The sequence below is a fragment of the Thermobia domestica genome, chromosome 4 (genome assembly GCF_964235325.1).
Source record: "Thermobia domestica chromosome 4, izTheDome1.hap1.1, whole genome shotgun sequence".
NCBI classification, from domain to species: domain Eukaryota; kingdom Metazoa; phylum Arthropoda; class Insecta; order Zygentoma; family Lepismatidae; genus Thermobia; species Thermobia domestica.
In genome coordinates, this window is record NC_137457.1 from 216,198,177 (window position 1) to 216,342,355 (window position 144,179).

The following is a 144,179-nucleotide window of genomic DNA, read 5'->3' on the forward strand; positions in this document are numbered from 1 at the left end:
AAGCAGATGTCGCCTTTCTCTAGTTGCTTCGCGCGAAGTTTCGTTTCTCTGTCTCTTTTAGTTTCTCCGTTATCACGGTTTGAAATTCTAAATTATATTACAAGGTGGAAACGTAATTTCATAATTTTTGTCGTTAAGTCGGCATGGGTTAACGTTCTCATAGAGAGCTGCTACTTCTATGGTCGCATAGAATACATTTGGGGTACGTGCGTATCGCAACACGAAATTACCCAAAATAAGAGACACCCTTATATATATATATATATATATATATATATATATATATATAAAATTTTCGAGTCTTCATTTAGAGACACAAATTGCACTATGTGGTAACATCGCAAATAAAGAACCATAGATTAGATCTACCAATCTATCAAATAGTTAGATCGATTCTTTCCAAATGGCAGCTAAAATCGATATTGATTGACACTAGCATCACTTATTAGTGTAGCAATCGACTCAACTACTTGTATTTGTTCAGTAATGCTAATGGCTCCAAGTTAATCTGCGACGTTGATATATTATGAAAGTTTGATTCCCATAGCGGCTGAAGGAGACCCCGAGTTCATACCATCATATAATATTTTCGCTTTATTTTTGCCTGTAGAATAGTGAAAAACTTACACCCACTTTACCAGGAATATACACAGGGGGTGGGTCCTGGGAGTCCGGACACCCCCCGGAAATTTCGACTTTTGTGTAAATTTAGCCTAATTTTAGGGGCAATTTTAGGAATTTTAATATAAAATACCCTCAGATTGAGTTTGAACCCTTCCCGAAATAAATTCCTGCGTACGCTACTGCACTTTACCGTTTGAAGTTGGAAGGTTAGAATTGTTCTCGGTTAGAGGGCAAGACGTATAGTAGCCTATCAGAAAGCAAAGCAGAATTCTGGAGATTTCACATGCTATTTAGGCTGTATATTTGCGGAACTCATTGACGCTTGGTTTAATTCAAATAAGTAAAAGGAGAAACACACATATAAAAACTGCTTCCAACTAATAGTGCTTGATTTATTCACAGCACAGAGGACGCTGCATTTTTAAACAGTAATTTTAGGAATGATATAAAAAATGGATCAAAAGCTTGAGATCTTGGCCAAGAATTTTAGGAATGATCAAAAAATGCATCAAAGGATAGCGATCTTGCCCAAGAATTTGTTTTTTAAATCAGAGCCCACAAAATTTTTGAACGACCTCTAAATCGAATTTTCGTATTTTCTACGGAATAAGCACATCATAGTAAGTTAAGTGATAGTTTGGGTTTGGCTACACTATATGTAGTTCTCCAGATATAAGGCATACAAGAATTTTTTTTTATTGAAACATATTGGGTCTTTTGATGCTATAAGTTGCCAAATGATCATTTAAAAATCACCGAAAAAGGTCACTAGTCAGAAATATTATTTTTTGTTGCTATGCTTGAAGTCGAATCCCTTAGTTTTAGCGACTTTTCCCCCAATTGGCAACACTGTTCAGTTAATTTCAGATGAGGGCTGTGTCCAGAAAAGAAAACAAAAGAAAAATGCGAATCAACCCAAACAATGCCTCAAACTCTCCGATCTCTTCAGCTATCAGTTGTCCTACTTAAATGTTCATTCGTATTCTTCCAAGTCCCTTTTCTTATTCTCTTTTGGGTATTTTCTTTGACAAGAGTGGAAAGTGAAATAAACATTATCGAATGTTTACTCACACAAAACAAAAGGCAATTTCCTTAATTTGTTATGGATATTGTTGTATGTTTGCTGTTAAAAGAAGTACTTTACAAACGAAGCACAAACATCAGTATAAACATGCGGCATGAATGAAGAAGGGACGATTATGGCGTGGAGGGAAGAATTTTGTTCATGTTTAATGTTCTGTTACTAGAAGAAGGTAGTACTGTCCGATAATTTGATATACGGTATCCGTCATTATTTCCTTTACGTGAAAGAGCTTTACATGAAGGTATATTTTCCTTAATCTCTTAAAACTTGCGTGCAAAACGCCGACAATAGCATGGCTTATCATTTTACAAACTGTGAAACCCCTAACAAGGAATCCGTCTTCTTAGCAATACACATAAACTTCACAGTACAGGTCTCACGTAATAAAAATGTCCATTCTGCATTGAAACAAGTGTTATGAAATTACATTTATTTCCCATGCCGTAAACGTCGCCAACACTTAGTGTCCCACTTGCTGGTAAATGTCGATCGTCGATATAGCGATGCGTCGAAGGATTGTCACTAGTGCGCCATTGGCAGCAGGGTTTCGAGTGGGGGTGTTGAAGTTACCACAGCGTAGCATCGAGGATTTCATTTTGGTCCGTGCTCCTTCGATTCGTCCCGGAGAAGCGCGAAGGAACCAACACGAACTATTGTCAGCATGTGGATGCAGTTATTATATATATATATATATATCTTTACTTCCTGACGAATTTTCCTAAAATTAGCTTCGGGGGTCAAGAGTAACCTCTGCCTCTACATCATGAAGTGAAAAATCTTGAGACGAGTTGTATAATTGAATGAATTTAGATGACGACTGTTGTCAATCATTAGAAAGTGAATATGGAAGAACTATGAAATAAAGTAAACAGACGCGCGTCATTTTGTTATAAAATTACATGGCGGACGCATTTTATCTGATCCCAAACGGTTATCCTCGAAAATATACGATTAAAAGAGCACTCTGATTGACCAAATTGAAAAGATCTCAACGATTTACACCTCTACAAGCAAGGTTTTCTTCATTTCCTCCGTGCAGAAGTGGGGAGAACACATGCATAGAATCATAAGATTGGTGGTTCGCGGCGCCCACCTTGGAGTACTTTATTTAGTGTTTTTTTATTTTTTTAAAGATCAAACATATATGCGATTTAGCATATTTTGAGGAAGTAATTTTGTGGTTCACTGGTATTTCGACGCGTCTCTGCTGCTGGTGGTATAATTTTCAAAACGGAAGTGGGGCTACCGCGGATTCTCGCTGCGGGGAGCCCAATTTTTGGTGAGATGTCGCTAGTTGTTCATTGGTGGTCCACCGACGCTTACGGCATGGGGTTAATACCAGAAAAGGGGAAAGTTTAATTGTTGTTAAAACCAGCAAGGTATCTTAACCTAGGTCCAAAATCCTATTGTGTATGCCATATAGTAAAACGCCAGTGTGAAAAAAATTCCTTTTAATATGAACATTAAATTTAGAAAAAAGGAAAGATAAAACCGTTCAGTATACAGTTCTTTTAGATAAAGTAAAACGTGCTTCGTTCTTGTTCATTCAACACGGACGAATTTATTCCACAACAAACTATGGTAGACAGTGAAAAGAATCTCGCGCTAGAAGTTTCAAGTTCATCCCGGTAGATGTCAGCCACTGAAGGATGCTTCCTGCCATCTAACGACGCGAGATGTAACTTCTACCACATTTATTTCAACAGCAGAAAATGGAATATGGATATCTACCGTTAAAGTCACAATTACCCGTCAAGATATTAACGGATTAACTCCATTAAACTCGGTTGATATAATATCCTTAGCTAGGCGTATCTATTGAAAGAAATCAAATATTCGATTTCGTTCGAGAGTTATCGTGTCTAGTAATAACGTACGTACTTACGAATACGTGCTAGCATTACAATCCTAATGAGGCTCACTCGCATGATCTTAATAATTATTGTTATACTTTACTAGAAAAAAAAGCTTCTGTTCAATGTTCAGATGGATGCATGTACTTAAATCTTAAAATGTTTTCCAGTTCTAAGTAATTCAGAAGATATACAGGGTGGCCCAAAAGTATACACCCCTACATTGACCAAGTATAACATTCTATCTTATGGGTTTATTTGCTTCAGCTGTTCCGAGCTTAAAGTATAAGTAAAAATGCTTTAAGAACAAATAATAAGGGAACTGATGAAATTCGATAAGAAATGATATGAAATACAGTGAGCTGATCAGTACGGGACTGTACACTTACTTTTAGGCCACCCTGTATATAACAATTATTTCTAACTATATGCTCTCTGACGTCACTGGTGCTCTCATTCTTAATGAACCACACAAACATAGCAATAAGCAGACAGTTAACCTATAGCGTTGATAGAGGACAGGCCAACAAGGCATAATCAATAGTTGTTAATTTGTAGATATATATGCGGTTTTATAAAACAAAATATGTCAGATATGCAGCGTAGACGAGATATTTACCCATATAATTTCAAATCTGCTAAACAAGGTGATATACAAAAGCATTGTATAGCAGACCATCAAAGATAGCCATACAATACAAGGTAAAAAATTCACAAACAGGTTACCAATACACATGCAAAATCTACCTATTACTCAATTTAAAAATAAAGTGCATGATTGGTTAATTGCTACTCTCTTATACTGTTAAGGAGTTCGAGGAAGATAAAGGTACAGAGGTTGTTCAGTCTACATTTGGTCACTTTCGACTTACCTAAAAATTTAGAAGAATTCATGGCGCCAGGTCCGTAAGTGCACGATGTATTTTCCTTGGTTCCTAACAATAGCCCGACAGCGTAATTTCTATTGTAATAGGCTTCTCTGAAGAAAAGGGAGGGAAATCTTGTCCCATTCCCTTTCCACAGCGTTCCAAAGTCCTTCCACAGTTGCCACACGCCCTTTTCCCAAAGCCCGCTTCAGCAATCCAAATCTACAATAGTCCATAGGACTTGCATCTGGAGGTTTAACAGGTACCTCATTGAAAGGTGTCACCTGCATACCACTTGCCTCCTCCATCTCGCTGTAGAATGCGAGAGACGATCGTGAGGTATGTGATGAGGCCTTGTCCATGTGAATGCGCACCAGATTGGCGTCATTTCCGTACATTGTAGGAATCTCATGCTCGTAGATCGTCCGCATGATCTACTCCTGAAAATACTGCGAATTTATTTTGCAGTTCTTCGCCACACGACGAATCTTCAGTTTACCTCGGTAACAGTAACCAGTAACGATATTGAACTCTTTTGGGAAGGATTCTTTACAGACACGGACTCACCTTCTGAAGTTCTTGGCGCCTTTCTCTCGGTACATAATGGCTCTCGCAGTCGGAAAGGTAAATCCATGCTTCATCGAGCGTTACGACGTACATCCACCTTTGTTTTGCCAGATGCCGTTCGTACAGCTTCCGGGCGTTACACTTTCGTTCCTTTTGGTGGGCATCCGTGAGAAGATGGCCGCGAGCTTTCATGACTTTTTCCAGCTTGAGTTGATGGTGTAACATCCATCTCACAGTCTCCAAAGACACATCAAGACAATTAGCCATACACCTTTGTGTTGGTGGATTTTATTGCATTGCCATTTTGAGAAGTTTCCTCTGCATGGTGGAGGTGGCCTTAGTGCATTCCCGCTTCCTAGGCAACTTCGTTGGTGATCCAAACGGTGGAGCTTCGTTGCCCTTGTACTTTTTAATAACATTTTTTATTCTACTTAAACTGATGTTGCAACCATTCTACTTGCACTGTTTTCTAATGACAGAAACACTAAATGGGCTTCATAAAGAGCCGCAACATAGCCTTCCCAAAACTGGCTTAGTTTGGGCGGCATTTTGGTCACAGAGCGGAAACCCACACACTTGGAAACAAATTTAATACAACACTCACAACAATGGTCCTGTTTTGTGCGTTATTGTCGTCCGCGCGGAAAAACAACTCTGTTTCCAGGAAGCCACTGCACAACACGGCAGGATGTCACGAGCCAGGTCGGGTGAGTCCATTCTGCTTAGGAGGGGGAAGGAACGAAATCACCAAACGTAGGCTGAACAACCTCTGTATATTGCCAGTCGCGTATTTAGGATCTTGTTTCGGGGGCGGGGAGCTTGAGAACCAGGAAGAAGCATTTGTGTTGTATGTATAATGCGAAAAAATAATAAGAAAATTATTTCGGAGGGCTTGAGCCCGATAGCCACCCCCCTAAATACGCCACTGTATATTGGTATAGGTAAAAAAGGAATTTGTATATTTTCATTGACGTTGTCTATTATCTATATACAGACTTAATGACAATAAAAATATTCTATTCTGTTCTATTAATACACTACTTGCGAATTAATGAATAATCGAGAGTCCGCAATGGTTCAGTGGTACAGCTCTCACTAGGTCCCTGGTGCAACCTCACACCGGAAGGTCCCGCAAGATGTCGCTCAAATCTGATTGCCACATCTCTGACGTCTGATAGAGCATCATGAGAAATAAAAATGAGCAAAATTAAACGTGCTATGGACAGAACAATAGGAGCTACGGGGCTTCAAATTTTTAATATCCAAAAAATTATACCTTTGTATCATGGAATTATGTACGTTTAAAGTAAATATCTTAAAAACCGTTAAAGCACTCAAAACAAAAATTGCATAATATAATGAGAACAAAATGCCCTATCGAAAACTACAGTGTTGCCATAGTTGAAGCAGTGTTGCCAACTCAGCATAAAATATTTTTGTTTGAAGTAGCACCATGTACAAGTGTGCATAGATTTTAAATCCGTTATTATCACTAAACATAACAGTGAAGTGTAGTGGTATAGTGTTGCACACTGTTGTAGCTACGTGTGCTGAAAATGTACACTACAATGGAGAAATCTGATATGTGGCAACAGATTGTAATAAAGGAATCTAGCTCTCAGATTATGAATTTGGTTCAAATGCAGAACACAGATAGTATAACATAACAAAATGTTAGCAGTCTCACAAAATATTGAGGCATTTCAAAAACGAAATTGAATGATGCCATTTTTACGTCCTGTGTCAGCTCGGGAGCTATGTAGGGCGGGCCCTACGGTGTAAAGTGGGATCCGAACCACTATGAAAGAGAAAGATAGCAATGAAATGTAAGATGAAAAGTACAACAAAGACATGTCCGAGACGGGATTGGAACCCTCGATCCCCAACATGTCGGTTGTCTAATCTTCTAGACCACACGGCTATCCGGGCCGGCTAAAAACGAAATGAGGTAGTAATAAAATAATTATATTTTCAATGTGAATATTGTAATACTAGCAGCGTTCACCCCGCTTCGCTGCGGTCACCCCGGAACGCAATAAACTTTGTTACTTAGATAATTTTTACTTTTTCGCTTTCAAGTGATATGATAAAAACCATAGAAGATTGCAGTAAATGTTAACATTATATCGCCTGTCATTTATGTTAACCCGCCCCGCTTCGCTGCGGTCACCCCGGAACGCAATAAACTTTGTTACTTAGATAATTTTTACTTTTTCGCTTTCAAATTGCAGTAAATGTTAACATTATAGCGCCTGTCATTTATGTTAACCCGCCGAGTGACACGATCATGCGGGTTGCATATAAATACGTTTATTTTTATACCTATGATGAACTAACAAAGGATTTGTACGTTATGGACACTTGAATGGTCAATTATCTCAAGACACTGGTAATTAAAAATTAAAGTGATATGATAAAAACCATCTAGGGTCCAAATCCTAATAACCCCCCAAAAATAAAAGAAATTGGTTCAGCCGTATTAGCGTGATGAGGGAACAAAGGATTTGTACGTTCTCTTTTATAATATAGATTACAGTGTACAAACATAATCATATGGCATGTAGGAGAGGAAGTAAAAGAATATGTCACTTAACACGAAAGACATGAACCAAGAAAGTACTCTTCCAAATATTGATAAGAAAATCTGGCAACCAGTTTACAGAAATGGAAAACACGTGTTTCTTTCCTCGCGTGTATCATTTTGTTTTCGTGAATTGTCTGCTTATTCACCAGGGCTCAGAAGTATAATGCAAAACCTTCATTTTTTATAATTCATTTCTTTATTACCGTCTGTCGTCACATATCAGACTTCTCCATTGAACATTTTCAGCATACGTAGCTCCAACAGTGTGCAACACTGTGTCACTACACTTCACTGTTATGTTAATGATAATAGTGCAATTTAAATCTGTGCACACTTGTATATGGTGTTATTTCAACGAAAATATTTTATGCTGAGTTGACAACACTACTTCACCTATGGCAACACTGTAGTTTTCGATAGGGTATTTTGTTCTCATTATATTGTGGAACTTTTGTTTTGATTGCTTTAACGGTTTTCAAAATATTACTTTAAACGTACATAATTCCATGATATAATTTTCTGGATATTCAAATTTTTAAGCCCGAAAGCTCCTACCCTTCTGATCCATAGCACGTTAAATTTTGCTAATTTTCATTTCTCATAATGCTCTATCAGATGTGCTATGTGGTAATCAGATTTGAGCGACAACTTGGGGGACCTCCCGTACAGTGCTCACCAAGTGCTTTCTTGTGGACAAACACCATGTGCGGGGACAGTATCGGGATTCTCCCGTTTCCTTCCATTTTTATCATTCCACTGATATCATCCATCTCATCATCACCGTCTTCCTTGGCTTCGGTATATGTAGGTAATGCAGGACGTTAAACTAAAAGAAATGGAAAAATTGTAGGTACACTGGAAAAACTTGCTTTATCCCATTCCTCTACTTTGTTCTCTCCCTTTCTTTATTCAATCCAGTTTTTTCCTGTCACTAATCGCATGCGAGTACTCCTATGTCACAACTGACAGTTGGAAATAGATAACAGTGGCGTACGCGGAATTTCGTCAAGCAGGATCAAGATTTTAAGTTCATATCGTTTCAAGATATATACGAGGGCTGTCCAGAAAATAAGAGACGTTTTGAAATAAAAAATGAACTAACTAAATTGTATTATATACGTTTGAAAGGTACACTCTTAAGCTATAGTTCCACATAATCGCAATGCAAATTCAGGCATTTACAATGCCAAGGCACAAGTTTTTTAATATCACTGCGGCAGAAATCTACCGTCTATGATTTCAAACACTGGCTTACACCAGAATGCAGTTCGGCATCAGTATCAAAACATTGTGTAGCGATCCGTGTCTTCATCTCTAGGAAGAGGTGGTAATCACTCGGCGCCAAATCCAGGCTGTATGGTGAATGATCGAAGACATCCCATCCATAACCATCCAAGAGCTTTCGGGTACACTTGGCTGTGTGTGGACGTGCATTGTCGTGAAAAACACTCATTATTTCATATCCGTACACTTTACATAGGTGGCAATTAATTTCAATTACCTTGTAGTTTTTTGCAAAAAAAAAAACTCATCTCAGAACGCACCTCACAAGAGCCGGGATTTTCTATTGTAGCGCACATTCTAACACGACACAGAAAGCACAGCGAGAGCGTCACAGTCCTCATGCTACCACACCTGGATGCGTACTGAGTGTGGCAACATTCTGACACCAAGATGGCCACTCTAGCCTCACCCACTGCCGCTATAGGCCAAAACGTCTGGTACTTTCTGGACAGCTTCGTATATATATTTTTATGATATCTTATTCAAAGGAAGCGAATAAAATCCGGAATCTCCTCTTGCGTACGCCACTGATGATTCATACGTTGCTAGTCAAAAACTTTAAATTTCTGGGACTTCTGACGTATTCCTGAAATGCTGTTTTTCTTCAGGAAAAAGAATATGGTGCGGAGTTGTTCATTTTATGAACTGATATTGCCTAGTGCCTTGTGCGTCCGTAAATGACAACGGATTTAAATCAGCATGGTTCGTTGACAAAAAGCAGGTTGATGTTGTGTAAGAACGTAAATTCAAAATCTTTCAACAAATTTTTCAATAGACTCAGAAATAAATATATGTTTCATGTACTCTATTATAATGTAATTAAATAACTAACTTATTTTCCTTTATTTTCAGATAGTATCTTCGAATGGTTCTTTGAGGATTTCGATTGCTTCCAAATTACTGGAATTCGCACCAAGAGATTCCGAGAGATCTTAGAGCAGTTGAAAATACCTGATGGCTTTCATGGTATTCAATGGACCCGAGTGCCAGACATGCTGCAAAGTAACATATGTACTCTTTGTTATGTCTTCGTACAGACAGCGCTTGATATGGTCACCGAGGGGAGGCCCAAAGAGGAAATAGCAGAGTGTATGATTTACATGTGTACCTTGTTCAACATTGCAAATGAAAGGGTTTGCCGTGGAACTATCGAACTTAACACGGTAAGAAAGAAATCAAGTATTGTTCTATTATCACAATTATCTCTCTTTCTCGTGACTGAATTATTAGCGTTATTATCTTTGGTAAGGCAATATCCAATCCAATGAGGGGTCGTTTACATACCACGAAACACGGCAAGGCGGGAGGAGTTTGCCCTTGCGTTACGAAATGTGACATAGGAGGAATGGCTTTACGCCTTCGTTACGTAACGCATATTTTTTGCTGTAGTTTTTATTTTTATTCTCTGGTTTATATGCAATCTTTTAAACAAATAGATTTATTCAGTTGTTTTCTTTTTTATATAAATAAATAAATATCTCTATTGTTTAGGAAAATTGCTAACATAGCTTATATAAAATGAGTCATACAGAAGGGATTCGAAGCGGCTACTAGACACTAGCATGAGTGGATATGCCCTGCGTGAATTACAATGCAATAAAATTCAATTTTGTGGCTATCGCAGCATTGCATTTGCGGCACACGAAGCTTTTCTCGAGTTAGTTGTTAGTGATCGCAACTACCGCTTAAAAACGCCCTCGCGTTCCTACTCGTATTGCTATTTCTAAGAATATGATTCAAAATTTTTTATTTGGATCATTACCCAGTCTATTCTTCTAAGAAGTTTCACATATGAAATAGAAGCTCTTTTTTCGTGAAATGATACTATTTTCAGGGACGGAATGATCCACGATTTGCAGAGCAAAATAAGACGCTAAAAGCTAAATTCGTCGGATATTTATCTCATACTGTTTTCTCTCTCTCTTTTTGGATTTGAATTTTTCTGAAGAAATCGAGTTTATTCGCATTCTGACACACATTTAGGACAAAAGTAATTTGAAAAGGGGTGAACTGAAACCCAAAGTCAAAGAAAGATGCTTGAAAGCTTGTTTAGAAACGAGATATCCCTGCTCGTCGACGCGTGTACCTACATCGAATCTGTGGTCGACGAGGAAGAGAACTTCTTTGTACCATCGACACCGGCAAACTTCAAATACAAGAAGCATCCTGGATCTCGAAAAAAAAAAAGTAAATGTCAATTCTTTAACTCTGTTTCACCTTCATCTTCCGGCAGTACTTCTTTCTTGCCATTCATCGGTGACCTAAAAGAATGGGTGCGATCTCCTTGGGAAAACGACAATATGTAATATCTAAGAATTAATGCTGATTAATTAAACAACGTTATGGGGTTAAAATATTACTACGGTATTACCATTTCCTAATACTTTAATTTGTTGGCGAAAAACACTGCAAATTTATTCAGAATATAAATATTTAGCATTTGTAATAAATAAGGCCCGGATTTTTATGTTTTTACATATTTTTTCCTTTGTATGTACGCTGGTGAAAATATGAAATGTTCGCAGATTACCAAGTAAAGAGCCATATAAACCAAAATCACGTTACATATTTTTACATATTTTGAAGTCTGTTACATATTTTCCGTCTACTATACATATTTAATAAATAAATTCAGTTTTCTGGTTCCTTTTCGCTAATTTTCTTTAAATAATACGCAAATAAAAATAGGCGTCGTCAGTTATCGCTTCCAATCCTGAAAAAAATCTGTTTTCTTATATATAAATAAAGAAAACAATATAAGGATTTTTGTGCTTATCGCCTTTGCAAGCAGACGCCACTCGGATGTGTGCCGACAAAACAAACTAAAACGCATACAGTTGACTGGCTTTCTCACCTTTTTTCGTATGTGCAACCTCTACGGAAACACAAGAAACTCAACATTGTGCAGGGAGAAACAGGTGCGAAAATTGCCCGAAAGTTCCAGTCAGTTTTGAAGAGGAATCCAGGATACCTAACATTGAGGACTGCATGCAGGATATTGGATATAGAAGAAACGGAGGCCCCTGAGGAAATCAGTCCTGGAAAATGTCATTTGCTGAAGTTCGCGCCTGTTACTTCCTGCAACGTGGAGAGGTCTTTCTCAGCCTATAAAAGGATCCTGACTGACCAACGACTCTCTTTAGCTCCTGAACAATTGGAAAAGTATGTAGTGGTTCATTGAGCATCAGCAAAGTAAGCGCTTTTTTTCTAAGATTTCTTTCATCATATACAATAATGTGTTTTTCATTTTTTCTGAGACAATTTCATTTGTTACTAGTAAAAGCTTGAAGTATCTGTGGCAAGTTAGAGAATTTTTCGAATACCACCATATAAAATAGTGGTTCATGGTACGCTCCGAAAGTAAGCGCTCGTTATTTAAAATATTTTTTCTCTTTTGATATTCAATAATGTGATTTTCATTTCTCCACGAGACAATTTTATTTGCTCTTAGTGAAAATTTGAACGTATCAGTGACAAGTTAGTGACAAAGTTTATCCATTGCGTAAAATTATTTAGTGGTTCATTGTTCGTCCCAAAAGTAAGTGCCTTTTGTTTAAATAAATATTTTTTTTTGTGTGTTCATATGTTCAATAATGTGATTTTTAATTTCTTTATAGATATTTTCATTTGTTTCTTCTGAAAATTTGTACGTATCTGTAGGAAGTTATTTACACTTGTTAAGCTTTTACTACATAAATATGTTACAGTATATTAATTAGCTAAGAAAATAGCACAGACACAAAATAAACACGAAAAAATATTTTTTACATATTTTCATATTTTTAACATATTTCTTACATATTTCATTGATTTTTGCTACATATTTATGTACATATTTCGGTACTTTGGACTACATAAAAATCCGGGCCTTAGTAATAAATAGTTCTGCTATTAAAATTAGTTTTTTTTTATTGTATTAACCCCCAAAATAAGCAAAATTGGTGGAAAAAACATATATCAAAATGCGTTATGCTGTGGCTCAGTGGTAGGGCGTTCAGCTCTGGTGCGTGGAGTCCCCGGTTCGATCCCAGCCCCCGCCAAGTAACTTTGTGGTGGATAAACACCGTGTGCGTAGGTTTTCTCGGAAGTTTCCTGTTTCCTCCCACTTTCTTCATGACCCCATTTCATTCATTTCTCATCATCAACCGGCATAAACGTGGGACGTAAGACTGAAAGATTTCATTTCACTTTCATTTCAAAAAGCGTTATGTGCCAAAGGGGGAAAAAGATTTCGGCAAAATGGGGAGGGGATAAAAATTGGTCAAAAATTACTTTACGTAGTATGTAAACGGCTCCTGAGGAAAAAATGCTCCGTCCGTTTTGACCTATTGTTTTCTTGATATGTTAAGAGTAAAATATAGCTCCAATTGAAGCACCTCCCAAATAATGGTGTATGGCACATTTTGGCCGTTTCTAGGTTATTAGTAAAATCATGCTGTACAGAGCATCACTAATATACTGAAAGACTCTATTCTACATTGCCCAAGATATAGCACTAGTAAGCTCGCAAACTACGAACGGAGCATTGCTGTTTATTCGTAGGAATTCGTCAATTATCTGATTCGGCGCAAGAGACTCAAGTTTTAATTCCCAGTCAGTGGGAAGTCCATGTCTCATATAGCCTCGCTACTGAAAGGGACGCTGAACTCAAATCAAACAAAAAATACAATTATCCGAACTCCAGTCATCCGAATCGCCAAATATCAGGATGTACACCAGTAAATATAAAGAAAGTACATTAACAGAAACTAATTGAAATATGAGCTGTATGCGTATTTGTTTGTAAAATTTTATCATTTCCTTCAAATTAATATTTAAGCTGACGTTAAAATTTTCTATTCAATTGGAATTATCGAAGTCTTCAGCTGGATAATTCTGACCAGTGTTTCTTCCAGATATGTTTTTTGAGGGGCACTGCCCCCCGGAAGAGACCAAATTAACACGTTTATAATTCAAAAATAAATAGAATAGTACCAGAAGTGTCCCCCCCGGAATACTAAGTGTATCCCCCCGGAACTTTTTTTCTGAAAGAACGACTGATTCTGACTGTTACAATTTCATAAATTTCAGACATACTGTATTTATCTATTCTCATATTCTAAAAAATTTCTTTTATATAAATATGATTATTCCAATTATCCGGATAAGCATTGTATCTAGAACCATTAGTTCGAATAATTCAAGTGTCACTGTATACCGCTAGGCGAAGACAAATAACAATAGATATAATCTAATACTTAACAGTGTATTATTTTACATACGAAAATAAATGGAACAATCTGTTCTAGCAAAATAGAAACAATCAATTAATTATTATTAAAAACGATTGTTATATATTAGGGGCTTAAAATCTTCATTTTTTCTCAAAAACTACGCATGAGAATTCATTCTTAAATATTTTGTTCAGTTTGATGTGTCTTATTTTTCATCAATAATATATGATGTCAAAAAAAGGTTATTTAAAAAGAAAAGAAAATGACATGAGAAGAAATTTATTATAATTGACATATATGTATATATCTTGGCTATTTTTCGACGTCTAGATATTTCTGCTAGTGTGGTACAAGCTTCTATATACAGGGTAGCCCAAAAGTAGGCATACAGACCCGTACTGATACCCGTGCCGTCATTGCTTTTTTTATCATTTCTTATTGTTATTGTTCAGGTAGACTTAGTTTCTATATCATTTGTTCCTAATGTGTTTTTACTTATATCTTAAGCTCGGAACAACCGAAGCAAATCAATCTATAAGCTAGAATGTTATACTTGATCAATGCAGGGGCAGGCCCGTGCTGGGATACTAGCGAGGGCGGTGGACAAGTCTACCAAAAGGGTGCCTATAGAAAAGTGAATATATATATCAGCGGCGGCTGGTGCTATATGTTGCATAGTTGTGCAACTGGATATTTTTTTAAATATATTTTTAAGTATTAAAGTAGTATATCAGTAAAAAATAAACCTTTGCTCTTGAGCGGAAAACAGTACTAATGCATTTCTAAAAAATTCAATTTAAAAAACTGAAAGAAAAAGAGAGATTTACATTTCCAGTTGCAGCGACCGTTGCCACTGGAAGTAGTAACATTGAACATACGGCTGTGAGCTCCTATTTCTTAACATGGGGAAGTGGATTTATTCTTGCCTCGCTGCTATCTTCCCGCATAGCTCTCTTCCAGTTGCGCCACACTCTGCAACTGGTATATAGTCAGCTTCTGTAATACTTACGAATTCCTCCGCTTGGCAGCGCTTGACTCAATTGATAGGTTGAGTGAGATATAGACGCTTAGAAGAAAGAAGTTAGTCACCAAACAGAAACTCGCAAAGAGCAAATACGCGTCTAGTGGTACCAAGGGCGGATCCAGGCTGAAGGTTGGGGGGGGCGGTCATTCGAAGTCAATAGGTTTTATTTCACATTTATAATACAAAGGTAAAAATTCTTGGGATAGGTTTTATTTTTAAAATAAAAAGTATCTTATTCTGGGGGGGGGAGGCGATGGAGTCACGAAGAAAATGTCTCATCACCGCTCTAATTCCTAGCTCTGTATCTTTCGTGCACATGATCCCGTGTTCGATTTTCGGCGGAGAGGATAAAAAGTTAATCTCAAATCATTCACTTTCAATATTCTTCTGTCTTCTTTAGTCTAAATTGCTGGAATGTTAAATTATTATTATTATTATTATTATTATTATTATTATTATTATTATTATTATTATTATTATTATTATTATTATTATTATTAATGATAATAATAATAATAATAATTTTCGGAGGAAGAAAATCTTAGATTTCATGTTTCTTTATACTAGAACAGCAGACAAAAATAAGTGGTTGCTGAAAATGGACTTTTTGTTCCTTATATTCATACAAAGAAATGCTAACAAAACGCATATTGTCGGAGGAGAGAGGTCTGTACCCTAAAGAAAACAAAGCGGAAAATATTGGCAGTAAGGATGCTTTTTATTCAGAAAAACTTGGCAAGCAGCATTTCAGATTTCACTGAAGCCAGAAAAATTTGAAGCTCGAAAAAAACGGAGAAAGACCTAACATTTTAAAATAATGCATAGTTTACTTAATTAAATAATCTTGTTTAACTGCGTGCATGAATATATGCAATTTTCTTGCTTTTTTTCTTCTTTTTGGGTTAACGATATCATTCATGGCTTAGATCTACAGCACATGCTATATATTCGATTTATCTCTTGTTCAATAACATGAGTGTAGAAGTTTTGTATATAAGTAGTGTATACACGTACAGTGGGAGACACTTCTGGATGGTACAGCCATATGGAGATTTACGGCAAGAGTGCTCCACCAGTTGAGTCCAAAGTATTTGCTGGAAGTATTGCAACCGAATTAACTTTAAAAGAAGGCGGGTGGCATAATCGCCAGGCAATGAAAATTCCCGTACACTCGCGTGAAATTCCCACTACCGTCTACAGCATCATTTCTCCAAAATAAAATGAATCTTATATGTGTGTTATGCCAAATATACTATTTGATATTCGTCCTATTCGCGAAGATAAAGTGCAACAACAAATAAAAGCCCAATCCTGTTGCTGTTGGAATGAACTCACTTTAAGTCGTTTGATCTGAAATGACTTTACAGAACCTAAATAAATATTCTGTCACTTCAGGGGGGAGGTAGGAAGAGCAAAATCTCCCCTTCTACTGTATGAAAACATATACTTTCAATCAAATGCTTAGCGGGAGTGAACCCATTGGTATAGCGCTTTTACGATTTGAAATCTTGCTCCCAAGCCATCTTTTGTCATAACTGACAACATAGGAGAACGGAAGATGCAAATATGATGAAGGGGAAATACACTCACATGTGCAAATTCAGAATTGGAGACAAAATGATCGGATAGCATCCATATTTTGTCGAAAATTTTGATTTTGTAAGTAGACATGTAAAAGCTCACCCGAACTTGAGAGCATCCCATTACCAATTGTTGAATTAAAGTGGAGAACTCAGTTGAGAGCATCAGATGATTACGGAGGGAGAGAAACATCTTAAGATATGGGGAACGAACAATGGAAAAAATACCAACTTGCCTCGACCGGACTCGAACCCTAAACCCCATAATTACGAAGCCACGCCTTTGCTCACTCATCCACGGAGCCACACAGAGTCGTGCGGTCATACGTCAGGAAAAGCGTTCGTTACGACCAGTGATTTATTTGTAGGGGGAAGCTAGGAAAATTCCCCGTCTCTAGTTTTTCTTTCCTTAGCACTAACTTAATTACTGTTGTCCCAGCCTGAGAAGAATATTTTCCACCACTCTAGAAAATTTCCTAACAATTTGCATACATTTTAAGCAACACAAAACATTTATTCATCGCTGTTCTGCATAATTATACTTACACAAAGGAATTATTTTCAATTCTATGAATTCCCGTACCAAGTAAACAGAAGTACTGAGTATGAAATTCTATATCTCGCGAATAGTTTTGCAGAAAATACCTAAGCTAAATTTTCTATTGGGAACAGGGAGAAGCACACACGCGGAGCTTAGGAAGCAGATTGCGCCCATAAGATTTGTTTTGGTCAGTAAGGGGCATAAATTTACATTCAAATGGCAAAATCACACGTTTAATTATGCTATAATTTTACTTTTAAGAACTCCAAATGCGTAGAACGAAGGCATTCTTTTTTGCTTGGAGGAATAAAATTATGGCTGAAGGTACTACACATTCCTTGCTACCGTATCGCGATTTAATTAAATGTTTTAAAAGTTTTTAAAGCTCAGTCCCTAACCAAATTGATAACTGCATGATCTATCTCTTTGCAGTTCACTTAAAACACTATAGAAATATCGTAAAACTTAATAAAAGGAAAAAAGTTCTTTCACAGCGTGAAGCTTACGATTATTACCATATACTTATAGCGTAGATGGTTTGTGTATCTTCTTTCGTAGCTCATTGGATCCGTATAGAATTCCCATTCCCGTGTTCGAATCTTCGCGTCGCTGTTTTTTATTTTTATTTTATTATTGATCAGGTAGGACTCCAGTAGAAAGAAACATATGGTTACAGTTCAAGGTGTGATTCGATATTCTGCAAGTATTTATTTATTTTTTTCTTGTCAAGCGAAAAATTGAAGTAGAATTTTACATGCGTAAAACTTCTAAATTTGACTGTTAATAAGATCTATGAATAAGATTACAGCTCAAAATAAATTGAATTATCTTCAATTGTAGTCCATAATTAGCTATGGTCAAGGAAATGGATTTAAGCTGTTTTGTGTGTGATCAGCACATTGACTTCGATCATCCGTATTTCTGGAAATAAATATCACTAATTTTGTTTTTTTCGTTTATATATAAAATTCTCATCCTTTAGTCCTTAACAAAACAGAGATTATTGTTCAAACTGTCACTATGGGATTACATTTCATTATATAAAAAAAATTAAACTAACTATATATATATATATACTTAAAAATATCGAAAATAATATGACAAATATTATGAACAATTTTATAATAGAACTAAGCAATGTTTTATAATACACTAAACTGAATGAAATACAGGATATTTGAAGTTAGCGATAATATTGTCAGTAGATTCTGAAATACAAGTTTCTTGAACAGATAGGGACACTTCACCTTGAAATATACACCTTGAATTTGATTCTCGATAGAATCTGAAATATGTTAAGAACTTTAAACCTTGAATAACGCAACACAAGTTTGAATCCCATGGTTGTAATTGTGTCGTTACAAACTCACTCTTTTTATATAAATCAACCAATCTAAAGCCGGATCTTTATTCAAAAAGTATTTTCTCCTTTACGTATATTTCAGGGAGAACATTTAAGGTCAACATTTTATTAGCAAATGTAGCAACTGATCAAATTGAATAATGCTAAAAATAGCCTACTTCGCTTGCTAGAACTTATCTTTGGTAGAAGTTCATACATCAAATCTTTTTTTTGTGTTTCTTGTTTTTTGTTTGTTTGTTTGTTTCTTAGGTTTCTGAATACTTCGGAAGATTTTAACAGAATCCTTGTAATTATACATTTATGTTTGCTCTGTTTGATATGAATAAAATATTTCTCATGAAGAAAATGGTCTGCAAAGCTTTTTGTAGAATGTCTGTTATTAGTTGTAGTAGTTAGTTTTACTTTAGCGTCCCATTCAGCAGCGAGGCTATATGAGACATGGACTTACAGCTTAACGTGGGATCCGAAACCATAAGCTTCTACTGAGAATCGAGCTCCGTTTTTAGGGAAAAAAATCTAACCACAGTCAGTACCTTCCCGTTGGGGTTAGAACATACCCTATTATTATACTGGTATTTGGAAGCAGTGATAATTGGTTACGGATTTCTTGACCTGGAAGCAATCACACTCGTGTCCCGGCAAGACAGGAACAGACCTGGAGACGACGACACGTCGTGATACGCACGATGAAATTGTATGATACTGTTAAATATTAAAGTTAATGCATCATTTTTATATCAATAGATAACTTAAATAAAAAAGACAGTAACAATACTATTAACGTATATCTACATAGTATATAAATTAAAAATACGTTGTCTATTATAGCGAAAAATGGATGAACCGTTTGAAATGAATTTTATTGACATAGTTAACCTCTAGCTTGGACTAGGTTATTGAGATCTTGCTCGGGAGAGTACTCCCAGTAGTAGTAACTAAATACACGATTCTGATTGGTTGGCGTTATCCATATCTTGCTACGTAGCCTATACCTCTGTATATAACAAAAATCATACGCTTGTTGCTATCGGTCCTCGTGGTCGTGTGCGCTAGCGTTGTAAGCTGGGAACAAGAATTGCTTTTGGCGTGAGTTCAAACCCGGCCGAAGGAAATTTATCTATTTTTTTAAATTGTTCATAACACTTTTTTCAATAAAATATTATGAAAAAGTACTCAAAAAGGAGATTTGCTTATTTTGGGGGAGATAAGTAGTAGTGGTAGTAGTAGTACAGCAGAAGCGGATATATATATATATATATATATATATATATATATATATATATATAACTTTCCATGAAATCATGAAAATAAAAAAATGACTTCCAACTCTATTCAGAAAGTAGGTATATTGGCACGTGTCGAACCGAGTTGTTTGCTACGCGACGTTATGCCTTCAGGCAAACTTCTGGCTATCGACTAGGTAAGTCTTATGGGCCACTATGAAGAAAGAAAGAAAGAAAGAAAGAAAAAAGTATGCTTGTTTCATGGGGAGAACAAAATATAATAGTCTATCTGCTCCTTGACATTAAGTGTTTGAAACCAATGCTGTTATGAATATCCATTTTTCTAATTTCCTTAGGAGACTAAAGAGAAACGTTAATTCTCCTATATATGAAAGAAAAATATATATCCCATATATCACACATATAACAAAATAAAATAGCATATTTATCTACGCCTTGGCGTTAAGTGCTTTAAAATTGTTCAGAATATTTTCTTTATTCCCATAATAAAAAGAAAAAATGAGAATTGTTAATTCCCATAGAAGAAGAAAGAAAAATTAAATTATATTTATTAAACAAAAAGAATAAAATAAAATATATTTAAAATATATTAAAATAAAATATGACTAAACTAAGTAAAACATTTACTCCGAATAGTCTCTGCAAGTAATTTGTAGAAAATTGTCAGAAATAATGAGCATAAACTATCAGGTCTAGTTCTAAAAGTGTAGCAAGTGATAGTTCTAAACTCAAGTAGAATATTCACTCTGCTTCATTTAAATAATAGACATTTTACAAAAATAATGATCTTTTGGCTGTATCGTAAATATTTTAGTAAATAAATAAAATACATAGGTATAATTTAATCATCGCAACTGGATAGCTGATTCTGAGGGTGAAGATAATGAATATTACTACAAACTGGTACAAAGGTGGGTGCCGCAGTGGCCCAGTGGAAGCCGGTGGGTGTAGCTAAGCAGCCTGTAGTGTTGTCAACGGCTCGGCTCACGACTCAGTCACCTCAACATACCGAGCCGGTTCGAGATCCATAAAAGTGATTAGATGCTAATACAATACGAAGTATATGTTCTATAAGCCTTTCCCACAATTCTACTGCTTGGGGCTGAAATCAGTCATTACTGAGGAAGTTAATTATTCGTCCCTGATTGAAAACTGTTCCGCGAAGACATCTTTAAACAAATCCCATTTTTATGGAACATAGTGAAATTGATCAAAGACAAGCGCTACAATTCGAGTCAACTGACATTTGTGTATGTGCGGCCGTTTGCCTGTTTCACAACTATCTTTTATTGTTTTGGTTTCATTTTAATGAAAATTGGCTTATGGTTTCAACTAATAATCCTATTGTTTGGGATTTAACTCTATCAAGAATAAGGGGTGAAAGCTAAAACACACCCTTTGCACATACACATATATAACAATTTTGTGTTATAGGCAAAACAACTGAAGATCATTTGATTAGACAAAACATAGGCTATTTTTACTTTAGGCCATCCGCATCATTCGAATTTGTTGCGGGTGAAATTGGCAATGGATAAGCGCGTAAAAGGGACCAAGTTCCTCTGAACTTCGAAACTTGGTTATTTAAATGTTATAATAAAATATGTTTAAAAATAACTTCCACCATATTGAGTCAATTTGATTCAATATGGCGTATATTTTCTTTGGGGCTTCTCGATCATCCCTATTAAACGAAGTCAATTGGGGTCAAGAGAAAAACGAAATTAACTTTTTCAGTTTTACGTCCAAAGATTATGCCCTGTAGACTAAGGGGGACGATGATTGAGGGATGTAAATTATGATGGTAGACTTGATGGAATGATAATGTGGGAGGAAACGGAAGTACGCCGGCTATCAAGAATTAGAGGTTGAATTACTTTACCCTGCCGTTTAAAAAAGATCCAGTATAACTTCTGTAAAAAATGTTTAATTTTTAAAGAATATGGTGCGAGTGTAATTTGGAGTTTATGAACAAGCCACACTTTTAGGGGTAAAATCAGTCAAGAATGACCAATCGCCCCCTCCCAATCATGTTCCCTTACAAAATTCCAAATATTGTTTTGTAGGTTCCCAATTAACTCCGCTGTTTGGAATTATGATTGGCCAATAATAAAGGAGTAAATTTCATTCCTGTTGTCATGTAACACGAAATATTTCGTGTAAATTAGTTTTGTGAAACATAATGTGTTTTGTTTGAAATTAGAGGCATAAAGTTATTGTTTTGAGTTGAAGTTGGAGGGGAAAAAAGGTGAATTAATTTCATTTCGTGAAACTGTTAACAACATTTTTTCTCCAAAGTTCCAATTTTTCATGAAATAGTAGGTATGTTTTCTTTCAGGCTGTAGTTAGGTCTATTGTTTATGCTGTTATGCATGAGAGTTGGGGAAATTAAGCCAATTTCAAGATTACATTTTACGAAAACTTCTGTGCTTTTGTTAAACCTGATTTCATGAAGCAACTTTTATTTTTATTTATTTATTTTTTTTGAAAGTGTAAGAACTACTATTGTTGGTAGGGACTGAAACTGATGAAGAGAAAGATAATGCAAATGTAAAAGTTGAAACGAAATCCGCTCGCTTCTTTAACACACAGCACAAGTAGTGGTGAAAAAAACGTTATTTTGTAAAGAAGAAATAAAATATATAATTCTAGCCCCAAATGTCTTTTGGGCATTAATTAGGTAAAAAATAAAATTAAAACTAATTTTTCTAAAAACGAAATAAAATATTTAACTTTAGCTCCAAAGGTCTCTTGAACATTAATTGGGATGAAAATAAAATCAAAGTTGAATTTGATGAAGAAAACCTAAGACATTTAATCCAGCTTCAAATGTCTTTTAGGTTAATTGAGAACAAAAATGAAATATATAAGTTCTTTACCATTGAACAAAAGAAGAAAAGATAAATAAAACGCAAATATTTGGAAATTAAAGAATTCTAGTATTTAGTCTAGTCACCTTCTGCTTCTACAACGTCACCCAAACGATTAGGTATACTAGCTACAAGATTCGAGAATATAGTTGGATGTTGTTGGAAATTATTCCAGAATTCTATTACATGTGCCTCAAGAATTCCTTTGTTACGGTCTTGTCGACGTTCTTTCCATTCTGGAACCATTAACGCCCAAAGATGTTCTATGGGGTTAAGGTCTGGCGATCGAGGAAGCCATTCTATACATATTAGCTCTGGATGATCTTCCAACCATGCTTGAGTTTGCGTCGAGATATGAACACCGCTGTTGTCTTTCATAAACACGAATTCCTCTTGTTCTGGAAATTTTTCGTGTAGAGACGGAAGCAGTGTATCCTCCAGTACTTGGATATAAGTCGCACTAGTCATTCGTCCAGGAACAGGAATAATATCGCGCGGACCTTCAGCTGTCATAGAGCCCCAAAAATGAGCTGAAACTCGTCTTGAATGTTCGGTGCGAATGACATGTTGTGGAAGTGTCGTGTCCCGCGTGGCCTGTATAATATCATTCTCGGTTGCAGATCAGACAGGAACACCTTCTCATCAGACCAGATGACGAGATCCCAATAGGCTTGTGGAAGACTCACGTTCTTCTTAGCCCATTCTGAACGCCTTTCCTTGTGGTAATCTGTCAAAATAGTTCTCATAGCTGGTTGTGCGTGATGGAGTCCAGCCGCAGTAAACCGTTGCCTTACTGTCTTATGTGAACATCCTAGTTCAACAGCTTTGTCTCTCAACACAGACACTACTTTAGTTCTAGGCACTTTTGCTGACACTAGAATCACAAACGAAATACTCCACAGGATGTTTGAATGTGAAGGCGTGTAATAAGGATCAGAGTAATATTATGGGTTGATTTATTTATTGATGCATGTTCATTGTGGGTATTATTAATTTTATTTTTGTAAAGAAGTAAGTTACTACCCGCAAATATAAATATAACTCTAACTAAACTCTTTTTCTATTTTTGAGAAAATAATATGACGAGTGTGGATCTTTTTATTTGTTTTTGGGTGTGAGACTGTTGACCAGGGTAAAAGAAATCATGATTTTTTTAAAAAAATATATCATTTTTGTTGATTTTTTTAAAATTTTAATCGATTTTTTTATTTATATCAAAACTTTCTCCTCGTATAATACAAGTCGCGAACTGCAGAAAAGACATTAGAAATTAGTATTAAATGTTAATTATGTCATTTAGGTGGAAGTATTGGGATTTAATTTTGAATTAATCCCCAATCGTTTACCTATTTGAATCCCAAACAATGTGTCTCAAGCATTAAGGAAAAAAACTTACAGCAACGTTTATCAATATGACACTTTTCTTTTCGCGAAAGTTACTGATGTTTGGCAGGGCCATATTTAAAAAAAAAAATCAAAACTAGCTAGCCGCACGAAATAATATAAAGTCCATAAATTTCGCCTAAAATTAACTAACTCTATGGCGTATGGAATCCATAGGATCAATTCCACGTTCACAAAAGCTTTCCCTGACTTCTATCCTTAGCCAACTGGATCCATTTTCTACTTTGTATTCCTATATCTGCGAAATCCATCTAAAAGTTGTCCTCCCATCTGCGCCTAGGTCTTCTTAATGGTCGTTTTCCGATTGGTCTTCCAGTTAAGACTTTGAAAGCGTTCCTACTTTTTTCCATCCTGGCTACATGACCTGCCCACCTGAGTCTCCTAGACTTGATGACCCTAACAATGTTTGGTAAACCGTACAAATTATGTAGTTCCTCGTTATGAAGTTTCCACCATTCCCCATTCCCGTTCCTTTTAGGTCCGAATATTCGTCTGAGGATCTTGTTCTCCAATACTTTCAGTCTCTGCTCTTCCCTCATAGCAAGCGACCATGTTTCGCAACCATACAGAGCAACAGGCATGATTATCGTTTTATATATTTTAAGCTTCAAATTTCTCGACAGAATTTGCGACGACAAGAGATTTTGAACTAAATAATAACACGAATTCCCTGCTTTTAGTCGACATTTAATTTCTTCGTGAATATCGTTTTCGTCTGTTAATATTGATCTTAGATATTTGAAAGTATTCACTTTATCAAAAGAATTAGTATTTTTTTAACGCATCCAAAATTTGCCGTATTACGATCCCGAATAACATCTATGTATTTAGTACATAAATTTCGCCTGAAGTTTTAAACTCTATTATTTTTTATTTTTTTTTTCGCAGAGGGGATCGAGCTTTCCTAAATACGACCCTATTACCTGAAACAAACAAATAGGCGTGGGCACAAAAGAACTTTCGTCTTAAATTTTCATGATGATTTCTCCGTTGGAATAGTTTTAACGATTTAAAAACCCTATGTTACAAAGAGAAGAAAGCAGGATTTACCCGTTACCCGTTCAAAACGGGATTTTCTCTAATCATCCTCTGCATGATACTCGTTTTCATATTGTGCTTACATAATTTGAGTCTCATTGTATTTTCTTATCATCTTCCATAATCGAAATAACAGAACAGAAACGGGATTTTACTTATTTTCACTCTAATTTATTTCGGATTTTGATTTAAACCAACGACTTTTATTTAAAAAATCAAGTGATTTAAATCTTGATTAAATTCGTGATTTAAATCAGACTGATTTAAATCAATCCACCCTGCTGTTCACCCATTGAAATTTCCTTCAGTAGTAAGCAACTACTTATTAAATGAATCATCACTAAACGCTAGAGGCAAAGAAAGGCAAAGCAATATCGCCTGAAGGTCGTTTGAAATGCGTGTCTTGTTTTTGGTTTACGTGTGAAGTGAAGCATTTTGCTTCTTCTACTAAGTTCTGACACACTATGTCAATGAAATATTGGTCTGTTTGTGAAAACAAAGAGAGGAAAGAAAAAAATATGAGCTATCCGCGTCAGTCTATTAGATCTTTAAGCATGTTGGAAAAATAAACCATGTCCTGTATTTAACCAAAATATGGTTAATAAACTAGCGTTATTATCATTAAAGGCCGTATGCGTCCTGGAACCTTGTATTATACCTGGAAAAGTTCGTGTCAGATCCAGAGGAAATGTAACATTTTATAATTATGCAACGATAAATGAAAAAATGGAAGTACGCTCTGTCTTAGTGTTCGGTGCGGAAGACCTGGGTTCGATTTCCAGTGTGAGTTTATCTGGTTTGGGACAACACGTTAGGCTGTAGGCCCATGTCTCATATAGTCTCGGTGCTGCAAATTAAGTTAAAATTCTAACCATTCAACCCATCAGTCTTAGAGCTCATAGTATTATGAGAAAGTGATTGGTGTGATCCGAGATGCGTTGCAATTAAAAAAGCCACAATGAGAATCACAATGCTGGATATAAAAGTTGATTTCTCGCTGAAGCATCGTGACTTATAATTAAATTTCAGATTTTTAGCTTCTAAAAATTGGGCCTATGGGTCCCTAATATAAGCTTGGCTAAGTAGTTAATAGGGATGCGCACGAGTCGAGTCGAGACAGAATTTTCCTGAGAAAATTAGAGTCGAGACACAGCTCTTCCAATAGAAAAATATACGTTTTTCGAGTCGAGATATCACTTTTACAGCACATTTTCGAGACGAGACAGCTTCAAATCTTGTCTCGTGCGCATCTCTAATAGTTAAATATATTCTAAAACTCATGAAATAGAATCAACAATTAATTTAAAATTATTGACTGAGTATAAATGTAAACCCAGAATTTAAAAATAAATAAGTAAAAATGATTAGACACATAGTTGCATTCGTCTGGATATTCAAAGCACGTTTTCACTGTTCACATCAGTTTAAAAATTATCAACCAACTAATTACAATTTCCATTCTCCACACGAGAAGAATAAGTGTACGAAAATGTTATTTGGGAAATATTTAAACCCCTTTCATCTCCCAGAAAAACAGCGAATGATAAAAGCTATCCCAGTCAATCCACGTGTTAACTACGTATGTTCAAAATTCATTGTAAACAGTTAAATTACTTCCTTGCTTTGATCATTTAATTAGGATCGTGTAGCAATAACCCCCGTTCCCCACTCCGTACATTCCACAAGACAAATTTTACTGGCTCGCTTGATTGAATTTTGACAATCCCTTAAAATCAAATAACTTATCTTTTCTGTTACTCTCAAGCGCTTATACTCTTACAGACCTTGCAGTTATCTTTCAGTGCAATGTTTTGACACACACAGACGCACTCATCAAACAAGAAAGGCAAATATAAATTTAGTAAGAAGAGAAAGCAGAATCGTGTTGTTATAATTTCATTTAAAACTTAAATGAACATTAATGAAAAATTAGTTTCACGTTCCACGATAAAGTCCTTTAGGCTAAAGGAGACGGATCATCAACGAAACTAATGTTTCTTGAAGTAAAGTTTTAATGATCTCCTAACGAAAATCGAATCCCAGACTACACGAACCACAGGCGCACACGCTACCCACTAGATCAACAGGAACGGTTAGGGCTTCTTTAACTGTGTCGTAGACACTTTCATTTCCATCGTCTCCAGGTTTGTTAGGTCATACCGGATCCAGGTAATGAAATTCTTATCTAGTTTCATTACTGTTTCCCAATAACAAATTAATTTCATTTTTCTCTTGACCCCAATTGACTTCGTTTAATAGGGATGATCGAGAAGCCCCAAAGAAAATATACGCCATATTGAATCAAATTGACTCAATATGGTGGAAGTTATTTTTAAACATATTTTATTATAATATTTAAATAACCAAGTTTCGAAGTTCAGAGGAACTTGGTCCCTTTTAAGCATACCTTTTTCTTTCTTTCTTTCTTTCTTTCTTCATAGTGGCCCTTAAGACTTACCTAGTCGATAGCCAGAAGTTTGCCTGAAGGCATAACGTCGCGTAGCAAACAACTCGGTTCGACACGTGCCAATATACCTACTTTCTGAATAGAGTTGGAAGTCATTTTTTTTTTTATTTTCATGATTTCATGGAAAGTTATATATATATATATATATCCGCTTCTGCTGTACTACTACTACCACTACTACTTATCTCCCCAAAAGTAAGCAAATCTTCTTTTTGGGTACTTTTTCATCATATTTTATTGAAAAAAGTGTTATGAACGATTTTAAAAAATAGATAAATTTCTTTCGACCGGGTTTGAACTCACGCCAAAAGCCATTCTTGTTACCAGCCTACAACGCTAGCGCACACGACCACGAGGACCTATAGCAACAAGCGTATGATTTTTGTTATATACATAGGTATAGGCTACGTAGCAAGATATGGATAACGCCAACCAATCAGAATCGTGTATTTAGTTACTACTACCGGGAGTACTCTCCCGAGCAAGATCTCAATAACCTAGTCCAAGCTAGAGGTTAACTATGTCAATAAAATTCATTTCAAACGGTTCATCCATTTTTCGCTATAATAGACAACATATTTTTAATTTATATACTATGTAGATATACGTTAATAGCATTGTTACTGTCTTTTTTATGTAAGTTATCTATTGATATAAAAATGATGCATTAACTTTAATATTTAACAGTATCATACAATTTCATCGTGCGTATCACGACGTGTCGTCGTCTCCAGGTCTGTTCCTGTCTTGCCGGGACACGAGTGTGATTCCTTCCAGGTCAAAAAATACGTAACCAATTATCACTGCTTCCAAATACCAGTATAATAATAGGGTATGTTCTAACCCCAACGGGTAGGAACTGACTGTGGATAGATTTTTTTCCCTAAAAATGAAGCTCGATTCTCAGTAGAAGCCTATGGTTTCGGATCCCACGTTAAGCTGTAAGTCCATGTCTCATATAGCCTCGCTGCTGAATGGGACGCTAAAGTAAAACCAACTACTACAACTAATAACAGACATTCTACAAAGAGCTCTGCAGACCATTTTCTTCATGAGAAATATTTTATTCATATCAAACAGAGCAAACATAAATGTATAATTACAAGGATTCTGTTAAAATCTTCCGAAGTATTCAGAAACCTAAGAAACAAACAAACAAACAAAAAACAAGAAACACAAAAAAAAGATTTGATGTATGAACTTCTACCAAAGATAAGTTCTAGCAAGCGAAGTAGGCTATTTTTAGCATTATTCAATTTGATCAGTTGCTACATTTGCTAATAAAAAGTTGACGTTAAATGTTCTCCCTGAAATATACGTAAAGGAGAAAATACTTTTTGAATAAAGATCCGGCTTTAGATTGGTTGATTTATATAAAAAGAGTGAGTTTGTAAAGACACAATTACAGCCATGGGATTCAAACTTGTGTTGCGTTATTCAAGGTTTAAAGTTCTTAACATATTTCAGATTCTATCGAGAATCAAATTCAAGGTGTATATTTCAAGGTGAAGTGTCCCTATCTGTTCAAGAAACTTGTATTTCAGAATCTACTGGCAATATTATCGCTAACTTCAAATATCCTGTATTTCATTCAGTTTAGTGTATTATAAAACATTGCTTAGTTCTATTATAAAATTGTTCATAATATTTGTCATATTATTTTCGATATTTTTAAGTATATATATATATATATATATATATATATATATATATATATATATATATATATATATATATATATATAGTTAGTTTCTTTTTTTTATATAATGAAATGTAATCCCATAGTGACAGTTTGAACAATAATCTCTGTTTTGTTAAGGACTAAAGGATGAGAATTTTATATATAAACGAAAAAAACAAAATTAGTGATATTTATTTCCAGAAATACGGATGATCGAAGTCAATGTGCTGATCACACACAAAACAGCTTAAATCCATTTCCTTGACCATAGCTAATTATGGACTACAATTGAAGATAATTCAATTTATTTTGAGCTGTAATCTTATTCATAGATCTTATTAACAGTCAAATTTAGAAGTTTTACGCATGTAAAATTCTACTTCAATTTTTCGCTTGACAAGAAAAAAATAAATAAATACTTGCAGAATATCGAATCACACCTTGAACTGTAACCATATGTTTCTTTCTACTGGAGTCCTACCTGATCAATAATAAAATAAAAATAAAAAACAGCGACGCGAAGATTCGAACACGGGAATGGGAATTCTATACGAATCCAATGAGCTACGAAAGAAGATACACAAACCACCTACGCTATAAGTATATGGTAATAAACGTAAGCTTCACGCTGTGAAAGAACTTTTTTCCTTTTATTAAGTTTTACGATATTTCTATAGTGTTTTAAGTGAACTGCAAAGAGATAGATCATGCAGTTATCAATTTGGTTAGGGATTGAGCTTTAAAAACTTTTAAAACATTTAATTAAATCGCGATACGGTAGCAAGGAATGTGTAGTACCTTCAGCCATAATTTTATTCCTCCAAGCAAAAAAGAATGCCTTCGTTCTACGCATTTGGAGTTCTTAAAAGTAAAATTATAGCATAATTAAACGTGAGATTTTGCCATTTGAATGTAAATTTATGTCCCTTACTGACCAAAACAAATCTTATGGGCGCAATCTGCTTCCTAAGCTCCGCGTGTATGCTTCTCCCTGTTCCCAATAGAAAATTTAGCTTAGGTATTTTCTGCAAAACTATTCGCGAGATATAGAATTTCATTCTCAGTACTTCTGTTTACTTGGTACAGGAATTCATTGAATTGAAAATAATTCCTTTGTGTAAGTATAATTATGCAGAACAGCGATGAATAAATATTTTGTGTTGCTTAAAATGTATGCAAATTGTTAGGAAATTTTCTAGAGTGGTGGAAAATATTCTTCTCAGGCTGGGACAACAGTAATTAAGTTAGTGCTAAGGAAAGAAAAACTAGACACGGGGAATTTTCCTAGCTTCCCCCTACAAATAAATCACTGGTCGTAACGGCGCTTTTCCTGACGTATGACCGCACGACTCTGTGTGGCTCTGCGGATGAGTGAGCAAAGGCGTGGCTTCGTAATCATGGGGTTTAGGGTTCGAGTCCGGTCGAGGCAAGTTGGTATTTTTTTCCATTGTTCGTTCCCCATATCTTAAGATGTTTCTCTCCCTCCGTAATCATCTGATGCTCTCAACTTCTCCACTTTAATTCAACAATTGGTAATGGGATGCTCTCAAGTTCGGGTGAGCTTTTACATGTCTACTTACAAAATCAAAATTTTCGACAAAATATGGATGCTATCCGATCATTTTGTCTCCAATTCTGAATTTGCACATGTGAGTGTATTTCTCCTTCATCATATTTGCATCTCCCGTTCTCCTATGTTGTCAGTTATGACAAAAGATGGCTTGGGAGCAAGATTTCAAATCATAAAAGCGCTATACCAATGGGTTCACTCCCGCTAAGCATTTGATTGAAAGTATATGTTTTCATACAGTAGAAGGGGAGATTTTGCTCTTCCTACCTCCCCCCTGAAGTGACAGAATATTTATTTAGGTTCTGTAAAGTCATTTCAGATCAAACGACTTAAAGAGAGTTCATTCCAACAGCAACAGGATTGGGCTTTTATTTGTTGTTGCACTTTATCTTCGCGAATAGGACGAATATCAAATAGTATATTTGGCATAACACACATATAAGATTCATTTTATTTTGGAGAAATGATGCTGTAGACGGTAGTGGGAATTTCACGCGAGTGTACGGGAATTTTCATTGCCTGGCGATTATGTCACCCGCCTTCATTTAAGTTAATTCGGTTGCAATACTTCCCGGCAAATACTGGTGGAGCACTCTTGCCGTAAATCTCCATATGGCTGTACCATCCAGAAGTGTCTCTTACTGTACATTGGTAGTAGTTGCTTGAAAAAAAAGGAAATAGCTTACATATTAAATCAATATTAGAGAATACATTTTAATCAATAAATATACAAATAAAGCTTAAAAGGACCTTCTTCTTCATATTTCCTTAATACTTTTGGGCGGATAAAACTCAAGAACGCTGGCGGAGAAGAACATACCTACATACTACCTTTGATATTGCACATTGCAACCGGTGATTCTAGAGACCACGAATCGCTACTGATATATATATTATTATTATTCGATTATTCGAACGTCGGTCAACCGAACGACCGCTTAACCGAACTGTGTACTCGCTCGCACCTGTTACTCTCCCACCCTACCGTCCATCATCCCCCTCACCCCCAAACCAACAGTATATCCGTATATATATATATATATACAGTAGAGCGTCGATTATCCGAAGTAATTGGGGGACATGGGTGTTCGGTAAAACTGGTTTGTTCGGATAATCGAACTGTACATGTTTATTTGCCATGCGCGGAGCGGCACGCCTCAACTCTAAGCTGGCGCAGCTGTTGCTGTGAACAGCTTTGATACTGCCGCTACTTCTACAGCCAGTGCCAAACCGACAGAAGTGTGCTGAATGTTGAAACATAGCGACTGGCGGCTTGGCCGGTCAGCAGCGCCTTATGAAGGCCCCATTAGAAGCAATGTTCCGCCAGTGGTGGCTCAGTGCGGCGACTACTGTGGAAAACTTGGTTTGGGAGTGAGGGGGTGATGGACGGGAAGGGTGGGAGAGTAACAGGTGCGAGCGAGTACACAGTTCGGTTAAGTGGTCGTTTGACCGGTTGACCGACGTTCGGATAATCGACGCTCTACTATATATATATATATATATATACGAAACGTCGGGAGGTGATTCCTGGTACCGAGATAAAACAAAAAGTATAGACCAACCTGGGTGTAGACCAACCAATGCCTCTGAGCTATGACCACCCGAAAATTTTCAAAAAAATGCAATGGCAGCCATACTCGAGAACAAATTGTCGGATCGAAATCGGGTAAAAGGGAATGTCCATTATTTTTAGTCGTAGATTTCATCAGTGTACAATCAGATGCAGTGCAATGGCGGTGCAAGGGTGACTCCCAAAGAAACCGGAGTATTCCTTCGAGTATTTTATCAAACGTTGAATGAGGAAAACGAACAACAATCAAATACACGATTTCAACAATCAAAAGTAATAGCCATCTTTCAAGTTAGAAGAACACTTCAAATTCCAAGAAGAGATACACATGTGTGATCGATTTTGGCTCAGCACAGAATAAACTCTCGGGAGAAGAATTTAAATGAAATCTTTAACGTATCACAGATGTATCTGCTAAGCTAATGGTAATGGATGTCAAATGAACGCCTTTCTGTTCAAATTACGGGTGTGTGAAAATGGAAAAAATAACTTTGAACCAGAGTAGGTTAATAACGACAGTTGGCGGCAAAGATCATGTAGGATGAACGAGAGTACAAGTGATTCTTGACATGATAACAGTGATTTCCACAAATTATGTGAATACTATTTGGGTAAAAGTAAGCTGCGTTAAAAGGTTTCCTCCTCGTAATACGTAATTCCGTTGAATACGTAATTCCGTTGAATATTATAATTTCGAGCACAGAAACAATGAAACTGAGACGAAACGCAAGTTGTTGCGCGTGTTGCACAATGATACAAAGAAACGCAGAACTATCTATTTATTCTGTTTCGTACAAAGTAAGGTAACTGTGAAAAGCTCAGAAGTGTCTTGTACAGTGTTTGTACAATGCAGTATGTGTACACGAGGCAGCTGTGAAGAATAACAGTTCACTGCCTGCTATTGTTAATCGTTGACCGAATTGCAATGATGACATCGGCGAAGCAAATTTTTCCGTGTGCGATCAAACACACCTGAAATTTCTGAGATGATTAACTGGCAATGTTTCGATGAGGTTGTGGTGAACCTTGCTCCTACTATATTTTGTGTATTTCATGGGTATTTTTCCAACATGTAAACTAACTACGAGCTCCAGGAACGCAGTAAGTACTGATATGCATTTCTGTAATTAAATACGAACCCAAATATTTTACGAACGTAAAATAAGAAGTGTGTTTTGTATCGCATTACTGCGCGGCTCAGCAAACAAAACAAACAAAAGGAAAACGAAAATACTCAGGGTTGGAAACTTCTTTACACGGAGCATATTGAGGTTACATTTCGATTCGATCTATCAAAACCAGCATGAGTGCTTGTAGTGAATGTCATAAGAACGTATCAAGACAGGATGTAAGCTCTAAAGTCGAGTGTGTAGACTGTAATAACCTGTATCATATCAAGTGTGCGCAACTTAAGAAAGTAGATGTACAATTAATGAAAGACGAAAACAGAGAATAGCGGTGCAAAGTGTGTTTAAAAGAAAAGCGGAAAAGCATGCAGAGTGGGGATGATTTAAATCGCGAAACTCCTAGTTTAGCAGACATGTATAAAATGTTGCAGGATTTGAAGGCTGACATTTCTGAGTTAAAGAAAGATAACGTTAGAATTGAAAATGAGTTGGGCAAGTCCTTAAACCTTACACATGAAAAACTTGATGAGAATGTTGATTTGGTAAAAGAACAATCCGTGAAAATAGGGGAGTGTTTAGAGAAGATAGAACAATTAACGTCTGAAAATGCACAATTGAAGAAACAAGTAAGGGAACTGCAAGCTCAGTTAGATGAACAGGAACAATATGGGAGAAGAAATGCTGTGGGAATTCATGGTGTGCCCGAACAAGTGAACGAAGATACTTATGAGGTGGTTAAAAATATAGGAAAGGCGTTAGATGTGGTAATCAGGGAAGAAAACATAGAAGCATGTCATAGGTTGAAGAAACGACCTCATGAGAAAACTGCAGGCATAATTGTAAAATTTGTTCATCGTAAAACTAAGGATAAATTAATGGAGGAATGAAAAGTCAAAAGAGATTTCAATGCATGTCAAGTTGGTTATGCGAATAATGAGGTTATATATATCAATCACTCTCTTACGTCATTTCGCAAACGTCTGTTTGGTCAGGCAAGAAAATTGCAGAGAGAAAAACAATATGCATTCTTATGGGTTAACCATTCAGGTGTAATTAAATTGAGGAAAACTAGGGATGATAGGAATGTGTTTGTAATTAAATCAGAGGAAGACATTTCGTCACTGATGTAAAGAATGTCTGAAGGTAGTTCGATTTCTATTTACTACAGAATGTTAGAGGACTGAATACTAAGTGTGATGAATTTAAGGGTCTTTTGGCAACTAGTGATGAATATAATATAATCATTCTGACGGAAACTTGGTTAAAGAAAGGCATATATGATGCAGAATTATTTAATAATCAGTACAAGGTATACCGAAAAGATAGGATTGGAAAGGGAGGGGGAGGCGTATTGTTTGCTATAAGGCGAGAGATAATATCCAGCGAAGTGAAAATAGCAAATAATTTGGAGCTTTTAATCATAAAATTTGTATTTAAAGGAAAAATTTGTTTTCTTGTAACGATATACTTCGTGCCTGATTCTAGATTAGATGATTATTATGATTTCTATAGAATATTTGAGGAATATAAAATTATGAAAAGTTTAGCAAATGATAATATTTTTATAGTAGGAGATTTTAATTTACCGAAAATTAGGGGTCCAGATACGAACTTACTGGAGAAAGGTTCGTTATATAAAGCGTTGGCTGACTTTTTAAATCTCTACGATTTAAAGCTAATAAATAATGTTAAAAATAGTGAGGGAAAGACCCTTGATTTAATTTTAACAAATATAAAACTTCCTATTGAAGTAAATAAAGAGGAAGCTCTTGTAAAACCTGACATTTATCATCCGGCTTTACTTGTAGATATAAAACTTAAATCAAAAGTAAGTGGTAGCCTTAGTGAACCAATAATTGCATACAACTTTCGAAAAGCAAATTTTTATGAAATGTATAATAGAATCCAAACAGAAGATTGGAGTAACTTAGAGAAAATAGATGATATAGAGGAGGCAGTTGATTATTTTAACAATAGAATACGGTCAATATTTGATACAACAGTCCCTAAGAACTCTTTAAATAAGGAAAAGAAATATCCACGTTGGTTCTCGAAAGAAATTATTGAATTAGTAAAATTGAAAGAATATTATAGGAAGCATAAGAAAAACTCAGTATATAACACAATGATGTATAAAAATGTAATATCAGGACTGAAACAAATGATCAAAGGAGCGTATAAAAAATATGTCAGAATTAAATATTAGAAATGATATAAGTACATTCTGGTCATTTATAAAAGACAGGAAAGTGACGAAAGTAGCACCCAATGTTATGACTCTAGATAACAGGGAATATTGTACTAATAAAGATATTGTTAATGGTTTTGCAACTCATTTTAAAGCTGTATATCTGAGGGTTTATCAACTTATAGAGTGAATGACAGAAACAATTATTCTCAATTATATAGTACACTAAATTTAGATCCTGTAAATGTGGCAGAATATCAAAACGCTATCCGTAATTTAAAACCTAAGAGAACATGCGGAATAGATGGAATACCACCTTATATTATTAAGGGTTGCTCGGAGGTTTTTATGCGTCCTTTATGTTATATATATAATTTGGTGATTAAAAAACAGATGTTTCCAAATACCTGGAAGGTATCTCGTATTAGTCCAATCTGGAGTGGAGAAAAAATAAAATTGAAAATTACCGACCGATATCAATAATTTGTGCTCCAGCCAAGGTATTAGAATATATACTCTATATACGTATTTTTAATCACGTTAAGTCTTTTATTTATCAGAACCAACATGGATTTTTTACAGGTAGATCAACTGTTACAAATCTGATTAATTTTGTTGAAGATGTACAGGATGCATTGCATAAACAAAATAGAGTGGATACTATATACTTTGACTTCTCAAAGGCATTTGACAAAATTAATCATGATATTTTATTGAATAAATTGTCAAATTTTGGTTTGAGTTTGTTGTTTTTAAAATTAGTGGCATCGTATCTTGAATATAGAAAACAATATGTTTCATACAACGGTCATCAGTCTTCTTTTTATCAAATGAGTTCTGGCATACCGCAAGGCTCTAACTTAAGACCTTTATTTTTCTAATATATGTAAATGATTTACCGTCTAAAATTAAACATTCGAACTGTATAATGTACGCGGATGATTTAAAATTGTATAAAGAAAAAAATTAGAATGATGAATATATGTTACAATCCGATATTGCGGAAACTACAATTGGAGTGTTGAAAATATGTTGTATCTTAATTTACAAAAATGTCATTTTATGATAATAACTAAAAAGCGGAGCTATATTGATTGTAAATATTACTTAAATGGTGTTGAATTGGAAAGGAAATATGAGGTTAAAGACTTAGGTGTATATTTTAATAATAGCTTGTCATTTAAAACTCATATTGATAATATAACGAATGATGCTTATCGAATGTTAGGTTTTATCATAAGAAGTACAAAAAATATCCATGATTTATCAGTTATTGAAATATTATATAATTCAATAGTTCGAAGCAAATTAGAGTATGCATCAATAGTATGGTCACCAAGTTGTAAGTCACAAAAAAATGAAATTGAAGCAATACAAAAGAAATTTTTAAGATACTTATATTTCAAAAAATATTCTGTTTCATCATATCAGAGAAAAATTCGTATATGTGGTTATTAAAGGAATTTCACTATCTCAAATTAACAAACAGAAGCTCAGCAAATGTTCCTATATAAAATTATCAATGGATTAATTGATGATAGTACGTTTTTGGAAAGAATATGCTTTAACACTACCCCATGTAAATTAAGAAATAGGAATATTTTGGTAAATAAAATACCCAAAACAGTGGGATATAAAAATTCACCATTATTTGCAATGTGTGAGCATAAAACAAATTAGTAAAAATATGTAATTTGGATTTTAGTTGTAAAGTTAAAAATTATTGTAATTTGGTGGAAATTTATGTAAATTTGGAGTATATGTAAACCCCTGTCTCTAAATTGCAGCACATAATAGTAGGAGGTAATGGTAATAGGTCTCGAAACATGAATAGTTATGTATGTTGGCATTCTTGTGCGTGTTTGTATTTTTTATTTTTGTTTCTTTCTATTTTTTGTATTTTTTGATTCTATTGTTTGTTTTAAATTGATAATGATAACATAGATGTAATATTTTATGTAAGACTCCTGTAATTGGGATTCTCCTGTTGGAGTCAGCGGATTTAAATAAATAAAATAAATAAAAAAAATAAAAAATAAATAAACTCGAGCAATAAGTTCGGCTGTCATGGCTGGTGTTGCATACAAAGGGCGTTTCATAACCCCCCAAATAAGAAATCAAAGACGTGAGGTTGAATGAAAGGGACTCTCATAACACAGGTCAATCTCTCAAAATCCAACTATCTGGGAATGTTTCATGTAGCTATGTCTGCATATTCCTGTCAAAATGTGCAGGTGCACTGTCATGCTGGGATCAGATCTGTTGTCTTAAGTTCAAGGGCATATGTTCTAACCATTTTGGAAGAACATTACTTAAAAATAAAAGATACGTACTCCTATACAGGCAGGCCGGTAATAAATTAGGCCCTGCCACAAAATTATCCACTATACCGCACCGCGCGATCACACTAAATCTCTCTGCTGATCGTTCACAAGAGTTGCATGTGGATTTTTACGCCCTACACATGGCTACTGCTAGTTTCAGAACGGTCTCTGATAGTTCCCAGTACGCCTTTTCAAATTCAACTATCCACATAGTGCGATTCCCTCAGATTTCAAGTAGGAGAAATTAAAGAGACCCTATCTCTTGAAGGCGAATATGGAGAAGTGGAAAAAATAGAAGGACAGTTACTCTCTTTTGAGGGCGACGGTCACGATATAAACGCCTCGCCTCTGGGCTATTTCCCCTTGCATCTCCATAAATGAGGTGTATACCATTGCGCAGGCACGTACAGATTAATATAATCAATTTTACTTAAACACCAACGCCTACAGTTTTACACGGCCGTGAATACCTGGACACAACACTCTACCGTTGTAAGCAACACTTTCTATCGTGTTATACAGCAATTCCACGCGTAATACCAAAGTATCGGACTCTGTATATCACTCACAAGTTGCGTCAGATGCCCACTAGAAAACAGCCACGCTAATTTATGCCTTCTACATCAAAACTGCTGTACAGCCTTCTGCGAGCCACTCGCAAGTGGCACACAAGGAACGATAATTCCGTAAGTGCTGCTATCAATACGTCTAAGCAAAAGTGCAACATTTTCTTTCCTCCGTGTAAACATTTCATCCAGCTCCAAAGTACATAGACATCTTCGAAAAAGATTTTACACCATTTGTTGCATGTGTTTTTTTCTAGAAATTTTTTCCAGCAGTGAAAAAATCAAATTATAAGTGAGCTACGACACTATTTTGGTATATTCACAATAGGAGTGTAGTTTTTCGTAGCTCAGGATTAAAGGGCGGTTTGCCAACTCCAAGAGAAGGGAAAAGCCACTCGAAAGTATTCCTGGAAGAAGATTTACCTAACAGATAAATTAAGTATACTGTTCCAGCGCATTTCTTTGTATCGTTATGCAACATACACATCATCTCGTATTTCGTAAATTTTTGTAGCTTCTGTGCACAGAAGTATCAAATTCCACGAAATAGCATATTAGGAGGAGGAAACATTTTAATGCAGCTTACTTTTGCTCAATATGTATTCACGCAATATATGGGAATCCCTGTGTCATATGGAGAATCTCTTCTACACTCGTTCACCATATATGATTTTTGCATTTTTTTGAATACTACATGTTGTTTCTTTACATGCCACCTGACTGTCCAATACACAGTCGTTTTATACCTATTTTGGGTTAAAGTTATTTTTTCTGTTTTCACACACTCGTAACTTGGACACAAAGCCGTTCATTTGGCATCCGTTACCATTAGCTTAGAAGATACACCTGTGATACGTTAAAGACTTCATTTAAATTCTTCTCCCGAGAGTTTATTCTGTCCTGAGACAAAATAGATCAATCACACATGTATATCCCTCTGTCTTTCGAATTCGAAGTGTTCTTCTAACTTGAAAGATGTACTATTATTTTTGATTGTTGAAATATTTTACTTGATTGTTGTTCGTTTTCCTCATTCAACGTTTGATAAAATACGCGAAGAAATACTCCAGTTTCTTTGGGAGTCACCATTGCGTTGCCACTGCACTATATCCGATTGTACACTAATGGGATCTACGACTAAAAATAATTGGCATTCTCTTTTACCCGAGTTCGATCCGATGTTCTGTTTTTGAGTTATGGCTGTTTTTACTTTCTTTCCGACAAATTTTCGTGTGATCAATGCACCGAAAGGAGGCATTTTTTCACTCAGGTTGGTGTATACTTTTCGTTTTATATCCGTATCAGGAGTCACCTTCTGGAGTTTGATATGTTAATTAAGTTACACCCTGTATATATACGGGCGCCATTTTGTGTATTAAAACCCGAGGTTTGATTAAGAACGTCAATAGCTAAACTGTGAAAATTTCTTTGTCAGAGAAACAATTTTAGTTCTTGTAAGATTTTTTTTCGTCAAACAAATTGAAGCTAAATATATACTAATAAATCAATATAGCTATATTTTAGAAACACAATAGGCACTGGTTATTCCAATACTGCTCTAAAACACACATGAAAAATCACAGGACAAGGGCGCCTTGCGTAAAGGGTTCTTTACCAACAGTAACAGTATGTATTCATTGTAAAGCACTGTACCATAAAGAAGAATAAAACCGTTTATCTTTGATGTGGTTTCGCAAAGGCGCCTTATGCAAAGGGCGCACTGTACCCTTCACGGGTACTTTACCAACAGTAACATTATGTATTCATTGTACAGAACTGTGCCATACAGACGAATACATAAAACTATTTATCTTTGTGTGTTTTCGCAAGTGCGTCTTGTGTAAAGATAACACTAATTATCATTGGTTGTTTATCAGTAACAACTGTAAGAATTTATTATATAAAAATGTACCTTTATATATAATGTGATGTTTCGGAAGGCGCACCGGGACATGTCCCGGTATCCCGGTGGGCCAGCACGGGCCTGTGCAGGGGTATGTACCTACTTATGGGTCACCTTATATACTCTGTGTAAAATGTGCCGCCTGAGAATGCAGCCAGTCCAGAAAACTAACGTCTTGAGCATTTCACTGTCATTCAAGGCTTCAATGCAAGCTACTTCTTCACATGAATGAAAAGAAAGAAATAGCTAATGGCAAGGTCGGGGCTGTAAGGGGAATGACTGAAGTTCATAATCGAAATCTTTGAATTGTTTCAACAGTACAAGTAGCTGTGTGGACGGTCGTCGTGATGAACCAGAATAATTCCAGAATGTAACATTTCTCTCCGCCAATTTTGAATGACACGTCGCAGATTATTCGGTGTTTAGCAATACACGTCTGCTTAATTGTTCGTTTTGGTTCCAAGAATTCCATAGGAATCACGCCCTTTTGGTCCCAAAATACTGTTGCCATGATTTTGTAAACTGATGGAGTTTATTTGAATTTCTTAACTTTAGGAGAACCAGAATGCCGCCCCTAGTAGCATAAGCAACTTGCAAACCAGTTGTTGCAAGCTTGAATTGTGAGTCGGTCAAGCTTGCGTCTAGCTTGATTGTAAATGTGCAAGCATGCTGCAAGCTGGATTCCAGTAACGAAGTTACATGGGAGCAACCTTGCATTCAGTGTTCCATTCAACCTTGAGGCATGCGTTTTGCAAGTCAATAGCTAATGAACGGCCAGTGATGCTATGACGCTCTGCGGAGGGTCTAAAGCATCGTTTGCAAGTAGTGCTGCCACGAGACGAGACATTTCTCGTGTCTCGTCTCGTCTCGTCTCGTAAACGAGACGAGACAGAACCCTTTTAGACGAGACGAGACAAACTACTTGTCTCGTCTCGAAAATCAAAACGCTGGCGAGAATGGCCAAGGTTGAAATTGCCAGTGGTCATATAGATTGCAAAAGGAAAATCCCCTTTGTGAGAAAACATGTTGAAAAGCCTTCATAGAAAAGTGTCCTCTGTCTATTGAATGAAACAATCGTGATACGTGAGCTTCCAGGAATATCATCCTTAATGTCTTGTCCCCAATTCCCCTTGCTGTAAACTGAGGAATTCTCATTTTTTTCATTTCTGGCTGGAATGATGACAAACAAAATCAAAGACAGGGAAGATTTTTACAAGGTCAAGAAACCGCACTACCACCACCATCTATTAAATTTGAAAACTGGGTAAGGTCTACACTCATTACAGGCTGTAGTTGAAAGTTCTGGCTGAGATGGCGGAAGAGAACGGAACAGACAGATACACTTGTCTTTATTCTCTGGTGGCGGTATTCTTTTTGCTATACGAACCGAAAACGGCAATTGAAGTATGTCATCTTGCAACTAAAATTTTGTCTTCTCTCTCTCTCTCTCACACACACACATATATATACACATAAAAACACACTTTTACCATTTTACCAATCGCTCGCTTATTATACAGCAGTCATGTAAAATTCACCTCTTCCTTTGGAAGGCGGGCGAAGGACAAAGAAAGCAAAGATATTATCGACGAACCCTTCAAATTGTTTGCTTTCAGCAAATTTATGATACTAATAATAAATCTTTAGGTAAAGAGGTTTTACAGGGGGACCTTCGTTTTGTTACGCGGAAATGTTTGATCTGACCAGAGTGCGAAATTGCCCTCTGCTTCCATATTGAGAGGAGGGTAATACTTCCCTCTCCTAGTGAATAATATTCATTAGAACCTGAATTATCTTCAGAAATGGTTTCTTGCAGAGTGTAAAGAACATTTGGTATAATATTCATGGAACTCCGTTGAAAGCAGAAACTATCATGAGAATGATCAAAATTCGAACATTGAAGAACATAATTAACAGAAAAGAAATAGGATACCCAAACCATATTTTTAAACCTGCTATAAAATGTATATCCTATATTTTTACTAATTCCTTACTCCCATGAAAGTATCCTGGGGAGGATATTCTCTCCAATTTTTTCAGACTGAAATCCTTTTCTCCCGTACTATTCTCCCCCCTGACACAATACGAAAAAACAAATGCTGTTAAAATCCATACATATGACCCTTCCGGGACTCAACCCGGGGCTTTCAAGCCGATGGTCTATCACCGCAGGCCTCTCGGCTTGGTATGAAGATGTACGTTGTATGATTGCGAATAGATCACGACAATATAAGAAACTTTAATCCAAAATGGCCACCCAAAAATCAACTTTTTTTTTAGAGCACTAGCTAATCTGGGTGTACTGTCATGAGTTTGTTACACAAACGGGGCAACCACCACATAGTAGCACACACCCCGCGGTTATGGGGACAGATTTGAAGCATGGAGGTGAAGATTGGCCCCAAGCATTCTTTCGTTCGATGTGTCGTTCAGCTCCCATTACTATGGCCAGAGGCGGCCTTTGGGGGTGGCGACTGGGGCACTCGCCCCAGGCCCCGCGATAGAATATTCTCTTGTCACAGTCAGCTCAAATATGCGGGGCCTCTGCAACATTCTAATGTACCGTAGCTTAGAGTTAAAGTGAATACTTTGGCTAATAATACGGTGTGGTGGATTTCTTCGGAAACCAGTTTTCATAAACCAGAACTTCTTACTCAATATTTTACTTTTAGAAGCCTTAAATTCCCAAAATCTACACCATTTCTATGAAAGCGTTTAGCATGAAATTTTTAGTTTTAAAGTACCGTAATTATTACGCCCTTGAGTTTCGGATTAACAATGGGTCAGCAAACAAGGCGACGCTAATACCATGCACGTGGCTCTAAATGGCATTATCTCAACTTTTCTTTGTTGTCGAAATAGAGTGAGAAGTCATGTTGTTTGTTGCTTTTGGGTCAGAAGAGTGGTCCTGTTGCAACGGACACCTCTGAGTCATCGCTTCCAAGAAATAGCTCCTATTGCACGCCTTGTGTAGCACCTCAAATTGGCTTCGGAATTCGGACCGCGCAGTCGTAGTGAGATGTGGATACGTAATATTATGATTAGTGCGTGAGTGTCTTCCGATTATTCGTTTATTGGGCAAAGAATAAGCGACCATCATGAGTGGTAGAGACAGAGACAAATTCCGTAAATACGAAAGTAGGTCTGCGAAAGCCAAGAAACGGAAATATAAAGATTTCATTCAGAAGCAAAAGGGATCTTTGGACAAGTTTGTTGTAGCGGTAAAATCAGCGGATCAATACCAAAAACTTGAGAACACGGATGATGATTTGTCTGTGACTGTGAGCGACCGGTATGATGCGACAGACCAGGTTGTGATGCCAAGTTTTGCGTCCGACGAAGAAAACAAACTAGCCGGCAACAAAACTGTTTCTACGCCCTGTTGTCCCATAAGCAACAATGAAAACCTGGTGCAATTCTCTGGGGACAACGTTGTTGCAACAGACCCAGAAAGTGACCTCTTCTGTGAAAGTGTGACCATTCCTCTGCATACTTCTGACACTCTTCAAACGACGAGCACACTGTTCGAGGACATATACGATCCAGGTAATTAGAAACATATTAACAGTGAAGTGCATGACATGTTAGTGGAGAAGGGTCCAATCAGGCTGTTACTGTGAATATCCAAAGGACGAAGGTAACAGACATTTTTCGAACAATTTCTTTACACGGAGGATGCCGAACTCAGAAACAGTGGATAGGCAATGGCTAAGTTATTCGAAGATCAGAGACAGAGTATTTTGCTTTCCTTGTAAGTTGTTTGGCACGACAGCTACTAGAGGCCAGTTAGCAAACGAAGGCTGCTGCGACTGGAAGCATCTTGGCGATAAACTTCAGCACCACGAAGTTTCTGTAAATCACGTTAAGTGCATGACAGCGTGGTTGGAATTAGCTCGTAGAATGTCCAATGGTAGCGCAATAGATAACATGATGCTAGAACGAATTAGAAAAGAAAAGAATTGGCGCGCAGTGTTAACAAGAATTCTAGCGATTGTACAGTACCTTGCCGAAAACAACAGCGCATTTCGTGGGAGAACGGAGAAACTTTATGCGCCGATCAATGGTCAGTTTTTAGGCTTAGGTGAGATGCTGGCCAAATTCGATCCAACCATGCAAGAACATCTCCGCCGAATTAAGAACGACGAGGCTCACGACCATTACCTCGGGCATAGGATCCAAAACGAGCTTATCGATCTGATGGCGTCAGAAGTAAAGGGGAAAATTATTGATAAAGTGAAACTTGCTAAATATTTTGCCGTCATCCTTGACTGCACGCCTGATGTTGGCCACAAAGAGCAGATGTCCATAATATTGCGTTTTGTGGACGTATCAGATCCGGAAAGGTGGTGGAGCACTTCATCGAATTTCTGGATGTGGACAACGCAACAGGAAAGGGGTTGTCTGAAGCTCTTCTTGCCGCACTGCCGAACCTCGGTCTGGACATCGCCGATTGCCGTGGCCAGGGGTGCGAACATGAAGGGAAAACACCAAGGAGTTCAAGCGCACATTCTTCGCATGAACAGTCGAGCATTTTACACTCCGTGTGGCTGCCATAATTTGAACCTTGTTTTAGGAGACATGGCTAATTGCAACTCCCAAGCAGTGACGTTTTTTGGTGTCATACAGAGAATATATAAATGCTTTGCTGCCTCGGCTGAAAGGTGGACAATTTTGGAAGAAACCGTGCCTTTCATGACTACAAAATCACTTTCAGAAACGCGGTGGGAGTGCCGCCTGGAAAGTGTGAAAGCGCTGCGTTATCAGACGAAAGAAGTCAGGGAGGCACTGTCGACTGTCGCAGATACCGCCAATGATCCGCTAGTAAAAAGTGAAGCCGAATGTCTTGCAAATTATGAGCTCGAAAGCTTCGAGTTTATTCTGAGCTTAATCATATGGTATGACATTTTATTTGCTGTGATTGCTGTCAGCAAAACTTTGCAATCAGCTGACATCCAGCTCGATGTGGCAATACAGCAAATCAAAGGCCTGGTTACTTTCTTGAAAAAGTACCGGCAAACCGGATTCTCCGATGCTATGATCGCAGCAAAGGAAATTGCGTCCGAAATGAATGTAGCTCAGAAATACAAGGAACGAAGAGTCAGATGCAAGAAAAAACAATTCGATTATGAGGGTAACGACGAAGAAACATCTTAGTCGGAGGAGTCCTTCAGAACAGGATATTTCTTATGGATAGTGGATCAACCACTTACCTCAATGGAAAAAAGATTCGAACAACTGGAAGAGTATGCTTCAATCTTTGGATTTCTATATAACTTGAAGGGTTTGCGGTCATTGAACGACGATTATTTGTTAAAGTGTTGCATGGATTTGGACAACATGTTACGCCCAGAAGATTCACGCGATTTGGATGGAATTGACTTGTGCGCAGAATTGAAGATTTTTCGAGAAATGCTTCCTGATAACATCAATGCCGCCCAAAAGTGTCTTCAGTACGTTTGGCTCATTCGAGATTCATTTCCCAACATCGTTACTGCATACAGAATTATGTTGACAATTCCTGTTACAGTTTCCAGCGCGGAAAGAAGCTTTTCGAAGTTGAAACTTATCAAAAACTATCTACGATCAACAATGTCGCAAAGCAGATTGTGCGGTTTAGCTATTTTGTCCATCGAAAAGGAAGTTGCCTCAACAATGGACTACGAGGACCTTATCAACGATTTTGCACAGCGAAAAGCCAGAAAAGTGGACTTCCGTCTGTGACCGTCAAAGCAGCTGCTTCGTGAGTCAGTGATAGTTTTATTGTGTGTTCTAGTTTGTTGATCTTGCATGCATGTAAAATGTTTCCGAATCATTAATGTGGTAAGTTATATCGACCCTCATGCCATAAGAACACCTTACCCCCTCAAAAATTTCACCTATGTTTCCTGGCTTCGGGGGGGGGCTTCGCCTAACCCCCCCCCGCCCGGGGCCCCGCATACTACTAAGGCCGCCTCTACTATGGCACTTTAAGTAGAGCTTACTGTGCAGTAACATATAAAATTTCAAATACTTTCCATTACTCAATAAAATTATTTGGTTCCGAGCTTTTTTTTAAAAAAAAAAAAAAAAATAATTGTAACAAATCTAAACATGCTAAAATGGAAAGTAGTTTTTGGATTGGTATGGGTTAACACTGTGAAACCTAAAGGCTGGAATATATGAAATCAAAGTGTACAGACATATCTATCTCTCAATTTATCTATATATCTTTCCATCTCTCTCTCTCTCTGTATATAATTTTGCTTGTTGTGTAAACATTATTTGACATTAGTGTCTTCATCTTCGACGTACCTATGAGCAATGTACTGTATATTCGTGTATTGAAACTGGTGAAACAAATTTCAGTTTCAGAATGTAAAATATATATATATATATATATATATATATATATATATATATATATATATATATAAGCCAGGGTCGAGAAGCCTCAGACAACTAACAGCAGAGATATATTATCTTGTAAATTTTTGTCCTTGCCTTGTGAGCTTATTTTAGTTTATTTTTAAGACCTTTAGGCAATTTTGGCCGAATGGGTGATGATGGGAAAATTAGTGGAATGAAGAAAGTGGTAGGATACTAGACAACTTCGAGAAAACACACACATTCGAAAAATGAAATGAAATGAAATGAAATCTTTGAGTTTTACGTCCCACGATTATGCCAGTTAGGCTAAAGGAGACAGTGATGATGAGTAATGAATGAAATGGTGGAATGAAGAAAGTGGGAGGAAACGGAAGAACCCCGAGAAAACCCACACACATGGTGTTTGTCCACCACAAAGTTCACTTGGTGGGGGCTGGGATCGAACCCGAGACCGCAAGCAGCAGAGGTGAACGCTCTACCATTGAGCCACCGCGGTCCTTACACACATTCAATGTTTGTCCACCACAATGCTCACATGGCACTAACCGAGATCGAACCGATTGATTGATTGATTGATTGATTGATTGAGTTTAACGTCCCGTTCAGCAGCGAGGCTATATGAGACGTGGACCTACTGATTAACGTGGAATCCGAACCACATGAGCTCCCGCCGGGAATCGAACCCGGGACTCCCACGCCAAAGGCGCGTACGCTAACCGCTTAGCCACGAAGGAGCTCCGAGATCGAACCGAGTATCACATATACCATAGGTGAAGGCTTCACGGTGAAGCTACCGTGACATTTCTTGTCTTGTGTGTTCTGTGTAATACTTGTAACTTAGTTGTATCTTGATTAGGATGGTGCAGCCTGCTATATTTTACTTTCGTTCCAATGGTATGCTGCTATATTTTTACGATACAAACGAGACGAGACGGGACAGAACCTCTCGAGACGAGACACGAGACGGGACGAGCACATTTTTTCGAGACGAGACACGAGACAAGACATACTATGCACGAGACGAGACGAGACAGCCTGAACTCTCGTCTCGTGGCAACACTATTTGCAAGTACAACAAAAGACGGATTGCATGAAAGCATGTGTTTCAAATGCAAGTGTAGAAAAGCCAAGGACACGCCAACTGGCCGAAAGCTTTCTTGCTACCACGGGCCACTTCACTGATTTCTGTTTAGAATACCCAGTGGCGTACGATGTCCAGGTTTCATCCTCCGTCACTATATGAGAAAAAAAAGGTCATCCACACTCCCAACAGCGAGCCAAAAAATCACTTGCAGTTATCATTCTTTGCTCTTTGTGAAAGTCTGTCAGCATTCCGAGCACCCAACTTGCACATTGTTTGTGATAACCCAAAGTGTCAGTCACGATTCGATAGATTGTCTTCGCAGACACTTCTGGAAACTCTTTGGTAAGTTCAATTATTGCTAACCGGCGTTTGGATCGGACTTTCTCGTTAACGCGTTCCACCAGATTGTCGGACTGAACGCTAGGTCTTCCGCTACGTCCATCGTCATGAAGATTTGAACGCTCTTCCCGCAGCCCTCTGCACTATTGCCTGGCCTTACCTTCGCTCATTACTGTCGGTCCGTAAATGGCCCACAATTCCCTATGGATGTCAGCTGCATTCTGTCCTTTGGCGTTCAGAAATCGTATGACAGATTTCACTTCGCATTTGGGAATTTTGTATTACGGCAGTCATTTCACCTTAATACTACTCGCATGTATGCAACTCTACTCGGACGATTAGCCTATCTCTGTTACAAGCACAGAGTGTAGGGGATGCTTCTGGGAATTATCAACTTCATCAGTGTTGCCATTCCCCTGTAAAAGTTATTGTCCCTTTTTTAACAAGCGCCTCATACCTAAACAAAACTTAAAAGTATAAGAGTTATATAGTGTATGCGCACTCCATTTGTCGCTTAATACTTCTCTTGTCAAAGTATATGACTACTATTATTCTTGCACAAACTCCAAATGAAACATATTCCGAGTGGGGACTCGGTCGAAGAAGCGTAAAACGCTTTTTTCAGGCCAGCCATCCTGAATGAAATTCCCCTGGGTTTTCTTCATTCAGACCAGGCAAATGCCGGGGTGGTACCTAACTTTTAGGTCCCAAGCCGCTTTCTTTGTTCCTTCTGTTTCCTCGGATAGCGTGATCGCAAGGGACGTCATCCCTCATACGTGACGGGCTAACATGGCCGTAGATGCCGAAAGCCCAGAAATCTAAATCCAAATGAAACATTGTATTTTAATTTTAATTCTTTTTTTACTTTCAGGATACTGTATATTACATCGTAACTCACAGCAATGTAACAAGACAAGTTGCTTGTGGGATTATATTTCAAGCTTACTGTGAGCAATTCGACACACACACAAATTGGACAGTGGAAGTAGATGTTGGTGAGAAACCACAAGTTGATCCACCACAGATTAATTACGCTAATGTAAGTATCAATTTGTACCATGATTCATGATTGGAGTCAGCATTTCTGGTCCGAATGCCCGTGTTTCTGCACGAATACTCGTATTGTCCTTGAGAACAATACAACATCTGAAGGACAATATTCGTTCAGAAATACGGGCACTCGGACCAGAAATGCTACCCCAGTCATGAATCATGTGCTACATAGGATCCGTGTCTGTGAGACCCATAATGGCGGACACTTTCCTGAGATGATATTCCGCTCATAAATGTAAACAATCTTCCATCCTTGAGCTTTAAGTTTGTGAAATATCATTGGAAACTAATGATAAAAATAGTTATTCACAATTATAACTCATTCGTGACTTCTGGCCCATCTTGTACATATGTGACTTCACTCATCAGTCGTTCAGACGAAACTTTCATTAACACATTGAACCTTGACAGATAACACTTTTCAAGTTCTAAAATGCAATGTTCTACAAATTTAAATTTTACTCCTTGTTTTAAGAAATACGAAGGGGAGTCCGAAAATAAGTTTCCCCTCTCGTTTTGGCAATGACACGCCAAATCTGTTTTCGGCTTTGAAGAAGACTCTTGGCGGCAGGCGCTTTGAAAGCAATGCTGAAACAGAGCGAATCCAGGACGGACTTCTGGGGGGGGGGGGGCAGTGGGTTGTAATACTAGGCCTACTACTTAGAGCTAATTTTAAGAACTCCAAACTCTGGGGTGGGTTTCATTTACATATAAAATAAGAAAGTTTCCTCTTCTGAAGGGGTGGCAATCGCCCCGACCGCTCCCTGTCTGAAATTACAGAAACTCGATTTTGAGCTCGAAACTTCTTCCGTATACAGAGCCTTGAATTTTTCCTGGAAGGGTTATTGAAGCTTATATACCGGTGTCTCAATGTACGTTGTACTTATGTGGAAAAATAAAGGTACGTCTGATATTTGATGCCATATGCTATTTTTGGTCTTTCATCCCCACCTCTGTCCACTGTTGCCAGGGGAAATTTATTTCCGGACTTGCCCTTATATATATTTTGAGTAATGTAGCAATATTTCTCGTAAGCCAAAGCAAGATGTTTTCATAATAGCTGATGGCATGTTACGCAACATGGAAATCATATGGAATAAGTGTGTTTCCGTGCGTGTTAAAGGATCAAACAGGCTTAAAGTGGGTTATTAGTGCGTGGGTCCCGCCAGTACTTTTTTTCGACAGCTTGACACCAATTTGAAATGCGGAGCGCTAGCCGCCTTAATTTTGAGTAAAATAAGAAAGAAGAAAAAGTTGTATGAAATTTACTTGGAGAAATTCAAGAGTTTTTTTTTTATTATTATTATTTGTATATTTATAGGGAAGCATACCTACTACAAAGGTAGTCCACCTCTCGGATTTGCATTATGATCCTCGTTACACGTACCAAGGCAACGCAGTATGTGGTGAACTGACGTGCTGCAGAGCTGATCAAGGAGAACCTTCTGACAATTCTTCGAGTGCTGGTTATTGGGGAGATTATAGATCTTGCGACATGCCTTCCTATTCAATCACTAATATTCTGGAAGAAGTCAGGCTACAACATCCAGTAAGAATTTCAGGCCACTCTTTTGCAATGATTATACTTAAGATCAATTTACCATTGAACACATAATGCTAAAGATTATTAAATTTTCTTGTTGTATTTTTTTTAAATAAGAATTTTATTGTCTATTTCAAAAGTTGTTTGGTGTATAAAACCGGGAGCTGTAATTTTCAGTTAGTGCGCTTCCATAATCCATATTTCAACCATAGACGGCGCCACAGTGGGTGCAGCTGCACCCACATTCAGTGATGAAAATTTTCCGATTCATAAAAACATACTCCGGTTATTCCTACATCGTTGTTAGCCGTGACGTGAGGTGGAAAATTTTCCGTTTTAAACAAATATCAGTGATCAAGTAACAATTCCACAGTAATCATAAAATTGAGTGAATTCATGTATAGAAATGTTGAAAAGTGAAAGATCGTTTAAGGAATCTGAAAACTTTTACGGCTCAGACAATTTTCAATACTATGTAAGAACAACAGAAACAATTTTTCATGAATCGAAATATTTTGTGTTCTATGGAAAAATTGACCTTTTTATGAGTCGGAAAATTTTCATCATTTTGAAGCAAAAAGTAAAACTTTTTGTGAATCGGAAAGTTTTATTGCTCTGAAGAAACAAGTGAAACGCATTTTCATGTATCGGAAAATTTTCATTGCGATGTACAAACAAGTGGAAAAACTTTTCACAAGCCGGACAGTTTTGGATATTATGTATAGTGATGTTAGGTGGAAAATTTTGCACTATATTTAACTGCACATTGAGCTATAAAATTCAATTTCTGTAGAGGAAAGTTAGACAGCAACAAATTATAATTACACAGTGTTTCTCTCTCTCTCTCTCTTTCTCTCTCTCTCTCTCTCTCTCTGTGTGTGTGTGTGTGCGTAAAATGCAGGGAACATATATCGAGTTCGTAGAGAACAAATATCCCATTCCAATATTTAAAATGTAACAAGAAATCGAATAGAGACCTTCGTGAATTTATCAATTATTTCAAAAAACAGAAAATCCCACTATTTCTTCACATATAGGCCTGCCTATGTAATGAAATAACTACATAAAAGTTCCTTATGAAGATTACTTTGTAACAGAAAATAAGAAGAAATGTTTTGATTTTATTGTGTTTAACACTCGTAAATCATAATTTCAATATTGGAATTTTGTATAATCAACATCTTAGAGCAGATATTTGTATTGTAAAACTAACATTATTATGTATAAAAATGCATTAGAAATAACGACGATTTGATAGAACAAGTATATATATATATATATATATATATATATATGATTTATATTATCTCTACTTATTTATAAATGTTGCAGGATGTAAATCTAGAAAAGTAGTAAAGCTATGAGAAAACTTCGTCTTACGCCGCGTATTAAACTGACGAAATATAATTTTGTGAGATCAAAGGGGGACTCTGAGTGAAGAAAACATTGAAGTTTTTGAAACATTTATGAAGAAATGAAGAATCGTTAGATTTTCATTTCATGAAACTTTTTAAGACAATATTTATTACCAATAAATTTTACGGCTAAACAACGATGTAGGAATAAGTGGAGTATGTTTTTATGAATCGGAAAATATTAATCACTTTTAATAAATTTAAATTTTAAATAATAGAATGGGATATTTGTACCCTGCGAACTCTATGTATGTTCTCTGCACTTTACACACGCAAACACACACACACACACACACACACACACACAGAGAGAGAGAGAGAGAGAGAGAGATGAATTGAGTTGATTTTGAATTTAACGTCCCTTTCAGCAGCGAGGCCATATAAGACGGAACCAACTGATTAACGTGGAATCCGAACTACATGAGCTTCCGCCGGGAATCGAAGCCAGGTCTTCCATTTCAAAGCCGCGTATGCTACCCGCGTAGCATCGAAGGAGCTCGCAGAAGGAGAGGTAGAGAGAAACACTGTAAATTTTTGCTTCCCATCTTGAAATATTAGAAAATTTTCCGGTTCCCGAAATCTAATTGGTAAATTGTAATTTGTTGCTGACTAATTTTCCTCTACAGAAATTGAATTTTGTAGCTCAATGTGCAGTTAAATATAGTGGAAAATTTTCCTCCTAACATCACTATACATAATATTCAAAATTGTCCGGCTTATGAAAAGTTTTTTTTACTTGTTTCTATATCGCAATGAAAATTTTCCGATCCATGAAAATTCCTTTCACTTGTTTCTACAGAGCAATAAAACTTTCCGATTCACAAAAAGTTGTTTTACTGTTTGCTTCAAAATTATGAAAATTTTTCGACTCATAAAAAGTTCTTCAATTTTTCCATAGAAGACAGAAAATATTTCGATTCATGAAAAATTGTTTCTCTTGTTCCTACATAGTACTGAAAATTGTCTGAGCCATGAAAGTTTTCAAATTCTTTAAACGATCTTTCAATTTTTAACATTTCTATACATGAATTCAATCAATTTTATGATTACTGAGGAACTGTTACTTGATTACTGATATTTTTCAGAACGGAAAATTTTCCACCTCACATCACTACCCACATTAAATTCGATTTTTATTTCCTACAATAATCCTTTCTATTTTGTATATTTGTCGTTTCCTATGTTTGGATATATTTGAGTGACTTCTTAAGTCTCTCATAAGTTACTTGCTACCATACCGTGCTTTTCTAGGTTTTTTTTTTTTTTTTTTTAAGTCAAACTTAGGGATTATTTTTGAGATCTTAAGGCTCAATAGTGCAGAGAGTTCTGGTAAGAATGTTAGGATGTGTTGTCCCATCCTAGCCTGCACACACATTACCCACGCTGCCTATGATTTCAACAGTCGTGTTATTTCAGGTAACGTATCAGAAATTACTGAGCTAAACTTGATCAGAACGTAGTCACCTATTTCCAGATATAATAAGTTATAACCTATATTTTGTTAAAGTACAGCTGTACTAAAACACATCAGGAATACGTTGCTAAGGTAAAAAAAATAGTCTTCAGTAAAGTTTCCTAACCTTTAATGTGTCTTCACTTTTATAACAGCTAGAGGCGGCGATTAGGGGGCAGGGGGCAATTCCCCACTTTTAAAAAAGTGATCCCTTAATGTATATAGTTTCATTTGAAAATGTAAAGTTCTTATATGTATTACTGGTTCATAAAAAAATGGTGCCATATAATATTTGCCATTGCGCGTGAGTACGTATTGGTTGGTTGTCTTCCTGTGGAGTTAAGAAAGCTACAGGAATTGCGTTTTAATTGTCAGAGAAAATGGCCCAAAAATTAACAATTCCAGCGTACTTTCGTTTCATCTTACAAGGACTCACTGTGTTAGCCGCTTTAAAACTAATTGAGAGAACATTTCGAGCAAAAAAGTCTTTCAGAAGTTATTCTTTAATTGCACAAAAATCGACAGTTCCTAAAATGTAAATAAAATACGATATACGGTGTTTTAACTGGAAAAGATAGTATTCAATTAGTTGTACAACATTTCGTCAAACAAAGTGTTAGAAACAGCCAGGAAAACTAACATTGATATACAAATATTCAGATCTTGTCCCTCCCCCAACTTTGAACGTCCAATCGCCGCCACTGATAACAGACTATACTTATATATGTCACGACTAAGGATGGATAGTCGTACACACAGATTAATAACCTATAGACAATGTTGCTATAGCAAAGTAGTCATGCTTTTAACCTATCTGCCTATTTTACCTCAACATCTTGGAGGACACTGTTAAATTACAGAAACATATAGTACTTAAAGTTGACTTTGCAAATGGACTTGTAAGTTCTAAACTCCTCGCATAAAATGTGTCGTGCTGGATTGCTGAATGGGTCAATTTTATTCACAGACTACAAACTATACTAAATTCAGAGAATAATGTTAAGCTTGTGGATATTTAGCAAAGAAAATTTTTTAACATTGCTGTCGATAGAATTCCTACTATCATTAACAAATACATCTTTAGATCATTTGTGTTGTCATATGGCGGTGATAATAGTACCTTATTAAAAACACAGAACGTTCTAAATCAGAAGCGTAGCCAGGATGTGTGTTTGCCGGGGGGGGGAGGCAAGTGCTGTTATAGGTACACTCATGTCCAAAATTATTGTCGCATATCTATAACTATCTTCTTGTAAGAATATAATTTGATAATGATTTTGCAGAGTACTTTTAACACTGATACTATGTGTATAATCGGGAAATGTTTATTTGTGGTAAATTTCATAGGAAGAGAATTATAAATACAAAAATTAGAATGAATAAAACGAAATGTTGCTAAATGGACAAGAAAGTTTTATTTTCGTTTTATTGTTCTTGTTTACTACTCTTTTGACATAAAATTTACCACATACATGTCTTTGCCAATTATACACATACTAACATTGTAAGAAATACCGGCGAACTCGTTATCAAATTATATTCCTACAACAACATATTTATAGACATGCGACAATAATTTTGGACATGAGTGTACATTTAGAGAAATTACAAACAAAAAAATATATAAACATAAAAATATATAAAAAATTACAAACATCAAAGTACCAAAGTACATTGTAGGACCTCTTTGGGGAGGACCCGGCCCCTCGGCCCCCCCCTTCCCTACGCCACTGTTCTAAATAGTAGTTATTTTAATAGATAATATTATTTTTTTAGTGAAAATTAATCGAGTGTAAATTAGAAGTTTGTTGATATTTGAAAAAGTTTCATATTTTAGTTAGTTATTCTACTATATAAAATAAGTGAATTATACGATTCTATTGCTTTTTCTGTGAACTCCAGTTTTACAGCAACTATAAATTTTTCTCTCTTTCTACTATTTCTCGTAGTATCCCTTCTCAAGCTCGAATTTGTTTTATTTTATTTCTCTTTTTGTGTATATATGAGGAAGTAATGCATTCTCTAAACTTGTCACACCAATAGTATTTTTCCTTAAGTTCCAAAGAGTAATTTTATTATTATTATTATTATAAACCACGGTTCACATTAATTAGCACAGAAAAATTATTTATATCTTCTTTCTAAGATGTGGCGACATTCTTTAGTTTGATATATAAAAGATGATTCTTTTCCACAATTTTTAGACGACGATGAGATTAGGGAAAAAATGGATATATCGTGATGTGGTATAATTTCCAACTGATCAGAGACGGTTTATTAATTCGGATAGAAATGCAAGCAATACTTACATTATTCGTGCACAAACTTCTGACTTCTAGTTCCTGTTCAACTTCTCCATGTTCGTGTTTTGCTTCGTATTAGAATTTCGTACTCGTTCCCGAAGTTGTTGAAATTGCTTTGCTGGAGTACGTAACGTGTTTGGCACCATGTACAATGAATTACTTCCCGGCAAATAGTGAAAGCATAGTCAAATACACTAAGAAAAAGTTCATTATGATCTCTTTCGCTATAACTATTTATCAGACAGAGAAAGAAACATACACTAAAAAAAGTTAACTATGAACTCTTTCGCTAAAATATATTCATCAGACAGAGACAGAAAAAAAAATGAAATCTCTAAGTCTTACATCTCATAGTTATGCCAGCTGGCTAAAGGAGACAGTGATGATGAGAAATGAATGAAATAGTAGAATGAAGTGGGCGGAAACGGAAGAACCCCGAGAAAACCCACGCACACAGTTCACTTGGCGCGACGAGCTGGGATCGAACCAGGGATCCTATGTACCAGAGGTGAACGCTCTACCACTGAGCCACCGCGGCTCTCAGGGAAAGGAAGAAGTAGGGAAAATAGAAAACTTAACGGAGAAGAGAAGTATATAGAGAAGTAAACTTAAAGAATGGACAGAAAAAGCTGAGATATATTCAAGTGTATGGCATGTGACAATATAGTGTCATGTTGTGAACAGGTCTTCTCGGGCTAGCAGCCAGGTAAATACTGTTATATCTTGCTACGTTTCGAGGGCTGACATCGTCCTCATCTTCAGGCGAATATGATGGTGCAATAGAGTGTATGGAATATATATACTCATGTATGTATGATTGGACTCTTCTGATTGCTGGTTGAAATGGCGGCCTCTGATCGGTGCTTGAAGTGACGGGATATGATTGGTGTCCATGTTTTACTCAGTTGGAGTCCTGTGTCTCTGTTAAGGTTCATTTTTGTTGTGTGATTGCAATGGCTTCTTTTATCCTCCTGTCCCAAACTCTTGAGCATTTTGCTATTATTTCGGTATCTGTGAACAAAATCTTATGTTGCTGTTTGATGCTATGTTCAGCCAGTCCGGATTTTTCTGGTTGGTTTAGTCTGATGTAACTGTTGTGTTCTTTGCATCTGGCTTCAATGGTTCGTCCTGCTTGTCCAATATATGACTTATCACATTCACATGGAATGCGGTAAACTCCGGGAGCTCGGATGCCCAGGTCGTCTTTGGTTGGTCGTATTAAGTTTTTTTTTTACTTTTGCTGGAGGTTTGTGTATTGTCCTGATGTTGTACCTGGCAAATAGTCTGCTGAGCTTTCCAGAAGTGTTACCGGTGTATGGGAGGCAGATTGAGTTCTTCCGTTCTTCATTCACAGTTTCTTCTGCACTTTTGTCCTTGTTGTCAATGTCCTTCCTTCTGGTCCTTTTCAGGGCCATATTTATGTCTCGCATTGAGTATCCATTCTGTAGCATGGTGCTGCGAAGGTGATTAAGTTCCTCTATTAAACAATCCTTGTCGGAGATGGCGAATGCTCTATGTGCTAAGGTGTTGAGAACTCCAAGCCGTTGAGCTTTGTGATGGAAACTATTTGCGTTCAGATATAAATCTGTATGTGTTGGTTTAATGTATACCCTATGGCCTAGGCTGCCATCCGGTCTTCTCTATATCATGATGTCAAGAAATGGTAGACGTCTTCTTGTTCAACTTCCATCGTGAATTTAATGGACATAATATTAAATTCAATTAAATTAGTATTAAATTTAAATTAAGTCATATATTGGACAAACAGGACGAACCATTGAAGCCAGATGCAAAGAACACAACAGTTACATCAGACTAAACCAACCAGAAAAATCAGGACTGGCTGAACATAGCATCAAACAGCAACATAAGATTTTGTTCACAGATTTCGAAATAATAGCAAAATGCTCAAGAGTTTGGGACAGGAGGATAAAAGAAGCCATTGCAATCACACAACAAAAATGAACCTTAACAGAGACACAGGACTCCAACTGAGCAAAACATGGACACCAATCATATCCCGCCATTTCAAGCACCGATCAGGGGCCGCCATTTCAACCAGCAATCAGAAGAGTCCAATCATACATACATGAGTATATATATTCCATACACTCTATTGCACCATCATATTCGCCTGAAGATGAGGACGATGTCAGCCCTCGAAACGTCGCAAGATATAACAGGCATAATATGTCGCCAAGAAAGCTTCAATAGATGCTATAGTGTCATGTTGTCACGTGATAGTGCTATCCGGCTGGACGCTTATCAGTTTTTTTCTTTTCCCCTTATTTATTCCCCTCCCTAGCTCATAAACGATTTTAATGAAAGAGGTCAAACAATTCTGTTTTTGCTCTCTATTCCTTCTATTTCTTTCTCTCCATAGCTCATGATAATTTAAGTGAAAGAACTCAAAGCATTCTGTTTTTGCTCTCTGTTCCCCTCTTTCTTTCCTTTCCTAGCTCATAAAAGATTTTAATGAAAGAGCTCAGAGAATTTTGATTTTGCTCTCTATTTCCCTATTTCTTTCCCTTCCTAGCTCATAAAAGATTTTAATGAAAGAGCTCAGGGAATTCTGTTTTTGCCCTCTATTCCCCCTATTTCTTTCCTTCCCTAGCTCATAAATGATTTTAATGAAAGAGCTAAGAGAATTCTGTTTTTGCTCTCTATTCCCCTATTTCTTTCCCTCCCTAGCTCATAAATAATTTTAGTGAAAGAGCTCAGAGAATTATTTTTTACAATATTCTTGTTAAGTTTCTTTTCAATTTGTTTATTTGTTGGAGTCAAACCTTGCTACTTAAATTTCACTCACTTCCATACCAACTAGAGCTTTGAAATTCTGTTCAGCAACATGTAAACTTGATGTCGACAAAATATTTTTTTCACATGATTTTAATTGTAGTTCGTCGTTTAACTGTAAAATATTAATTAAGTTACTACAAAGATATTTAGATTGCAAATATACAGGTAAGCAACATCAGTTAATTAAGCATTACTGTAATAGATGGCACACTATTTTACAGTAGCGGCTTGTAGTCTGTACAAGCACCGGTTGCAATGTTGCAATATAAAGGTATGTAGGTACGCGCAAGTGTTCCCCTCCCCCAGCATTCTTGATTCTTATCCAAAAAATATTCAGGAAATATGAAGAGGAAAGTCTTTTAAGCTCTATTTGTATATTATTGATTAAATTATTTCTCTAATATTGATTTAATATATAAGCTATTTCCTTTTTTTCAAACAACCACTATCAATGTACGTTTATACACTATTTATATACAAAACCTCTACACTCATGTTATTTAACACGAGATAAATCGAATATACAGTATGTGCTATAAACCATGAATGATGGCGTTAATCCGAAAAGAAGAAAAAAAGCAAGAAAATTGCATGCACGCAGTTAAACAAAAGTATTTAATTATATAAACTATGCATTATTTTAGAATGGAAGGTCTTTCTTCCATCTTTTAGGCTTCAAATTTTTCTATGACTTTATTGAAATCTGAAATGCTGCTCGCCAAGTTTCTCTGAATAGAAAGCATCGCTACCGCAAATATTTTCCGCTTTATTTTCTTTAGGGTCCAGAAACACCTCTCTCCTCCGACAATATGCATTTTGTTAGCATTTCTTTGTATAAATATACGGTACAAAAAGTCCATTTTCAGAAACCACGTATTTTTGTCTGTAAAGAAGCATGAAATCTAAGATGTTTTCCTTCGAAAATGAAAATAATAATAATAATAATAATAATAATAATAATAATAATAATAAAGTTGTTTAATATTCCAGCAAATTAGGCTAAAGAAGACAGATGAGTATTGGAAGTGAATGATTTGATATTAATTTATGCTCTCCGCCGGAAATCGAAACAGAATCATGTGCACGAAAGACACAGAGCTAGGAATTAGACCAGTAGTAAGAGATTTTCTTCTTCGAGACTCGATCCCCCCAGAATAGGATTTTTTAAAAAATAAATCTTATCCCAAGAATTTTCACCTTTGTATTATAAATGTTAAATAAAATCTATTGACTTCGAACGACCGCCCCCCAAACTTTCAGCCTGGATCCGTCCCTGCTACCACCAGACTTATATTTGTTCTTTGCGAGTTTATGTTTTGTGAATAACTTCTTTCTTCCAGGCGTCTGTATCTCGCTCACCCTATCAATTGAGTCAAGCGCTGCTAAGCGGAGGAATTCGTAACTATTACAGAAGCTGACCAGTTGCGGAAAAAAGGCAACCGCATGAGACCAATACGGGAAGATAGGAGCGATGCAAGAATAAATCCACTTCCCCATGTTAAGAGATAGGAGCTCGCTGCCATATGCTCAATGTTACTGCTTCCAGTGGCAACGTTCGCTGCCACCGGAAATGTAAATCTCTCTCTTTCTTTCCGTTTTTTAATTGACTTTTTTCAGAAATGCATCAATACTGTTTTGTGCTCAAGAGCAGAGGTTTATTTTTTACTGATACACTACTTTAATACTTAAAAATAGTTTTAGTATTAAAAAATATCCGGTTGCACAACCATGCAACATATAGTACCAGCCGCCGCTGCTATTTTATTTGTATTTTATTTGGCGCCTTTAACGGAAAAGTTAGGAAGAACAGATCTAAACCAGAACAGATCTCCAGAAAGAAGAAATCTTAAAAGCCACGATTTTAAGTATGTTAAACCATCATGAACAACGAAAGGGAGGGAAACTGCACTCCCACTCAGAAAAGTCTAAACACTGCAAGTATAATTTCATTGTGTCTGTATTTTTCTTTAATCTATTATGTTAGTGAAAGATAAAGCAAAGATATCTGTAGAGGATATAGATAGATAGATAGATAGATAGATAGATAGATAGATAGATAGATTTTGTAGAATTCAATATCGACCTTCAATCTCAATATATCAGTTTGCAATTGCAGTGCAATTAGCTCTGTTCTTATTTCTTGATTTTCCTTCTACATATGTTTAAAAAATTAAAAAAAAAATGTTTCCGTCTTCAATGATAAGGAACATTTTTCTGACAAAGACAAGACTAGTTTCCATATCAAAACTGTGATAACTAACTAAATGGAACAGTGTTTGCTACTGTTCGAGAATTGAGTTCTTATATTTGATAACAATCAAGCAATTCATGCTGGGATTTGTTTGATCCTTTGCTTTAGCACTCTCTGTGTGAGTCTAAACTAATGCGACCTAAAATGATTTATGAATGTAGTATTCAAAGAGAAGGTCAGCTTAATAAATGTAACTACCATCATCATGAAGTCTGTTTCCAACAAGAAATATTTATTTTAAATAATACAGTTATGACAGATCGGTTCGATTCCAGGCTATATTAATTTGTAGTGTGTGACTTCATGGTCGTGAGTTATCTAAGGATTCTCCCGCATTCTCATTCCACCAGCTCTTTTATAATCACTACTCTCACTGATCATCCGTTTCCTTTAGCCTAAAGCGCATAGCCATTGTAAAAGAGAAAACTAGAAACTTTTTTTTTTTTTATGTCAGAAATTGAGAAAGGCACAGAGTATACTGCAATATTCACAAAATGATCTTCGATTTGTCCAATAGCTTGGAGTAAAGATTTGAAAATATTTCTCTTGTAACTGTTCTTCTAATATGCTAGATCTCCCTAACTGTTCTAATGAATGAAAACTGACACACTTGTCGAAATATTATTAAAGATCGTCACCACTATTCCCGTAGATAACATTAATATATATATATATATATATATATATATATATATATATATATGTTCATGTCACCTTTTACTTTTTTTTTCTGTAATAGTAGAACAAGTGTGTTACAATGTAAATTCTATTTGATAATTAACTACTATTACTTTCTCTCTAAAAGGATATGTCCTACCTTATTGTGACTGGAGATCTCATTGATCATGGAGTATGGGAAACGTCAAAAGAAGATAACTTAGAAAGCATTAAATTCATTTACGACGAAATTAAGAGAGTGTTTACAGGAATTCCTGTCTTCCCTGTTTTAGGAAATCACGAACCTAGTCCCGTTAACATGTAAGTATATTTACCTTATTACTTTTTGCAATTTTTTTCTTCATAAGAGAAATTAATATTTCATTGCTATATTATAAAACGGACAATGTTTAGCAGAAGGGGTCCAGCTATTTTTTCTAAAAAAGGTTACAATTTCGCTAGTTTTCGTTCACATTAGGTTAGTTTAGGTTAGATTAGGTCAGTTTAGGTTAGGATAAGTTAGGTTAGGTTTGGTTAGTTTACGTTAGATTATGTTAGTGTAGAGGTCCAGCATAATTTTCGAAAAAAATAATAGAATTTCACTTATTTCTATTATTATTAGGTTAGTTTAGGTTAGCTCAGGTTAGTTTAGGTTAGGTTAGATTTGGTTAGGTTATGCTAAGTCTGTAAGTACTTGCATCCCATTTCTCCTGTAAATAATGCAGTTTACGTACTTCTGGACTCCTGCTAAACATTTACCTATAAAACACAATATATTATTGTAAAAACATATATACAAAAATGAATATTTGATTATACTCGTGGCTTTTTTGTTAGTATTCTTGCCTTGTGGTGCAATAGGTTTCGATTAGATACATGCCCGCACTATTATTAGGATAACATAGTGGAACTTACAAGATTTTGCTTCATCCATCTTCACTGTGGAATTATTGCTTAAATAATTAATACTTTTCTGACCAGAGTATACACTTATTTATTAAAATTAAAATAAATCGTAACAGTTTCAATAATAACAATAATAAAAGTGAAAATAATGATGATAGAAAAGCAGTTATACTAAAAATTTAAAACGAAACAGTATTTTTTAAATTTTTTTAAATATTTTTTTATCAACAATTAAAAATATTCTTTATACAACAATGATTAAGGAAGATAACATAACTACTATACGTACATGTGTTGATATTGTTGATATTTTCAATAATAAGGAGGTTAAAAAACCGTTACATATTCGATTCAAATCTAATTTTGAGTTAATATTCGAATAAATGAAAATTAAAAACAAAATTGTGTAGAACAAGTTAACTTAATAACTGAGAACAGCAAAAGTAAGTCTATCTTCAATATCTTTGAAAGTAACATGAGAAATATTAAGGAGTTGACAGAACTTACTTTACAAATTTTTCAGTCCAAAGTGTTCATAAATTCTGGTTCATTTTTTTTTCTCCATTTTAGAAGAAGGGAAGGAACTTAAAATGTTGGCTGCATTACCTCGCTGTATTGCTAAACTAATGCGCTGAAATAAAAACTGTGCACTTCTCAGATCTCCCGTCTTGAGATTTCATTTCAATTCGATTTCCTTTATGAATTCTCTAGCTTCTTGGCTGAAGACTTCCATGGTTTCAGTAGCAAAGGCGATGAACATATGATATTCTTTTAATTTGGAATATTTCTTGTGTTTTTGCTTACTGACTGTTTTAGCAGCATTTCCTGCCTCTTTACATGATGAAGCTAAATGAGAAGGTGCAAATGTGTCAACACATGTGATGTCCCATACCAGTCGTTGCCCCATTTTCCAAGGGGTTAATGTCACTCCATCTGGTCGTTTCCCATCATCTCGGGACATTCCAGATGGTTCTAAAACACTTGGGACATCAATACTTGCAAGAGCTCGTCTTATTATATTATTAAGCTGTCCATGACGAGAAATTCGACCTCCACTCCTAGAACAGCTTAATGCATGTAAACTTTTTCATCAATCTGCTCATGACATGTCCATTTGAAACTGTGACAGATATTTAAGCTGAGACGTAGAGTGACACAAATTTGAAACGTGTTGTTGTCCAAGAAAGTTCCAATATTTTTTTGACAGGCCTGTAGCCTGTTTGTAAGAATTTAAAATGGGCAATATCAGATATACTTTCAGGGACGTTTTTTTTTATCAAATTATTGCTATTAATATAATTTTATTCCAATTCTGTTGTAAGCCCGACACAACGGGAGTTTCATTATTGTATCTACCATTTCATATCTTCAATCCCTCCGTCAGGTGATGAATTTCCATTTTGTCAACTGGAATGTTTAATATGTTGGAGACAAGTGACTTCAATTCAAAACACGAGGACAGGAAAGGTGGAAGACTTAAATCTTAGACTCTCCTTACACTTAAACATCCTAAGCGAATTGGTAAGCTTGCTTGAGTCCATTGATTTTCATTCAAATAATAATTGATGATTGACCGTAGTGCATATTTCAAGCAATTATCAAGCTAAAGTACCTTGGAAGACATGAACCATGTGGGAGTGGTGCGTAAAAAATAGACGAGTTTCGGTATTCCCAGGCAATTCTTAAGTAGAAAAAAGGCGATATGCGCTGGTAAAGTCTTCAGACCCTGATTTACTACTTTTAATCTATTTAAACGCTCATCAAAAGTTTTCTCATATCCATCCTCAAGGAGGAGTGATCCCAAGAGAGATAATTCATTTTTAAGTATCGTCTGTATCCCAGGTAACAATTCTTGAAACTGGGATTCAACTTCTTCGCTTGGGTTCCCAGATGTGAAAAAAAAAAGAAAAAGAAAAACGTTCCTGTTGCGTACCGCCACAAAAACTACTACAAAAGCAAAATTTATTTGATTTTGTTTACTTAAATATTAGAAGGAGTATTGTTTAATTATTTGATTACTGTATACGCTACAATGTAGTACAACCTTGAATATAATATGACGCTAAGTTTTTAAGTTCATTTTATGGAAAAGTAAAAATACCCAAAATAAAATATTAGACGTAGGCTACTATGAAAGTATTTTACCATATAATGGAAAACTTACCAATTTAAAACTCTTTTCAAGATTTCAATCCCAGCTTTTATTGCTGCCTTTTTTTACTGCTGGTTACGGAGAGTATACTCAGATCGACCTGAATACCCCTTGGAAGCGTGGTGAAAATACATTAATAGCAAAATTTAGGTGTCACTCAAATCAAACTATAACATAACGCATTACCATTTCCTATTTTCTATATACGTCTGACCTTGACAAGTCACGCAACAACATGGCGCTGTTTCAGGACAGTGATGCAGATAGTACAGTTTGTTACAAGTAGAGTCCGGATGTTAGGCAAAATGCCTATTATTTAATATTAAAGATATTATCAAAAATAACGTTTTAAAGTTTATAGGGGGTTAAAAATTTCGATTTAAGCCAATTTTATTTTTCCTATTTTGCCTATTTCGACCTTTACTGCCTAAATAATTGCTTTAGTGCCTAATGTTGCCTATTCTATGCATTTTCTTCAAAATAAGCCTTCATTGGGAAAATATATAATTTATACAACATAATAATACATATATATATATATATATATATATATATATATACGTATATTAGGTGTTTGTAAACACAGCACGTGGTACGCTACAATATATATACAGGGCGAACCTCAAAGATATGCACATACTTCGGGAGGTGATTAATGATATCAAAAGAAGACAAAAGGTCCTGTTGTATTTTGTCGAATTCTGTGTCGTGTACAAGTGACAGTGGTGCCAACTTGGAATCGAGAATCGAATCTTGACAATTGGAACGGAACAGACAGATGTGCACATACTTCGAGAGGTGGTTCGTGACATGAAAAGAAAACAAAAAGTCCTCTTGAATGTCACGAATCACCTCCCGAAGTATGTGCACACCTTTATGTCTCGTTCCAATCGTCAGAATTCGATTTTCGATTTCAAGTTGGCCCCCCTGACACTCGTACACAACGCGGAATTCCGCAACATGCAAGAGGACTTTTTGTCTTCTTTTGATGTCACGAATCACCTCCTAAAGTATGTGCTAATCTTTGAGGTTCACCCAGTATATATGGAATGCATAACAAGTTTCGTTTTTATATATACAATAAAAGAAGATATTAACAAACAAGTATGTTTCTATGTTCTTTGAACATTATCTATGACTTGAATCTATTTTTTAATGGTATTAAGTATTTATCTTCATTATTTGGAGATACATTTTAGTGCCTATTTTACTGCCTATTTTTTAAATTTTTAGTGCCTATTTGCCTGCCTATTTTCCAGGTTTTTAGTGCCTAAACATCCGGTCTCTAATTACAAGTAATGAAATAAACTTTTTAATTTTCAAGTGGAAAGGGCTAGGCTGTGATTGTAATATGAGCATGTTTTCCATGAAACTGTTTTTATACTAAAAATATCGTACTGTATAATTGGACCTATATGGTATTTGAATTCTAATAGCAATTGTATAAGCATAAACCTTGGAAAAAGATGAAAGATTAAAGTGTACTTCTAATTTTCAAGAAAGACAGGATTACGTTGCTAAAATTATAACAGATTCATATTTCTAATATTTCAGTTTCTAAAAGAGCAAGTAACGTGTATTGTATCTTTATGTTGCAAATTGGCAAAGACGAGAAAGTGAAGAGAAATTTCACTCTATAGTACATAGCGTGTTGTCTTCTAAATGAATAAAAATTATATCTGCAGGGATATGTTCTATCTTTCTGAGAGTAAAAGGTCATTGTTTGACGTATCTTTACTATTATTATTATTATTATATCCTTTCATAATTATATTTGTTATTATTCGCCACATGAATTAAACTTCTGCCAGTTAACGTCTGATGAAGATAATGTTAAGTTATTGAAACTATTAATTTTAATAAATAAGTATATACTCTGGTCAGAAAAGTATTAATCATTTGAGTAATAGTTCCGGAATCAAAAGGGATGAAGTTACATTAAAAAAAAAAACTCTTTTCCTAATATTTTGAGAAGCTGTAGGTCTGCAAGGTCCATCCTTTTAAAATTTAGATACATACAGTATACCTAGTTGAGCTTAGCTGAAAGGTATCATAATGACCTTTGAAAGTTTTTTTTATCTTAATTAAATACGGAGGTAAACTTCAAGAATGATCTTCGGAAGTTATTTTTTTTTTCTGAAATCTAAACAGCAGAAGTGATCTCCCTATCTGTAATGGTAAAAGTTGCGCTACATAATGAATCTTGTACGTTCCATAAGTTTATTTAGCAGTAATTCATAAGTACTAGAACATTGCACTCAGCTTAGCTTTTGGAGTATTTTGAAAAACGTGAAAAAAAATATAGGCGAAATGAATTAACACTCTCCTAATCTGTGTAAATTATGAGAAAAATCTCTGAAGATATTTTAAAACGTATTTTGTAAATAAAAGTTATTTATCAGTTATTACCTGACCAGGATATTAGTGCGGTTTTTCGAGGAGAGCGCTGGTGTTGTGTTTACATCAGTTTCTAGGTAAGCACGGTGGGACAGGGGAACGGAGAGCGTCACTCTGCAGTGTATCCAACGGTTTCTAAAAGTTGCAGTTTATATGCTATAAGTAACCTAATCTGTTTTGCTTAATAAAGAACGCCATAAATTAAATAGTTGTTATTGAATGCAGGAATGGTTATTCCTGCAGTAATGCAAATGTATTGTATATAATGAAATATGCATGGAAATTTACAATTTAAGAACAACGTAGCACGCAAGTGAGTTTCTACTATTAAGCAGATTGTATAAAAATTAATTACGTTTTATTTGATTTCGTTATAAGACAGGAACATGTAAAACGCAGGAATAATGATGCCAATGACTAAAAGATAAATTAAGGGTTGATGGTTTAGAGACTTGCGCATTAACCTTATAACTGTAAGTTTAAATCAAGTTAAGGCTCGCGATGCTTTAGTTTGTTTTAAATGTATGTTTATCGGTTGACAAATAAATTATTTTCTCGAGTTTCAGCCAAGGAAGAATTCCGATACGTTTCTAGTTGAGAACTGCGGAAATCCTCTCCGTTGGTCTATTGGCTAGCGCATGTGCTTCGTTGTACGTGGTTCTGAGTTGAAATCCAGTGAGAGCTCAAAAATTAATTTTACGACTTTTCACTTTCATTAACCATTTGTCTCCTCTAGCATAAAGAGCATAATGATTGGACGTCAAACTAAAGAAATTTCATTTCATTTATTCGATGAATGTGAACTCTTTGGGGGAAAAGGAGGTGAAGAAGAAAATTTTCCTTCATTTTTTTAAAAGGGCTATGGGATTTGATAGCTTGCCCTTCGGGATTGACTTGTAAAATCTGATTACAGTGCATCTTTCTTTTAGGATTATTATCGTAATCCAGCCTTTTGGTAAATGTGGAATGAAAGTATTGATAAAACATCAATGTGTAGGTAATGTAAGCGTAAGTATCACTGCTTCAACACATAATAAACTAACAACTTTTATTTACGAATACAGAAATCCCCCCCTCCCTGAATTTCTTCCAGACTCTATGTCTCAGGTGACAAAGAGTTAATTCTACCATCTGTTTTCATACACAATATAATTTTAAAACTTGGGAGCCTAGTGTTACCTTTGTGTCTGTAATACATAATCATTTCTCGATTGGCTTCAGAGGACTTAGTTTAGCCCGTAAGCACAAGTTGCATATAGTTCAAACATATCAGATGTATGGTCTTGTTTAATAAAACCTGCCCCTCCCCCTCCTCCATATGAAAAGCCCTATATTGTTGTCCACATATGAAATTCAAAGACAAAGGCAATCATCTTTAAACAGCTGCATTTTTATTTCAAGTCTAAGTACTAAAATGTGCTACGTATGGTTGCAAGAGGTTGGATGGCTTTTTCTTTTTTCTTTTCTTTTCTTTTTTTTTTCTTTTTTTCTAATACTGATCTTAGGTACCTAACATTGGCACTCACCTTATTCTTCATGAATTGATGTTAAGAAGCGTCTGCGTGATTTCCGCCAATTGTTTCATCACTGGTATCTTTGAGCAATGAGATAACAGTGAAAGAAAAACTTATGCAAGTGGTTTTGTTATTCAAATACATATCTATTCACTCTAATCAGTTTCAGAAGTAGTACTAATTTTATAACAACATAATGTCTGCAATAGTTACCCTGAAAATATATTTTTTATTTCTTTTTTAATACGCAATTTATTTTTTTCTGAATTTCACTGGAGTTCAACTGCTTGGAAGGACAAGGAACCTTCAATTGCCAGGCACCCCACTTTAACTTTAATCACTCCCCTATCGTCTCCAATGTAACACTGGGTATATTTCTTTTAAATAAAGTTTTCAAAATATGGCAGAAATACTGGATTTTTTAAATGACAAAACCATGCTAAATAATGACAGGTTAGACATCAGAGAAATTTATCTTTATATACCATCTCAATCAGGGGTGGATCCAAGTCTTTTTCGGAGGCGGTTACGAGTGTGACGGTGAAAGATTATCAGTTTCTCTCTGACCGGACTTCTGCAGCACATCCAGAAATGATCTCAATGCAAAAGAATTTTGTTTCTCAAGATACTGCTTAGACAATCGATCGGAGATCACATGGTCCAACTTGGTCGCAATTTCGAAGACGTCTTATCTCAAAACTACTCAATAGAACTTGCTTTAAACAATGAAGGCACAGTTGTCAAAGTACAACTGATTCACAAAGATGAACTACGAGGTTTTGTTAATAGGAGAAGTAGGAATTCATTACACTCGAATGCTACGAAGTTCTCAGCGTTTCTCTGTACAACACTGAGGTTAGTTTATTCGCAAGTTATTGCCAAATTAATATGCTTTTTTTTTTTTTTTTTTTTTTTTTTTCAGTCCCTTAAAGTGTTCTGGAAATAATTTCTATAAATTTTTAAACTGTGTTTCTCTTACCTTGAACATATGCTTGAAGTGGTTTATTACGAACAGGACAAACATAACTGTGACAGATTAATTATAAGTAATCCGGCTAGAAACACTGTTGTTTGTATTTTAGTTCCGAAACCTGCCGCCCGCAGTCGTTCGCTGGTCAGGTAATAGAATATCCTATTTATATTCTTTCTTTCTTTATTATTGTTTATTTTTATTTATTTTAATTTATCGTTTTCGTAATTACTTTCGTTGTTTTATTTAGATTTTCTCCCCCTGAAATCACAGAACCGAATATCACAACGAACTGGTTATATGATGCTGTGGCTGATATGTGGTCCATCTGGTTGCCAGAGGATGCGATAGAATCTATTAGATATGCAGGATTCTACACGACACTAATAAAGCCAGGACTTCGGTTCATTGGTCTCAACACTAACTACTGCTACACTTACAACCTGTAAGTTTTCAACTAAATACATTATATTCACACCAGTTTTAAGACATAAGTAAGCAAAGTTAAAGGCTTAAAATATAAGTACGTATCCCACGAGAGCCGTATGATGACTTAATGGAAAGAGATATGCTCAGAGGTACTATCTGAGTTTCAGTTATAATTAAAAATATATCAATTATTAAAATAAAAATAAAGGTTATAATACATCAAATATGGAGGATAGGATTTACTTCTGTATGAATACTACTCATTCTACTCATTCTTCTTTGGAACTTCTTGTCTAATACTATAAGTGAAATAAAGAGCTTGTTTGTGTGTATGTCTGTCTGTCAGTCTGTGTGCGGCCTGGGGACCAGGCTAGTAGACTGAGAGATATCAAAATTTGTTCACGGGTACCTTGGTCCAGGCCGCGTCTTTTTTTTAATTCGAACCAGAAGGGGTGTCTCAGGGGGTGACGTTTAAAAGTAGTAGAAAATGACCGATATTAGTGTCAAATTCATAGTCTTCGCGGTCTCTGAGATCAATGGTGACATTTCCATTCAGTGGCGGACCCAAGGGGGAGATGGCTCCTCCCCCAGAAGAGGAAACTTTCTTATTTTATATATATATATATATATATAACCCATCCCAGAGCTTGGATCTCTTAAAAGCAGCTCTAAGTAGCAGTATTAAACCCACTGCCCTCCCAAAAGTCCGTCCTGGATCCGCCTCTGCTTTTCCATTAGCGATTACTTTCAAATTCAGCTACCATCGTATGTAAGCCGGGGGTCACCGGGAAGAGGGGATACCAAGACACGTAAAAATAATCCAAAATGATCGATATTAGTGTCAAATCTATCAGTAAAGTAAGAGTTTTTTTCTTTGTTGTTCAGTTTGTTTACATAGATATTTTATCTGACCCGTACGAAGTGCGGACGTATCAGCTAATATAAAATAAAAGACAAATTCTAACAAAAACACCTATTATCTAATAAATAATAGCATTACAGTTTCGGCAAAGTATCTTTGCCTTAGATAATGTGTCTGATGAAGGCAAAGATACTTTGCCGAAATTGTAACGCTATTATTTATTAGATAGTGTATACTTTGGTCAAATTTGTCTTCTATTGTATGGAGATTGTATGGAGAATAGCTTTTGAGAAACAAATGCATTGCTACTATTATTTTTAACGTACATGTCCAGTAAAAAGAGCGACTTTATTATGACATTAGGGGAGAAAAACTTTGGAGTAATACACTAAATTGTGGCTATGGGGCTTTCGGTCGTTATAATCCTGTCCAAATATCCAAAGAAAAGAGAGATAAAACGAAAATAAAAAGAAAAAAAGCGTACAATTTGCTAGAGTAGCCATATGCAACAGCCGGTCCCCGGGGCGACTCCGGCCTGCCTGATACGTTATTGAAAATGCATTTATTACGTAACATCTTAAATTGTATTTGGTCTAGGAATTAATTCGTGCGGTTGGTACGCACACATTGAAGCTGTAGTACAAACACAAAATACATAAATACCTTAAGAAAAATATTGTCCATCGCTAACCATCACTTTCGCCCATCTGTCAGGCAATGTACGGATTCCGTGGCGAAAGAAGTCCTCATCCTTGGAAGCGATCCACTCAGAGACCCATGTTTCGATATCTTCTGAAGTAGTAAACCGCTGTCCAATCAAATCGTTGTTCATGCAAACGAACAAGTAGTAGTCCGAAGGAGTAACGTCTGGTGAATACGGCGGGTGGGTAAAACTTCCCATCCGACATTTTCTAAATAGGTTTTGACCGGTTTTGCGACATGTGGGCGAGCGTTATCATGTTGAACAATAAGTTTATCATGTCTGTTCTCCCATTCTGGTCGTGTTCTGGCCAGAGCTTGCTTCAAACGCATTAACTGTCGTCGATAACGTTCTCCATTCATAGTTTCACCCGGTTGCAGCAGCTCATAGTACACCACACCTTTCATATCCCACCATATGCACAGCATAACCTTTGCACAGTGAATATCTCATTTTGGTTGTGATGGACCTGGTTCACCTGGTTTCACCCAGGCCTTTTTTCGTTTAGGATTCTCGTAATGGATCCACTTCTCATCACCCGTAATAATTCGATGCAGAAACCCCTTTCTGCTCTGTCGTTGAAGCAGCAATTCGCAAATGGTTTTTCGTCTTTCAACGTCTCTGTCTTTCAATTCATGTGGAACCCAATGTGACATCTTTTGAATCATTCCCATGCCTTTCAAGCGTTTGGAGACTGTTGTTTGATCAACGCCTAATGCTGCTGCAAGTTGTTCCTGCGTTTGACACGAATCCTGCTCGAGCAATGCTGTCAATTCTTCGTCTTGAAATTTTTTTGGCTGTCCAGCTCGCTCTTGTTCTGCCAAGCCGAAATCACCACTTCTAAACCGTGCAAACCACTTCTGACACGCTCGCTCAGCTAGAGCATGGTCACCATACACTTCCACCAAAATACGATGACTTTCAGTCGCACTTTTCTGCATGTTAAAGTAATGCAGCATGACACCCCGCAAAAACACTTTATCAGGCACAAATTGCGCCATGTTCACTTAACTACAAACTGGTGTTGTTGACGCTTTAATCCACTGCCTTATACTACGAACGATACGCGATGACAGTGGTTTGCAACACATGTGTGGATACACGGAACTGTGGGACGCTCCGTTCGTTGCGCCATCACTTGTCCACCCGCACGAATTAATTCCTAGACCAAATATTGAAAATTTTTCCACCCTCTATCGCACAGTGTAAAACTTTTTCAGATTGATTCAGAACATGAAAGATGAAGTCTCTCACTAAAATGATATTTTTTGGGGGGCTTTTCGACAGTAAATATATTTGTTACCATTATATAACAGCTTTTGTATTCCTGTGATGTTAGTGTACGATGAACAAGTTTCTTCTATGGCTATTCAATTTTTGTGAGAATGTTACACATTGTCACGTAGGGCCCTCGACGCCTGTAAGTACTCTGTATTGACCCACCTCCTGCTTCAACTTGCACATGCCTGTGCCAGAGTAAAGTAGCCAGATTTTTGCAGCGGTACCTCAAGCGAAAATAAAAAGAAATTCTGCGATATGAAATTATACATTTTGAATATAGCCTGTTTAAAGCTGCTGGCGTTAATTTGGGTTGAAAAATTTCGGTATTCCTGAAATTAAGTACATACAATACAAAAAAAGTAAAAATTCGTTATTCTTGTTCTTTTAGCGTATACATATATGATAAAGAAAAAGAAAGATAATATTAGAAAATAAAATTACTATTATCATTTTTCGATTGGTATATTATTATTATTATTATTATTATTATTATTATTATTATTATTATTATTATTATTATTATTATTATTATTATTATTATTATTATTATTATTATTATTATAACTAATCAAGGAAAGAGAAAACAATAGAGTAAAATAGAAGAAAATAGATAAAAGAAGATAAATCGCCTTTGATGCTGCAACATGTCCTATGTCAAGTTTCCAGAAAATAAAATGTTGCTGTTAACAAATAAGTTCCTTGGCATTTGCTGTATTGCCAGTGTGGAAATAACTCCTCTTGGTACTGGTCTAATATTTACGACTTCTTTTAGAAAGCTGTTGCCGGCAAATTTCATTGCAAAATAATGAAAAACTGAACATAATTTTTTTTTTTTTTTTTTTTTTTGACGTACGATCTATTGCAGTATGAATGAAATGAAATATATCTTGCAAAAAACTACGAGTTTGTTGTCGAGTTGGAAGCAAATTACTATCAATAATCTCGTTTGTACATAACTCTGCCGTGGATATACTTTAGTATAATATATTAGAGCTCATTTTTTTTTTTAAATTAAAGCTGGTGTGATTTTTGGTATTTTATTTATCCGATATGCAATACCGGTGTAATTTGATCACTGTGTTCATGGCTGCTGCTAGGAACTCCGGTTGATAGCCCGAAAGTACGTCAGTGAACAGAGCACGAAGTATGTTACATAATATCATCACAATTGTTCTGTCATCATTGGTAGGTTACGTGCCAAGAATTGGAAATCATTCATGCACTACGATATCAGCCAACTGTAACCTTTTCTCCCTCAAGCTTTTCATCTTATCTATCAGATATTATTCTTAGATAATGATCCAATTAGCGCCTTTTCCTCCTTTTAATTACGTCCAATATTGTTATTTTTACCTCTTCTATTCCTAGCATTTTCCTATTGCTTTTCCGCTTTACTTTTTTCCCCTTATTTCTTCCCCAAACTCACACTTTAAAAACCTGTAGTTGGTTTCCATCCATCTGTTGGAATTAGAATATAATATAAGAGGAGTTTAACTTAGTAGGATAAAAATGTGCTAATTGTAAAAAAGGAACTTGCACTACAGATAATTTGTTTTAATTTATCATTTATCGAGAATTTTCTGATATTGTTTATTAATGGTAACTTGACTAAGAGAATGTCCGAATTAACGAACACTGTAAAAGTATTAAGGTGGTTTTATAAGTTTTATATATTTGGTAGTTTAGTTGTTGAGTTGTATCCGTGGTTCCTGGTTGAGTTAATAAGTGGTTACAATGTAATAAACTTACTACGTTCTTTCTTGTCGTGGAGATATTCCTTTTTATCAAGAGATACAGTATGTTAATCAATTATGGTGCCATAAGCTTAATAGTTAGTCTCATCCTTCTGAGAGAAACACAACAGGGGACAGGTCACTTACCCTAAATGCAGGTTACTTATCGGAGTATCTTAAACAAGATTGTATGGTCAAGAGTCCTAGTAATCGTCCACTTAGAAGCTATCCTCTCATTGCGTCCAATATACTTAGTATTCTTGACTATTCTAACCATTAATCCCAGATAATTATAGGTAATGCATCAACTAGGTAAAGTCTTAACTCATTAAATAAAACTAGAGACATCAGATTAATTTAATATATCTAAAACTAATGCTGTGACTTATTAGGCTATCATTTAGACAATGTCTTAACATACATAATTAAGAAGCAAGATTTTTGATGATAAAAAAGATTTGCAGTTATAGTCAAATATATAAGCAATGCATTTATCAAAGCATGACCAGTTTTGTACTCACCAAAATTCGTTCAGGGAGGATGACTGGGAAGTTCTTAGATACTCACACACATTGTTCCGAGTACTCTACCATTTCAGTCCACCTACCTTCTCTTCTTAGTTTTGGTGGCCTGATTGTTTTTCCGCTTACCTTAAACAATTACAAGTATTTTTCTGGTTGCTTGAAATAGGAAGCTTTAATAATGTTTTTGGGTCAACACATTGCTTGTTTGTATTATACCTTATTAGAAGGAATGTTATATCTGCACATAGTTTTATGTTATTACATGATTTCCTTAATTGTTCTGAAGATAGGTAAATGACCTAAAGCACCAGTTTAGGAGTTGCATTTATTTTCCATTTAAAATATGAATAAATTTACAAAGTGTTATGATCATGATTAATTAAATATATTTTTTCCTCCACCAATTAATTATCGTCATGTTACAATGTTGTGGTTGGTTTGTATTGACTTGTTTCTAAATCAACACCCTCGTTTGTAGCGTATTTGTGCTCCGTAGAGCACAATGCTCTATACTTGAACATTTTACGAGTCATTTTCTTAACTCTCTCTATTTAAAGACCGAGAAAATAGACTTCTCTTCTTCTGAAATTTTTCTTTTGCCATTCCTAGCCTTGCTTTAATTTTACCCTTGCACTTTGTGTCTTCAGTAATTCTATTACTTTAGTACTGAAAACTAGTGACCTATTTTACTTTCTTCCTTTCTACTTTTGTATTTGATACAAACCGCTTGGTTCTAAGTACCATTGCTTCTGTCTTTGTATCGTTACTTTCATCCCATATTCTTCGAAGATTCCTTAAGTTTTCTAACATAATTTTAACGTCTTTTTTTAGATTTTGTAACAAGAGCCATATAATGTGCAAACCATTTAATAGTTGTTATATCTTTTATCGAAATATCATTTTCATTATATAGATTATTCTTCATTATCACTTCTAGATATAAGCCTTTGTAAATTCCTGTCCTTGTCTTCTAATCAAACTCTCATCTCTTACATTTCCCCTATTTTAACTTTTGTTTATTTGTTCACATATGAGTATATTGTCTTCTATCCTTTCATTCTAACCCAATCTTCTTTAAAACTCGCATCAATACTTCTCAGTTCACTGGGTCAAAAGCCTTTCCCTAGATCTACAAACACCACTTACACTTCTTTGCCTTTTCCTATAAACAGGGCCGGCCATAGTAAATTTTGCTGCCCCGTACAATGGCATCATTTGCCATCTCCCTTTCTCCAGAAAGAATAAATCTTAAGAACCACGATTTTAAGTATATTACCCTATCATAAACAACAAAGGCGAGGGAAAGTGCACTTGCACGCAGAAGGGTCAAAACACTACAAATACAATCACGTTGTGTCTGCTTTTTTTTTTATTATTATTTAAATGATAATCTATTATGTTAATGAAAGATAAAGCAAACACACCTGCAGAGGAAAAATGGTAATCCTTTCTATAAAATTAAATATCGAGCTTCAATTTCAAAATATCAGTTTGCAATTCCAGTGCATATAGCTCTTTTATTTCTTGATTTTCCTTTTACACCAGTTAAGAAATTAAAAGGAAAAAAAAAACTTGTTTCCACCTTCAATGATAAGAAATTTGTTTGTGACAAAGAAAAAACTAGTTTTCATATCAAAACTAAACGGAAAATCATTTGTGATAACTAATCATTTGTGATAACTAAATGGAACAGGTGTTTGCTACTGTTCGAGAATTGAGTTCTTGTATTTGACAACAATCAAGCAATTTATGCTGGGATTTGTTTGACCATTTGATTTAGCACTGTCCGTGTGACCTTAAACTAATGCGACCTAACCATCATTTATTAGTGTAGCATTGAAATAGGTCAGTTTAGTAAATTTAGCTACCATTATCATGAAGTCTGTTTCCAACAAGAAATATTTATTTTAAATAATATAGTTATGACAGATTTTGCCGCCTCTCGAAACTTGACGCCTCGTGCAAATGCATGTGTTGCACATGTGGTAGAGTCGGCTCTACCTATAAACCTCTCATCGATTACTCTTAATAAGAAATAGTATCTTTTATTCCCCTTTCCTAAACCCAAATTGTTTCTCTTCAATTTTTTTTAAGTGAACTTTATATTTGTACATACAGAAAGATATAAATACTGTCCTATTATGTTGTAGCATTCACAGTCAGTATTCAGCATTTATTTTTCAGTATTTATTTGGCAACCTTGTTCACTGCATTAATTAATAACATTTGCCATTTTCTTTGCAGTTGGTTGCTCTACAATTTCACAGACATCGCAGGGCATCTTCATTGGCTTGCCAACGTTCTTCTGGAATCAGAGAAAAATGGAGAAAAAGTTCATATTGCAGCTCATGTACCTCCAGGTAAATCCGATTGTTGGAAGATCTGGAGCTACGAGTTTAGGAAGCTAATGGACAGGTACATAAATTTAGATAAAATAATTGTTTTCGTTGTTTAGATATAGAGGAGGAAATGAAATACTTGAAATACATGTAGAATAATTTAAGAAGTACCATTTAGATTCATAATAATCTCTGTTGTAATTATTAAAGTTTACTAACTAGTTTTATCCTTGTTTAGTCTATACTTTTTAAGAAGTACACACAATACTGAGAACATTAATTGAAAAATATTTAAAGTTTAACCCTCTAGCGCATATTGTGCCATTTTTGACACATACCGATATTCTATTTTCAACGTGTACACATTGCACCCTGTTCCGAATGCAGATCGTTTTTGCCATTCACCAGGAACCAGTTGTTCAGTTCTTGACTGCTTGTATTACATTGTGGTAAATCTGTGAAGTCGAGGGCAGAAAGCATTTCAGTGCCAGAAGGAACTGAGATTGTTGGGCAACGGCCGGTGTCTTTTTTTTTTTTTTTTTTTTTCACGAAATGGTAATTTCTGACAAAGAGGAACAACATTTATATTGTTACCGTACTATTTGTTTCAATTTGCAATAATTTGTTGTGATTATTTGCAACAACCGAATAAGGAAGTGACGTAATGTGTTTGTGTCATATTGGGCATATTGTGCAATAAATGCATCTCTTGCAGCACTTTGTCATGAATTTTACGGAAGAAAAGGGAAGAAAAGTTCCAGTGGATAAAAGTCTAGCACTAGATAAACAAATATGTGCTTTTAAAGGAACAATGACCTCTAAAATAATATAATCCAACAAAATCAATTTCGTAGTTTCATCGAACACAGATGAAGTGAACAATTCGTGCAATTTCCAACTGCATTTAAGTCTTCTGCATCTCTGTCTTTCATCAGTAACTTCTTGCCAATAACCCATCTCGTCCATTCTTACATCTGTCACAGATATTAAAGCTCTTAGTATGGTAGCATCGCGCATCTTGTCCCATATATAGCCCATACTGGAACACCACATTCAAATGAGTGGAGCCTGGTGATTTGCACTAATATAGTTTGAATTTATGTTTAAAAAAATCAGTAAAAAAATCAAAAATAAAACTAAGTTACGGTACTTCAAATTCTTTAATTCATCCCAAAGAGGGTTAATAATGAAATATACTTTTAGGTATAATCATGGGCGGCGATTAGGGGGGCAAGAGGGGGCAGTTGCCCCCCCCCCCCACTTTTTTGACGTGATGCCCTAATTTATATAGTTTCATTTGGAAATGTAAACAGGGTGTCCACACAATTTGGAGAAAAAAACCTCTGACTTTTCCCTGACTTTCCATGACGAAAGTTCCAGATTTCCCTGACCCCCCTGGATAACTTAAAAATATAGAAAATAGAAAGAAACCCCAGCCTCCACACTCCCCATAGTTGGCCACGTTCTCTTCCGCTTCTGTTCCTTTCTTTTTTCAATTTTCTTTGCAAAGGAATGTAAATTTACAAACATGTGCATTAGGCCGATACTGATTAGGCCTACCTATTACACAAAATGTAAAGTTACAAACGAAAGTGTGTACAGAGTACTTACGATATGAAAAAAATTACACATTATATGCTTACACATTATAATACCAATTACACAGCATTATAATATTGCCTATAGTAATAAACAGTTCATACATGATTTTACTATTTATTAAAAAAAACACACACACACATTATGTAACACATATTTTTGCTGGTGCAGTTGTTAAATGCAACCCGTTTAGAAATTTGTTTTCATCCTTTCTCGCACAGTTTTCTTCTCATTGATCTGAATATCCTTCTTGTTGCCTCCGCAGTTTTTTTTTCGTTTCTCTCTCCTCTTCTCGTCTCCAGCATTTATTTCCCTTTTCTTTTCTAAATACACCTGATATTGTCTCATTGAACTTCTCACTGAATTATTGATAATCCACCTATTCTCATCACAGAATCATATATGATCCGTTGAGCCACCAGAGATTCTTGTTGTAAGTTCTCAACAATGAGAATTGTATTTATTGTGAAAACACTTTCAAAAAATGTGTTTCCGTGAAAGAAGATAAAACACTCCTAACTGGCCATAAGTCAACGAAGTTCTTCCCATTTCCTAAGACTAAGTAAAAAAACTCATCAAGTCCAATACCATCTTTGTCATTGGCTCTGTCATTCATTCAAGTGTTCCTTAAGTTCTTCAGTCTGAGCTTTCACTGTGAGCTGGAGAAACTATTTCTTCGCGTTCTCAGCCACTTGTTCAGATATCCTCTTGGCACCATGCAATTCTTCTAGAACAGCGTCTACCCTTTTGAGCAAATATGCCAGGATGCAGTTAGATGTGTTTCTCGCAGAAAATTAGTTTCAACAACCATATCAGAGAACACTGACTCCGTCAGTATCATCATTAAAAACATAGTAACAGTAAACCACATTTTACATAGTAACAGTAAAGAAATCAACGCTATTTCATAAATTCAGTAATTGAACAAAGGACCTAAATCTATTTTTCACTGACTTTTCTTGACCAATCTGCCATCTCCCTGATTTCACCTGATACATTTTTACTTACCTGGCTTAAGAAATGGTGTCATATGATATTTGCCATTGCGTGAGTACGTATTGGTTATTTGTCTTCCCGTGGAGTTAAGAAAGCTACAGGAATTGTGTTTTAATTGCAATTCAAAGCAATTAATATTGCAATTGCATATTTCTTTAAATGTCATAGCATATGCTTGCGGTACTTACTATATTTCATTTTCTAAAAGTAAAACATTCATTTAATGGCATGTGTGGAATTAAAAGTATAAGTTGTTCATTAATTCCCAGTTTCAATATAACTTCTGCAAAACAAGTGTCATTATTCATTACTACGATTAATATTATTCCTTATCCCTTCTATTTGTTTGTTTTGCAAATTTATTAAATAATCTGATCACACAATTTTCCAGACAGAATTTTAAGATGTTCATGAGCAAGAACTCAAATCTCTGCTTACACTTTCGTTGTTTAAGAGTATAAAGGGCAGTACCTACCTGTATTACTCTTATGAATTTACTTAATAAAATAGAAATACGATATACAGTATTTTAAGTGAAAAAAGATAATATCCTATTAGTTATACAACCTTTCATCAGTTGTAGAAACAACCAGGAAATCTAACACTGATATACAATTGTTCAGATCATGTCTTGCCCCCCCCCCCACTTTTAACTTCCAACCGCCGCCACAGGGTATAATTGATATTATAGCTCATTAATCATAGTATGTATTGTCACCTTGCTACTGTGGTAATGAAAGGCTTGATGGAGCTATATTTCAATATCAATTTTACGTTAATAGGTAGCGTGTATTTTAATCTGTCCTTGTTGGCCAAGAATACATATTTCTTAGCGACGGAGAGGAGGGGAAACTTGATTTTACAGATTTTCTCTAAAACTACCCATGAAGATTTACTCTCAAGTATATAATTTTGTTCACTTCGATGTCATCTATCGAGCCTTTGTACATTTCTTTTCTTATTATACATTAATGCTATTAGAATTTATTTGTATAAATTAGAGATTCTACGAGGGGTGATCGGAAAGTAAGGTTACAAAGCCTGCAATCAAACGTGTATATATTATTTCATACTACGATACAACCAATATACATAGTACATACATTAGGTTATTCTTCGACTTAGTCTCCATATCGCTGGAGGCACTTATTGCATCGTGGTATAAGTTTGAAGAATCCCTCCTGCTAAAAAAAAAAAGAAATAATAAAAATAAAAAAATAAAAAATCCTGTCCTTGCGTATTCAGCCACGTTGTCACAAAGTGTTTCATCTCCTTGTTTGACGCGAAGCGATGGCCTTTAAGGTGCTCTTTCAAGTATGACACTCTCAATTCTTCCATTAGATGTCGTAACGTCCTCCTGTTGTCCTGAATCAGCTCCTTCACGAGAGCCGTGTTCAAATCTGTTGATACCATGCTCGGTCGGCCACTGCCCTCTTCGTTGGTGATGTTTTCTCTATCAGCCACAAACTTTCGACACTACTCTGCGACATGCTGACGAGACATTACAGTCTCTCCGTAAACTTCTACGAGCTGCCGGTGAATTTCAGTTGTAGTTACATGTTTTGTCCACAGAAATCGAATAACTGAGCGAAATTCTTCGCGAGATCAGTCTTCCAAACAAGTCGCCATTTGTGTTTGCCTACAACTAACGCCATATGCGGTGGGTGGCTAAAACTGACCAGTTGCCAACTCCAGGTATTAACGTTAATGCACATTCCTCTATAATAGACGAAATTCCAGAAATATCAGCCTTGTAACCTTAGTTTCTGATCCTCCCTCGTATTCGTGATATAAATGTTTACCAAACATTAGTAAGTTGAAACATACGTGAAGATTTCGCTTCGAACTTTCTTATGTGGATACATATCAAAATATCAGTATATAAATCATTAAATAAATTATATGTTAAGTAGTACATATTAAACTTATTACAAAAAAAAAAAAAAAAAAAAAACATTAATTGCAAGGCTCTAGTTGTTTTAAAAAGCAAAGTTGACATATTTACTTCTTACTCTATTGAGGAAGAAAACACAGGGAAAAGAAAAAAAAGATAGGATTTTTACCTGAAACGAGAGGTACAACCAGACATAAAATTTTAAACAAATATAAACTTAATCGTTTGTAGTATCCTTTAAATCTCAATATTAATTTTAAATTCTAACTTGTAATACTACACAAATTAAAAACGAATATCCAACATGTGAATACTAAATTAATGTTCAAAGACTTGTTTAACAAATATGTCTGAAGTTGATGGGAGTGGAATAGATTTATCCATATTTTTGAAAGATGATTATTGTGTGTGTGTATTATGGGCTCGGTCTTATTAAGAAGTAGGGCTATATATGTTGTGGATAAGGTAATGTGAAAGATTTGTTTATTTAAAGATGTAATTTCAATATAGATCGATCAGGAGATTTGCTAACGAACATTCGTAATTGCTATTTCTAATTTTATGATTTAATATTTAACGGATTGAGATTGAAACTTCCTAACTAGATCACTCATTTTTATAGGGACTTAAATTACTTTTCTGTTTTCTGTGAAATGTACTGGAATTTTAATCATTTGATTTTTATTTACTAATTTCATCTTCAAATCTAAATCACTCGATTCTTAAAAATTCAATTTTATGATGTATAATTTTAATACATAATAGTCAAATTTAGTTTAAGTAATATTAAATCAACAAAATGTATCACATAGGACTTTACAACTTTGAATATTGATTTATTTATTTATCTTACAGACATGGTTTTGATGTCATTTTGAAGCAAAAATACATCAAGTGTTTTACCTTATACCTAAAGAGGTTCAATGTGGCTTCCATTGAGATACCTAAGGTTCAAATGTTCATCTTCATCCAGCCGATGTAACATTTCAACACAAAATTCCTTACGAGCAATTCTATCAGTCTTTTAATTCTGGTACCATTTGTAATTTGTATAGCTTGAGATGCAATCGTTTTCTCAACACACGCCGAACTGTCATGTGTGGAACGCCCAGCTATCGAGAAGCAAAAGTTTTATCTCACTTGCTCTACAACGACTTAAGACGTACGGAGATGACCTGAAGATTTCTTGTGTCTTACCGAACATCCAGTTTCAATAAAACACCTATGTCCCTGATAAATAGTAGCCCTACTGAGAGGATTTTTACCATAATTCGTACGAAAATTACGTTGCACAGTTGTCGCAGACTTGGATTCTTCAAACGAAAACATACAGCTAGCACGCTCGGGACCAGTAAAGGTAACCATCTTTGCTGCAACTGCCGCTAGCGCTTGCGGTGGCTTGCTTCTGAACTAGTGTACTACGTGAATCAAAACTTGATGTATTTTGCTACAAAATGACACCAAAACCATGTCTGTAAGATAAATGAATCAATCAATATCAGTTTTCAAAGTTGTAAAGACCTTTTTGATACATCCTGTATATATAATGCAAATTATTATTATTATTATTATTATTATTATTATTATTATTATTATTATTATTATTATTATTATTATTATTATTATTAGTAGTAGTAGTAGTAGTAGTAGTAGTAGTAGTAGTAGTAGTAGTAGTAGTATTACTATTATTATTATTATTTCGCATATTTTGTCTCGTATTTTCAATTTTTATGTTCCAGGAAAAAACAAAAGGAATTTTTGAATTTTTAGAAATGTGTACCTAAATTAGCAAAAGAATCTATAAAGGAGTTGAAACGGTCAATAAATATTTTTGTTCAATAGATATCTTTAAAATGAGTTTCACTATATTAAGAAACACCATCTTTTGTATCACGGTCTTTACCAGTTTAAGTCGGATATCTATGCATGTTATTAAATAATATAGCATATTTTCAGCGTTCTTTTTATTGTGTATTTGTGTATTGTTTTAGTTTGTTATACTTGTCATTCTATTGCATGTATTTTTATTTATTGTATTCTATGTACTAAGGAAATCGTAATAGAATTATCTGTAATTTCCATACTCAATAAATAAAAAAATGAACAAACAAATAAATATAATTTTTATTCAGATTCCAGGGAATCGTAGCTGCTCAATTTTACGGCCACACTCATTACGATGAATTCTACCTCATTTACGATTTGGATGATCCTTCTCGACCCAGCAATGTCGCATTTCTTACAGGAAGTGGCACTACACACGTTGATCTCAACCCTACATATCACGTGTTCCATGTGGATGGTGAACGCGACGCTGCTACATGGGTAAGTAAATTAACAGTTCTTAGATAAAATATAGTACTTATGGTTCATTTGTATGAAAGAAAAGAAATGTTTATTTTCAATAGTTCGACAACAAATTCTAATAACTGTCATTAGCAAAGGTACAAGCACAAGGAAATAAGCTAAATGTACGCAGAGGTAAGTTAGGATTACAGGAAGAATCAGTAAGAAAAGATTTATATATATGGAGTAATTTTACACCTTGAAAACGATTATAGTTTTTCTTTTTAGATGTTTGAAAAGGCGTACTTTACGTCTGCTGTACTTAACGTCTCAGACATATCCTTTGAAACGGATTTTTTTGTTTCACTTTGACATAACAACACAATTTTCTTGCAGTCACACACGGTCTTGTACTTATATTAAAAAAAAAAAAAAAATTATCTATGTAATAACATTGTTTTACTACTGTTTTTGAGCGCAACTTTTTGGGTGGAATCAGTGGTGAAATTTTGTATTTTAGAAATATCGGTTTTAAAGTTTGGGAAACAACAGGATAAAGGGAAGAGCCCATTCAATGGTTTCCACTAATAGAATAGCTGTAAGTGAAACTATTTCCTCTATGTGTGAGTTTATGTTCGTACTGATTCTTCGGATAATTGTATTTTGCCTATTTTACCTTAACTTCTTTGTCCTCTTGTCATTGACATTGACAGACTGTTATCAAAATGATTGGGAAAATAAAAGATATCTTACCTAATATCCTTGTATTTATTATAACACAAATTGTTTCAAAGGCTTCGTTGGGCCCTTCTTCAGTATGTAGTATTCTGCTACGCTTCCAAATTTACATGATAAAAGGATTTTTTTTACTTCGTGAAAACCCGTAACACTAATGAAATTATATTATATGTAGAAATTTGTTTCTTTATATAGAACAGGGTTTAACTGTCATTTAGTGTCCTGGAAATATACTCCAATTTTATTTATGATGATCAAAAGCCTAAGTTAATGGTAGTTGTATCTGTTGCATTATTGAATCTCTCAAATATTTAACTGATATAAATGTAAAAAGCATATCACTAATTTACACTCATTTCTTCCAGAAACTATAATGCAAATTACAGAAATTAATACACCCTATAGTGCTTGTTAGTAAATATTCCTTTCTTTCTTTACTCAACGGAATTGTTGCTGTTATACTGTGCCTAATCGTAAATATGTCTTGAAGTCGCACCGTCTTATTTGACAGTTCTTTGTTTAAATGTATTTGAGCTAGTAAACGAAAAACCAGCCGACTTCTTGGCATGTCTTTCTGAAACTGAAGATTTACTCAATGCTTATGTATATAACCGAGCTGTGACGAGCTCTTGTATAACACAGAACAAGCTCCAACATTCCTTAACGATATGAATGTCCACACGTGACGTATACAAGACAACAACGTGTTTGATTTTTCTTAAGAAAATAATGTATTACCTCTGTATGACCATGATTTGCTGCCTGTATGTTTCCATTATTTTGATTTCATAAAGAATGGTGGAAGATTGCAATTAATGATGAGCTAAAGCAATTCATAGCTTGAGGAACACCAATCTTTCTTTTATGACTGTAGAATTCAATGCACAGTGAAACATGAGTCTGATTGGTTATAGTGATTATTGAACCATTTCATTGTTATCGTTTTTGATTGCATAGTTTGAATGGTCTCTACAATCCATTGCAGTTGCTACTTCTTTCGATTTGACTACTTTTTTAACGAATATTGAATTAATTTGATACATTCAACAGTTGGTTAGTTGTTCAATGAGTTGTACATAATAGCATTTCAAAATTTATTGGAAACATCTGTTACGTTTTTGTAGCATTCATTTACTTATTAAATATAAAAATTTTACACAAAGCCATAGGCAAATTTTAGTAGAATGTGTAATATTGTGTGGAAAATGTTATTCTAATTCAACGCAATTTTTACACTGTGGAAATCGAACAATGAAGACCTCTTGGTACATTTCATGGTAAAGTCATCCATGTTGAACTTTTATGTCACCTTCGACTAATGAAGAATATACTTTAATAATTGACTTACTAAATGAACTCACTACGTCAATAACCAAAACTTACGTATTATGGCTGGAGCTGTCATCACATTATGCGTTTGTTAGATCATAATCAAAGTTTTGAGTTTTCAAAAACCAGCCTTTCTTTAATGCCGGTCACATGACTGTAGTATTTTCGTAGTATCTAAGGCGAATGACATTTAATCCAATCTAGGACAAATTCCTTTTTTATTTGACACAATAATTCCATAATAAACCGAGCAGTTCTTAAGTCATCCCTATGTGAAGATATGAAATCTTACATTAATTTTCTAATAATCAAAATAAATTATATCTTTCCACTGATGTATTTTAATTTTCTCCAATAACAGAAAGTGTTGGATCATGAAGCATGGGTTTACAATCTAACAGCTGCAAATCTAAATCCACATCAAAATCCGTCATGGTATAAGCTGTATACTTTTAACGAAGCCTACGGAACTAATTCTTCATTGCCAGAAGATGTGGACAAATTAGTGCACCGAATGGCTCAAGATAAGACGCTTTTGGACCTCTACTGCAGGTATGTTATATATCCAATACTCTCTATGACTCTCTATGAGAATATCTATCTATCTATCTATCTATCTATCTATCTATCTATATATATATATATATATATATATATATATATATATATATATATATATATATATATAGAGAGAGAGAGAGAGAGAGAGAGAGAGAGAGAGAGAGATAAATAAAAGTGACTATGTTTCTGACTTCATACCTCTTGAACCACCCGACCGATCAAATAATTCAATTTGAACAAGTGAGAATAGGTCTGAGAAGTTTCAGCTAAAACATCAAAATTGTAATTTTCTACTCCTGTGCTTGACAAAATCTCTTAATACTATCTCCACATTTATGATGTTGAGAACTTCACTTCGTGTTGCTGACGTTACTAGACCGTTCAAACATTCTTGCAAAACGAAGGCCTAAGGATTTTTTTTTAGTTTAGAAAAACTTTCCCTGCTAGCAACTGACACTAGAATGGCAAAATTCTTAAACCAATAAGAATATTTGGGCTCTATATACTTTCATAGCAACTCATTTCCGTTAATATCACACTCACTTACATGGGTTAAATGCAACTGGAGGTTGATGCAACACATCCTAAGTTTATTCTTTCCCAATTTTGAATGCTGGGGAGGTCATACAGATATTTATAGTTTTTAAAATATTAGGATGTGAGTGCTGGGTAAGTCCTTTCGTTGTTGGTTTGGCCAGCGCTCAATGCAGTGCCATGCCGTGGAAAACCAGCGCTCGGGATAAGAGTATACAACGGACATATGAGTGAGGTCGATAGACCAGCCGCGAAGCGCCACCATGGTTGGCACAAAATGTAAGAAAATTTTCAAAAACAAGCTGTGATTTTCCTTGATTTTAAGCACTTTTTATTACGTTTTCCTTTCATTTATATAAATGCATATGTATTTTCTTAACATGAGTAACATTATAGGATCACTTCCTAAAGCAGGAAGAGGATTTAAGTGCATACTAGTTTGTACTGATATTGACAAAACTAGTTAAATTAATACCTTTATGTGAAACCACAACTAAGTCCATTGCTAATGCATTTGTCAAAATATTACATACCTATAAACTGATCCTCCTGGCTTTCTTCGATGTGAAGTCATTGATTAACTGGTCAAAGTTCAGTAAGAACACTCTTTGCGTTCCGATGGAAAGTATGGTTAAATCTGACAACCGTTCCTGATGTTACTCTAAAATATTCTAAGTAATTTTCCTCTCTTTCTCTTTCCTTCTTTTTTTTTCTTGTTTTCTCCCGAATTTTGCGTCCTCTTACTTCGGCGCACCCCGCTCGCCCTCCCTGGATACGGCACTGGCTCAATTCGACCGTATCTTTCGCATGGGGCCTCACGCCGGCAATGACTCATCGTACCAAAGGTGAACGCTCTATCGCAGAACCCCTATCAATATACTTGTACCGTTGAAAACAATGTTATCTCCTCAAAGCTGGGTTTTGTTTTACCCCATATCTTCCAACAAATAAACAGACTATACAGAAGTCTGAATGTAAGATAAAAATGATCAATTAAGCAATTTTAATTTGTGGATTCAGATTTGAACCAGGGAAGTCATTTAGAGTGACGACATTTCTGCTTTTTTAGCATTTTCTGAAAAATATATTTTTTGACTTGTTGTTTCCAACCAAGTCATCCAATTTGCAAGGTAGTTAAGAAAATAAAAATTAGCTTAGCTTAAAAATTAATTAACGTATTGTTTCGGACTTCTTTGTTTTTCTCTCTTAAACATTTTGGAAGTGCTTACATGTTAGATTTTTAATTACCCAAAATTTCTAATTCGTAACTTCATTACAGTATGTAATTGTGTCAACAACAATACTGTCAACAAAATATAACAATAACTAATATTTGTTATATTTTCTTCTCATAGGTTCTATGTAAGTGACGCAGAACCCGGTAAAGAAAAGAACTGCCAAGGGCAAAACGATTTCCTTTGTCAAATGGTGACGTCAGTCCCTGGCGACACAGAAAAATGTGAAGAAATAACACTACAATATAATCAGTCTCATGTCCTAGGTTAATTTTATTAATTGCATGTATGAAACAGTGTGTATTTCAGAGTATCAAGTGACATTATGAATAAGGAAAAGTATGTGATTGTTGAGTGTAAACATATGTGTGTGTGCGTGTCCGAATTCATTCGAAATGTTCTGTGTGAAATAAAAACTGTGAAGCACTGTCAAGCATTTTTAAAGGAAAAAAAGACGAGTTAATTAGTGATTTACCTGTGTATGTTTGATATCTTGTTATTTAGTGTTTTGAAGGATACAGTTTTTAGCTTTAATGTCATAAACGAGTTTTAAATCCAAAAAGTAGAGCAGAATGTTCACTTATTTAAAGATACATTTGTATGTGATACTGGATTCAAATGTTAATCAGTGTAGTAAATGTACCATAATGACAATCCATTTATCTGAACTTAAATATATGTAGTAGTTGCTTACTTGATAGTTAACAACTGCAGAGAAAACTAAATAAAACCTGCTCTTCTTGCTGGTTTAGTGGTTGGTGTGCCCGCCTTTGGTGTACAGCGTCCCGGATTTGAATTCCAGTTGGAGAGCATTAAAACTTCGGGTTCTACCTTAAACTGTAGATCCACGTCTCATATACCCTCGATACTGAAAAGGGTCGCTAAACATTAAAAAATAAAAAGAAAGATTGTAGCTTTCAAGTCCGATTGTCCCGTCATCATAGTGTAGAAAAACGTGAAAAATAGACCCCCCCCCCCAAAAAAAAAAACTCGTTCAAGGGTCCCATTCGACCAGTAGTGTGGTCAAATGTGATACTTTAGTGAACGTCTTTATCTCATGTGATTTTTTTCTATATTACTTCTTTCTTCATTCTGATGAAGCATTTAGCCATGGAAGCTAAGTGCCTTTTTGAAAAATTTATAATGTTATGTATGGGTATCTGTTAATAACTATCATGTAAGTACCTCTCGTATTGTTTTCAATGTGTCTACACTGACGTTCATTTGTTCTGATTTATATAACCGCTATAAAAAGAAGAAAATAATATAACAACGTTGTTGATTCAATGCTTCTACAAGCTACCAAGAATCAAACTGAAACAATGCATTCTCAAACTGTTTGAAAATCTAGATTGTAAATTGGTCATATAGTTGTTCTCGATAGTTGCGATATGATACAGTTGGATTGGCGCTGTCAGTAAGATGGAACTTTACATGGCATAGTGCTAAAAAATTTCGTGTCAGTAGACCAGAACTAATAAGAGTGCTTCAGACAGATGTGATTTTGTTTTTATGGTAATCTAGAAGTAAGACTGAATATACACTATTTCTTCCGATATGCAGCTCATTATGTAACAGCTGGATTTTGTGTTGAAACAAAACACAAAATTTCATTTTTATAGTTAGTATTGTAACTGTATTTACATATAACGAAATTGCTTTGTTTTCCTTCCCTTGTTAAGAATACATTCCTTATTGTTCTTCGAGTCACATTCTTCTAATTTGTATTCGTAACTTTTCGCACAATAGTCAATATTTTGATGTATACGAACTTTGTTCGTTCGTTTTTTTATTGTGAATTAAGTTTTGTTGTTTGTTAAGTTTGTTGATTTTTGCTAAAAAAAAAAAAATAATAAAAATAAAGCATAAAAATAAATTATTTCACATTGCTTTGTTTACATCAGCTTTTCTCAAAGTGTGTTCCGCGGAACCCCAACCCAGGGGTTTCGCAAAGAGTGCCTAGGGGTTCCATATAAACCGACCTCGAGGAAGTGAATAAAAAATTCGAAGTCTCTATCTCATCTAAAAGTTGATTTGAATTTTGGGTCCTTTCGAATTTGTTTTTGGAAGTTTGAACCGAAATACTTATATATGTGAATTTTTGAAAAAATCGAAAATGACACTAGCTCCTTTCCGACACTTCTTTCGAACCGTAACAAAAAAGGTTTCGAAATTCGAAAAAAAAAAGCAACTAAAAATCTTCTGGGAGGGCTTTTCCCCTTTCTTGAGTGGGGAAATTTAAACTTTTTGGACTTCTCAATGTGCAAACCAATGTCAAGGAAACGAATATAAAAACGGAATGTTCTATCTTATCTAGAAGTGGGTTAGGATTTAGATGACTCACTTAGTATTATCGTCAAAAGATTGGCATTACTATTATAAATTGTCGACTAGTTTAATACTATTTTCGTGGGTTCCGCCATTTTATTTTGGACGTGAAAGTGTTCCATAAATTATTTCACATTGCTTTGTTTATATCAGCTTTTCTCAAAGTGTGTTCCGCGGAACCCCGACCCAGAGGTTTCGCAAAGAGTGCCTAGGGGTTCTGAAGAAAAAGCTTGAGGAACGCTGCTTTACACAATACTCTTAAACTAATTAATAGTGAAAGGTACCGACCACCACACTAACTTCTTCTTTTTTTTTTTTTTTGCTTTAATTTATTAAATTAAATCACGTTATGCTGTGGTTATTACTGAAACAACTTTGTCAAGTACGAAAAAGATTATCAAATATTTTCGGACAACTTCAAAGAAAACTCAAAATCCAAATGCAATCTACCTCTTGGAGTTCTTTTTATTATTTTATTTATTTATTTATTTATTTATTTTATAAATGAGAATTGATTTTCGAAACATTACTCTATTATTAATGAAATACTATGAACAACATCTCCTCTTTTTGGAGGAACTCATTCGACAAAAACTCATCTCAAGAGTAAAATACCCCTTCTGAGTTTTCCCCAGAAAAACGAGTTATATCACAGTAGGCTATAACACTGGTTCTGAACTGACGTGTCACGCAATCCCCTAAAATGTGTCGCGAATTTTTAGAATTTAAAAATCATGAAGAATTTAAGAATAATTAGTTAAAAATCGAGAGAAAATGTACCAGTGAACACCTTCAGCGAGAGCAATAATCCTCAGTGGTATATAGCGTCATTATAAAAACCAATAGGTTTCACTATTATAATACATATTATTATTATTATTTATAATAAAAATATAAAACAAGTGTGTCACGATGTCCTGGATGTTCAGTAAAGTGTGTCGTCAGTCAAAAAAGGTTGAGAACCACTGGGTTATAAAGTTGTCAATGAAATATTGAGTACTAAATATAAATTGTTAGGGCCTATATTGAAAAAATCGTATTTCTTATTTTCACCCTTCAGTAAACTATCCTTACTTTTGGGATAGGTAGAAAATTATAAATGACCTCTTAAAGAACATATCAGCATAGCCCGGCGCTGTGGCCACCATCTGCTTGTTGCCAATGCAGACATTTGATTTCTTTCCATCTATCTGCGTTTCCATCAGATTGATAAGCATGTGTTCCTTACAGTGTCTAAATTGGCAACAACCAGATGATGAATATACAGTAAGAAAAAATATGTTTCTGTTTACTTTGAAATGAAGTGGAATTTTAAAGTTTAGATTTTACTAATCTCTTCTTCAACTTCATTTGTCCCTAAGGGAAAATTAAGTTTTGGTACACTCCAAATAAAAAAAAGTAATGCGACAATTAACGCCGTGCAGTTAGGCCAACCAATATACACCTTTCTTATCCCATAATCGTGTCTAGTAAAGAATGGGACTATATGATAAGGTGTTGGGTGGCCTAGCTGCACGGCGTTAGCTCTCGCAAGTTTTTTGATGCGGAGTGTACATATAATTTTAATATTTAATAATCTCTAGTAGACAGTAGAAAGTACTACACAATATAAGTTTCAATTTTGTCCTGTAAATATCAACCGCTGGAGAATGTTTGTTGCCACCTAATATGTCACTCAATTACCTTTGTTTCAATACAAAAAAGCGTATGGATAGCTACCGTTACCAAATGCCGCTTCTCAAGTGGACATATTCTCCTTTTTAGGGTCCTAATAAATTGTCCGGATAGGTTCTTTGAAAAACATTTTTGGGGGGAGAAGGGCGGAGCAAATTGTAGCTTTATCTGTAAAATTTGAATTACGTTTAACTTCTAGCAATACAACACACCCAACTGTAAGTAGCGGTAAGGACTCAGAGCTTATATCTCCAACCGGTACTCTAAAGAATATTAAGTTGTGTAAACCATATTTTCTTGCTATACAATGGTTAAAGTGGGACAGTATGCAGTAGTATGCCACACCGCCTCTGGTTTTTCAGTGGTCAAGACATACCGTAACTGGAGAGTAGATAGTAAATACCTTTAATAAATCCATTTTTATACACAGGAATTGACGAATAGTTTTGCACAGTAAAGGACTTTATTTCTTACGTAGAAATAATTTCTAAGTTGACAACACGGACATTTTTGTTATCTTTTCCTACCTTTTGTTTTTAAAATGAGGTGTCTTCAAAGTTCGACTAGTTTACCATTCAGATGGGCCATACTGAATTGTTTCTTTCTTATGTTTGGATTTAGGGGTTATCTGCTGTAAGGGCGGATCTTCCGGGAGTTTGGAATACCTCTCAATAGGGAGTTTTATTGCAGAAAATTGTTAATATAAAAACTTGCTTTTTGAGTATTTTCGTGTGTGATTCTCTATAATACAACATAAGGGGATATTCCTTTTTCTTTTTTCCAGAAATTTTGGCGCAGGATCAAAGTCTCTCCATGTGATCTCCCCCTGTAACTACAGAGGAGCTCTCAAATGGTTTTCAGTCATTATGTAAATAGAAATGCAATCTTTTAGGCAACACACCTTCACTGTATTTCAACATTTAGATAGCCGGCATGTCGAGTCAAAATCGTAATAAAGCACACCGCCTTTGTCTTCTTTTTTCCCCCCACTTCGAACACTGTTTTAATAATTGAACAACCAGTCATTTGTTCGTCCGATAGGATGATGCTGTAGCCCCTCTAGTAGGACAGAAAAGTGTGCCAGTAGAACAGAAATATTGCCATATGTTGCGATTATAATATATTGTTATAATGATTTTTTCAATGTATTTATTAATTATACTGTAGAAATGCAAACAGTGAAGTTCATACTGAATTAGAAACAGTACATTACATTTTCAAACTTCAATATTAGGAATCTCTTTGCCAGAGGCATACATTGCATTGCAATATACTATACTTAGGTATTCATCATATATTTAATATGTTATAAAGTAAATATAGACGACTCACTCACGTATCCTACAGAATACGATCTGTTTTCAAAGCTGATAAAGAAGGAAAAAATACGTTAAATTGTACCAACCATGCTTCCACTAGAGTCTTTGTATGTCTACTGTGTGGAACTCAATTACATCTTGGGGGCGCGGTGGCTCAGTGGTAGAGCGTTCACCTCCGGTGCGTGGGGTCCCTGGTTCGATCCCGTGTGGATTTTGTGGTGGACAAAAACCGTGCTCGTGGGTTTTCTCGGGGTTCTCCCGTTTCCTCCCACTTTCTTCATTCCACCATTTCACTCATCTCTCATCATCACCGTCTCCTTTAGCCTAACCGGCATAACCGTGGGACGTAAAACTTAAAGATTTGATTTTTTTCAATTACATCTTGATGGGAGTACGAGAAATCATTCACATTTACGGTTTCTGTGCGTCCTACCAGCATATTTGCGGATCCCAAACGTTTCAGGTATCCTCTGATTTTATTAGCCGATACAGATAAGACATCAAGAGTCATTACATACATATAGCAGAAAGCAAACGCCAGATGCTGTTGGTCCTCGTAGCCGAGCGTGCTAGTGACCGGACTAGTAATGAAAGTCGTTTTGGCATGGATTCAAACCAGGCCTAAGTATTTTTTTTAAATTTTCATAACACTTTTATCATTAAAATAAGATTGAAAATAATACTCAAGGAATTTTTTAAAATTTTCATAACACTTTTTCATTAAAACAAGCGTAGGAGAAGGAGGAGGGGCGGATTAGAAGCCCCGGAGGGGTTGGTTGGGTTCTGTTATCGACATCAAATGGGCAAATTAAAGACTTGTTCAAATTTTTCTGTACACTTTACATGACCGACTTAAAACTGACTAGGATAGCGCGTGAATACTGAAACGTTTGGGATCGGCAAAAATGCGTCCTGCAACTAGGGTGTCTGGGAGATTCTTTCTTCATGCATCACATATGGCGAGTTCCAATCTCTCTTAGAAGTGAATCATCAGAGGAACATCACCATGGATTTTTAAAGGTACGTTATTTAAATACCATACCATATATGTACATGTCTGCATTTTCATACATGATGTCCTCTACACTAGATTTCTTGAATGCTTTGCAAACAAATTCTTTATTTCACAATCATTTCGTTGGCGTATATGCAGCCAATTAATTACCAACACATGTTCCACTACCTGCAGCTATCATCATAAATACAGATCCCTCGAACAATCTTGGCACACACTGGATTTCCGTATATATTCATACTGATGGACGTGCCCACTACTTCGACACATTTGGATTTACTCCATATGTAATGCAACATATTCTATTTCTACGTTGAAATTCCACTTCTTATACATTTAATAATAAACAAATTCAATGTGTGAAATCGTCCCTATGTGGACATTATTCATACCTTTTCCTTTGCTTCAAAACTAAAGAAAAGTCCTTAAATGAATTTCATTACACTTTCTCATCAACTCCAGAAAAAAATGATCGCCGCTTGCTGTATTTACTTTTACAGGTAATCATTTATCCTGTATACATATCATCATGTCTTCATTCTTCTTCTTCTTCGTTTGTTTTGAATACTTTTTTCATTATAGATAAAATTCAAGCTATTATTCTTATTGCAGGTAGTCATTTCTCCTTCTTTATTATAATGTGTTTGTATTTGTTCATGATTATAGATAAAATAAATTTTAAGTTATGTTTTTCATTTTTTCATTTCAGAGAGTAAAAGATCGTCAACGTGTGTATGGACATCATCATTGTACATAATAATGTTTATCTACGTTTCATCGCCATCAACAGCAGTAGTATCATCTGTGAAGTTATCATTAATTCAACTGTGTAAAGAAAAAAGACAACACAACTGTGTAAGTGTGTATGGACAACATCAGTGAACAGTATATGGCAACTGTGAAGTTATTATCAACTGGACAATGAAAAAAACTAACGTGCTCTCTTTTAAAAATGCACTATACTTACCGTCGTTTTAATTGTGTAAATATCATCATCAACATCAATAAATACTTTGTATTCTTCTTTTTTCTCTTTGAAAACAAATGTTTTATTTCTTATTTTTTCATTTCCTAATAAATATATATGTTTTATGATCAGTTATGTAATTAAATACACATATCATAAAACATATTTTTTAACTCATTGAATTAAAGAATTTCATACTGTTTTTTTAAAAAAAGAATCTAAAACTGATTGTTAATTCAATGATGTAATCTCATAACTAAATAATAATAATAATAATGAATTCAAATACTTAATCAGTTACTCTTTTCTAAATTAAACCAAGTATGTCAATTCAATATTATTATGATAGCACTTTAGTTTTTAAAAATTTAATATTAATTATTTTAGTTCCTTTTTTTAAAAAATAAAAAAGTTCTATCATACTTAAGACAAAGTTGTATAATAATAAAAATAATAATAATAATAATAATAATAATAATAATAATAATAATAATAATAATAATAATAATTTCAAATACTAACTTTATTTTAACATACATTTCAAGAATTTGAATTCATTATTATTATTATTATTATTATTATTATTATTATTATTATTATTATTATTATTATTATTATTATTATTATACATATCACTAATAGTATACGAGGAAAAATGTTAGGATTTTTCTTATGATAAAAAGTTAGTACACTAATTAAAAATCCTATCATATTGAGGTGTATGAAACGAACACAAAACACACAAAATAAAACATTTCACTTTCACTATATATTTTTATTACATTTGTTATTACGTTGTTTAGTATACATGAAAAAACAAATCAATTTTCTTCTTCTTTATGAAGAGACGTTCACTTCATTGATACCCTCAGAAGGTTGAGTATCGGTTTTCCCCCACCATGGCTGTGTCTGTACACTATCAAATAAATCATCCATAATTGAATCTATGAGTTTTGTTTGCAAAATACTTTCATTTCCAATTTTAATCTTTCACCATCCATGTTCACATCACTGTTCTTATCAAGAGAGACACTTGGAAAACTGATGTTCATACCATTAATAATACTCTGTTCATCTACACAGGTATGGATTCCGGCAAGTCCTCTGTATGTAAGACACTGCGATTGTACATAATTACGAATAGTATCTGTACACAAGTCAAAATATTCACGGAGCACAACACTGCAAACTTTACTGTTTTTCACAGCATGTTCAATACACGGTAATATTTCCAAGAAATAAAGCCAATCACTTGAAGTTAAGTACACAGTGTTTCGAGGAGCATGAAGTGTTCCTTTCTTCTCTAACATCACTAATTTTTCACCCAATAGTTTTCGCACCACCAGTTCGTTTTTTCGGCCAAGAGATTTTATAAATGTAATTTCCACTTGAGAATTTAAATAGTCCGTAACAAACGTGGTCAAATGTACAAGTTTCTCCCACTCAGCCAAATTGAACTCCACTCCAAACACAAGTCCTTTACCAATACGAATCACTGACTCAAATGATTCACTATCCAGTCCAATACAAATTAATTTGGTTTTCATTGAATTAAGTCCATATTCCACATCTAACAAGTACTCTTTCTTGGTATCCATAGTTGATGCACAAGCACTCAAAGACATGTTACTCCAGTGCTGGTCAACACAGAATAACGACACTATGCATACAGATGACTGCGCATGAATGAAGAGGAAGGGGGGCGAAGAGGAAAATTCATGTTTCATCTTGTTTGTACATGCCACCATACACTTACGATGAGTATACTAGTTCAGTAAATTCAAGATCGTGCATGTTACGCCCAGATACATTAATCTTCATTCCTTTATATATTAAACATACATTTCCACTTTACAAATACGTTAATAATGCACCATTATCTGCTTCCAATATTTCAGAACAACGTCCTGGTAAAATCACTTTTTCGCCTCCTTCAAATGTCACAGATGCCTTCCTACCATATACCGTTGTAATTATCTCACTGTTTACAATACGAAATGGTACTCCAATATCCAAATCTCGCATTTTTGTAAAGGGTACCATTGATGGCTTATTAAGCTTATCTAAACTCATTGACGATGACATCTTTAAATTTGACGTTTCTTCCTTTGCAACAGCTGCTAACAGAATGATCTACACAAGCACATACGTTCCGCTTACGCTCTTCGCAGGAGGGATGGGGGGTTTGGGGATTCAAATTACTAGCCAATACACGACAAGAACACGAAAAAGGTATGTTTCATCTTGTTTCTATAACTGGTAGGCGTCCAAGAGTATACTTCCTTATTCTAGCATAGAAACATACTGGTTTAGGCTGATTTAGGGCTCCTGATAACGGTTTTAGGGCCAAAATTTTCCCACGGGGATGAACCCCCTCTATTCTACTGTCACTTGCTAGCACCGAGGTCTACAGCTAAAAGTGACAACCCAGCTACTACTTGGGTTTTTATTCGCTTTTAGCTCCCAGGGAGATTTGAACCCTCCAATAAATAGTTCGTATATTCTGAGATAGCCAACGTGAGATAGAGATATACGGCCATGCGTTGGCTATTTCCACTTTCCCGGTGATGAAGTTGTTAACTAACTTCATTAAAATCATTTGAAAATTTGTCATGGTTTTGGATATCTTACCGTACTCCATACTACCTTAAGCTACAATGTTACAACACAGCAAAATTATTATTATTATTATTATTATTATTATTATTATTATTATTATTATTATTATTATTATTATTATTATTATTATTATTATTATTATTATTATTATTATTATAGTTGTGTTTTTACTGTACAAGTAAAATGTTTATTCCATTTAAAAAACTGAGGGGCGAAAATTGTTTTATGTTATCAAAGGAAAATAAAGAGCTTCATACGTGTATGATAACGATAGTATAGCTTTAAATATTCGTCTCATTCCAGATGGTAACTTCGGAAAAGAAAACAGTGCCCGAAGGCTGTTCGGCACACGAGGTGTATCACTGATAATGGTCTCGAATTGCGGAATTTGGTTACGGGAAATTCATCCCTCTTGCTCCTTCCCTTGAAGAAAACGACATTGTCTCCCCGTTTCGCACGAATGATCGTAAGCTATAATTATCTCTTCATGTGATGAAAGCTCGGTTATCTGCTTCTATTATCTAGAACGTTCCAGAAGTGAGTACGAGAGGGAAACGTCAGGGAGAGTTTTAAAATCTTTATTTAAATAGTGTTTTGTGATTGAAGAATTCTCGCGGAGGATCAGCCTAAGAAAAATCTTTGCAAAAGAAACCAGAAAGGAAAGAGAGTTACAGGTAAGTTCAATAAAAGTGTAGTTACATTAAATTATGAATGATGATGGGCGCCCGCAGAATAGTTTCTATGCAGTGGGCTGTGTAAATTGCCATGTTGTGTTTACGAAACATTTACATCTCCTATATGTTTACCTATATTGTTAGGTGGTCCTTATACGTGGTCCATGTCTTCCTTCCCGGTTTTGACAGCTCACCAACGATGGAAATATACAAGCCGGGTTCATCCAGCAAATATGGATAGAATTTGAGAAAGCGCTTTACACGATCCAACTAATTTATCATCCAAATTTTTTATTCGAGTATCTTTTCTGAATCTGAATTACGGGTACACAATCAATTACGTGTTAAAGACAGGGACGTAGCCAAGGAAGGCCCAGGGTGTCTGTACCCCTCGCCGAAATTTATGGAAGTTGTTAAAATAAGGCCTAAAGTCGCATTTTCCTTCCAAATTTTTCCGGGGGAGGACCTCCTCGAAATGAACTTCTAGCCATGGACTCCCCCGAAACCAAATCCTGGCTACGTCCCTGGTTAAAGATCATAATAGGTTCTGCAAATATTTAAGAATGTATTAAAAATCAGTGAAGTTGTTATTATTCATTGTTTTTTTCATGGAACCCATCTTCTGGAGTAAATTAGGGTCAGTGTTTCGAACACAGCTGCTTGCAAGAGTAGTTATATTTGCACGAACACTGTAGGGTGGCCCCGCGAGGCGTAGTCGCTAACGCTCTCGCCTTTAGTTCGAGCGGTTCAGGGTTCGATTCCCGGTGTGATCCCTCGGTCGGAAAGGTGTAACAGCTTTTTCAGGCCAGCCATCCTGAGTTCTCCTGCGTTTTCCTCACTCCCCCCAGGCAAATGCCGGAATGGTATCTCACATATAGGTCCGAGGCCACTTTCTTCCCCACCCATTTCTTTTTTCCTTCCCCTTTCTCGGATTGTGTGATCGCTGAGGAACGTCATCCCTCAATCTTGACGGGCTTAAGGCCGTAGATGCCGGAGTGCCCATAAATTGCATCAATTGAATCAACGAACACTATACGGGCCACACAAACGTGGTTCAAAAAAGCTTTCGAAATTTTCATAAACCAGTAGGGGTTTCGATAATCCTGAAGAACAGTTCCCTCAACCAAAGTCACGCCTAGCACTTTTGTAGACAAGCTTTAAAAAGTGAATTGTTCAGGTCATTTTTGTTCTTAATAATTAGAATAGTTCAAAAACACGAATTCACTTTATGAAGCTCTCATGCATAGAATACAAGGGGGAGGGTTGGTATGGGGAACTGTTCTTAAGGATTTCTGGAATTTCTAGTCATTCAAGTACAGAAGTGAACACAATATTTTTTTTTCACCTTGTATACATGTATTTTTTTTAGCTTCAGGTGCAACAATGATACATTATTTACAGTCTTATTAATTTCTTATACATGTATTTTCCTACCGTGTGATTATATGTCATTACAGTACATCTGTATATTTTATTTTTAAACAACATTTAACTTTATACCTATATAAACTTGAAAGGCCTTTTTCGCGTATGCAACTAGCATTTCACTATTCCTTGTTTGGGTGAATAAATGAAAGGGTGTTGCAAAACAGTAAATTGATGAATTAATTTTGTAGACAACGTTATTTTCAGTTTTAAGGTATTGTTTAGAGAGAACATTAATCTCTTTTCCTTTTCAAGACTTTCAAAAAGATTCTCCTGCCTCCCCTTAGCGTAGTGGCTGGCACGCGCATCTTTGGTGCACGTTGTGCAGGGTTTCATTCCCGGTGGGGGCACTCTTGGAACGCAGTGATTTGGAGTGCAACTTTAAATTGTAGATGCCGTACTATATAGCCCCGTTGTTGACATAGGACGTTAATTCAATCAAACAGAATGATTCTGTTCGAGATAGTGATAGTTAACTGTGTCCACTATGCAATTAGGTTTTAGCTTTTAACTCTATTTATTATGACTGGAAATTATCAGAAAACTTAAATAAAAGACTTCTGACCAGAGTAATACACTTTTATTACAAAAACTAAAATAATGTGTCACAGTTTCGACAGCGATACGTTGTCGAAACTGTAACACATTATTTTAGTTTTTGTAATAAAAGTGTATTACTCTGGTCAGAAGTTTTTTATTTAAGTTTTAGCTTTTAACTGTTTGTTGAAAGATTTACGTCCTGTGTCAGCAGCTGGGCTATTAAGAGCGGGAGCTATAGTATAAAGCGGACTCCAAACTATTGCACTCAAAGTACCCTCATCGGGAATCAAACCCAGGACCATGCGCACCGAAAATGAGCGCTAGCCATCGATTAAGTGGGGGTTTAGCTTTTGAGGCATAAGAAGGATATTGAAAATGCCGCATACTGTGTACAGAGTAATTTTGTTTTTATGTTAATTTTTAATGCGTAAGTAAACGAACTAGTTACATTATTTCGTGTGCGTAATCTTAGTTATACCCCTATTTAGTTATTATAACAGTTATATTAAGTGTTAATGGTTTTACATGGTCGATGTGAAGCAGTTTTAAAACCCTGAAAGAATACTTAGTGAAATACTATTTCGGTTGTTAACGAATTAGTCTATTTTGTAAGAAATAGAGAATGGACCGTTTAGATTGCCTTGCCCTTATATGGCGGCGTCCATGAATTTTTCCAACCGATAAATATGTTGTAGGTACCTTAATAGAATCAAATTTTAGTTTTGATATCAGTGTCTCGAGATACTTCTTCATGTGTCTATCTTATATTTTATTTTATTTTATTTTATTTTTCAGATGAAGAGAACAATCCTGGGTAGATGAAGCTGGCCCTTCTTCAAGATCAGACTTCGCTGGAGACGAAGCTGGCCCTTCTTCAAGATCAGACTTCGCTGGAGATGAAGCTGGCACTTCTTCAAGATCAGACTTTGCGTGTGATGAACCAGTCATTTCTCCAAGATCAGACTTTGCGTGTGATGAACTTGTCACTTCTACAAGTTCGGACTTAGCTGGTGATGATTGCTGGTGATGACAATATGGAAAAATTGGACAAATTAAAGCATCTTTGGACACCATCTTTGAGCTACCAGTTTCCGACTGAAGATTCTGGGGTTTTCAAGCTTCATTTTCAAAGAAAATGACTGGACGAGTATAAGTGGCTTGCCTACTTGAAGATAAAAAGTGTATTGTATTATAAAAGTTGTGTATTTTTTTAATAAAGGAAACGTTGGTAAGGGTTCTCATCAAAAAATTTGGCCTCTCCATATCCAAGCCCATCAAGTCTCAGGGGCAATTTTACTCATTTGTTACTGCACAACTATCGTTTATTTTGTACGAATTTGAGATTTTTCACTTGTGTCCTTCTTGAGATATTTGGTGGTGAAAACACTAGATTTCCGAATATTCGCAATGTTTAAATATTTCCAAAAAATCAAGTATTTGGTTCTCAAATCTGAAACTTGTTTGAGACGTTGACTATTTTCTAGTCTCTATGTAGAGAAAAAATTGAAGGTGAGCCTAATTTATTTCGTATCAAAATGTACATTCCAAAATATCTATTTCTACTTTTCCAACCTCAATGTTCAGAGCTTTTTTAATGTTCTAAAGTACATCTCAATGTGCACAGAACATAGAATGTTGTCCATTCTACTCTCTTTCATATGGTTTTGGTTGGAACACGTTATCTTTCAAACCTGGAAAGTTACAGCGTTTAATGGAATGCTCTGAAAAGTTCAAAATACGCTCAGGGGCCTATACAAAATGCCCGCTATGGGAAAACCTGCGCGGCTAAAAAGTAAATTAATACCAGTTTTAACTCCCTGAATGGGGTACAAACTTAGGTAAAAAATTATTTTAAAAAAATAATAAATTTTGTCAGCAACCATCATTCGTCGATTTCATTTGGGTTGCTCCCGGTTGTATATTACCCATAAAAAGGCTGCAATCTTCAACTAAATTGAACACTTTCAGCGTCGGATGCTAGAGTAACTCTGGTACAGATCTCATCCTTTTTCCATTACATCTTGAGTTTAATCCTGTATTACGGTGGCATGTATCCATGTGCAATAGTTTCTCAAAAACGCCCCAATCTTCATTTAAGTTTTTCTTTTCTTTTTTTCTTTTTGTATAACAATCAAAGATATGCCAACATTGCATGTGCAACCAATTCAACTATCGCACGGTGAAGTATTTCGCTTGAAGAGTTGGCCTATATTCGAAAAGAGAAATTTGACAGTAAATATGACTTTCTAAAAGTATAATATCTCTAATATCACGTAACAGTTATCCCTTTCAATTCATATCAACAGGGAAGCCATATTAATGGTAATTATTCAGTGTAAGACAGTAGGAGCTCTTGAGGGACGTCACGCAAGTTTAAAATTTAAATTTACTAGCTACAAGCTAAGTAAAGAAAGCTGATCGAATGGTTTTCTGAAGTCGTAAGCTTTCTTCCGTTAGATACAAAGAAATAAAATTTAAATGTTTACTGATGCGACTTCTCTCAGGAGCTCCCACTTGTCTACGCTGAATAATCACTACTAATATAGTTTTGCTACAAATATGAATTGAAAGGGATGACATTTACGTAATATTAGGGTTATTGAACTAAAATTAAATTTTGATTTGCTGTCCGATTTCTTGTTGCAAACTTTTCGGCCGAAATACTCCGGATATTGGTTGCATAGATAGTGCATATGCAATGTTGATATTTCGTCGAATATTTGTTGAATTTTTAGCGTGAAAATATTGATCATCTGGTGGTCCAACGTTTGAAAATCGTTAGAAAACAAGTGGTTGAAAAATGAGCAACAAAGCGGACATCGTCAAGGTTGCGCCGAAACTTTTGTGCTATTTGCGAGCTATTTGCTGTTTGAGATTTTCGGCATGTGGTGATTCATCAACTGTTTCCTTTAAAATAAGACACTACATTATCAGATGTATTACTACCTGTAGTTCTTGAATGCGTGTTTAATGCTATATTAGATTCCCTTAGGCGAGACATTCATATGATCTCTCCAATCGGTGCATCCAATTCAGTAGCAATATGTGCTTCTTCGCTAAATGTAACGGCAAGAGAAAACTTTGTATACCGCCCTCGTTTCTACCTCAAGCCCATTAAAAATAATTCAACTTCAGTTAGCAGATGTGTTGAAGTTCCAATGCATTTTTGTTCATAATAATATGTAGATCAACGTAACTGTTGGTAATTTATATCTTTACATCAACGACATAAGAGGAGTTTATCTTTACTTTCCATGTTTTAATTGCTATTTTTATTATTTTTCCTGAAAATGCGAATAATAAAAGAGTTCAAAATAATGAGTTAAATAAAAAATATCGTACTGTTTAACGAAAATTATCGTAAACATAAAAACTATATTAACATGGTAAATTGTAATGACAGAACCATCCCACCTTGTTGGTCTAGTGGCTAGCGCGCGAGCCTTTTTCATACGTGATCGCATGTTCGATTCGTGGTAGAAGAAAACTGAATGTATTATAGTATTTTGGATCCCACCTTAAAATATAGGTTCTCATCTCATATAGCATCTCATATAGTGTCTCATAAAGGGACACTAACTTCAACGAAGAAACAAATCACCAATAGTATTCAAAATATTGTTTCTTCCGATATGAAGAAAGCGTTTTGTTGCTTGTAATTGAGTTCCAAGTATCTTAGTTTCATAACAAATAAATCAATAGATGCTTTGTCATAGATGTTTGGTTATGTCTCATAACAAGTAGAAGTTCCTTTTCAATTTAAAAGCACTAGAAGCGTAGGCAAGTATAGACCCTGAATGTTTCTGAGGTATGTTTTGGTTGCTTTCAAAGAATATAATGATCTTTCCAATTATACATTAGAGACAGGATTTGTAACTATCAACTTGGCAAGGATAATTATTTGCAGTAGAGTGTCGTAGAATTTCAGTTAATGTCTCTGACACTTTTCTGTATAAAAGTTTCCTGAATATGCAATACAAATTTTATTTCGCAGTCGAGAAAAATAATAAAATTGTCCAAGTAAGTATAGGGTTATTCGAAAACCGGGCTGGTTATGGATTGTCTGGCAAATTTTTGTTTCTCTGTTGCCGATATTGTTTTGTATTGTTGCTCTATCTACAAAAATTCCGATTGTCGCCTTAATCTGAATTTCTCTCATTTCTTCAGTCTATGTCTGCCGTGGAGCAGTTTAGTATAGCGCAACATGTGCTCGTTGTGAAAACATTTTGTCAGAACGGAGGAAGTTACGCAGTAACTGTCAGGCGACTTCACGCGGTTATAGGGTGAAATGAGGCACCGAATGAATCAACAGCTTCCAGACTTATGAAAAAGTTCACAAAAAGGGGTTCAACAGCGAACATTATTAAAAGTTCTGGGCGTCGTCGTAGTAGTCGTTCTGAGCACTACATTCCGGTGGTTCGTGACAGTGTAGCTGTTAGTCAGTCAGACATAGCGAATTTCGTGAACAGAGTTATTGCATGCTAGCGCAGTAGAGGAGGTCATATGCCCGACATCATTCACCATACTGAAATCAGAATGTGTAATGAACATGTTTATGAATTTTGTTACTGTGTTTTGAAAAAAAAAATCATAATTTGAAGTAACAAATCCGGTGCGCTTTTTTTGATAAACCTTTATGTTAAATAAGAAAATTATGCCCATGGAATGAGAACGAAAAGTGGCGATACTTTATTTCTTCAAATGCGCCCATCAAGTAAATTTTAATAAACTCACAAAACCTCCATTTAATTTTACCAGATATATGTCAATTATTTCACAGTAAAGTCTTCCATAAACATTTTTCTTGTCTCCATGCACATTTCGCTGCTGAGGACGCCCATCGGCGTCCAGTACTGAATTTGGCATATGCTCCGGACGCCGCTCGGTGCTCGTCCCTACAGCTGATTCACTTTCCCGCCAGCGCTAGTGCAGGTATTGGCGGGAAAGTGAATCAGCTGCAGGGACAAGCACCAAGCGGCGTCCGGCGCATATGCCAAATTCAGTACTGGACGCCGATGGGTGTCCTCAGCAGCGAACGTGTTAATTCATATTTTTCTACTGCAGTGGAAAGGTTAATGACGACAACTTCATTCATAGAATTTTTAGTATGTAATCAAGTTGTATCAAAATCATTTCTTATTTTCTTTTTTTACACAAGGCTGATACTTTCTGGTGCACTATTGGTGCACAAATATTAGTACACTATCTGCGCCCCTACTTTTCCTCACATTGGCAAACTTCGAATATTTTGAAAGTACGTTTCGTTAATGCATTTTCCACATTCTCCTAGTCATTATTAAAATCAAAACGTTAAAAAAAGAGTTCATAAATATCACTCCTCTATCCATATACAGAGTATTTTAAAACAACACCCACAACGTTTAGGAAGGGATTCCTGACACCAAGGTAAGACAAAAATTATAGACTAACCTGGATGCATGCACAAATGCTTCTTTCGGGATTATAGGTTGCCGAAAACATGGGAAAATGAACTTTAAAGGCACATAACTCCAAACCAATGGGGCCTACTGTTGTCGGGTCAAGACTTCACACAGGAACTAATATGTGCTCTATCCAAATATACATGCGTTAAAGTCATGAGGTACTTCCGCAACAATCTTTATGGAGGTAGTTGGTGAGTACTTCAAATTATATGCCCATAGCCAAACTTCGCCTACAAAAATTGTTGCGTGAGTACCTTAGAATTCTGATGTCAGGAATCACCTCCTAAACGTTGTTGATGTTTTGAAACATTCTGTATATTTCAATTCTATCTGAAATGTTACATTTGTAAATTGTGTTCGTGATCTCGTTGGTTGGTTGATTTAGTGTAGTGTGTTGTTCAGCGTGAGGTTATATGTGACGTAAACCATCGCTAAATTAAATATTATCTACTTCAAATAGAATAAAACTATCAACAGTAACTTCAATCTTTTATTTTATTTTATTTCTAACAACTGGACAACCACTTAGGCAAATTATAGTTTTCTTTTTTTCTTTTCTTTTTATTTATTTATTTATTATTTATTATTATTTTTTTTGGTATATGAGAACTAAAATGATTGATTTTATTTGCCAAATTAGATATTAAAGTGGAGATCTATATTTGGAAATTATTGGCAATAAATCTGTAAATGATCTTGCCCTGAAAGGGTGTTTTAAAATATATCAATAATGCAATTACACTTCTCACTGCAGCCTTTAACTACCGAGTAGCAGCCACAGATTTCGTGAAACACACATAAATGAAGAATAACACATCTCACAGATGAAAAGGCACCAACAGAACGCCATCAATTAATCTGCGCTCATAAAAAGACTGTTTTGCACCATGGTTGGTGTCAGTGTCTATACGGATGGGCAAAACCGGTTTTTATAAAAACCGGAAACCGGTTTCTAGAAAATACGAAATCTGAAATACCGACATTTTGGTTTTCTCCAAGATCGGTTTGAATTTCCCCGAAACCAGTTTCGGTTTCCTCCAAAATCGGTTTGATTTTTCACAGAAACCGTTTAGGTTTTTTCCAAAACCGGTTAGGTTTTAATTGCAACTGATTTCGGTTTTCTCCAAAACCCGGTTCTGTTTCTCTGCAGAATAAAGTTTCGCTGTTCTCCGAAAACCGGATCCATTTATACAAGAGTAGTTTTACTTTTATACATATTGGTTTTTAAGCATATCAATTTCGGTTTGCACTTCCTTTTTATGAAAATTTATACATGTTTTTGAGCTTCTTTTATATGTGTTCTCGACGCATGTTACAATGCCGTAAAATCAGTATATCTGTACCTGAGAGCATAAAGTGCGTAGGTCATAAATCCTTGTTTTCCAGAAAACAGGAAAAGAGACATATTAGGCGTTTGTCTAAGATTTGCTGATTTATTTTGAAACATACATTTGGAGTAAACCGAAAATGGTTTCGATAACAAAACCGAACAAGTTTTTGGAGAACACCGGAACCGGTTTTGAAGAAAACCGAAAACGGATTCGGTGAAAAACCGAACCGATTTTGGAGAAAACAAATAACTGAGTTCGGTGGAAACCGAACCGGTTTTGTAGAAAACCGAAAACGGTTTCGGTGAAGACCGTTTCAACGAAAAACCGTTTGTTGAAATTTTTCTAAATCCTGTTTCGGTTTTCGTAATAACCGAATACCGAATAACAGGTTTTTGTACCCACCACTAGTGTCTATCAGCAATACTGCTCAGAATGGGCGTTGGCATATTAGCTAACGGGTCTTGTGGACCCAAAACGCGGATAGTCTTATTTCAGCAAAACACAATCGTTTGGGATCATAAACTCCTCTTGGCGGAGGCTTGTAGACTAAGAAAGAAAAGAAGACTGCGTTTACACTTTTAGTTTAAAAGTTATTTAAATTTTACAAGCAGTGTATGTTTTAAAAATTAAATTTTTAAATTGTATGAAGCTTATAGAGATTATAGAAACTCCTCAACTCTGATGCATGTTAAAATTATTTAATCAATAAACTTCTTGTAAATGTTAGAAACCTCCTGAACTTAAATGTAGAAACAGTCTTATTTTTCTTCTCAGTCTTTGGGGTAGCAGACTTCTCCCTATCTAAAATCCGCCAAGAGAATTTTATAATCCGAAGCACTTAGTTTCTACTACAATACGGCTATTCACGTGTTAGCTTACAAGTTCTGATTCTCCGACTTTTCCATCATTATACACTTGCCTCAATATTCTATCTCAATTAATCAAAGAGCATAATCGTTGGACGTTAAACTGAAACATTTCACTCTATTTCCTTTCAAAAATTGCATTAAAAATATTCCTGCAATTTGTTTAACTTCGCTGATACATGGAACTTCTGCCTAAATTAGTATTCTGCTAATTGTCATTAATGATGTTCTATAGTCCTTTGTTGAAAGATACGTGAGCATCACGTTGTATACGGCTAACAAGGAAAGCAATCCAACTCCTCGACGAGTATCGGATTGAAACGTGCACAAGTGGAAAAACATGTTGAAAGATGAAAATATTCTTCCTCCGACGATTCGCAACGTCGTCGGACAGAAAGTATAATGATAATTCCCCATAACCCTAAAAGTTATGCAACCTGGTCATACATGCCTTGGATGGGATATATTTCTGGAACTTGTTTTCTCACGAAGACAAATGTTGCAGACTCAAGATCACAACACTCGGTGGTGATTGTGATCTCTGGTACGTCATTGATGCGAATCGATGTTAAATGGAACACGATACGCGATTGTGAGTTCCAAACGAGCATGCTTATCCGGTGTATAATAGGGTTGAAACCCGGTTGAAACCACAACGCAAAAATGACTTTCTATGTTGATTATTATTATTAGTAGTGGTAATAGTATGATTAATATTACTAATACTAGTAGTATGATGAGTAAAAATAATAATAATCAGAAGAAGAAGAAGAAGAAGACAACAAATTATTTGTTAGGCCTGTTCAGTAACGAAGGACTTTGGGTTGTCTTGATTGTCCTCTAGCACCACTATGAAAGTTTGAAAATCCACAAGCAACCATACCACAGCCGGGATTCGAAGTCGGGACCCTTGAGTCACTAGCTTGACGCCTCAACCCACCGGCTGGACAGCGACAAATTCCGGTTCGAGATTTCCAACCATAAGTGAGATCAACCTGCATATCTTCGGGCTCATAATAGCCTGAGAACTCCGAATATATGGTTTGGCAAGCTTTTCGACTAGTGCTGTCGAAATCGGTTTTTGAGAAAACCGGTTTTTGAAAAACTGAAATTACATAAAACCGAAATGTCGGTTTTGAAAACCGCTTTTGCTGTTTCGGTTTTCAAAACAGCATTTTCGGTTTTCAGAAAACCGGTTTTCTGAAAAACCGAAAACCGCAAATGTCACAAAAATTCGACAGCACTAATATCAAGTAACGACGAGGAAACAGCAAAGAATATTTCCCCACTCCGGCTCACAGTTGCCAGACGGAGGGAAATTTCCTTCGGCGTAGGGAGAAAGTGCTTAAAATTTGCAGAGGGGAAAGAAGGTATTTTTCCTTAAAATGTCTTAAAGTGTAGGGAAATTCTTGGTGGCTATACTTTTACAATTTGCAGAATTAAAAAAAAAGTTGCAATTTCTCACAAAGAGGCACGGCTATCGTTATTGGGAAGTAAAAAGATACAGAATAAAACATGATCGGTGTTTCCTTCACGTATAAACTATTGCAAGTGTCTGGGACTTGCGATAAGAAACCAGTCAACACATGCAAAACCACAACATTCACATTTATCGGAGTGGCAACAAATCAACAATAAAATTGTGTATTGCGATCCAGGTTTTCTTTCTTTCTTTTCATTTCTTTTTTTATAGAAAGGGAGGTGGTGCTTTTTTAACAAAAGAAAAAGTGGCAGTACTATTATTAAAAACGAGGGGAAAGAGTAATAACACAGGCGTGCGCAACGTGGGTGGCATGGGTGCCTTGGCACCCCCATCAGACAAACTTTTTTATGTAGAATTATTGCAAACTGAGAAGAGATTACGTGTTAATTATTTCCCGTCTGCATGTGTGCCGTGCGTCGCCGACGCAGCGTCGGATGCAATGATGCTATCTTTTCTTAGAGGAAAGGGGGAAGGACGACATTAAATATGATGGTACTTTAGATCTGGCACCTACATTCCCAATGTCCTGCGCATGCTAGTGAGTAATAATAATATAAAAGATCTCAGTATAAGTGGATGAGATTTCAAATTGAATTTCATGAGTTGCATGTGTAGTGATCTTAGGATAGGGATATACCTTATTTTCTATTTAGCTTAGTGTTGGCTTATTACCCAATTTTAGAGGGTACCACCCGATTTTCAGGTTCTATATTCGCCCCCCGCTTAAACAAACTTTAACCACGAAAAACCACCCGGTGTTTGGGATTGGAGAAAAATCTAAGAGGACTTAATTGATAAAGTGTTGATATATTCAACGTAAACCGATACACCTTTGACAATCTCAATCGCGATTGAGTTAAATTTGGACTCGCGCCCAGGCTCTGGCTTTGGGCTATCTGAGCAGTGCGCGTGTGCAGGGCCATTTGCTAATAAGAGATCTGCTCTAATGCGCAATGCTTTTCTTCGTGTAGTTCATGTGTTTTTAATGTAATGTATTGGAGGTTCTATACGAATGAATATTCGTTTGTAGATGTTGTGACAAAGATACTTGAATTATTCATGCTTTTATAAGCTACAAGAATGCCGAACGACAATTTCAAGTGTAACTTTAAAGGCTCTTATAGAATCGAATTTACGTTTGTTAGCCAGGGCAGAACTCAGTTTGAAGCAAAATGTACACTCTGGAAAACTGTTTCGTTTGAAAAGTAGGATGCAGGGAAGCAAATTGGACCTCACTGATTTTTATATATTTTGTAAATTAGACCACGAGGAACACGAATCTGAAGGAATTTTGACATTCCGAATTTCGGGACTCGAGATATTCGAACATAAAGTGACCACGGAAGTAAACAGACTCCACCTGATTTTTATATATTTTGTAAACTAGATCGCGAGGAACACGAATCTGAAGGAGTTTTGACATTCCGACCTCCGGAACTCGAGATATTAAAACATAAAGTTTAATATAGACGCTATCTGTCTATATGAAAAAAAAAAAAAACATAATATTCTCTATACGAAACATATTATGCCCTGTGAGAGATATATATAAAGGTAACCAAGAAAGTTCTGTCACTTTTTGTGGGGGTCTGTGTTCAATTGGCCCTCACACCGTGAGTTGAATGCGAATGGAGATCAGGCGAAGGTCAGTTGTTCGTGTGGGTATATCCAACATTCTACCGGTTGTGGCTGTCTAGTTACAACGTGAACTTGTGTAAGGACAGAATGAATATGGAACCTCCACAGAGCGTCATAAGAGTATGTATGCTGTAGAGTTCAAACCTGGGTCAAACGCCACTGCAGCGGGGCGGAAGATATCTCAGGCCTTTCGAGAGGATGTCGTGATTGCGCAGACAGTGGAAGGGTGGTTTAGTATGTTTAAGGACGGTGACGAAACACTCACGAAAGACGCACCACGCGTGCCGGAAGACCAACTCATGTACAAAATGAAGATCTTCAGGTAGCAATTGAGCCGAAGAGTGGACAGACATGTGAGGAACTGGGGTTAACATTTAATGTTAGTGGAGAAAGCATTCGGCACCACATCTATCAACTTGGAAAGCACTACGAGTTGGGTCTTTGGGTCCCACATGATTTGTCTCCATGTTAGAAAGCTACGCAAGCAGACATCTGTAATTCTTTGCTGTCTCGTCTGAGGAAGGAACCATTTCTGGACAGGATGTTGACATGTGATGAGAAGTAGGTCCTGTACGAAGCTCCACGGCGTCGTCATCATTGGTTAAAATCCCATGAACCAGTTCCAAAACAGCTGAAATCAGCAATGCAGGAGAAAGTCCTCCTGTGTGTCTGGTGGACTGCTGGCGACATCATGCATCGGGAACTGCTACCGGCTGGTCAGAGCAGAACATCAATGCAACTGTCTACTGTCAGCAGTTGAGCCGTGTTCAAGAAAAACTTAAAACCCTGGAGCCAGCACTTCTCAATCACTAAGAGATTCCCTTGTTACGGGACAACGCTATGCCCCACATGGCTAGAATGACCCGGGACACCATCCTACGCCTTGGATGGGAAACACTATTGCATTCCTCATACTGCCCGAACATTGCACCGTACGATTATCACTTGTTCCATTCCTTGGACACTCACCTTAGAAGACTCCAGTTCAACTCCGTAGTAGAGATGCAAAATGTACTTGATACCTTCTTCGTTTCAGGGTAAACCAAGTTCTACCGCGAAGGAATATATACCCATCTTGAACGTTGGTAGAAGGTCGTTGATACTGATGGGTATTATTTTTTATCTTCCAGGTACGCCTTAGATGACATATCGATGCTCTAAGGTGATAGGTTAAAAAGCGTTAGAACTTTCTTCGTTATTTTTATACATACTATATAAAACTACTGTATAAGTTCTAGTATCTCGAGTTCGGGCAGTTGGAATGTCAAAATTCCTTCAGATTATTGCTCATTTTGGTCAATTTTACAAAATGTATAAAAATCAAATGGGGTCTAGTTTGTTTTCCTGGCCACTTTATGTTCGAATATTGCGAGTTCCGGAATTCGAAATGTCAAAATGTCTTCAGATTCCTGTTCCTTATGGTCTACTTTACAAAATATATAAAATCAGGTGGGATCCAGTTTGCTTCCATGGTCACTTTATGTTCGAATATCTCGAGTTCCGACATTCGAAATGTCAAAATTCCTTTAGATTCGTGTTCCTCGTGGTCTAATTTACAACATATACGAAAATCAGGTGGGGTCCAGTTTGCTTCCCTGCAGCCGAAAAGTACATTGGAAGTGTCATCAAAGAAATAACTAGAAAGTAAAAGTGCTAAGAATCCCAGGTCAGTATTTGTAACACACAAGTTCACATCAGTACTTACGGTTTAGAACCCCTTACTTTTCTCATTTTAAAATATGGCAACCCTAATTTATCTGTGACTTGGGTACAACCATCGAACTATCCCTTTCGCACAGTGCTGCACATATTACCACAATATTCTTGGAGCAAATAAAAAAAAAGTTAAAACTCATATGTAAATCAATACATTTGTCTCCATTGATAGATGCTTTCACAATTGCTAAAAGGTGTAATTAAAAACAGTAAACATTGTTTCTGCTTTGAAAAGGACAAACATGGTTTCCCTTATAAAATCGTAAACACGGTTTCGGGTGGCTTTCGCTTTCGAAAAGAGCTTTTGCGGTTTCGGTTTTGACCGCAAAAACCGAAAACCGGGAATGTCACAAAAACTCGACAGCACTATTTTCGACATCTCTCTGCCCTTCAGAAATCACTTTCGGTTATATCCGACGAAGTTGAAGACAGCACTCCGGGTCCGCTTATATTTTTATATTTGCCTGTAAATCCCAAGCTTATTATTATTATTATTATTATTATTATTATTATTATTATTATTATTATTATTATTATTATTGTAAGTAAGTAGTAGTAATAGTAGTATGTCTTCGTCTTCTTGCCGACTTGGTGATCGTGTGGGCTGAGGCGTCAAGCAAGATATTCCAAGATCCCGGCTTCAAGTCCCGGACGGAATATGGTTGTTTGTGTATTTTAAGCCTTTCAAAGCGGTGCTAGAGGAAAGTGAAATGAAATCTTTGAGTTTTACGTCCCACGGTTATGCCGGTTAGGCTAAAGGAGACGGTGAAGATGAGTAATGAATGAAATGGTGGAATGAAGATAGTGGGAGGAAACGGGAGAACCCCGAGAAAACCCACGACCACGGTGTTTGTCCACCACAAAGTTCACTTGGCGGGGGCTGGGATCGAACCCGGGACCCCAAAGCGGTGCTAGAGGACAAACAAGACGGGCCGAAGTCCTTCCTTACTAAACGGGCCCAGCGATACCTTTGTTGTCTTCTGCTTTTTCTCGTTATCATTATTATTATTATTATTATTATTATTATTATTATTATTATTATTATTATTATTATTATTATTATTATTATTAATCATTATACTACTAATATTAATAATACTAATGATACTATTACTACTACTACTACTACTACTACTACTACTACTACTACTACTACTACTACTAATAATAATAATAATAATAATAATAATAATAATAATAATAATAAACATAGAAAGTCATTTTTGCGTTGTGGTTTCAGCATGTCCCTATTCTTCACCGGGTAAACATGCTCTCGTTTGGAACTTACTATCGCGTATCGTGTTCCATTTGACATCGATTCGCATCAATGACGTACCAGAGATCACAATCACTATCGACTGTTATCATCTTGGGTTTGCAACATTTGTCGTCGTACGAAAAAAAAAAGTTTTAGTGTATCAGGCTCATATCCTATCCAAGGCTTGTATGACCAGAGTACATAACTTTTAGGAGCTGTGGGGAACTATCATTACACTCCTTGTCCAACGATGTTGCGAATTGTCGGAGTAAGCATGTTTTCATCTTTCAACATGTCCTTGAACTTGTGCACGTTTCAATGTGATACTCGTCGAGGAGTTCGATAGCTTCCCTTGTAAGTGTTCGTCTGTATGTATGTTTCTCACAACATTAATATAATCTAGAGCAGTTGTTCTCAACCTATTTCCTATAATGAATCCCATTTTATCACATCATCCTGCCAGCGACCTCATTAAAATTTCTGCTTTGTAATAAGTTTGTGTGGGATTCTTAATATACCTATTGCAGAAGTCTCAAGTTATCCATCTATTTCTGTAATAGTTGAACCCATGTCTTGTATATAGTGGATACAGTAACTTCCCTAAAAGTGAATGGATTAAAACTAAATTTGGTCAGTTCATTCATATTACAGGTACAAATATCGAATCCAATCCGCCATACTGTTTCAAAATGAATGCCATTAGCCGGAGTGAGTTTTCCTTCCATGGTAAGCAATAAATCAAAGACTAAATCGCTTATCAGTTGAAAATTACTTAATAATGAGAGTCAGGAAGGCTGAACCGGACATTGTCGCACTGGCGAAATCACATCATGTTCAGGTATATCATGAGCTTTCAATTTTAATTGTATTTCAATATGCAGGATTTATTGCATTTGTAATTTTTCTGGTACTTCAACATGCAGTTTTCATTAGTTTCATATCGTACTTTCATTTACATTGATTTTTAAACAACTCTGCACCTTTCAAAATGTTTAGTAGACCTATTTTTGTTGTCCTTAACAATATTTATAAATATAAAAATATGTCTATCACAACAAAATTTAAAATGAAATTTAAAAATATTTTTCGATGTTCGATTCTAATTATATTTATGTTTTCCGCTTATTTTCGTGACATTCATGGAACCCTCTAACCCTAGGGGTCGCGCGACCCAGATTGAGAAACCCTGATCAAGAGTATCTCCTGAATCATGTTTGAAAAACTATATTTAATTATTGCACGATGTTATTTTGGAACTTAGAAGCTCTTGCTGTTCCATTAAACGTTTCACTATTCTTGAGATAAAATTTATAACTTATTATTATTATTATTATTACTATTATTATTATTATTATTATTATTATTATTATTATTATTATTATTATTATTATTATCTGACATCTTAATAGTAAGTTAGGTGATTAACAAAATCTTAATATAAGTTATGTACATCACCCATCACAGAAATGGAAAAAACATATAAATTAATATCACTGAAGAAGCAGCAACATTTTGAGTTGTTTTCACTGTAAATTATACTATATACTACATCGTTGAAAATGATACGATGCACTGAATTATAATACGATGCGTTAATTATACTACGATGCACTAAAACACAATCATCCCCGCAGTCTAAAATATGATGAAAGAATTTGTCATATAATTTAATTACTGCTGCTCTCTGATAAATGTTCAACTGGCCAAAGACGTGAAAATGTTACAGTAAATGCTGCGTCTGCTGAGGTAAAGAATATTTTTCAAAAGTATATTTAGTTATTCTCTACAAAACAATACTACTAATCTGACGGAGATACTACGATATTTGCGTGGTAGATTGTCAGCGAAAGTCATGTTCAATCTGTTCAAGAAGAAACGGTGACGTTCAAGGTCCAGAAAATATGCATTGCATTTTGACAATCTCAATTTCTGATATTGTGACAACTTAACTGAAATTAATGACTTAAGATGCTAATTGAGATAATCAACTGGGGCCAAATATTTGCGTTTTAGCAGTTTCATATATATATATATATATATATATATATATATATATATATATATATATATATATATATATATCAGCGTTTATTTACAATTTACATTTTGTGTAGCAAATTTCGATACAAATATCAGTTTGTATCGCAATTTGTAAATTTTGGATCGCATTTTCTGAACTATAACAAGTAAGCATAGATTCATAAAAGAAACCTAGTAAATACGAAAGTACGAAAAGCGTATGGAATTGTGAATTACTTTCGTATTTATTGGGTTTCTTTTATGAATCTTCTATTATTATCATTTATAGTTACGCAGTAAGAAAAATGAAGAATTTTGGTAAATCCAAATAGTAGGTCGGTTCATTACAAGCTTAATAAACATGGAAAGTAAAACGAGCATTTCTGCGTTTTACTAGTTATATCCAAGCTCCATTCATGCTACACCATATATCGGCTAGGTCCAATATAATTTGAACTTGTTTCCTCTGCTGCCAATTTGCTTTTCCTTCAAGGGACATTTTTTTATTACACACTCAGAACAAGGATAGGATGACCTAAAACTGGAGAAGATCTGGAGGATGACCCACTAGCAACAAACTGACAAAGGGAAGGAAAGACAGAATGTAAAACTGTTTCCTAACCCAAAGTGGAGACATTTCTTTTCTTGCAGAAACCGACTGTAATGTGCCATTAGAGTTGAGAGCAATGACATTTTTTTTACTCACCCTGTACCTAGTGAATTTTGTTTTAATTATATTTCAGTTTAATTACAAGATGTATGTATCCTCTTTACCTCAAATTAATGTAATGAATCGAAAGGTCTTATTAGGAATCATATTTTCACGGAATAGAATATTTATTTATATTTTGATTAATTGTAAATCCCATTTTCGCATATACAAGTTGAATAGTTACAAGGTTTACCATTCTGACGACATACCGAAATATAGTTCCGCCATTGGATATAAATTTTCTTAATTTCAGACAAATGTAGAATTTGGCCAGGTAACTAAACTTTCCCTCACCCCCTCTCACTAGTCCTAGTCACTTTCAGATCCGGTTATATCTGGATTTCACCAATTTCTATTTGCTTTGTAATTTCCGCGGCTGAAAGATTTCGCCCTGATTGGAGGAATCCTCCTATCCCTGTCGTTTTCGGCGCAATGTTATCATTCACACAGTAAACACATCAGTAGGCGCAGCTTGTGATTTTCGTGCCGCATATTTTTTGGGAAGGACTCAAATTTCCAAGGAAAAACCAGGTAAAATCTACTTCGATTTAATAGTTAAACACTGATAATTGCATAGGAGCCCGGAAAATCTACAATTTTTGTTAAAGAAGCGGCAATTCAGTGAAATATCAGATTCCGGTTTACAGGACGCCATGTTGCTGCCTAGATAGTATAGACAGTATAGGAGAGTGATTTTTTGATCTTTTCAAATTCAGTTAGGGATTAGGGACTATACGACCTGTTTTGTGTTTCGTTCGTTTATTTAGTAGATGTGATTTTTTAAAAATCAATAACTGCATGTACATGGTAGGTTTCGTAGTGTGATATTAATCATCAGAATGGCAGCTTAATTCAACTAAAAGGGCTCCTATTTTCTCTCCAAATTGAACCATTTGTAGCGGGGGAAAATGGGTTAGTTATTGTTTGCTTTAGGGCCTTTTCCCCTCTCAGGGGAAAAGTCCCTCAATAAATTTTGTTAAGGTGCCCCCAGGGCTTCAAATTCTAGCAAACATGTTTTAAGTAATTGGTCAGGTCAATTGGACCTAGGGTTAAACTTCTCATTTTGTCCCTCTAAAGTTCAATAGAGCCAGCTTTATATACCGACAAGGGAGTAATGTGTTTTAAATCTAATATATCAGGTACTTGCCTTTAATATGCATATAATAAAGGATGCTTGTTTATTTAGTTAGTAGTCTCATGTGTCGTATTTATAGTGGTGTATGTAGTTAGTAGGTCTGTGTGAATGCGTGATTTTTACTGTTAGGACAGTGTACAAACATGCGTGAATTTAGTACCATTTGTCTAAATCGAAGTATAGTAAACAAGAGTAAATATTATAGTTCTGATTAATAAGTGTAAGGGTATATTTTATTACACAGTAAATTATTTCTCTACCACAGCCCCATCGTGTTCGTTTTCGGTAATCAGGTGTTTGTTGACATCGCGTCATTGCATGAGTTAGCCATTTAGGTTGTTTGATTTCGGCCCCTTATTTCTAAATTACATCCCGTGGACATGGTTTTCGGTTCTTATGAATATACATTTCAATGAAATAGCATGAGATCTCGTAGTTCTGAAAATTACAGCTTGCTATGTCAATTAGAAACCGAAATATCCACTGAAATCAAGAATGCCTATTTTCTTAATAGAAGTAAGCCTACATGATGTTACTGTTTGTTTCAAACTGCAATATTAAATTCTCTTTTCCCGTTGCTGTAGAGATATTTCATTGTTGCTTTAGTTTTATCAGCAAATCAGAAATAAAATCATAGTTGACAATTTAACTTTCAGTGAATGCACGTATGAATTTTTTTTTATAAAACTGCGAAGTAAATATAATTTTGGTGTTTCGGAAAAAAGAGTCCGTGGTTCGATTAATGTTATCGTGTAGCAGTTTAAGCGTGACGGGTTGTGATTATAGATTTATTAGTGCATAATGTAATTTGTGTATGGCCTGCGTGTAAATGTATGTAATAGGGTGTCTAAAATATTACTTCGCGTTGAAAAATGAGTAAATAATGAATAAATGTAATGATATAGTAATAATACAATTGTGATATAAAATATGAATGAGATGATAGGACACCTGTACTTAAGTGAATAGGCCCAGTGTATATTATATATTGAGAATATGAATATATTTACTGACAATCTCTCGCGTTTTGACTTCTACACCAATGCATTCATTTAACCGAGTTTGCTATTGAATAGTAATGTGTAGTTGGGAAATATATGTTACTTCACATTTAAGTACCTCATATTAACAGCTCCGGTTCTTAAGCCCTTCATCGGGTAGGGTAGCATCATGTAGGAATTACCTTTGAAGGTTTACGGAAATGAAAATTAATATAAATAACTGCTATATCCTATGATCATCGGAAAGTATAGGTTTGGTCAGTTGTACCTTTAACATTCATTGACTCTCCGAGATTTTTTCCTTTGTTGCTTACCTTATTTACTGTGCAGTGTTCATATGGCTGATGGATCAGATAGGGCTATCCAATTAAATCAACCGCTACTAAAAATATTTAGGTCCATTGCGACCCAGATGTCGACCCCTAGTCCTCTTAAGTTTCTTTTCTTAGTTTAAGATGATGGAAATTAACGACGTCCCAGACCTTGGCATGTCTGCGCAGGCTAGCCATCGGTGATATTTGGTCACTGAAATCACCGATCCAAAATTCAGTTTATTTAATTTTTTTTTATTTTGGCAAATTACTCGTTAGGGATATCTTAGCTATTACTCTAGTTTCATTACTATTCTGGACTTTCTTAGTTTCTGAGAGGTCGGATGATTTTTTCTTTTTTGAAATTCCAAATTAAGAATCTACACTACCTTCCGGCATGGCCGGGGTCTTCAATGGCGTTGACCGGATACGGTGAGTGGTGGGATTTCCCTAAAGCCTTTGTCTTTCCGAAAATCCCATTGAGGGCACAGACTCGTCTCGTTGTTGAAGATATTTGTTTTTCGGCTATTTATTTGGTAAGCCGAACCCCTTTTGGCATAAAGGAAAATATTTGGTTATAGTATGTTGTATACATAAATTCGACCACTTATCTTTCGTAGTTGTAATGTTCTGTCTCCTCTCTTTTTACCTATTCTTTCTTCTACTCCTTCTCTAAAGTTTTTTTTAATTTTCTACCTTCCCCCCTCCCGGTTCTGAAACTCATGAAAACATACAATGTTCATATCACTTATTTCGATCGTATGTACTAACTGAGACATCAAGGGATACAATTCGTGGAGGTATTTCCCGGTATTTCAGAACAACTCAGGACCATTTTTCACGATACTCAATCCACCATGGGAGGAACTGACGAGAGGGTTCCCTACGATTTCAGATTCCCAGAAGCTTGATTATTGTTCGTCGATCGTGCAAACTATACCAAGCGATTACTGATATCTGGTTTTTCTTTCTATTGGTTGGTTATATGGTGTGTATGTATTAGTAGTTTGGGCCCACTAATTTCAAATAATCTTGATTTTTTTCTCTGTATATATATTTATATATGTATGCTTACATAGTTTGAGAAGTTACGTGCCTGTTTTACTTGTTGTATTTCCGCTTCTTGTGTCAACTTATTAAATAATATCAACCATTTCTCCATACGCGGATCTTAGTAAATGGAATCATTATTGATTATCGGGTTTATATATACATTTCAATATTGCAACCTTATTAAAAGAAAAAGAATTTTGTTAGTCAGGTTTATTTTTGTTTGTTTTGAGCCAAGAAAAGTGTGAATACTCATTGAATATGAAAAGGTTATGTATAGAATTAAGTGTCGACGAAATACTAAGATTGATATTAGAATAAAATTTATTATATTGAGTAATATGAATATATATATATATATATATATATATATATGAACGTATTTGTATGTAATGGGCTCGGTATTTACCCTGGTTGTTTTAGGTTGCCATAGATTTTCGACACCCGATACTGACTAGCTAGTTATGATTGTAAAGTATTACCGCGTAACTTGTAATAAATAACACATTACTGATTTGTTAGTAATGTTAGTAACTATTAAATTTATAATACTATGTTAAATGTTGCATGTAAATAGAACAAGTAACAGGTCGTAAAAATAACCCTAATCCGTATCCAAAGTTATTTTTGTGAAACCATAACGAAATCAGTGAATTATGAAACAGTATGCCCCAAATCCTTCCCCTACGACCGGAAACATAACTATTTGTCATTCGCCAGCTAAGTGACTAGAATCTCTTCACTCCATGATCTAGACCAGGAATAAAATTTAGTGATCTTAATTTGAACTGAAAGGTGGTTAATAATTTAGTAATGTGAATACAGGACCTGGGATGGGTCCAGAGACTTGGCTCCGTGGAAGTGTCATATAATCGAAATGGGTTCCCGATGCTTGGGGACTGGATTAGCTGTTTTAAATCTTGATAAATTTTGAATTTTCATACCAAGTGCGTCAAGTGACGAAATGAAATATATATATTGTCGAAATTTCCCCTTTTGGGATAGAGACTCCATAAAAATGCTACCAAAGTTTTTTTAAAAATGATTAACCAATTATTTTTTTTCACATTGATATGCAGTAGTTCGTACTGAATCTTAAATATGTTCAATGTTAACCTTTGGTTTTTTCTTTTCCCTCTTTTTCTTTCGTTTTGTCGATTTTTTTAACGTAATCCAACTATTAATGTATCTACAAAGAGAAATGTGTTATTCGATATTGAAAAGTAACAAATTTCTATGCATGTCTATAAACTAGATTATTTTTACTATTATTATTTTCTTTTCATGTATCGAAATTTCTCCTGTGCTGTCAAATTAAGTTTTCTTGAAATGTAATAAATGTCTATAGAAATGTAGTTGGGTTAGTTTAATTCCACTAAATGCAACCCGAAGTATACATTGTCCTGTATGAATGTGTGTGTGAATGAAATGTAGGTTTAGTATTAAGTGCACCAATTCTATTGACATATATGTGTGACTTACTATAATTAATGGTAGTTGATAATTAAAGTCGTTGAAAAGTTAATACTAACTGAAGTTAGCGCTACAAAGAAAGCAAAAAGGACGGAAATAGTCCGAAAAAATGATCATCATGGGAGAGTTTTGACAGTCAAAATCATCGACAAATATGTGTGTTGCTTTTATTTTATTATTATTTATTTATTTATTTATTTATTTATTTTTTGCTCTTCTCTGTGGTCAATTATAACATGCCATTAACTTCATCATTTATGCTTCAAGTACTAGATACTAGTGAAGAACTTCCGGAAATATTGAATAAACTGTTGAATTAAATTTTCTCATCTATCTCAGAGCTAGATTGGGATAATTCGGTAGTTGGGGTTACATGGATCTAGATCTGGGGGATATGGGTTAACATGTGTCTACCTTTGATCACCTTAATACCAAATACTCACCCAATAGCTATTGGAAATAATCCCAATTCGATAATTATCCACTTTCCTTTACCATATTTCTCAAAATATCCAGTAACATTTTCCCTATTTCCTCATCTCCTTACTTTCCTTTTTTCTTTTTTTCTTCTTCCTATCCCATCTTTCTCTTTCTTCTTTACTTCTTCCTCTAATTTTAATAAAACTGAAAAGTTGGTCGTGACTGGGAATTCTATATGTATAATAAACACGGTCATGTATTTATTTTATTTTATTTTTCTTCGGAAGTCCGATATAAAAGTCTTGTCATTTTGATTGAACCTTGTATGTTCAAAAGTAAGACATGGATTATATATTCCTATTAAATTAGATATAAGCTGATAGCTTCATGAATATTCCCCCACCAGGGGTGAAGGATTCCCACTCACGACTTATTCCATCCATATCATCTGCACAATACAGGGGTTCCTCCTCTTCTCTTTTGATTCTCTTTTTTTTTATTTTCCCTTTTCAGTTTTAGAATAGCGACACGTGACAAGGACTGTTGCCATGGTAAAGCTTGTTCCCATGGCAACGGACTTTCAGTTTTAGACCTTTCAAAGAAAAATTTCTTGAAATATTAGTAATATTTTTTCAGCTTGCTTCTTATTTTAGCTTCCAGGTAGTAATAAAAGAGGCAAAAATGCATCGCATTTCCATGTTTCTGCATCGCAAACTGGGATGCGGTAAGTCTTTTCAAAAAGCGCTGATATATATATATATATATATATATATATATATATATATATATATATATATATGTATGTATATATATACTATGTGGTCAAAAGTATCCAGACACCTCGCTGAAAATGACTTAAAGTTCGTGGCGCCCTCCATCGGTACTGCTGGAATTCAATATGGTGTTGGCCCACCCTTAGCCTTGATGACAGCTTTCACTCTCGCAGGCATACTTTCAATCAGGTGCTGGAAGGTTCTTGGGGAATGGCAGCCCGTTCTTCATGGAGTGCTGAACTGAGGAGAGGTATTGATGAAGGACGGTGAGGCCTGGCAAGAAGTCGGCGTTCCAAAACATCCCAAAGGTGTTCTATAGGGTTCAAGTCAGTACTCTGTGCAGGGCAGTCCATTATAGGGATGTTACGATTGTGTAGCCACTCCGCCACAGGCCGTGCAGTATGAACTTTTGCTCGATCGTGTTGAAACATGCAATCGCCATCCCCGAATTGTTCTTCAACAGTGGGAAGCAAGAAGGTGCTTAAAACATCACTGTAGGCCTACGTTGTAAGAGTGCCACGCAAAACAACAAGGGGTGCAAGCCCCCTCCAAGAAAAAAGCGACCACACCATAACACCACCACCTCCGAATTTTACTGTTGGCACTACACACGCTAGCAGATGACGTTCACCGTGCATTCGCCATACCTACACCCTGCTATCGGATCGCCACAGTTTATACCATGATTCATCATTCCACACAATGTTTTTCCATTGTTCAATCGTCCAATGTTTACGCTCCTTACACCAAGCGAGGAGTCGTTTGGCACTTACCTGCGTGATGTGAGGCTTATGAGCGGCCGCTCGACCATGAAATTCAAGTTTTCTCACCTCACGCCTAACTGTCATAGTACTTGGAGTGGATCCTAATGCAGTTTGGAATTCCTGTGTGATGGTCTGGATAGATGTCTGCCTATTACACTTTACGACCCTCTTCAACTGTCGGCGGTCTCTGTCAGTCAACAGACGAGGTCGGCCTGTACGCTTTGTGCTGTACGTGTGCCTTCATGTTTCCACTTCACTATCACATCAGACACAGTGGACCTAGGGATGTTTAGGAGTGTGGAAATCTCGCATACAGACTTCTGACACAAGTGACACCCAAACACCTGACAACGTTTGAAGTCCGTGAGTTTCGCGGAACGCCCCATTCTGCTTTCTCACGATGTCTATTGACTACCGAGGTCGCTCATAATGAGTACCTGGCAGTAGGTGGTAGCACAATGCACCTAATATGAAAAACGTATGTTTTGGGGTTGTCCGGATACTTTTGATCACATAGTACATATATATATATATATAAACATGTAATTGTACCACGATGTAGCGTTAATATTAGAAACAACGTAAATCCAAGATCTTTAAGCATTATTTGTTACCGTTTAAAATCATATCAAAATATTGTTAAGTCACATCGCAATGTTGTAAGAGACTATATATTACGACACATCTGGAAGTTACTTATAATTTCTACATTTTCTTTCCTGCAGACTTTTTCTCCTGAAAAAATATTTTGGACGGCAGTTGTTTGTAAAATTACCGATTCAATTTTAAGTATACTAGTCGTTCCTCCTGATCCTTCAATCCGCTGGATGGTCAATGGTATACGTAAAAATAGATTTATACCCATGGAATACATTAAACAGTACTTGTGTCCTGCATTCGTGAACAAAATAAGAGTTGTTGTAGTAACCAAACCATAAATGAACCAAATACAGGTAAATAGGTTATTGGATAGCTAAATGTGCCGTTTCACAAATAGTTATGCTCAAATTTAAAATTAGAGCTCTTGTTCTATTTTGAAATAATTAAATTGAAATGATGCAGTATTAACTGTACAATTATCATAACAGTGTTATTAAATTGGCAAATTGTATGCAGAATTTAATACCCGGTAGTCCAGATAGAGATACGTAAGAGTGAGGGAGGATGGCATCTTATGAGGCGTTGGATGGCAAAGTGGCGTAACTCATTTTTAAAAGAATGAGATTAAGCCATTTCCGTGAACTTGAAACCATAACCTGTTGGATGGCAAAGCTGCATATCTCAGAGTTAAAAATAGGCCAAGAGATGGAAGCACAAAAAAAATCATAAATTCGAATTCACGATGACCCTGCACGGTAAAGTGGTGTAAGTCTCAGTATCTCAAAATATCTCAAGTGTGACTTACACCACTTTGCCATCCAAAGCCTCTTATAACAGCACGATTTTCACTTCTCATAAGTATTGTGATGTAAAGACCGAGATATTCTTTCCAGCAATGTTGCATTTTAAATAAATATTATATAAATAAACACTCTCAATAATATCATAAATGTGAACAATTTTATTACTCAGTAGCTGCTCTCCTTGTTCACAACTTTTATTAACTCAAATAAGCATACATTTTATATATTATCCCAAAAATTTAGTAAAGCTGTTAAACGAAATACCAGTAAGTCCTTGAATAATTTGCATGAAATAATTAACTATGAATTTCACGAATTCTACAATCACGTTGCAATAAGAGTTTCCTTTACACTTTCCTGTAACATAAAATACAAAACAAAATTTTAAATTATACTAGTGATCACTAATCTACTTATTCTTATATAGTATGTGTCTAGAATTCACAGCAAAACTCCAAAGTGAATCCCAAACACCTAAATAAAGTTAATATTATATGTGAACATAAAATATCATGTCCTAACTTTCTTAGAAATTACGGATGTTGTTCAGAACTTTAAGAAGCCATTAACATCTATTTAACAGACTTGCACATATCCTGACTGAGATTTTTTAAAAATATATAGGGTGTCACAAATATTCAGGAATTTGAAACACTGTAAGTCTCAAAGAAAATATATAGGCTATTTCAACGAAACAAGGTTTCTGATACAAAGGAAACATGAGTAGCTGGATCCCACTCACGTACAATCATTGTGGAAATTATTATGATGAATCTGAGAATTTCATTCTGATGGCACTCATCCGAAATATTGCAAATCATATCATTTATCTGGTACATAAAATCATCCAAATCTTTCTATTTCGGTGCATATACCTCCGTCTTGATGTCCTCCACCAGTAGTCACATGGCATAAAGCCTGAAGATTTTACGGGCCAAGGTGATAGTCCCATGTGGATAATTGATATCTTCACGAACTGTCGAAATTTAATGGGAAAGTAGATGGCACTATTTTACTAAAATTAATTTCATTAATGAGTCCTAACGTCTGAGGTTCAGCTAGAAGAAATGTATGTAGCATATTACAGTAAATTTGCACCGTTCAGTGTACTCATCGAAAAATGAATGAAATAATAAAGTGGCATTTTGAAACGGAGCACCATACATTGAACTTTGTACTATTCTGAACTATGTTCTGTAGAAAAACGAAAGTGCTGTTTGATCTCTAGAAAGAATCATCAAGATAGTATATATAATGGAAGAAGTACGGAAGTGAACGATGCTTTGTGTCCATTGTTTAAACTCTTGTTACTTACAGGTTAATGAGTGTCCTGATTATAGGTTGTGTTCGTGTGTGTCAATAACAGAATTTTATACATAGAACTCATGGACATCCAAGCCTTAGCCAAAGCACCTTTACTTGGTCAAACTTGCAACAAACGCGCTAGTGGGTAGCTCTGAAAGAAATTACATATTTACACCATTAATATCTGGCCATGAACGTTCCCGGTTTGAATTTTAGTTAGACTTAACGCAAAAGGCAAGAGATAGAAGATGTATCCTGGACAGTCACTCGTTGGTTTTAGTAACTTTTACGCTTTTTTACAGTTTCTGCTTCAAAGTAATGACATTAAAGAAAACACGTCCGATTGTTACTCTATTCATGATTCCGATCTTAGACTTGTGTGTGGACATGGATTCAAACTTATCACATAATATTCAGCAATAATGAAACTGTGCAATAAAGGAGGGTTTACTCAACAGCAAACCTGGTATGGGACTCATCATGTACCCAACAGGTACATACGATATGTGGTCGGCTTGAAATTATGAGGAGAATATGATCTCAGCCCACTCGAATCTGCAATTTAGTGCGATAAATCTGGATAAATCTCAGCAACTTCCTTCAACACAGAGAAGTTTGCCCATGAACTCATCCGAAAGAACTTTGCATTGGAAGCGTGGACTCCAATTCACAGAGCTCCACATCAAGAAAAGGCTCACAAACGTCATAAAACTGTATGTATGTCCCTCTACTTAAATGAGAGCAGCAGAATTTCATTGATTTTCTATGGTCAAACAGACGTTCTGACTTTGTGCTGAGCCATAAGGAAAATTTTCCAAGAGATTTCTGTTGTGGTATCATATTACAATTCAGAAACACTGTCACTCATCTAATCCCATCCAATATTAAAGTTAATGCAGCTTACTTTCAAGAGAATGTCAAGTACCCTCTGTATGGCACAAGCATACCCCATCTGCACGGTGACGAAACTACAAATGTTTGAATCCATATATACTAGTAAAGCTACTTCAAGTATCGCACGCAAGAAAGGAAGGAGAGGCGATATTTTATTGATCCAATTTTCGCCCATCCCTGGAAAATCTAAGGACGTCTCACCAAAGAACTATTTTGAGTTTAGGCTCCTTAAACACATTACAGGATCTTTGGAAATTTACCGATACGGTATGGTGAGACATTCCCCTGCCGAATCTCCACTAGGCTTGCTATAAAGTAACCACGCTGCCGAACACTCGTCTTAGTCCGTCGCAATCATATCAAATACAATTGTTGGTGAAGAGGGGAATTATTGTCAGGTAGGTGGCTCAAAGTTGATTATTTTATGTATTACTTATATTTTCAGGATCGAACAATAAATGTAACTTAATTATTATGCCCATATGCATACAATTTATGTTGTCACGTTATTGTAAATTCCCCAATCTTGTTAGCGTATAAGTAAACAGAAGTTGTTCAAATATGAGACACACACTTATCGATGGCTCACATTGAGATGAACATGATGTGATTGAGTGTTAATCATCACGCGTAATGTTTAAGGAAATTTGTTTTCTTTTTGTAAACATAAAAGTTAATGCTGTATATCAACTGCTCTACCTACTAAAATAAAACAAATAGTTAAGTATACCCTAAACAAGCTTTTCATTATCATAATAGGAATGCCAATATGAGGAATAGTTAACGAAACAAAACCTAAAGTTTTGAGTATCCCTAGGCCTTTCTTTTCGTTTAATTATAATATTGTGTAAAAATGAGACATATACAGTATAAATCGCTAGGTAACATCGAGCTGAATGTAATGAAAGTAGGAAAAGTTAATTTTTCATGAACCAAGTAAAAAGCAATTAATATTCGCAGGTTCACTGCCATGAGACCCAAAATCAGTCTCAAATACTGTAATTCGTGAGGCCATGATAACCACTTTTGTGTCTCACTTCACCAGATGTTTCAAGCCGCGATACCAGTAAATGGGTTTCACTTGTCACTTGTTAACATGGTAAAAAAAATAACCTCTTAGCTCCCGAAGATACTCGTTGTCTGGTCCTAGAAAGCAACCGGCGCTTATAACAATGGCGTCAAAATGGACGTACCAGTTGATTCATTTTCTCAACTTTTTATTACTTGGCCCTACACACAATCTGAATCTGGCCTTGGCAGTCAACCTGTTAATAATAGACAGTATTTATTCTGCTTGAATAGATGGTTTATTTTCTTATGTATTGTGTAAAGTATACTGTCAAGTAGTAGTTGTGTATATATTTTTAGTATTCTAACACACACATAAGAAACAACGAAACACATAACCTTAGCAATGACATACAAACTCGTAACCGTAACATCCATACTCCTAACAGAGATGTACGTACACATTTTTAACAGTGGCATACATATTCTTAATAGTAAAACTCCTAGTTCTAGCAGAGACATATGTACTTCTACAGAAACATACATACACCTAACAGTTACAGACGTATTTCTAACAACGAAACACATATCCCTAACTATAACAGACATACTTCTAATAGTGACACACATATTCCTAATAACACAGTCATACAAAAAATAAATCTTCCGTGCACCGGACCTCAGGATATGGATTCAATGTATTTTGTTACACAGAATCTAAATTTCAAAACCCTAGTACGATTGACCGTGTAAACTCTTTTTTTATAGACGAAAAAGAGTGTTTCCTATCCAAAATAGCTCAAAGTTTTCGCACATAAAAATTTGGAACGGTCAATCGCCTTGAGGTTTCGAAATTTCTATTCTGTGTAACAAAATACATCGAGTTCAACGTCAGTTCGCTGCACAAAACCTTTTTGTATTGCTGTGTTACGTATTTCCTTCCTATCCAAATTCGCTCAAGTTTTTCACCCATAAGAAAAAATTGACACGGTCGATCGCTTGGTGTTTCGAAATTTGGATTCAGTGCAACAAAATACGTAACAAATCCATACCCTGAGGTCCAGTGCACAGAACCTTTATGTGTGTGTGTGTGTGGCTATGTAATGAAATGCATATTTCTCGTAAATGAACAAGAAACGGAACATATTTCATTGTATCTGATACTCACTTAACATGCCTATACTACTTGTTATTGCAGATCGTCTTCCATTTGCTGGGTTACCACGTAACCAAGCTTGAGTAGCTGAAAAAATAGCATAATTATTATTATTGATTACCACGATCAAATTATTGTGTTGTAACCATGTAAATCTAACAAAGTTAATGAAGTTAAAGTGAGCACAACACAAACACTACAATTATAATTTGTTAACAACGTTCCTTCATTCCTTCTTTAAAAGATATGTTTGACTAAGCTTTCGCTAACCATGTTTAAGATTGAATTAGGTACAAAAACGTTTATGATGTTACAGATCAATTATCTATCGAACTTTTATCCTTCCGGAATAAAGATAAATATAGTTACTGATGGTTCGATTTCTAGATAGCTTCCTACCTGAAAAGACTCTACTCGAATACATGAGAAATACGTAATATTCCAAACATTTAAATGGCGGCAACTTGTTTTGTACTAGTTTTATACAATTGTATTCCAATCTATAATAAACTTGAAAATTTTAGTCCACCTATCTTTTTAAAGTCACAATTGTATGTAGAAAAAGTTATAATTTCAACTTGAAATAAATATTTTGAACATCAAAGAAAAATAATCTTCTTTGATATACTTGTGCTTATGTATTCACAATCAAAAGTCCTAGTCTTCCCATAGGGAGAATTAGGTTTAGTAAATACTATATTTATCATCACATGTGTGGCTGCTTGTGTCATACTTTGTACGTTATACCTTCTACAAATACAGTAGGAAGTATAATGTATGTTATAAGGGCATTGTAGTGTACATAGTACTAGTAAGATTTTTCAAGTCTTTAACTTACATCAAAAGTTCAAATTCAAAATTTCATGTCTCTAAACTTAGGGAATTCGAGATAAGGATATCTTATTATAATCAATTTAGCTTCTCCTTTGGCGTAGGATACCCGGGTTCGATTTCCGGCGGGAGATCATGTGGTTCGGATTCCACGTTAATCAGTAGGTCCCGTCCCATATAGCCTCGCTGTTGAAAGGGACGTTAAAGTAAAAATTAACTTAACTCAACTCAACTTAGCTTCTACTGCATTTCCTTTCTATCTCTTTTCTTCCATCGTAGAGCAAATATAAAAACGTTTAAACAGTGTTAAGTGTTATTAAATTATTCTAAATGAAGAGTCTAAAATCGAACTAATTTTTCTAAACTTACGGAATTTCAAGATAACATCTTATTATAATAATTGCAATTCTTGCCATTATTTCTTCTTACTTTTCCCACCTTCTAGATCAAATACGAAAATGGCTGAAAGGCATGTTTAATTAATTATTTTAAATGATATGTCAAATACCGAGTTTCATGTCTCTAACTTGAAGAACTTCTGGTTTGAATTTTTTATTATGATAGTTGTAACCGCATTTCCATTCGAATTTCCAAACTACTTCTTTTAATGTCATTTTACCTTACTTTACGTAGGAACTGTCCAAATTTTAGATTGAGTAGTTTGGCCTAGACATTGATCAGTCAATCATTCAGGGCTTCTTCTTTTACGTATGGTATTTCTAATAAACACCGACAACGTTTGGAAGGTAACTCCTAACAACAAAATTAGACAGAAAATGTAGACCTACCTAATGTTGAAATACTTCATTTCAGTATGTGACAAGCCGAAATTTTTCAGAAACATGCAAAATAGCCTCAATTCGAGAACAATATATCGAAGGGTAAAATGGAATATTCATTACTTTAAATTCTACACTCCATTAATGCACAATTGGATGTGGTGCTCAGTGGTGCTGTAAAAGTGACCTCCAGAGAAACTTGACAATTCTTGGCGTATTTTATCAAAAGTTGAATGAGGAAAATATAAGGGTAATCAAGAATGTTCGGTCGCTTTTTGTGGAGATCTGTGGTAAATTGGCCGCCACACCGTGAGTTGAATACGAATGAAAATAAGGCAAAGGTCAGTTGTTGGTGTTTGTATATTCAATACACTACCTAATTGTGGCAGTTGAGATATACCGTGAACTTGAGTAAGAACAGTGAGCATGGGACCTCCACAGGCCGTCATAAGGCTATGTATGCTATACAAGTTCAAACTGGGGTCAAATGTCACTGCAGCAGGGCGGAAGATATGACAGACCTTTGTTGAGGGTGTCATATTACACGGACAGTGCAGCGGTGTTTTAATAAGATTAAGGACGATGACGAAACACTCGAAGACGCACCACATGCCGGAAGACCAACACATGAACAAAATGAAGATCTTCATGCAGCAATTAATGCGAACAGTGACCAGACATGTGAGGAACTTGGACTATAATTCAATGTAAGAGTAGAAACCATTCAGCAGCACATCTATCGACTTGGGAAGCACTACAAGTCGAGTTGATTGGTCCCACATGATTTGATTCCGTGCCAGAAGAAAACGCGAGCAGACAGCTGTGTTTCTTTTCTGACTCGTCTGAGAAAGGAGCCATTTCTGGACAGGATATTGACATGTGATGAGAAGTGGGTCTTGTACGGCGTCGTCATCATTGGTTAGCACCCTATGAACCGGTTCCAAAACTGCCGAATCCAGCACTCACCAGAAGGTCCTCCTGTGTGTTTGGTGGACTGCTCGCGTTGTTGTGCATCGCGAACTGCTACCGGCTGACCAGAGCATGAATGGAACTGTGTATTGCCAGCAGTTGACCCGTGTTCAAGAAAAATTCAAAACTCTGGAGTGAGCATTCCTGAATCGCAAAGAGGTCCTCCTGCTAAAGGACAACGCTAAGTCTCACGTGGCTAGGATGACACCATTCTACGCCATGGATGGGAAAAACTATTGCATCCACCATACCCCCGAACATTTCACCGTCCGTTTATCACCTGTTCCATTCCTTGGACAATCGTCTTATAGGACGCCTGTTCAAATCTAATAGAGGTGCAAAATGCACTTGATACATTCTTCTCTTCACTGTCCACCAAGTTCTACCGCGATGGAATCCATGCCCTTCGAGAAGGTTGGCAGAAGGTCGTCGATGCTGATGGGGATTATTTTCGATCTTCCAGGCAAGTCTTAGGTGACATATCGATGTTCGAATGTATTGGCTGAAAAAGCGGCAGAACATTCTTGGTTACCTTTATAGTTACATGAATACAACAATTAAAAGAGGTGTTGATGTCTATGCTTATAACAAAAGTCTATATAAATGTATAGACTGAAATAGCTGTACCAACAGAGTAATTCAATAATAGTCACCAGTACTAAGAATCACCAGTATAAGTTTCTAATTTAATGAATAATTCAAATATTTTAATTATACATATAGTAATGACTATGTTAACATGTTATGTGAGTCTATTGCAGGAAAAAATACTTGGCAAACAATAGTTAATATTATAGTCTAGCAGAAATTGTCCAAATTTGGGCCATACCTTGCGTGGAGGTTTGCCTTTTTTTTTTTTTTTTGCTGTTTCTGATAGTTCAAAGCCCATAGAATCGAAATTCGGAAGGTGCCGACTCGGTATTGTTGGGCATTTTTATTTATGTCACCTTTTTCAATATGGCGACCTGAGCATCATTTTTGTTACGAAAAATTCATACTTACTATAGTAATTCACTTACTACTCAGACAATTGCAGTGATGTTTTGCACATAAGTTAAGGTTGACTAAATAAAGTTTTATATCACATTATCATCATCCTAATGTAAGAAGTAAACAGTGTTTCCAACCAAAAATCTTGTAAAAAAATAGAGTTTTGTAAAGTTGAAGCATAATCCACGGTACATGCTAAATAGGATATTGTTAAAATTGTCTAGTACATTTGGTTTATTTCTGACATAAAAATCAAAATATGTAGAGCATCACTCAGTCCAGATAAGTTTTGCTTCTGCACTGCCCTTTTTAAGTAACGTTCACATAGTAATTATTACCTATAAACTGAACTCAATATTAATTTTGAGTATAAATTAAGAGCTACTTTACCAATAAGAAAGCTTTATCCGTTTCAACAAATAGGTTGATTTTTAATCAGTTAAGTATATTTAGTTTATAGAGTAGCTTTCGTCAGTCAGAGTGAGTAACAGTTAGCAACACTGCTACTTCCTAATCTTATCTTAAATAGGAAGGAAGTTGAAGAAAATCTAATTTATAAAAAAGACAGCGCATTCTCATTGGTGATGTAGTCCTTAAGTTACATTCAATATTAATATCAATATGAAACCTATTTGTAGAATTACTGGGATTTAATGCTATTTTGTTAATACTTGCCTTACATCATTATGAAAAACAGTGCTTTCATTGTCAACTTGTTTTTAAAGAAATACATAAACTTCTACATATAGTGACAAAGATAAGAAAATTAATCTTTATAAAATGATGTTTACAAAATGGATTATTTTCCAGCCAACTCTGCTCCAACCGTGTTGAAATTTTGCAAACTGATAAGCTGATTACTTTCGTATTGGGTATTTAGTCATATAACGTCAGGGTCTTCGTCATCGGGAATGCCTTCGTCGGTGAAATCTTCGTCTGGTTCTTCAGTTGTTAAGTTCTTGAGTCGCGTTGCAGAGTTTTGACAGTTTGCTTCACCAATACAGCCACAAAAAGCAGTACAACTTAGGTTAGAAGATGCGCAGTTACACTTGTATGAGCATACAGGGTTTTTTCCACATCCGCACTTAATCATTTGTAGAACTTGTGGCGGAACAACTTCTGTTCCTGTAGGCACCTCTGTTGCTACGAGAACCTTTGTTGAGCTATCGTAACACTATCCATATTGTAAAGGATTAAGAGTAGGACTAGATGGTTCCATTGAGGTCTCCATATTACAATTTGAGCGCATTTCACATATTCTGCAAAGGCTTCAGTTGTTGGTGGCAATGTTTTAAGAGGTAGAGCAAGTACTGCTCTATATTTTCCGGTAACAGCACTGTAGAAGTGAAACCTTACGTGTGTCATTGTATCAAAAGATTTTTTAAATAGCATGATTCTATAAACCGTGTTGCCTTACTGATAATAGAATCCATATTAACATCTAGAAGGCCTTTAAGGAGTAACTCTTTGCCTTCTTGAAGCTTCTTGACTATTTTACCTTTACTAATTCTGTAAATGTTTCCTACACTATCACATCCTGAGAGAGCGTGAGCTGCTAACAGCTGGTCAACTATGTCTTTATGTTTCACAACTATTGCTCCTATGTTTATTACCATCCTGTTTGGTCTTGTCGATTCCATAAGAACATTTGCTTTCAAACTGTAAAGAATATAAAAGTGAAGTAGTAAAAGAAATATATTTGTATCATCATAAATCACTTTTAAGTTTTCGTAGTTGCAATCTAGTGCTCTCTTCACAACATTCTGAGCAATTAGTACACTGTACATCAGCTACATGTTCTATTCGAAGGTCAATTCGTTCCATCACAACACTATTCTTAATTTCAAGAGGCACTGCATGATGACCAATTATGGTGAGCGTTTCCAAATTCTTCTCAGAGAATGGAAACTTTGCTACATATTTGCATATTATGTCTATGAGTTGAACTTTCGTACGCTTGCAAAACAACATGTGGTGCTAGTTGTGACATCAAATGGAAGCGATACTTTCTGGACCCTTTCTCTGACGCTCTTTTAGACCTCGTCATGCTTTTAATGCTGCCTTAGACATATTGATCAAATACTGTATGAGACAAACTATTGAGTGCCTAAGATGTTTCTCCAGACACTCAGAAAACTGAACAACATAATCTCTTCCTGTTCAATTTGCTGGCCATGCAACTATCCATAATATAGTACACTCATCAAGGAATATTTCACCCACTGCAGAATAAAACCTTTGTGAATGTTCTACAGCCAAAATGGTTTTCACCTTTGATTTGCTGGTACTTCTCATCTGTGCATTGTCTTTAAATAAAGCGGTTCGGACAGATGAAAGATCATGCTGAAATAATCTGATATCGAAGTCTCGATTTATAAACATGCCGATTACTCGGCGTACACAAGATTAGAATCGATTATACGCTCACTTGAAATTTTTATAATTTTCTTCAACTTAGCCATTGTGACTACTCTCCTTTCTATCCTATTGTAGAAACCTTCTGGCTATGATTCTTCAAAACTTTTCATCTGAGCTTCTCCAATTGCAACAACATTATTCACGTTAATGTCTTTTGATGAGGTTAATCCAGATAATATATTTATAATTTCTCATGGATGTTGTTCTGGTTGTAGAGGATCTATCAACTGTGCAAGCTTAAGATGTATTTTTTCTCGATCACTGTTATCCAGAATAATTCTTGCTGGAGATTCCTCTTTGTGATGTATTACAATCTTTTGTGAGTCGCAGTTCTTTCATATCCTTCATGTCCTTGTCTATTTGGTTGAAAATGTGTAGACTAAGTGCCCATTTCTTCATTGCATTAGGTTTTAGAGTAAGACAGATTATACCTCTGGACCATGACCATATCGCATAAATATGATTTCTATGTGCATATCACTCCAAATTCCATTCCATACTCCTGGTTTATGTCGCATTATATGTTCTCCTTTCAGAAATCTCTCCATAATATGACGAGAATTTAGGATTTAGGATCAAGATTTCTGGGCTTTCGGCATCTAAGGCCATTTAGCCCTTCACGATTTGAGGGATGACGTTCCCTCGTCGAGCACACAATCCGGTCAAAAGGAAGGAAGAAAGGATTGGGGAAGGATGGAAGCAGCCTGGGACCTATAAGTTAGGTACCACCCCGGAATTAGCCCAGGAAAATCTCATCCAGGGTGGCTGGCCTGGAAAAGCGTGTTACACTTTTTCGACCGAGTGACCCACCGGGAATCGAACCCGGGACCGCTTGCGCCGAAGTTTTTCCATGGATTTTAGACAATACAGACAATATTTTGGGTAGTTGAAGTGATTCGCAACAAACAAAATATGGCAACATTTGTTGGATAGCCCACAAATGCCGTGGGAAATTCCATTCACGCTCTGCTCTGATATAAATCATCATTATGAAAACGGGTTTCATTAAATAATCCAGCCACAATTTACACGTTTTACTTTTTACAGCAGATGCTTCCAAAATTTCCAATATTTTGTTACACTTTCATGAACGTTGTCCTTTCTTATGATCAAAAATGTTTACGCTAGTCATAAATTTGAGTTGGCAACACTGTTAAACAACGTCAACATGAAGTTTTGTTCTATAGTACAAAATTTCCCTTGACAAAGGTTATTTGCTCTACAAAATTTCAAGGTAATTACTGAAGAACTTGCTGATTTAAGAAGCAAATTTGTATCTCCAGAAAAGAAGCTATTAATGCGCAGGGCCCATATTGAAAAGGGCTCCTATATCAAAATGCCCAACAATGCCGAGCTGGCACCCTTCGGATTTCTATTCTATGGATTAAGACCTTTCAAATTCCGTTAAAAAAACTGGGCATACCTCCACGCAAGGTACACCTTAGATTCTGCTAGACTATATACCTCTGGTCATGATAGAATATTATTTTGAAATACCTACTATTTCTATAGGTATCAATTACTAGAGCTTTAGAAACTCCATATACTTACTAATATTCCGAATAACGTTTCTAGTAGTAGATTTTATGAGGTTCATTAACGTACTTGCACTGCTCAGGCCACTTGTATCTAAAGAGTAAATGATGATATTTTTATGATTGTCTATTAATCACTAACATATATAATTTTTAAACAAATACTGAAGAATTTCGAAAACAAAGTTAACTTTTAAGTTTTAGAAATATTCTAAAATAGGATACTTTTTCTATATTTCAACCTGTTAATGTTAACTTGATTACTGTTAGAATTATAGCCCCATATTAATAGCTATAATTTGTGTTAAAATCCTGAAAAGACTTTCTCTCTATTGCGATTTCGTTCTAAATCTCAAAACAGTGAGATTTTATATGCGAAACCTTGAAAGCACAAGACTGCCTGACAAGAAACCTAGCTTCACGGAAAAATCGTAAAAGAGTTACGAATGTTCAGTCAATTAACATCACCTCGTTCACATAAATAAATGATCAATAGAGCAAAATATACTTTACCTAAACACTTCGTGGATTAAATATTAGGCTACATAAACTAAAAGTTCTGGACAATAATGAAAATGATATATGTTTTCTGCAGACATCAACGTCACACCGGGAAGTGACCAGCTGTCGTCATACAGGGTTGGTATCTGATAACTTTATACAAAAATTGAAGCGAAGTTGTGATATGTTAGTTCAAATTTTCAACTCTGTAGTGAATTGAGGAAGGTTTATTGGATACACCCATTTGCTTTGGTCCGTTTGGTAAACTGATATCTACCATTTAACAGAAAACTCCTCAAGCGAATAGAAGTCAACTTCTAGTACTCAGTGTTGGCATCATAGCATGAAGGAGAGGACACATCCTGTCAACTTGTTGCCAAAAAGCGTCTTGACGTAACAAGGTAATCAATCCCACGGTATTACTATAAAATTCAGAGTCCAATCCATGATCTGGAAACCCACTAGAAACCAGTCTGGAGCTGCAATCACATCACAATTCTCTTCAGATGAATTCCTAGCCACACAAAATAATGTCTAATACAAAATTATAGTTTTAATGTTACTTTTATGAAGTTTTTGTTGCCTCGACATAGATTTAACTTTGCCTTAGATAATAATAATAATAATAATAATAATAATAATAATAATAATTATTATTATTATTATTATTATTATTATTATTATTATTATTATTATTATTAAACACTTATACGTGCCTGTATAGGTAGACACAATATGAAAGAGATATTTTCGTAAAGTAATTGTTTTACAATAAATTTAATTGAATAATAAGCAAAAAACTTATCAAAATAAATTAATTGGTTTCTGATTTTAGAGCTCTTGTCCATTATTCTCTACTTGTAACGTTTAATTATTTTCTGTTTTAATTGCTTTTTAGAGGTGATTAATATACTTCTAAACAGGCCTGTAGCCAGGGAGGGGCTAGAGCGGGCAATGCCCGCTCTAAAATATTTTTTGCCCGCTCTGAAAGGGATATTTTTTGTCCAGAAGTTTCAAATTATTTCATCAAATCCCAAACAGGAAAATCTTGTGATTTTATTTACTAAATAAAATTGAACTTAGCGCGCATTTACTACTACTAACAAATGAAATTGAACGTGGCATATATTTCTACAAAAAACAACAGCTATTCTTATTGCTAGATAGATACATGGGCGGCGATTAGGGGGGCAAAGGGGGGCAGTTGCCCCCCACTTTTTTGAAATGACCTATCAATGTATATAATTTCATTTGGAAATATAAAGTTTTTGTATGTATTAATGGTTCATAAAATAAAAATGGTGCCATAAAATATTTGCCGTTCCGTGAGTACGTACTGGTTGTCTTCCCGTACAGGGAAGAAAGCTACATGAATTGCGTTTTAATTGCCACGGAAAATGGCCCAAAAATTAACATACTGGAGTGTCACAATTCGAGTGTGCTTTCATTTCTTCTTACAAGGGCTCGATATGTTAGTCAGTTGCTTTAGAACTAAATGAGATAACATTTCGCAAAAATGAAGTTCTTCACAAGCAGTGTTTCTTTCAGAAACAATGTACCGGGGCGCACACTTAGTATTCCGGGGGAGCACTGCTGGTACTATTCTATTTATTATTATATTATAGACGTATTATTTTGGTCTCGTTCGGGGGGTGGCATACTCTCAGAGCTTCGGGGTGCCTCCCAAAAGCATGTCTGAAAGAAACACTGTTCACAAATTATTCTTTAATTGCACAAAAATCGACATTCCTTAAATGTCTTTTCTTCTTTCTAATGGTAAGGAATATTTTGATTTGATTTTTTTGAGTTTAACATCCCGTTCAGCAGTGAGGCTATATGAGACGTGGACCTAGTGATTAACGTGGAATACAAACCACATGAACTCCCGCCAGGAATCGAACCCGGGTCTCCCACGTCAAAGGCGCGGCATTGTTTTGCAGTGTAATATATGAATTTACTGATATATATACAGTATACAATTTAGTGAATTCAACATAATTATAGGGGGGCGCGGTGGCTCAGTGGTAGAGCGTTCACCTCCGGTGCTTGGGGTCCCTGGTTCGATCACAGCTCGCGCCGTGTGGACTTTGTGGTGGACAAACACCGTGCTCGTGGGTTTTCTCGGGGTTCTCCCGTTTCCTCCCACTTTCTTCATTCCACCATTTCACTCATTTCTCATTATCACCGTCTCCTTTAGCCTAACCGGCATAACCGTGGGACGTTAAACTTAAAAATTTCATTTTTTTCAACATAATTATAGGTTTTAGGTAGGGATGCGCACGAGACGAGTCGAGAAAGAATTTTCCTGACAAAATTCGAGTCGAGACACAGCTCTTCCAATAGAGAAGAATACATTTTTCGAGTCGAGACATCACTTTTACAGCACATTTTCGAGACGAAACAGCCTCAAATCTTGTCTCGTGGACATCCCTAGTTTTAGGATTATTTTCCATAACTGGAGTGTGTAGTGATTCTAAGTATTGTTGAGTTTTGATGTATTCCAAGAAAGTGAAAACTGTACCTAATGGCAACGAACATTTTTCGGGAAGCTGCATAAGTATTTCTTTAAATGTCGCAGCATATGCTTGTAGTATTTACTGTTTTTCTAAGAGTAATAACATGTAATAACATGCATGGAATTAAAATATAAGTTGTTCATTAATTCCCAGTTTCAATATAACTTTTGCGAAACAAGCCTCATTTTTCATTTCTGTTCGATTAATATTATCCTTTCTGTTTGTTTTGCGAATTTATCAAATAAGTCCCTAATCTGACCACACAATTTTCCAGACAGAATTTTAAGATGTTCATGAGCAAGGAATCAAATCTCTTCTTACACCTTCGTTGTTTAAGAGTACAAAGGGCTAGTATCTACTTGTGTTGCTCTTGTCAATTTACTTAGTAAAATATGAAACGCGATATACGGTATTTTAACTGGAAAATACAGTATCATAATAGTTATACAACCTTTCGTCAAACAAAATGTTAGAAACAACCAAAAACTAACATTGATATACAAATATTGAGATCATATCTTGCCCCCCCACTTTTGACGTCCAACCGCCGCCACTGGATAGATATATTCAATAATCTCCCATATATTACTTTTCCTCATTCCAAGAGTTTGAAGAATCACAACCACGACAAGCATTCAAGGCGTTGGACAAGATGCCCTTCCAAAGAATACCCATATGAAAATTGACCCGAAAACAGGCTATGTTACATGACTGTGAGTGCCTGGCTTGTGCATGTGTAACATTGCAGGTAAAAAACATTTGTCTTGACAGTACATGTCCCACGTGTGCCTGTAATTAACGTGTAAAACATGCAACATGTTCATGTTCATTACAGTGCAAGGAAAACGCATGTCTCATATATGAAACTGGTACCGAAACTGTGATGTCTGGAGAAAACGCACATGCGCCTCTAGAGTACTCAGATACAAAAAAAAAAAAAAAAAAAAAATCAGTGGGGAATTCGGAAGTTTTGTTTATTGTAAAAGCGGCAACAATGCTGTTTTTCACGTGATTTGAAAATGAAATGAAAATGAAATTTTTGAGTTTTAAGTCCCACGCTTATACCGGTTAGGCTAAAGGAGACTGTGATTATGAGAAATGAATGAAATGGTGGATTGAAGAAAGTGGGAGGAAACAAAAGAACCCCGAGGAAACCCACGCACACGGTGTTTGTCCACCACAAAGTTCACTTGGCAGGAGCAGGGTTTGAACCCGGGATTCCATGCACTAGAGGTGAACGCTCTGCCACTGAGCCACCGCGGCCCTCACGTGATTTGTTCCTTTGCGGGGAGCACCCACGAAAATAAATCAATGATTGTAAAATGTTTCTAAATAGCAGTTTGCATCGGCTCACTTTGTGTTTTCTGAGTGGCCTCGAACCATTTGTTTCACGATTTGTTTACAAATATACGAAATGAAGAAAACGTTAATTCCTTATACGCACTCAGAGAAAAAAAATCAAGACGACAGCAGAACACCGAACCTATTATTTTAAAAAGATTTTGTCACACACCATTATAATTGCGCGCAATAATAAGTAGCAGAGTGCTTAGCGAATTTCAGAAGAAAACAAAAACAGTAGAAAATGAACTACAGGCAAATGTACCTCGCCAGACGTTTCAAATTACTCTACTGACTATTATAACGCCATAAATATGAAGCAGGCATCCATCAAGTCATTTTTTGGTGCAAAAGCTATCGAAAATGAAACTAATTCAGAAGCAGGGTCATCTGTATCAACATGTGTAGAAGGTCAAGAAAAAACTAAACGTCAAACATCTGATTTCCACCATGTATCAGACCTTGGTGATACAAAACCCGTTCAGCCGCATCTTGCAAATTTTCCAGGTTCCAGCATTTCTGATTCAATTCGACGATTTCGTCCAATATGGTACAAAACGTGGGATTGGCTCGAGTATTCTGTTATGTTAGATGCTGCCTTTTGCTTCCCATGCCGGAAATATCCGTCAAGAAACAGTGATCCCTCATTTGTGCAGAATGTTTCAGAGGTGGAAGCATGTAACCGAGAAAAATAAGAGATTTTCTCGACACGCCGATTCTGAAACTCATAGGCCCTGTGACTTGCTACTTGGAGCAACGGAAATGTGAGGACTCTTGCCAAATGGTCGTGAAGAAGGTGTGTAGTGATGTAATTATGAAAAGGTACTATGTGAAAAGGGTGATGGAAGTTATTCAATTCTTGCCTGTGAATCAGTTGTCCTTTAGGGGAGATTCTGGGTGTGAGCAACTCGGAAAACAATCAAGTGGTTTGTTCTTAAATTTGTTTGAATTTAGTATTCGTAAAGATCCGAAATTAGGAGAAACTATCAAAACTATCCCTGACAATGCAACATACACTAGTCCGGATATTCAGAACGAGATAATTCATTTCATGACAGAATCTGTTAAGAGGAAAATAGTAAATGAAGCAAACGAAAGTACATTTTGTTCATTACTTGCAGATGAAACCAGAGACAAGCAACGAATCGAAGATTTGTCTGCCGCAATTAGGTACCTTGTGAATTTTAAAGTGCAAGAAAGATGAGTAGCTATACTGAAGTTGGACAAACAAGACACTGCCAGCATTAAGAACGCCATTTTAGATTGTTTAAGAAAAGTAGAATTCAAAACCGACACGATAATAGTACAGTGCTACAATGGAGCACCTGTCATGAGTGGAAAGAAAAATGGAGTGCAAGCTCTTTTGTCTGAGGATTTGAAGAGGAACATTTTGTTTGTTTACTGTTTCAATCACCAATTACATTTAGTTATTTGTAGAGCCATTGACACAATCCCTGAACTGAAAGAGTTTTTTGATATTTGTCAACAACTATATTACTTTTTAAGAAAAGGACACGTTGCAGCAGATTACGCAGGAAGGAGTTTAAAGTGATTGTTGGAACAACGTTGTACTGGACATCTTGACACAGTGACTGTAATTCATGACGACAGGTTTCACATATTAAACGCACTGATGGCAATTCAAACTTCCAGTGAAGAACACGCTCAATGAAAGTTGAAGCTACCGGTTTACTACACCAGATCTCCACTAAGACTTTTTGTTTCCCTACTGAGCTCATGTTCAGGGTCTTGGATATCTAAAACCGACAAATGCACTCCTACAAAGAAGCGATTTGGACAT

At 35.6% G+C, this 144,179-nt stretch overlaps 2 protein-coding genes across 3 annotated transcripts in view; one reads left to right on the top strand and one right to left on the bottom strand.

The window, feature by feature from the left end:
- The first annotated feature begins 6,562 nt into the window (after positions 1-6,562).
- LOC145683031 (sphingomyelin phosphodiesterase-like) lies at positions 6,563-89,706 on the top strand. Its single transcript, XM_081754388.1, has 10 exons — positions 6,563-6,650; positions 9,715-10,025; positions 49,196-49,363; positions 50,699-50,926; positions 61,947-62,119; positions 69,988-70,182; positions 77,511-77,681; positions 84,227-84,419; positions 86,809-86,999; positions 88,898-89,706. Exons 1-10 carry the CDS (start codon positions 6,563-6,565, stop codon positions 89,046-89,048), a joined length of 1,869 nt encoding a protein of 622 aa, XP_081610514.1. The 3' UTR covers positions 89,049-89,706.
- A 36,606-nt stretch (positions 89,707-126,312) lies between these two features.
- LOC145683442 (uncharacterized) overlaps positions 126,313-144,179 on the bottom strand; it is a 207,104-nt gene continuing 189,237 nt past the window's right edge. For both annotated transcript variants that reach the window (XM_081754781.1, XM_081754780.1), the window contains 3 exons: positions 138,037-138,114; positions 130,511-130,585; positions 126,313-126,492 (listed from right to left, as the gene is read on the bottom strand). In XM_081754781.1, the coding sequence (XP_081610907.1) occupies positions 126,362-126,492; positions 130,511-130,585; positions 138,037-138,114 (284 nt within the window). In that variant the 3' untranslated portion in view covers positions 126,313-126,361. The remainder of the gene's footprint in view (positions 126,493-130,510; positions 130,586-138,036; positions 138,115-144,179) is intronic.

Coding starts and splice junctions, on each gene's coding strand:
- LOC145683031 (XM_081754388.1), top strand. CDS start 6,563: ATGGAGAAATCTGATATGTGGCAACAGATTGTAATAAAGGAATCTAGC. Junction 6,651..9,714: donor TCAAATGCAGAACACAGATA/GTATAACATAAC, acceptor CTTTATTTTCAG/ATAGTATCTTCGAATGGTTC. Junction 70,183..77,510: donor TACTGCTACACTTACAACCT/GTAAGTTTTCAA, acceptor TTTTCTTTGCAG/TTGGTTGCTCTACAATTTCA.